Source organism: Capra hircus, chromosome 19 (genome assembly GCF_001704415.2).
Source record: "Capra hircus breed San Clemente chromosome 19, ASM170441v1, whole genome shotgun sequence".
In the NCBI taxonomy this organism is placed as follows: domain Eukaryota; kingdom Metazoa; phylum Chordata; class Mammalia; order Artiodactyla; family Bovidae; genus Capra; species Capra hircus.
Window position 1 is genome coordinate 41644468 of NC_030826.1, and position 101666 is coordinate 41746133.

The window sequence follows — 101666 nt, forward strand, 5'->3', positions numbered from 1 at the left end:
GGAGAAACCAGGTCACAACAGGCACAAACCCATATCGGCTCCCTTCCTGGCCAAGGGGCTCTCCCATCCCATCTCAGTCCCAAACCCCCCCTTCCCAGCCTCACTCAAGATCTCACACAGGAATGACTTGAGGGTTTCTCCCAAAGTCCTGATCCCAAGCTGCCCCCTCCCTGAACTGATGCATGGGCTCCACCAGCAGAGCTTCAGGGTTGGTGGAAGCATCTCCCTCTCCACAGCCCCCCTTTTACTGTCTGCTTAGGCTGTTTTGCAGCCAGGAATGCCTTTACTCCCCTGTGCTCTTGTTTATCCCTCCAACACCAGGCATCAGCGCCAGGATGTGGCCCTTGATGCTGATGCTAGGTCAGGAGTGCCCCGAGCATCCAGGGCCCCAGGCTGACCTCTCTCATTGCACTACACTGCCTGTGAGCTGCTTAGGTGAGGGGCTGTGCCTTTCAGCTCCAGTCACAAAGTCTGGCAAACAGCAGACAATAAATAACAGTAATCAAAATAGCTACCACCCCCTGAGGATCTACCATGTGCCAGCTGTACACCAAGTGCTTTACATCCTGTATCTCATTTAATTCTCACCATAGCAGTGTGAGATGGGCATTATTCTCCCCATTCAGTGGATGAAGAAATGGAAGTTTGAGGGTTACTTAAGCCTGGCCTGGAGGCTGCCCAGCTGGGATGTGGTGGAGCCAAGTCTGGGGAGCACCAAAGCCTGGGGACTCACAGTGCAGACCCAGCCCCCTGTTTGATGAGGGGTGGGGGGCATGGGTACGTGAACAGTGGAGAGGATAGATGAATAAGTACTGGGCAGCAATGCCTCAGAATTCAGACTCTCAAACCCTCATTTAGAATCAACATGATAACACACTGGGGGTATTTCCTTCCTGGTGCACTGTGTTCATTCATTTATTCAGCAGTTCATTCAGATTCAGTTTCTGAGAGCCAGCCGTGTGCCAGGTGCTGTGGGAGGACTGGGAATAAGCTAGTCAAAGCTATGGTTTTTCCACTGGTCATGTATGGACGTGAGAGTTGGACTATAAGGAAAGCTGAGTGCAGAAGAATTGATGATTTTGAACTGTGGTGTTGGAGAAGACTCTTGAGAGTCCCTTGTACTGCAAGGAGATCCAACTAGTCCATGCTAAAGGAAATCAGTCCTGGGTGTTCATTGGAAGGACTGATGTTGAAGCTGAAACTCCAATATTTTGGCCACCTGATGTGAAGAGCTGACTCATTTGAAAAGACCCTGATGTTGGGAAAGATTGAAAGCAAGAGGAGAAGGGGATGACAGAGGATGAGATGGTTAGATGGCATCACTGACTCAATGGACATAGTTTGGGTACACTCTGGGAGTTGGTGATGGACAGGGAGGCCTGGCGTGCTGTGGTTCATGGGATCACAGAGTCAGACACAACTGAGCGACTGAACTGAACTGAACTGAACTGTCCTGGAGCACAGTTCTCTAGGAGACTGGCTGGAGAAAGGGGCGGAGTGAGACGGATGAGGGCTGCAAATAACTCTGGTCCAGGGAGGCATGGTGGGTCATAATGAGCACGGCAAACCCAGAAGACAGAGCCAGGACATGTAGCGAGGGCTTCCTGGAGGAGGCACCACCAGACCTGGGTCCAGGAGAAGCGAGATTCAGACGTGTAAAGAAGTGGGGCATGGGAACCCAGAGCAGGGAGGGGAGGGCAGGTGCAAGCAAGGCACAGGTAAAATGCCCCTGCCTCACAACAGCTCTGACACAGCGGCTCACCAGGCCTGTAGGGCAAAGGCCCCCTTACCTCATCATCTGACTGCAGGTACATGTGTGCGAAGTCTAGCAGCTCTCGAAGCTCAGCTGTCTGGTTGTGGTAGAGTCTGGCCTCCTGGGAGGAGGGAAGAAAAACAGGTGAGCCAGGCCTCCTGCTGCCAGATAGTGGAGGAGCCAGAGCTCCTAGACTCTGAGTCCTCTGGTCCTTTTCCAGCTCCAGGAGCAGGAAATGGGTGTCAGTTTACATGCTGATCAAAAAACTGCAGTTGCTTGATGCTGGGTTAAGAAGGATGCTGAGGGCTCAGTGAGAAAGAGCGCCTCAATTGATTAGCAATGTCTGCCACTGACAAGGAAACCGAGAGGTTTTTTCGCCAGTCGTGCCCAGACTCCCAAGGGGTTTCATCAGGTGGTTCAGGTTAGGAGGTCCCTGGGGAAGAAGGGTAAAGGCAAGCAGTGAGGGTGGGAGGGTGGGTAGGAAACAGGCAGGGACACACAGATACTTTTAACCTCCCACATCCCAGGTGCTGTGCTGAAGAGGTAGGCTGGACCACCCCCATTTTGCAGGTGAGGCAACCGATTCAGAAAAGGTTGGTAATGGGGGACTTCCTTGGTGGTCCAGTAGCTAAGACTCCATGCTTCCCATACAGGGGGCCCGGGGTTTGATCCCTGGTCAGGGAACTAGATCCCACATGCCACAACTAAGAGTTCATATGCCACAACTAAAGAGCCCACATTCCACAACCAAGACTTGGTACAGCCAAATAAATAGGTAAATAAATTTAAAAAAAAGATCAGTAGTGTTCTCAGGACCACACAGTTGGTGGGTCTGAATCTAAGACTCCAACCATAACCCAAATTCTTTCTTTTTATTTCTCATCCTGCCATTGGACAAAGCCAGGAATTTTTAAAAATCAAATCACAGGTTCTGAGAACGTCTTGGCGATGCCCACCTCCCGGGGCTGGAAGTCCTCCTCCTCCAGGCCCCAGCGGGCCCTGTGGAAGCGGTAATACACCAGGTTCTGCTGCATGACATTGTCTTCCGGGTCGAAGAGCATGTAGCTGGCGGCGCTGCGGGCGGCCTGGCGCACGTCGTTCACTGCAGGCAGAACAAGAGTGAGGAGTGGCCCCTGGCACGTCCCCCTTCTTCAGAGATAACCCTCACCTAACCCATCCCCAGCTCCCAATTTAGTCCAGTGCCCCTGGATCCCCAGCTGCCTCCCAGAATACCCTACTCAATAACAACACAAACTAGAGTGGATTGAGCAATTACCCGTTGCCCTGTGTAACTCACTTAAGCCTCACTGTTATTGTCATCCTCATATTATAGACAACAAATCCAAGGCACAGAGAAGTTAGGTAAACTGGTCAAGTTCACACAGTTGGAGAATGAAGGCACTGGGGAATCAGAGGCTGCTGTCCCAGCCTTCAGTCTCTTTGCCAACTGGACCCCAAAGGGTCTCCTGGCCCCTTGTTCTTCAGCTCTTCCTCTCCAACTCCAGCCTGTCTGAATTTTGGCATCTCTGAGTTGCAGACACCCTGGAGACTGACCTTTTTAGCCCCAGCTAAAATCTCCCTCAAGTGAGGAGAGCCTTAAGGCCTGGTGCTACTTTTTATGAGCCAGGTGACTGACTCATGGCCCCCTGCCCTCTGTGAGCCTTGGCTTCCTCATCTGAAAAATGGGTCCAGTAACATCAGCTACTGGTGGTTTGTGAGAGGATCCAGTGAGATAAACAGATGTGGCAGGGCTCTGTAAACTGTCAAGTACTGTGGAGTTGTCGACTATCTCGTCCTTCACCTAAGAGGCCCTCGAATTCTCCCCAGAGGCTGCTCTCAGCTTCTCACCTGCCCCCACCACCCTCCCATCACCAGAGATCCTCAGTTCTGACTTGGTTTCGCCCCTAGTGCAGTGCTCCCCCTCGCCCCAAGCCCACCGGGAGGCTCACACTTGTAGTAGGCAAACTGCAGGTAGTGATACATGGTGGCCACGAACTTCTCCACGAAGTAGCCGCCCACATTGGGGGTCAAGTTGGCTTCACAGTCCACCTTACACTGCAGGGATTCTGCAAAGAGATCTTGCGGGGGAGGGGGAAGGCAGCAGTGAGGAGTTGGTGTGCAGAACAGATCCAGCCTGCAGACAGGGATGACAGAGATGACCTCCAACCCCAGATCTGTCTGCTGATGTCACAAGACAGTAAAGTGACAAGATATGCTGGGGAAGACTACTGTGGACTGGACTGACTTACCACCCCCACAGCTGACCTGCCACCCTAAAGCCACAAGAAGCCAGGGCTCTCTGGAAGAATGGCAGGTGAGGTGTGGAGGTGGACTAAAGCCCAAACATAGACGCTCAGGACAGTCCTTTCTGCCCCTGATGATGGACTCCGCCTTTAGCCATCCCCAGACCAGCTGTGTTTCTGGCCCCAAACTGCTTTCTGCACACACCTGCTGGGCTGATTCCCACCTCAGCACCTTTGCACCTACATCACCCTCTGAAGGTCCATGGACCCAGCCTCTCCTGATCCTTTTGGGAAGTCACTCCTCGCTACACCCATGCCTGGCACCTTGGACACTCTCCGCTGTGTCTCCTTCACCCAGGGTGGCAGGTGATCTGTTAGCCTCTGTCAGCCAACTGAAGGCTCTGAGGTCCGGATAACAACTTATGCCTGTCTGCCTCCCAAGCACTTAAGAAAGTGTTAGTCACTCAGTTGTGTCTGACTTTTTGTAACCCCATGGACTGAAACTCTCCAGGCTCCTCTGTCCATGGAATTCTCCTGGCAATACTGAGGTGGGTTGCCAGTTTCTCCTCCAGGAGATCTTCCCAACCCAGGGATCGAACCTAGGTCTCCTACTTTGCAGGCAGATTCCTTACCGTCTGAGTCACTAGGGAAGAAGCCCAAAGCACTTAGGAGGCCTCTAGAAATGCGTGTGGAATGAATATTTGTGTCAAGGGGCCTTAGCAGTTCTGGGCCCTGTGGGTGTGAGGGATGCCCACTGGGGTCTGGGTGGAATGTACCTGCTATGGCTGGGTAGAAGTCCTTGAAATCCACCTGCTCGTGGGCCCCCTCGCAGCCAGCCAGACACCGGGCAAAGACAGCCAGGTACTCAGCCAGGGCCCGCTCCATGTCCTCGGTGCTCCCGCGGAAATCTCCACTGTTGTAGAGCTTCACAGCCCGGAGGAACACCGCCTGGAGGGAGGGGACACGCAGGAGGGTCAAGGGGATTAGAACACCTCCCCCTTCTCCACAGGCGCTATACCGGGACGCAACTCGGGACTTATGGAGTTACGTCGGGGCGGGTCCTACGCCCGACATCCCACCTCGTACGGCTGGGCCTCCAAGTCTGTGAGAGGCTCGTCGGCGGCGTCCAGTAGTCCGCGATAGTAGCTGAGATACTTGGCGGTGAGCTCATGCTTCGGGTTCCTCTGGAGGAAGGTGTAGGCCGCGGCCACCGCCTTCTCCAGCCGGTTAGCCTGCAGGGTGGGGACGGAGCGGGTCAGCAGAGCCGGAGTCCGCCACCCGGAGCGCGCGCGAGGGATCGGCGGTCGGGCTGCTGAGTAGACAGCCGCGCTCTTCGCGACCCGACCGGGCAGCCGGCGCGCACCTTGAACTGAGCATAGTGCAGGTACTGGTAGGGCAGGCGGCTCTGAAAGTCGCGCAGCAGCTGGCGCGGCGGGTAGGGCACCTGGAAGGCGGGCAGGGAACGCTTGCAGCGCCGTAGGCAGGCGGCGCGCTCCAGGACGTGGCCGAAGAGCCGCAGCTCGCGGGCCCACTCGTCGCCGCCGTCGGGCCAGAGGGGCGCGGGGCCCGGGGGTGCGGCGGCGGGCGGCGCGGGGCCGCTGCAGTTGGCGTGGCAGAAGGCCTCGCTGTCCCGCAGCAGCCGGTGCAGCCGCAGCGCCGCCTCGAGGTAGCGCGCGCTCTCGCGCCAGCTCTCGCCCTCGTACTGCTCCAGCGCGTGCCCGTAGGCCGCGGCCAGGGGCATCAGGTCCTCCGGCGGGAAGCCCCGAAAGCTGTACTTCTCGTACTGCGCCCCGGCGCTGCCCAGCAGCAGCCACAGCAGCCCCCACGCCGCCCGAGCCATGCCCGCTCCGCGCCGGCCGGCTCTCCGCGCCGCGAGCAGGCGTCCGGGTCCCGCTGGCTGGCAGGGCGGGCGGGCTCAGGGGCCGGGGCTTGGCCGGCGCGCCCGCTGGGTCTTAGCGCCGGCACTGGGGGCGGGGAGGGGTGGGGGCGGCTGCGAGGCGGGTGTGGCTTCAGTCAGATCCCCCAAGGGGCCGAGGGACCTCCGCTCTTTTCAGAGAGCCGACACTATCCAGAATCCCTGACCTCCTGCCCTTGGGGGTCCTCCCCTCGGCAGATGGTGTGAGTGTGGGGAACGTTTCCGGCCAGGATGGGGAGCCCAGAAAGCCCCTTCCACGCAAAGGCGGTCCCCCCCGCCCCCGCCTTAAGATAGAGAAATTGAGGAAAGTGTCACCTCCCTCTAGTTTGCCCAAGCCCTGAAACCTGCTCTTCCATCCATCACCGCGGTCCTTCTGCTCACTCCCCACCCCCAGCCCCCAAGAGGTGACCCCAAGGGTACCCTCCAGCCCGCGACAGGGAAGCACATCCCTGGTTTTACCCTGCACACCCTCCACTCTCACCACCTCCTATTCGATCCCCATCCCCACGTCAGAAAGTCCTCTCTGGCAGTCCAGCTTTTGCAGGACAAAGCAGCTCGTTCCGGGAGCGGCTGTCCCCGGGACAGAGAGGTGGGAGGGAGCACTGAGATCGCCTCCCCGCCCCCGATTCTGGAGCCTCACCAGTCACCTGGAGAGGCCTAAATTGGGGGTTGCCTCCCAAACAAGTAAGGAATGCCTCAGCCCGACTTTAGGACCCGGGGGGCTCCAGAAAAAAAAAGACTAGGAACTTTTCTATTTTTTTCTGTCGGCTCCGCTGTCTCAACTTTCCCGAACTTCCCTACCCCTCCAGGCCCCACGTCTCTGGGCCCCCAGGGTGGGGGTGGGCGCAAATCTGGAGGGCTTAGCGGTGCTTTCCTCCGACTCCAGCAGCCTGGCCCTCCTCCTGTTCCACCCGTCTTGCCCCCGCCCCGCCAGCTCAACCTCCCCAGCCCCCATTCCACGTGGACCAGCCAGGGCGGGGGTGGGGATGCGGCACAGGAAGAGGGGGAGCCAGCCCTGGGAGAAGAGGGGAAGGAGTCTGGCGGCCGCCGCGGTCTCTCTCGCCCTCACTGCCGGCCGTCCCAGCTCCAGGCACCATGCTCCGCGCGGGCCCCCCCAGCCACACCCTCCTCCGGCTCCCCCTGCTGCAGTTGCTGTTGCTGCTGCTGCTGCAGGCCGTGGGGAGGGGGCTGGGCCGCGCCAGCCCGGCCGGGGGCCCCCTGGAAGATGTGGTCATCGAGAGGTACCACATCCCCAGGGCCTGTCCCCGGGAAGTGCAGATGGGGGATTTTGTGCGCTACCATTACAACGGTACTTTCGAGGACGGCAAGAAATTTGACTCGAGGTAATGGCTTGGGTGCCCCCAGACTCACCATTTCTCTTCCCCGAGCTTGGGGCCAGGCTCCCTCAGTCTTAGGGTTCCCTTGTGGCCGCCTTTAAGCTGTGTCTGCATGCGCCTTCTCACACCGCGATCCCCTAGCCCCAAACAGCACCCTGAGTAGGAGAACTCCTAGACGTCCCTCTCCCCGGACATCTCTGCCTTCAGTTTCAAACTTTCGCCTCTCAAAAGACCTCATTTGCTTTCACACAAGCCTCCTCCGTCCCGCAAAGTGCTTGAGAATTGAGAGGAACTCAGCGTTTTATTTAAAGCCAAGGAGGGGATGTTCGTGTTCATAGAGGTGGGGGAAGGGCCTGGTCCCTGCTGCATGCGAACCATCCAGGGATCTCAGCACAGGACCCTCTGCCTTTCCATCCACGTTCACTCCCTTTGTGGTTCCAGCCCCAGGTTTCAGTGCCTTTGTGTTTAGAGAAGGAGTAAGCAGAGGTTTTTTTGGGAAAGGGGTGGCGGTGTTCAGCGGCCAGTGGGATAAAGCAGGTGGGCCTTCTAAGACAGCAGGATGGATCAGGGAGTGCAGGGCACAGATTGGTGTAGGGACCTGTCTGTCTATGTGTCACACAGACACACATGCCACCCTGGGCTCCTCTGAGGGTTTTCATGCCTCCCTCTCCATCTTGGCTCCACCAGGTCAGTGCTGCTGCCCATCTTTGGGGTTTGAGAGACTGGCTTCTGGTCTGGTCCAAGCCTCCGGTCTGCTCTAGCAAGTTCATTTTTCTTCGTGGGGGCAGGGCTATACGCCAGGTCAGCTTCAGTTAAAATTAGGGTCCTGGTGGTCACACACACAAGCCCCCACACCACACCCCAAGAAGTCAGTCCCTCTTAGAGATGTCACCAAAACACACACTTCAGCCTGCAGAAATTATTGGCCATGCGAACTTCCCTCGTGGTCCAGTGGCTAAGACTCCATGCTCCCAATGCTGGGGGCACAGGTTCTATCCCTGGCCAGGGAATTAGATCCCACCCACTGCAACTGAGTGTTTACATGCCACAGCCTGAATGCTGCACCTAAGACCCAGTGTAGCCAAATTATAATTAATCAGTTAATTTTTTTAAAAAGGGCCATGGCTTTGGAGCCAGGCAGAACACAAACTCCTGAGACCAAGACTTTGGGTTAAACCCAGACTGCAATCACGGACAAAGAGTTTTACCTCTTTAAACTTTACTTCCCTCATCTGAAAAAATGGAGATCAAAAAGCATTCTGAAAAAATGAGTCCCTACTTCCTAAGGCTGCTGTTAGGACTCAAGATGATAAATGAAAGTGAACTTCACACAGGACCTGATGGTCTGCAAGCAGCTTCAGCACACCTTAGCCTTGACTCTGGGGAGAACTCTGGTTTAACTGGTAGACTTATTGCCATGCTCGAGCTCTCACAAGGGCTCTGTGAAGTGAGCAGGCCAGACATGCAACCATCTCAGTGGGCAAAATGCGGCCTGGGGAGTAGCCAGGAGTACAGTTCTGAGCCCGTGGCCACAGAGTGGAAGAGGGGTTGGGAGTTGGGGACTGACCTCCCTGCTGGGGACTCTGCTGAGCCCAGTTCACAAAGTGCTGAGTTTGGAAGGCTTTCACCACTCATAACCCCTTCCATCAGGATGCCAATCTCTCATCCTTCCTTAATTTTGGAAAACTTGTAAGTTAAAACTGTAACCAAAAACAAAAGCTGTGGCAATTTTAGAGTAGGCCTTTTCAAAATTGAAAACCAATTCCTATCCCTGGCCAGCTCTGCTTCCCCTGACTTTCCTCCGTGAATTGATGGTTTGGTGGCCCACATGTGGGCTGTGGAGTTCAACAGACCACACATTATCTGTGTGACCTTGGGCAAGGCACTTGGTCTCTCAAGTCTCAATTTTTCTCCTAAGAAAGATGAAATCAATAAAGCCCATTTTGGAAATTCCCCACTGCCACGGCCAGGGTTCAGTCCCTTGTTGGGGAACTAAGAACCCACAAAGCATGTGGTGCTGCCAAAAATAATAATAATGCCCACTTCTTAGGGGATAGGATTAAAAAACAGAATGAATGCAGAATGCCAAGCATTTTGAGACTTTCCTGGCTGTCCTGTGGTTAAGACTGCAAGCTCCCAATGCAGGGGGCAAGGGTTTGATCCCTGGTCTGGGAACTAGGATCCCCTCCATGTCCCCATGCCCCATGGTGCCACCACCACCACCACCACCAACAACAAAAGCCAAGCTTTAGCATTTCTTCTTGCTGGATAACTGGTCTCCCCAACCCCAATCCCCTGCTCCGCCGCCCCCTGACCCCTGTGTCTGTACTTCCCACTCTGGCCTCCTCGGGGACCTCTGGACCTCCTTTTGTCACAGACCACCCTGTTGAGGTAGGAGTCACGGCCCACCTGGGGGGAGGCTTGAAGAGGAGACAAGGAGCCTGTGGATTGACACATGTGTGTAGGGAGGGGGACTGTGTGTGTGTGTGTCTCCCGGGCATGTATGTGATCATGAGCAGAGGTCACTGTATCACATCTGTCCCCTCCCTCCCCAGCTATGACCGCCGCACCTTGGCGGCCATCGTGGTGGGCGTGGGGCGCCTCATCACTGGCATGGACCGAGGCCTCATGGGCATGTGTGTCAATGAACGACGCCGCCTCATTGTGCCTCCGCACCTGGGCTATGGCAGCATCGGCGTGGGTGAGGAGGGCTGGGGCCCGGGCCTGGGGATGGAGGAGATCAGGAGGCAGAAGCAGGGACCCCAGGGCCAGAAAACGGAAGCTCAGAGAGGGAGAGTGACCTTCCAAGGTCACATTGCATGCACAGACCAAATAGCAACAAGCCTGGGACTCAGGTTTGGGTCTCCTGCCCCTGGGGTGGGAGGGAGGACAGCAACAGGCCCAAGTAGGATCCTCGATTGACTCAGAAGGGGACCTGCGGGTGGGGGAGGGCAAGGCCAGGCTGGATGCTGAGACCTCCATTCCACCCCCTACTCCGGGGGCTGCTTCGCCCTCACAGCGGGGCTCATCCCCCCCGATGCCACCCTCTACTTTGATGTGGTCCTGCTGGATGTATGGAACAAGGAGGACACCGTTCAAGTTAGCACCTTGCTGCGCCCACCCCACTGCCCCCGGATGGTCCAGGACAGTGACTTTGTGCGCTACCACTACAACGGCACGCTGCTGGATGGCACTGCCTTCGACACCAGGTGAGGGCTGGAAGAAGCCCTGGGATCCAGGGGACTGTGGTATGCAGTGGGGAGTGGGGGGCCATCCTGCCTCTAGAACCAATAGCAGCCTCGCCTCTACCTCCTCTGCAGCTACAGTAAGGGTGGGACTTATGACACCTACGTGGGCTCTGGCTGGCTGATCAAGGGCATGGACCTGGGGCTGCTGGGCATGTGTCCTGGAGAGAGAAGGAAGATCATCATCCCTCCATTCCTGGCCTATGGCGAGAAAGGCTATGGTGAGGACAGGCAGGGACTCGGATTCTCTATAAGCGGGCTGCCATGTACAGTTGTCCAGGTTGAATACTGCACAAGGACACCCAGCCAAAGAGGCAAATTGGGATGAAATCTAGCCCTTGGTGATCATCGCCTCATTAAGAAGGGGTGCATCAGGATTCCCTGGTGGTCCAGTGGCTCTCTCACTACTGGGATCCGAGTTCAACCCCTGATGGAGGAACTAAGATCTTGCAAGCCATGGAGCATAACCCCCCCCCCCAAAAAAAAGAGAAGTACTTTATTCTTTTAAAAATTTATTTATTTATTTATGGCTGTGCTGGGCCTTTCTTGCTGTTCACAGTCTCTGTCTAGTTGCCTCAGGTGGGCTCAGTAGTTGTGGAGCATGGACTTAGTTGCCTCACAGCACATGCAATCTTCCGGGACCAAGGATCACACCTATGTCACCTGCATTGGTGGCCGGATTCTTAACCACTGGACCACCAGGGAAATCCCCATATTCTGCTTTATTCTGCTTTACACAAAGGCTCATATGGGCTGGTGGTAGCCTTGGGGAAAACGCAGCTCCGGCCTCACAGGGGGAAGAAGCAGGGCTCCGGCATCACAAGGGAAGAAGCATAGGAGGCAGCAGAAAGGGCTCTGGAAAGCAGGGTTGGCACCTTTTTGGGTGGTGCTCACATAGGCCTTCCTGAGTCAAGAAGCCCCGTTCTGTTCTCCACTTGTATGGTTCAAGCCTATCCCTTCCCCAGGGACTGTGATCCCCTCGCAGGCCTCGCTGGTCTTCCACGTCCTACTGATTGATGTCCACAACCCAAAGGACACTGTCCAGCTGGAGACACTTGAGCTGCCGCCTGGCTGCGTCCGGAGAGCCGTGGCTGGGGACTTCATGCGTTACCACTACAACGGGTCCCTAATGGATGGCACTCTCTTTGATTCCAGGTCCGGGGAGGGCAGGGGGTCCTGAGGAGGATGGTGGGGGCTGAGGCAGCTCGGAGCTGCCTGGCAGGGCAGGGCCCCTGTGACCCCCTTGCTGGCCCCCCACCCCGCCTTGCATTGCAGCTACTCCCAAAACCACACCTACAATACCTATGTGGGGCAGGGCTACATCATCCCTGGGATGGACCAAGGTCTTCAAGGCTCATGCATAGGGGAGCGCCGGAGGATCACCATCCCCCCCCACCTTGCCTACGGGGAGAACGGGACTGGTAGGCTTGCTCCCAGTTCCCCAAGCCAACACCTCAGCTCCTCCTGACCTACCCCTAATAGGGGTGGGGGGATTCCAGCCACTGCTCTGCCCCTCTCGTCACAAAAACTGGTTCCTCACCCAACTGTTGCCGCAAGGACTTTATCCTTTCCTCCAGGGGCAGTCCCCTGCTTCTGCCCTTCCACACTGGAAAAGGGAAGCACACTTCTGAGCTTGGGGAGGGAGGGTGGTACAGCCCTAGGAAGCAAACAGACCTGGATCTGAGTCCCAGCTTTGCTGGATACCTTAGTGTGCTCACCTGTAAAATGGAAATAATCACACTGATCAGCAAAGTCAGTCACTGGGAGGTTGCAAGATATACCTATAAAGGGCTTTCTAATTGGCGTGCCCCTCCCCTCTCCTGCCCTGTGTCCTCAACCGTACAGTGTATATGATGAGAGTTGACCATGTGGGCAAACATCCCACCCCATCCTTGCTTAGAATCCCAGGACGGGGAAGTCTAGGGGCCTCCGTGGAAACCTGGAGCGGCCCCCCGTGACCCCAGCTGATCCACGTCTCCATTCTGGCCCCAGGAGACAAGATCCCTGGCTCTGCTGTGCTGATCTTTGACGTCCACGTGATTGACTTCCACAATCCTGCGGATCCAGTGGAAATCAAGACGCTGTCTCGGCCCCTGGAGACCTGCAACGAGACGGCCAAGCTCGGGGACTTTGTTCGCTACCACTACAACTGCTCTCTGCTGGATGGCACCAGGCTCTTCTCCTCGTGGGTCCAGGGCAGGGCCAGGGCTGGGCAGGTGGGTGGGCATGGGGCAGGCATGGGGGGGATCCTCCTAGGAGCACCCCTAAGTTCCCACTGAAGCTGAAATTCTTACCTCCAGAGGCAAAGGGAGGGTGAAGTAGGTAGTAGGGGGAGCGGCTGGTCCCGCTTTGTGGAGGGCAGCCGGAGCAGGGGCCACGCTGCAGGACAGGGCCCAGCCGAGAAGGGGACTGCTCCTACCTCTGCTCACTGGGCCCTGGCACCCTGTCCTGTGGGGTGGCTCCAGGGATGACTCAGGAGCCGGGCCTGCCGGGGACCAGGGCGAGTGCTGACCTGGGAATCTGCTCTCCCCACTAGCCACGACTACGGGGCCCCTCAGGAGGCAACTCTGGGGGCCCACAAAGTGATCGAAGGCCTGGACACGGGCCTGCAGGGCATGTGCGTGGGAGAGCGGCGGCAGGTCGTGGTCCCCCCGCACCTGGCACACGGAGAGAGCGGAGGTGAGGGGTCGAGACTGGCCTGAACTCTCCTCCCCTCTGCCCCTGCCCGCCTGGGGCCTTGCTGGCTGGTGGGAGGGGTGAGGGGAGCCTTCTGGGTGGTTCTGTCGGGTGGTTCTGTAAACGTGCCCTGCCCCACTCTCCAGCAACCCCAGCCGGCAGCTGAGGCCTGTGGGCGGGGTGTGCGCTGGGCAGGCTGTGAAGCGGGGCCTAGACCCTCCTCTTCTCTGCTCCCCATTCCTGCAGCCCGGGGGGTCCCTGGCAGTGCTGTGCTGCTGTTTGAGGTGGAGCTGGTGTCCCGGGAGGATGGGCTGCCCACGGGCTACCTGTTTGTGTGGCACGAAGACCCTCCTGCCAACCTGTTTGAACACATGGACCTTAACAAGGATGGCGAGGTCCCCGCGGAGGAGGTGGGTGGCGAGTTCTCGCCTTCTCATAACTGCACACTGTCACCCAGCAGGAGCCCCCAGGACACTGGTGTCTAACAAGAACACATCATGTGCCCACTGCATCCCTGGCCCTCTACAGCTCACTGTGCCTTAAGCCCCTTGTCCCCGCCTTTCCCTCTGGCTGCCTGACCCTGAGCACGCCCTCTGCCCCCAGCCACCACCCATGCCTTCCCCCCAGGACGCAGCACCAGCTTCTCTCACTCCTCCTGGGAGCGCATCCCAAGGCCAGCCCAGCTGCTCAGGCAAGACGCTCTCTCCCCCTCCCCTCGGCTCTCCCCTCTCTGCAGTTTTCCACCTTCATCAAGGCTCAAGTCAGTGAGGGCAAAGGCCGCCTCTTGCCTGGCCAGGATCCTGAGAAAACCATACGAGACATGTTCCAGAATCAGGATCGCAACCAAGATGGCAAGATCACCGCCGATGAGCTCAAGCTGAAATCGGACGAAGACCAGGAGCGGGTCCATGAGGAACTCTGAAGAGCAGAGGCTTGGGCCTGGATGCAAAGGCTCACATTGAAGGGGACAGTGGGCAGTGGGGCTGGCTTCCCAACAGCCACCCTCCCCTCTGCCGGGATGAGGTCTGGAAGCATCTAGAGTGGTCGGAGGGGACAACTCTGGTCTTCCCACTGCCTGAGAGTAAAATCCACAGCACAGACCTCTATTCGGTTTTTCTCTCCCAACCCCAATCCCTTTCCTTAAAAGTTTTGGAATTACAAAGCCACCTGGGGGGATGGTACACTGTGGGGGTTGGCTGCCCTTCACTCAGACCTCCCCTCCATGTCACCACTGAGCAAGACCAAACTCATTCATTTCCCCCAACTTCCCCTTTACCTGTATTTACCCTCGCTATCTTCAACCCCGCCTGCAGCCTGCATCCTCTGTCCTGGCATCTCCCCAAGAACATGAACCCGCAGCTTTCCTCCCTCAGCTCTGGCTGGTTCCTAGGGAAAAGGGGCAGTTCCAGGGGGGCAACCCTACCTCACCTTCACCTGTCCCATCCCCCTTCACCATGTGGTGGTGCCTGAAGTGCTCCCAGGGTGCTATACATCAGAGCTGGGCTTTGTGTCACCTTTCATCCCTAAAGGTTGCCTTCTCCAGGGACCAAGGGTCAAGAAAAAAATGAAGGGTGAGGATGAGGAAAGCTACTTGGATGGATCTGAGAGCTACAGAACCCTTGGTTTAGGGCTGAAAGTTGGAAGAGGGACTCACTGGGGACTGAGGGGTGACGGGGGGTGGGCAAAGCTCTGCATACTCCAAAGACTAAACTGGTTTCAGACCCCCCTTCTCCTTTGTGCCAAATAAAACACTAAACCAGAGGTCTTGGCATGTGCTCTTTCTGGGGGAGGGGCCCTTCGACCCATGCGTCCAGAGGAAGGGGAGCTGAGCAGGCCCTTCAGTTCCAGATGCCGTCCCCAGGTCTGTGCTTCCTGCCTCTCTCAGGCTCAGCTGGGGCCCTCACCATGAGGGGTAAGTGTCCACAGAGGAGAGGAGCCTGTGGGCCAGCATCCTGGTCTCACTGCCCAGCTCAATGAAAAACAGGGTCCCTGAAGTCAAACATGCCGTACAAAGCTCAGCGACTGAATTAAACCAGTTTGGATTCTCCTTTCACATAGATCAGTGCTCATACAATATTCCCACCTCTCCCTCCTCCTGGCTGCCAGCTGTTCCCACCTACCTGATGCCTCTTCCTCTAGTCAGAATGGTAAATGAGTTCAAACCTCATGGTTTTTTTTTTTTTTTTTTGGCTGCTGTGGGTCTTAACTGTGGCATGTGAGCTCTTAGTTGCAGCATGTGGTGGGACCTAGTTCCCTGACCAGGGATTAATCCCTGCACTGGGGATGCAGGGTCTTAGCCACTGGGCAAAACCTCTCACGTTGAGGAAGGAGTTACGTCAGCCATCAGTCAGGCCATCTGTCCTCATCTGCTGGGCTGGACTCTGGCCAGTAAGAGAGATGACCCTAGCCATCTAAGGACAGGGTGAGGTGCATGGGAGAGAACATCACCAGCCTGGACTCACACCCTGAACTGCCCCCACAAAAACCACAAGCACTGAGTTCTCACCCAAGACCCTCCGAGAGAGAGAAGCTGCCCCCCACGGCTGCCATGACTGACACTCCCTGGTCCCAGAGCATCCAGATAGCACTTGAGGGTTGACAGACCCAGCCTTAGGGTAACCACCCCCCCCCCCCCCGCAAGCCTGACAGGACAGGCTGACTAAGCCGGCACGGAGGGAGCGTGATGCACAAGCAAAGGCAGGCTCTGTCAGAAACGCTGCAAGCCTGCTCGAGCTCCCAGCTCTAGCCTTTGGGCAAAGGACTGGTCCTTCCTCAGTGGACCTGCACTCCTGCAGGGTCACCATGAGGATGAAACAGCACCTGTGGCTTCTGGGAGCATGAAGCCAGCTCTCAGTCAACACTCCCATTCCTTTAAGAGCAGCAGATAAACACGACTTTCCAGCAGCTGGGCAGGGGGGTGAGGGAATGAAGTTGACTCTGCCCAGAGCATCAGGTCTCCAGACTCAACTCCCTGGAAGTCATGTTTCAGTGGCCCCGGAGGAGGAGGGACAGGAGCCAGGGGAACCAGGGAAAACCCACACTCACATGGATCACTTTAGGAAATCCATAAAGATGGGGCTCTGCAGTGCTGGCCAGATGCAGCTGACCCCACAGAATCTCAAGTTTAACTGCTGCATGAGAATCAAGTCAAACCATTTTAGGTCAGAAACATACCCTCCCAACCCTGCCTGCGCCCCTCCCCCGGCCCTCACAGACACACCTGGCTGTACTAGCTGTGCTCAGAGGGTCTCCTGGGCGAATTCAGTGGTTTTCAAACTGGTTTCCATGGTCTTGGAGATTCCAGCATCTTGGAGCCAAGAGGTACAGGCTCTGCTCCGTCCGGACCCCCAAATCAGATCAGCTGTTTTTTCTTTTCTTTTTTTTTATTTTTGATCTGTTTGACATATTAGACTTTGACCTGTTTGAAGAATAGCTTCCCATGTTAAAAAATTCTGGAAGAAAAGATTCCCTGGACCAGCTGATTCCTAAAGTGCTAACACTGCGTAGGTCCGCAGTTCGCCTGGAATAGCTTTTGCTGTCCTCCCTTCTGGCAGGGCTCCCTCGAGCCACTGGAGAACACGAAACCAAGGAGCCAAGGGAGAGGAGGAGGGAGGGGTGTGAGCCAGCAGCTCCCGGCCACTGGCAGCCCGGAATGTTCTCTGGAGGACTCTGCACGCACAGGAGGAGCAGAGCTCAGAGCAGAGCGGCCTTCCGGGAAGGCCCCTCCTCATCGCAGCCGGCAGGCCCCGCCTGCGCTCAGGAGCCCTGCATCTCTGTCCAGTCACCCTGCTGCAGGATGTGCTGCAGCAGCCCATTGACCACGTCCAGCGTCTCGTCCCTCTCCAGCACGATGTCATATGAGTCCATGTAGCGCTCCCGCCGCTCCTCCACCTGCCCGGGGAGCAGAGAGCAAGAGTCCCCCAGTGCCCTGCCCTCTGCCCAAACCGCTGTTGCGCAGCAGGGGTAGGGGAGGAGGGCCTTCAAGCCGTGACTCCCCAAAAGGAGTTCAGGATTACCAGGCCCTGTCCTTTGGAGACACACATGGCCGTGGGTGCAGGCTGTCACAGTTAACCCCTGGGTCAGTGTCAAAAGGAAGGTCACAAGGATTAAGAGACAAAAAACCAGATGTTACCTCTAACCTATGAGAACTGAATTTTCAAAAGCCTTCCGTACCTGCTGGCCGAGTCTGCTGCCATACTATGCCCCTCTACAACCCTGGTTTCATCCATTAACCTCTTGTCTGTTTCTACGTTTTCCTTCTCTAAATTATAAACCCATATCTTGAATACCAACATTCCCCACCTCAATCATGCCCTTTTAGGTAAGATTTAGGAGGACTGGTGATCAGCCCAACCACTTTCTAAACTATGTCACCTTGGGCAAGTTGCTTAATCCCCCTGCCTCAGTTTCCACCCTTGTAAAAAGGTAAAACAGTCACTACACCTCAAAGTTTGACTACACAGATTAGCTGGTCTTATGTTCCTGGCACAAAGCGAGCACTCAGTAAGCGTGAGCTCTGATGATGTGCTCTGACCTCCAGATCATGCCCTGTGCTGTGCACACAGCTCTGACCACTGGGTACCTCTTGTTTCCTAGGAGACTATAGCTTGTGTCGGACCTCTGTGCCTCTAATACTTCACACAGAGTGTATCCCATAACAGGAATGAAGGAGCCAGCCATGAAGACCAAGGTCCCATACCTACCTTGTCATTTAGGAAGCCAATCTTGAGAATGTTCTCCACGCCAGGAACCCCATCAGCCATAGTGAGGTCCCCCATGGAGTCTCCCAGCAGGAGGATGTTGGTTTTGCCCTGAAGCTGCTGGAAGTAATCAGAGTTCTCGCACACAGAGCTGTTCTTGTTGTAGGTGTGGATGAGCTGACCCTTGAATCCCTTTAGGAAGCCCTAAGAAGTCAAGACGAGAGACAGAAGGGCTACAGGGACCCATCGAGGGCCAGTTTTCCAGTCTGCCACGGAAGAAGCCGAATCCTGAAAGCCACAGATAATGCCAACACTTCACTGCAGTCCAAACTAGGGGTCAGCAAGCTAGGGCTCGTGGGCCAGATTTGGACTATTTTTGTAAATTAAGTTCTGTGTGTGTTAGTCGTTCAGTCGCATCGGATTCTGTATGACCCCATGGACTATAGCCCGCCAGGCTCCTCTGTCCATGAATTCTCTAGGCAAGACTGCTGGAGTAGGTTGCCATTTCCTTCTCCAAGTTCTATGGAACTTAATTTATAGGCCCATTTGTTTACGTCTTCTCAATGGCTGCTGTTTTATGTGATAGAATAGTTGCAAATGATCCTAGTAAAAAATTTACGATCTGTTCTTTTATAGGAAAAGGTTTTTTTGTTTGGTTGGGTTCTTTTTGGCCATGCCACATAGCTTAGGAGATCTTAGTTCCCCAACTGGTGACTGAATCCAGGCCTTAGAAGTGGAAGCGCTGGGTCTTAACCACAGGACAACTAGGGAATTCCAAAAAAACATTTCCAGCCCCTGGTTTAAACAGAGACCATCAAATATTGTAGATCACCTGCTCTGGGGGAAGCAAGAGGCTGGGATACAAGCATTACCCGGGCTACATGAGTGTTAACTTCAGCTGTGGGCAACACCCTAACCACAAGTCAAAGGGACAAACATTCCAGCCTTGGTCTTAAGGGGAAGAAGTCAGAACATGGGTGAGTCAGTGTAGCCCACCTCTGGCTCAAGCAAAACAAGTCCAAGTCCAAGGCCCTGAGTACCTAGGTTGGCACATGACCCATGACAGTGACACAAGGACCTGGCTGAGCCCTAAACTAGGTCCTCCGCAGAGAGACCACTGTCAGCCAGACACCCAAGAATGGGTCTTTCAAAAGCAACTGTCTCTAGCTGCGTGAATAAATAAATAGCTGCCAAGGGCAACGAAGCCAGCATGCCTTCCCCTCCCTCCTGCTGCCCCCCATCCCAGTTAACATTCGGGGTGAAGCACACTGGCCGGCAGTCCCCATCCTTCTTCCAGCCCCAGCCCTAATGAGATGCAGCTCACATCTTCATCAAACTCCATGTAGTTAGACACGATGTGGATGTTGGGGTGGAACACTTTCCTCTGCCGGATCATCTCTTCCAGGACATCTCCAATGCCCGCAGAAAAGATGAAAAGGGGAATGTTGTTCTGCGAGAGGGTGTTGAAGAATGTCTTGTATCCATCCCTGAAACCAGATGAATGGCTCTGAAAGTGCACTGCCTCTGCCACTGCCCTTTCTTTTCTATTTGGGTTACATCTTTAACATTTTTCTTTAAACTTTTTTTTTCCCCTTGGGCTGCACTGCTCTGTATGCGAGATGTTAGTTCCCTGACCAGGGACTGAACCTGTGCTCCTGCATGGAGAGCTTGGAGTCTTATCCATTGGACTACCAGTTAAGTCCCTCTAAAACATTTTAAATTGAGGTATAAAATACATAGAATAAATCATTAAAGTGCACTAATCGTTAAGTGTTCAGCTCAATTAATATTTACAACATGTGTACATGCGTGTGATACCTACCCAGTTGATGTCACTGCCCCCATTTTGACTTCACATCACCATTGATTTGCTTTTTGTGTCCCTGAACTTCACATAAATCATATAAATACATTTGTTTGTTTGTTTGTTCCTAGATGATTTTGCCTGAGCAAAATACAACCAGGTGGCTCTCCTAGGGTGGCTTCAGTGGAGAGCACCCCCAACCTACCCGTGCACAATCCTTGAGGGAAGGCACCCGTGCTGACTCTTTCCTATATGTGCCCCCATCCCTCCTCTGGTAAAGAACGCTCCAGTAGAGAGCTGAGCTCTGAAGGCCACCGATAATCAAGGGTCCCAGGCCGGCCAACTCCCATGTCTGGATAAAGAACACCAGTTACCATGGGGATCCCATAAGTCTTTTTAACCACTGGGAAAAATTACCAAGACACTGTTTTTTCTAGAAGATGGAGCATCTTCACCACATCCATTACCAGCAGTGTGTCCTTGGACATACCCAAGGATAGAAAATTCTCTGGCTGAGTCCACAGAGAAAAAGCAAGACCTTCTCCTCATGCAGCTACTCATCGTGCTAGGTCCCCTCTGACTCTTAGAGCAACTAACTCCTCTTCAACTCCCTTCCAGCCTCTCTTTGTGAGCAAACCCATTCCAGTCTGGCAGAAGCATTTTCCGGAGCAGGCAGCTCACCTGAGCATTGCGTTGGACTCTCTTACCACCTGGGCTATCTGAAACTTCTGAATCTTCTGTTGACACAGGAGGTCATGTGCTTTGGTCCACCTGGAAAGAGACACCTCACAAAACCCTAAACTCAAACCACTAAGTAAAATACCCTTTCCCATCGCAGGCATGAATCCCCTTTGGAAGTACTGGCAGTGGAGGTCTCATCGTTTTCCTCGGAGCCACTTCCTGCAGGACCCCGGTTGTCCCTAAAGGAGCGGGGTGAGACAGCAACTCACCCAGCTGTGGTCTGTGGGTTAAAAAGACTTATGGGATCCCCATGGTAACTGGTGTTCTTTATCCAGACATGGGAGTTGGCCGGCCTGGGACCCTTGACCATCCGCAGACCACAGCTGGGTGAGTTGCTGCTGATGCCAAAGTTCTTCTGAACCCTTTCTTTGGGGCTCCATCCAGTGATACTGGTTTTTCTGAGGCAGGTTATTGCCCCAAAGCACTGATTCCCCCAATCTAAGGGGCTTCTAGTTTACTCCAAGGACTCTCAGTGAGCCCCCTACTTCATCCAGCAGCAGCCATGAGTGACCTGTCTGTGTCTGGACAATCTGTTCTAATAGCTGGGAGTGTAGCATTCAGCTGAGCATTCAATAAAGTAAGGGAGCCTGCATCTGATTTCAAAGCCAGACCAGGCCATCATTCACCACTACTGGCGCTTACCATTCTACCATGTGGGGTAACTTCTCTTTGATGGTCCGGTGTGGGTCAATCTCAATTGGGTAATAATGGTGAAGAAGCGCTTTGAGCTGCGACATCCAAAATGAAGAGAAAGGTCATCAGTCTACATCAAGTGTTCCCCAGCAGGGTCCTATAGTCCCACATGAGAAAAAAAGTCACCAGTCACCTAGAAGATGCGATTCCTGTAAGGGAGTCACAGGAGCTTCACAGCTGGCCATCCTTCTGCATTCCAGCCCCCCAACCCCCTGCCCCAAAGAGTGAGGTCTAGGCATCAACAACACAAAGGAGTGTTGTAACGAGGTAGCATCTAGAATTTTGTTGCCCTTGTTGTCGCTATAAATTAGCTCAGGCATCAGCACTTAATCAGTGAGAGCTGAGTTAATGCTGTATTTCCTAAAACATGATATGCTTTCTCAGGTAGGAGGCAAGATAACTTAGGGGCAGGGAAGCACACGGATAAAAACACATTTCATTTTAGTGGTTTGGGCCTCATTTTAATGCTATGTCAGAAAAAGAAAGAAAACAAACACATCAACCTACTGCTTTCACAAAGATTCTTTTGCAAGTTTAGTAGTAGTCATAGTGTTAGTTGCTCAGTTGTGTCCAACTATTGGTAACTCCACAGACTATAGCCTGCCAGGCTCCCCTGTTCACGGAATTCTCCAGGCAAGAATGCTGGAGTGGGTAGCCATTCCCTTCTCCAGGGTCATCTTCCTGACCCAGGGATCAAACTTGGGTCTCCTGCATTGCAGGCAGATTCTTAACTGTCTGAGCGACTAGGGAAGCCCAACTGCCCTGCTTTTAAAGATTTAAGTGCTACGAGTTGCACTTAAATCTTAAAAGCAGGGCAATTTAGATAGATCTGGTAAAAAACATACCAGACTAGAACAGAATACTGTAGTATGTTCAGGGATAACCACTGCACTGCCAACGTCAGGCGGACAACCTCACCGGGAGCATCTCCATGGGCCTCCTGTGGCTAAGGTCCCCTTCCACGTGCCTGGACCCCTCCAGACTCCAGGAAGGCTGCTTCAGGGATCATGTGTCACATGGTTCAGTCAGCAACAGTGCCCAATAAAAATGGGAATGGCAAAGAATTATAATTTTAATATGTGCGTGATCTCAGAATATTATGAAATCAAATGGAGTCCCTGACCATCAGCCTAAAAGAGGGTTAAATTCAAAGACAGGAAGCCCCTAAAATGTATTAAAGATTCTTAATTATTTGAATGTGAGAACATTCTTCTGAAAGTAAAACAGAACAACAGAATATAAATTTTTAAAAATAAAAAATATTTCTTTACAGAAATTTTGCTTTATGAATTTCTTTACGCTTTACATAAATTTTGCTTTATGATGTTTTTTATGAAAAACATCAACACCAGAAATCCTAGTTTTCTCTAGCTTCTTTATCCTAGAGAGGGCACCCAAACCTTTTGTTTTATTTGTGAATGAAGCTCTCTGGAAGTTGCTATGATCGGGGATGTGAGGGACCAAAAAGAGTGACTTCCCAAAGGTGGATCAGTGGTAGAGCCAGACTCTACCTTAAGCTACAAATGCCATCTCCAGAGACACAGGTGTAGAAATAGAAAGGCTATCTATAATTCACTGCCCATCCTAATAATCAGTAATCATGCAGAGTACTGGAAGAGCTGACCAACCATGGCCGGCAAACAAACTGCTTTGTACACAATTGGGTGAACTTCATAATCAAGTGGAACTAAATGATACAGTTACTCAGAAGAAAGAGCTCAGCAGAGAAATGAGCAGTTAGCACAGCTCTGCTCCGGCAAAGAGGACACTGATGGGAAGAATGTGGAACAAAGTAAAATGAACTCCAAGGCTACAGGGATCACCTTATTCTTTCTTGGTAACTGCTAACGCACCAAGAAAATTTATACTATCAAGGAAACAGCATAATACAGTTAAGAAGAGTTTGGGAACAGAATCAGATCTATGGGAAAACCAAGCTCTGCATCTTGCTATGTGACCTTGGGTTAAGTTGTTCAAACCTCTCCAAGTCTCTGTTTCCCCATCTGTTAAATGGAGGCAATAAAACATCTCCTGTAAGTTCTGTAGCTAGCAGTAAGCGTATTCCAACCATCCATTATCACATGTCTTGGCCAATAAGGAAAAGCTGTCTTAGTGTATAAGACTAAGTCCAGCTGGGAATTCCCTGGTGGCCCAGTGGTTAGGACTCCTCCCTTTCATTGCCAAGGGCCCTGTTCAATCCCTGGTCAGGGACCCTTATGATTCCACAAGCCACACACACACACACACACACACACACACACAAAGACTAGGTCCACCTGAGTATAGCAACAATTTTTTAAAAAAATTAACCTTCTACGGTTTCAAGCCTGGAATCTTTGGTCCTAACCAAGAACCACTGCCAGCTGTTTCTGAGCAAAGAAGGGAGTAACCCACCTCTTTCCGGCACTCCTCACTGATGATCTTGCTGTTATCCAGAATGTCTGCAAAAACACAGAACTCCTTTTACTTGTCCCTTAGAAGCCATCATCCTGTCAAGTCCAATAAAGCAAGCTTTTGTGTGACTTACTGTAAGAAGAAGGGCATCGCTTTCCATTATATGCAAACCTGCTCAAGGTCATGTCAAAATCAGAAATGACCTGAAATGCAAAAGAGAGATGATCCCTAGACAGGCACCTTCCAGTGTAGCCCTGCATCAATATGAAAAGGAAAAGCCAACCAGCTCTATGCCCAGCCTGTAGGCACAGCGGGCAGAGCCCTGGGGGAGTTAGAAAGGACTGGAGAGGAAGAACTAATTCTAGTTAGTACCTGTGCCAACCCTGAGAAGACCCAGTTTCATGGAGGGTGGGGATGGGGACTGCAGAATCAAGACCTCTTCTACCCTTTCAATAGCACCCATCTCAATGCTCTGGCTTCTCTTAAGATGCCTCCTCCTTCTGGCTCATCTCCACATCTGCACCTTCTTGGGGAGCCCATCAACCTCAGCTAGTGAGGACAACAAGACCCGGAGGCCCGCTGTGGGGTGCTTTCTGTCTAAAGAAATTTGAGAATATTGAAATCTAGGTTTTCGGGCAGGTGGGCTCTCCTTCAAGGCGAAACAGGCTTGCCCTCAAGTCCTTGGCTATTTCTAAAGGCTGAAAGCTTGCCTGCACGTGTCTGCAGCAACGTGTTAAGGCGCCCAGGGCAGGCCACCTCACCAGCTACCCGCATCCCACCCAGCCGACCGACCTTGTCCCCCCGTGATACCTGTAAGCGGTCTCCCCCGCCCTTGCGGAGGGCGCCCACGATCTCCTGCACCCGTCCAGGCTGCCGCATCAGGACCGTGGCCTTCATCAGGGTGCTCACCTGTCCCGAGACCCGAGAGAACCGCTGATTCCAGCACCGCGCAGACCCCAAGGGGAGCCCCGCGAAGCCGGGCCGGGGGCGCAGGGGGCGAGTAGGGGCTCTGGCAAGGCCTGGGCGTCTACGGACCGCACTGGCGCGGCGGGGCCCAGACGGCTTTCTGGGGGTCTCGGAGCGCCCGGGGGTTCGGGGCCAGCCCCACGCCGGTCTCCTTCTCCCACCTCACCTCCTCCGCCATTGCGCTCGCGGGCCGGTCGGCGGCGTGGACACAACGACCGCCCCGCGGCTTCACTGCGCAGGCGCCGCTTCCAACAGGGGCGGATCCGGGGGCGGAGGGCGGATCCGGGGGCGGAGGGCGGATCCGGGGGCGGAGGGCGGATCCGGGGGCGGAGGGCGGATCCGGGGGCGGGGTGGGTTTGGGGTGCAGGCTGCGAGCCCGGGGTTGGAGGGCTCAGTGCAGGGTTGGGAGAGGCAGGCGGCCTCTGGAGGGCCGCGCGGCGCTGTGCGTGCAGACCCTGCTTGAGAGCCCCGTGTTGAGGACGGGGAGGGTCCCAAGAAGTGGAGGGTACGTGGGTGCCATTCCTTGTAGAGCAAAACCCCTGACCAGAGTGGTCATTTTCAGGCTTACAGTTTGCATGATCAAAAGGCCGCAGGAAGGGAAGGGATGTGAAGGAGACATAAGTGAGTTCTGTTGAACAGCCAGAAGGTGCTTCCTTCTCTGGACTCGCTCCTCATCACAGAAGATGGGTGACTCATGTCCAGAGGGTAGGAAAGCCCTGGACAGGTGGACCAGAATGAAAGCTCATCAGCTTTACTTCTTCCTTCTGCCTTCTCTGACTTAGCTTCCCAGAACTCTGTCTGGGAGTCAAGTGCCGGGCCGTAGAAGAAGGTAGATGGATGCTACAGAGATGCCCAGCTGAGTACTTGAAGTAGGCCATGGGAGTTAGAGTGAAACAGAACTCTGATATGGTGGTGGTGGTGGTCACGGGGCCCTGTTCTTCTGGTTGCGGAAGGTGTGGGGTGGTCTTCAACCTGAGTGGTGCCTTGGGGGAGGGGAGAAGGAAGAAGGACAAGGACAGGAGAGAGTTCCAGAACCTGAGAACACAATCCTGAGAGTGACCTCACTGCGGCCCCAGGATTCTGGAACTTGGGCTGCCTGATGGGCCCTATATGAAAGATGTAGTAGGGAAAAGGAGCGACAGCTGGCTAAAGGGGCCCCCCCACAATCCTCCCCGACACCCTAGGAGAGCAGCCTCTCTCCGCTGATCCCAGGGTGCCATGGAGATGGAGAGCGCGGCGGCCTCCACACGGTTCCACCAGCCTCACATGGAGAGGAAGATGAGTGCGATGACCTGTGAGATCTTCAACGAGCTTAGGCTAGAGGGCAAGCTCTGCGACGTGGTCATCAAGGTCAATGGCTTTGAGTTCAATGCCCACAAGAACATCCTCTGTAGCTGCAGTTCCTACTTTAGGTATAACAGGGTTGCTAAACTAAGCCAAAGGGGGAACTGGGCTCATTCTGAGACGTTTTGGTTCATTTCATGTTTCCCACCCCACGATCTTAAGTTTAGGGACCCTGTCAAAGCCCTGGGCTTCTGTAGACTGGCTTGTTTTCTGAAGAGGCCCAACCAGGGCCAGAGCCTCTCTGGTTTTCAACTGAATTTCAACCAGCTGTTGGTGGGTCAGGTGCTTTTTTTCTTTGATTTGCACCCACACCAACCTTTGGGACAGTTGGACCCCTGTACTGGATTTCCTACTTAAACCTAGGTGACAGTGCCACCTCAGCTACCCCTTAAGCCCCTGAGACTGTTTCAGGCACGGTGATAAATTAACAAGGATAGAGAAGGGTGTGAAGGGAAAGAACCCAGGAAATATTTATCAGAAGAAAAAGGAAGTTTGAGCCAAAAGTATTGTAATCAGGAAGGTAAAGAGCTATCTTGCTTATGAGCTGAAAATATTTGAGTGCTCAGTTCCAATGAAGATATGGTAAGTGTGTCCCACCTAAACATTCTCATTTGTGTAAACCCAGAGCAAGGTATACAAAAAGGTCGAAGAGCGCATATTTTAAGTGGACTTTTGCAGGCCACACAGTCTTTGTCACAACTATTCCACTCTGCTTTCAGTGCGATAGCACCCATGTTTTGATGTTGTTCAGTCGCCCAGTTGTGTCTGACTCTTCATGACCCCATGGACTGCAGCATGCCAGGCCTCCCTGTCCCTCACCATCTCCCAGAGTATGCCCAAGTTCATGTGCGTAGTATCAGTGACGTCATACAGCCATCTCATCCTCTGATGCCCTCTTCTCCTTCTGCCCCCAATCTTTCCCAGCATCAGGGTCTTTTCCAATGAGTCAGCTGTTTGCATCAGGTGACCAACATAGTAGAGCTTCAGCTTCAGCATCAGTCCTTCCAATGAATATTCAGGGTTGATTTCCTTTAAGATTGACTTGCTGTCCAGGGGGCTCTCAAGAGTCTTCTCCAGAACCACAGTTCGAAGACAACAATTCTTCGGTGCTCTGCCTTCTTTATGGTCCCGCTCTCACAACCATACATGATTACTGGAAAGACCATAGCCGTGACTATACAGACCTTCGTTGGCAAAGCAATGTCTTTGATTTTCAACACACTGTCTAAGTTTGTCACAGCTTTCCTGCCAAGAAGCAATTGTCTTCTAATTTCATGGCTGCAGTCACCGTCCACAGTGATTTTAGAGCCCAAGAAGAGGCAATCTGTCACTGCTTCCACCGTTTCCCCTTCTGTTTGCCATGAAGTGATGGGGCAGGATGCCATAATCTTAGTTTTTTTTTAATATTTAGTTTTAAGCCGGCTTTTTTTTACTCTCCTCCTTTACCCTCATCAAGAGGTTCTTTAGTTCCTCTTCACTTTCTGCCATTAGAGTGTTATCATCCACATATCTGAGGTTGTTGATGTTTCTCCTGCCAATCTTGATTCCAGCTTGTAACTCATCCAGCCTGACATTTCTCAAAAAAGTGCTCAGCATGTAAGTTAAATTAACAGGGTGACAGCAAACAGCTTTATCATATTCCTTGCTCAATCCTGAACCAGTCAGTTGTTCCACACAGGGTTCTAACTGTTGCTTCTTGACCCACATACAGGTTTCTCAGGGGACAGGTAAGATGGTCTGGTATCCCCATCTCTTTGAGAGTTTTCCACAGTTTGTTATGATCCACACAGTCAAAGGCTTTAGTGTGGTCGATGAAACAGAGGTAGATGTTTTCCTGGAATTCCCTTGCTTTCTCTGTGATCCAATGAATGTTGGCAATTTGATTTCTGGTTCCTCTGCTTTTCCTAAACCCAACTTGAGCATCTGAAAGTTCTCGGTTCACGTAATGCTGAAGTCTAGCATGCAGGATTTTGAGCATAACCTTACTAGCACGAGAGATGAGTGCAATTGTCCGGTGGTTTGAAAATTCTTTAGTACTGCCCTTCTTGGGAATTCGGATGAGGATTGACCTTTTCCAGTGCTGTGGCCATTAGTGGGTTTTCCAGATTTGCTGACGTATTGAGTGCAGCACTTTGATAGCATCATCTTTTAGGATTTTTAAATAGCTCTACTGGAATTCCATCACATTGACTAGCTTTATTTACTTATTTATTTTTAATAATTTATATTTTTATTTTTGACTACTTTGCTGGGTTTTCATTGCTGCGCGTGGGCTTTCTCTAGTTGTGGAGAGTGGGGGCTACTCTCTAGTTGCAGTTCACAAGCTTCTCATTGCAAAGCTCAGGCTCCGTAGCTATGGCACACAGGCTTAATTACTCTGCGATATGTGGAATCTTCCCGGACCAGTGATTGAACCTGTGTCTCCTACACTGGTAAACAGGTTCTTAACCTCTGGACCACCAGGGAAGTCCCACTAGCTTTACTGACAGCAGTGCTTTCTAAGGCCCACTTGACTTCACACTCCAGAAGGTCTGACTCTGGATACCTTTCTGTGGTAAAGGGCCTAGCATAACTCAATGCAGCTATGAGCCATGCCGTGTAGGGCCACCCGAGACAGACGGATCACAGTGGAGAGTTCTGACTGAACAAGGGAATGGCAAACCACCCCAGTATACTTGCCATGAGAACCCCATGAAATGTATAAAAAGACAGAAAGATTTGATACTGAAAGATGAGTCCCCAGGTCGGAAGGTGTCCAGTATGCGACTGGGAAGAGTGAAGGACAACTGCTAATAGCCCCAGAAAGAATGACGCAGCTGCGCTAAAGCGGAAATGATGCTCAGTTATGGATGTGTTTGGTGATGAAAGTAAAATCCAGTGCTGCAAAGAACAGTATTGCATAGGAACCTGGAATGTTAGGTCCGTAAATCAAGGTAAATTGGACATGGTCAAGCAGGAGATGGTAAGAATAAACATCGATATTGTAGGAATCAGTGGACTAAAATATACAGAAATGGGCGAATTTAATTTCAGTTCAGTTCAGTCGCTCAGTCGTGTCCAACTCTTTGTGACCCCACGGACTTTAGCATGCCAGGTTTCCCTGTCTATCACCAACTCCCAGAGCTTGCTCAAACTCATTGTCCATCAAGTTGGTGATGCCATCCAACCACCTCATCCTCTGTTGCCCCCTTCTCCTCCTGCTTTCAGTCTTTCCCAGTATCAGGGTCTTTTCCAATAAATCAGTTCTTTGCATCAGGTGGCCAAAGTATTGGAGTTTCAGCTTCAGCATCAGTCCTTCCAGTGAATATTCAGGACTTCCTTTAGGACTGACTGGTTTGATTTCCTTGCTGACCAAGGCACTCTCAAGAGTCTTCTCAAACATCACAGTTCAAAAGCATCAATTCTTTGGAGCTCAGCTTTCTTTATAGTCCAACTCTCACATCCATACATGACTACTGGAAAAACCATAGCTTTGAATAGATGGACCATTGTCGGCAAAGTAATGTGTCTGCTTTTTAATATGCTTTCAGAATCACACAAGTGAAGCAACTTAGCAGCAGCAGCAGTTAGGTGGTCATAGCTTTTCTTCCAAGGAGCAAACATCTTTTAATTTCATGGCTGCAGTCATCATTTACAGTGATTTTGGAGCCAAGAAAATAAAGTCTGTCACTGTTTCCACTGTTTCCCCATCTATTTGTCATGAAGTGATGGGACCAGATGCCATGATCTTAGTTTTTTGAATGTTGAGTTTTAAGCCAGGTTTTTCACTCTCCTCTTTCACCTTCATCAAGAGGCTCTTTAGTTCTTCTTTGCTTTCTGCTATAAGGGTGGTGTCATCTACATATCTGTCAGTCTACGTTATTGATATTTCTCCTGGCAATCTTGATTCCAGCCCGGCATTTCATATAATGTACTCTGCATATAAGTTAAATAAGCAGGGTATTCTTAACATACTCCTTTCCCAATATGGAACCAGTCCATTGTTCCATGTCCAGTTCTAACTGTTGCTTTTTGACCTGCATACAGATTTCTCAGGAGGCAGGTAAGGTGGTCTGGTATTCCCAACTCTTGAAGAATTTTCCACAGTTTGTTGTGATCCATGCAGTCAAAGGCTTTGGCATAGTCAATAAAGCAGAAATAAATGCTTTTCTGGAACTCTCTTGCTTTTTCAATGATCCAATATATTGGCAATTTGATCTCTGGTTCTTTTGCCTTTTCTAAATACAGCTTGAACATCTGGAAGTTCTCAGTTCACATACTGTTGAAGCCTGGCTTGGAGAATTTTGAGCATTACTTTTTTTTTTTTTAATTTACGGCTGCGCTGGGTCTTTGTTGCTTTGTGAGGGCTTTCTCTAGCTGCAGCGAGAGGGGATGGGTGGTGGACAGGCTTCAGCAGTTGCAGCATGCAGGCTCAGTTGTTGTGGCAAAGGGGCTTACCTGCTCCGTGGCACGTGGGATCTTCCCAGACTAGGGGATTGAACCCATGTCTCCTGCACTGGCAGGTGGATTCTTAACCACTGTGCCACCAGGGAAGTCCCTGAGCATTCCTTTACTAGCGTGTGAGATGGGTGCAATTGTGTGGTAGTTTGAACATTCTTTGGCATTGCCTTTCTTGGGGATTGGAATGAAAATTGACCTTTTCCAGTCCTGTGGCCACTGCTGAGTTTTCCAAATTTGCTGGCATATTGAGTGCAGCACTTTCACAGCATCATCTTTTAGGATTTGAAATAGCTCAACTGGAATTCCATCATCTCCACTAGCTTTGTTCATAGTGATGCTTCCTAAGGCCGACTTGACTTCACATTCCAGGATGTCTGGCTCTAGGTGAGTGATCACACCATCGTGGTTATCTGGGTCATTAAGATCTTTTTTGTATAGTTCTTCTGTGTATACTTGCCACCTTTTCTTAATAACTTCTGCTATTAGGTCCATACCATTTCTGTCCTTTATTGTGCCCACCTTTGCCTGAAATGTTCCCTTGGTGTCTCTAATTTTCTTGAAGAGATCTCTAGTCTTTCTCATTCTATTGTTTTCCTCTATTTCTTCGCATTGATCACTGAGGAAGGTTTTCTTATCTCTCCTTGTTATTCTTTGGAACTCTGCATTCAAATGGGTATATATTTCCTTTTCTCCTTTGCCTTTCACTTCCCTTCTTGTTTAATCTATTTGTAAGGTCTCCTCAGGCAACCATTTTGCATTTTTGCGTTTCTTTTTCTTGGAGATGGTCTTGATCACTGTCTCCTGTACAATGTCACCAACCTCCGTCCATAGTTCTTCAGGTACTCTATAAGATCTAATCCCTTGAATCTACTTGTCACTTCCACTGTATAATCATAAGGGATTTGATTTAGGTCACACCTGAATGGCTTAGTGGTTTTCCTTACTTTCTTCAATTTAAGTCTGAATTTTGCAATAAGGTGTTCATGATCTGAGCCACAGTCAGCTCCCAGTCTTGTTTTTGCTGATTGTATAGAGCTTCTCCATCTTTGGCTGCAAAGAATATAATCAATTCTGATTTCGGTATTGACCAACTAGTGATGTTCATGTGCAGAGCCTTCTCTTGTATTGTTGGATGAGGGCGTTTGCTATGACCAGTGCATTCTCTTGCCAAAACTCTGTTAGCCTTTGCCCTGCTTCATTCTGTTCTCCAAGGCCAAATTTTCCTGTTACTCCAGGTATCTCTTTACTTGCTACTTTTGCATTCCAGTCCCGTATGATGAAAAGGACATCTTTTTTTGGCATTTGTTCTAGAAGGTCTTTTAGGTATTCATAGAACCATTCAACTTCACCTTCTTCAGCATTAGTCGTTGGGGCATAGACTTGGATTTCTCTGATAATGAATGGTTTGCCTTGAAAATGAACAGAGATCATTCTGTAATTTTTGAGACTGCACCCAAGTACTGCATTTCAGACTCTTGTTGACTATAAGGGCTACTCTATTTCTCCTAAGGGATTCTTGCCCACAATAGTAGATACAATGGTCATCTAAATTAAATTCGCCCATTCCAGTCCATTTTAGTTTACCGATTCCTAAAATGTCAATGTTCACTCTTGCCATCTCCTGTTTGACCACTTCTAATTTATCTTGATTCATGGACCTAACATTCTAGGTTCCTATGCAATATTGTTCTTTACAGCATCAGACTTTACTTCCATCAGTAGTCATTTAATTTAGTTGGACCATTATATCTAGTACTGCAGGCAAAAATCCAATAGAATAAATGCAGTAGCCCTCATAGTCAACAAAAGAGTGTGAAATGCAGTACTTGGATGTTACATCAAAAATGACAGAATGATCTCGGTTCATTTCCAAGGCAAACCATTTCAACATCACAGTAATTCAAGTCTATGCCCCAATCACCGATGCCAAAGAAGCTAAAGTTGATCACTTCTGTGAAGACGTAGAAGACCTCCTAGAACTAACACCAAAAAAAGATGTTCTATTCATCACTGGGGATTGGAATGCAAAAGTAGGAATTCAAGAAAACCTAACAGGCAAGTAACAGGCAAGTTTGACCTTGGAATACAAACTGAAGCAGGGCAAAGGCTAACAGAATTCTGCCAAGAGAATGCACTGGTCATAGCAAACACCCTTTTTCAACAACACAAGAGACGACTTTACACATGGACATCACCAAATGGTCAATACCGAAATCAAATTGATTACACTCTTTGTAGTCAAAGACAGAGAAGCTGTATACAGTCAGCAAAAACAAGACTTGGAACTGACTGTCACTCAGACTATCAGCTTCTCATAACAAAATTCAGGCTTAAACTAAAGAAAGGGGGGAAAACCACTAGGCCAGCCAGGTACGACTTGAATCAAATCCCCTATGAATATGCATTGGAGGTGATGAGTAGATTCAAGGGATTAGATCTAGTAAACAGTGTGCCTGAAGAAGTATGGACACAGGTATGTAATATCGTACAGGAGGCAGCAAACAGAACCATCCCAAAGAAAAGCAAGAAGGCAAAGTGGTTACCTGAGGAGGCTTCACAAATAGCTGCAGAAAGAAGAGAAGTGAAAAAGCAAGAGAGGAAGGGAAAGGTACGCCCAACTAAACGCAGAGTTTCAGAATAGCAAGGACAGACAAGAAGGCCTTCTTCAATGAACGATGCAGAGATATAGAGGAAAACAACAGAAGGGGAAAGACTAGAGATCTCTTTAGGAAAATTGGAAATACCAAGGGAACATTTCCCCCAAAGATGGGCACAATAAAGGATAGAGACAGTAGAGACCTCGTAGGAGAAGAGATCACGAGAAAATGGAAAATAGCCATGGACAATTCTAACTGAAAGGACATGGCTGTGTTCCAAAAAATTATTTTATTATCAAAATTTGAATTTATTATAATTTCCGGGTGTCACAATATTTTTCCCAATTTAAAAATGTAAAAAAATTCTTAACTCTTGGGCAGGACAAAAAGAGAGGAGTTGGGTTGAATTTGGCCCAGAGGCTATAGGTTTGCAGACTTCTTTGATAGAGAATTTGATCTCTGAGCCCATATTTCCTTAAACTTCCTAGAAAAAGGATGCAAAAATATATTAGGGCAGGGACTTCTGCAACACCTAGAAAAGTACCTAGCTATTTAGAAAGGACCCAATAAATAATTGTGGAATAGTGGTCATTTATTCATTCAATAATTTCTTATTGAGTGCCTATTTTGTGACAGGTACTGGAAAAAAAAACATAAATATTCCTGTTCTCATTAAGTTTACCTTCAAATAGGGGGAATAGGCATTTAATAAAATATATACCTGATCATAATTGCTAGGGAAAAAGAAGATGGGCATGGTTATTTTAAATACGATTACCATTTTGCTGACAAAGTGACATTTGAGGAAAGACTTCCATGGGGTGAGGTCTTGGAAAATATGGAAATCTGGGGCCAGGGGGTGGCGGGGAGGCTTCCAGCCCGAGTAGAAAAGTGCAAAGGACCCAAGATGGAAGCATCTCTGGCGTATTCAAGGAAAACAAGGCCAGCAGGGCTGGAATAAGGTGAGAAGGAAGGTGAGAAGAAATATGATTAGAGAGGTATTCATGGTCCAGATCTCAGGCGTCTTTTGTAGTCCCTGGTAAGGATTTCATATTTTACTCTGTAAATAACAAGGGAAGCCAGTGGAAGTTTCTGAGTGGAAGAGGAGCATAAACTCATAAGGATCACTTTGGGGGTTGGGATAAGACTGTAAACTCCAGAGATGTCAAGGGCAGAAGCAGAGAGCTCAGTTAGGGCAGGCGTCCCCAACCTCCAGGTCACGGACTGATACCGGCCTATTAGGAACCAGGCTGCACAGCAGGTGAGAGGTGGGCAGCTTCACCTGTGTTTACAGCCAATCCCTATCACTCTCAGGACTGCCTGAGCTCCACCTCCTGTGAGGTACCTGGGGGGCATCAGATTCTCACAGGAGCGTGAACCCTGCTGTGAACTGTGCATGCGAGGGATTTAGGTTGCAGGCTCCTTATGAGAATCATTCTGAAACCATCGCTACCTCTCAGTCCGTGGAAAAACCGTTTTCCACAAAACTGGTGCATGGTGCCAAAACGGCTGAGGACTGACGAGTTACGGGGTTTATTCGCAATAATCGAGGAAAGAGATGGCGGTGGCTCAGACTAAGAAGGCAGCAACAGGAGCAGTACAAAGTGATCAGATTCTGGATATGAATAATACTTGTCTTAAAAGTGTATTTGCTCAAGTTTAACTTCTTTAATTGGTTTGATAGACAATGGGCTGAGACAGAAAAGACCTGGGTCATACTACCAGCTGTAGATCTCAATTTCTCCATCCCTAAAATGGGGAAAAGGGCTACTGATCATGAAAATAGGAATAAAAGTGACCAAAGACCTTGGAAAGGTTCTTTTGCCCACTGTATAAAGCCTACTCTCCTCCTGCTCACCTCACACCAATGTATTTCCAGTATACTAACTGTGTGCTATTTGGAAAATGTCCGAACGCTCCACAAGAAAAGGTGGGGGCGGGGGGGCGGGGGAAACATGGCAGACCGGAGAGAAATATTTCAGTGACTGCTAGTTTTTGTCTCTCTTCCAGAGCTTTGTTTACAAGTGGCTGGAACAACACTGAAAAGAAGGTATACAACATCCCTGGCATTTCCCCCGACATGATGAAGCTGATTATCGAATATGCATACACCCGGACGGTCCCCATCACACCGGATAACGTGGAGAAACTCTTGGCTGCTGCAGACCAATTTAACATCATGGGTATTGTCAGGGGTTGCTGTGAGTTCCTCAAGTCGGAGCTGTGTTTGGATAACTGTATCGGCATCTGCAAGTTCACAGACTACTACTACTGCCCTGAGCTGAGGCAGAAGGCCTACATGTTCATCCTGCACAACTTTGAGGAGATGGTGAAAGTCTCGGCAGAGTTTTTAGAGCTCTCAGTCACTGAACTTAAGGATATCATTGAGAAAGATGAGCTCAACGTCAAACAAGAAGACGCTGTATTTGAGGCCATTTTAAAATGGATTTCTCATGACCCCCCAAATAGGAAGCAGCATATTTCAGTTTTGCTTCCCAAGGTCATTTAGTTATTTTTTGTGAGATGCTTTGATTGTTCACTCTTTTTTTTCTGGCTGAGCCATGTGACTTGTGGGATCTTAGTTCCACGAAGTGAAGTGAAAGTCGCTCAGTTGTGTCTGACTCTTTGCGACCCCATGGACTCTACAGTTCATGGAATTCTCCAGGCCAGAATACTGGAGTGGGTAGCCATTCCCTTCTCCAGGGGATCTTCCCAACCCAGGGATCAAATCCAGGTCTCTCACATTGCAGGCAGATTCTTTACCAGCTGAGCCACAAGGGCAGCCCAAGAATACTGGAGTGGGTAGCCTGTCCCTTCTCCAGCAGATCTTCCCGACCCAGGAATCAAATGGGGGTCTCTTGCATTGCAGGTGGATTCTTTACCAACTGAGTCAGTTCCGTGCCCAGGGATCAAAGCCATGCCCCCAGCGTGGAGGTTCACTTGGAGTCCTAACCACTGGACCACCAGGGAATTCCCTTAATTGCTCACTTTTGATTCATTAATCCCAGAGGGATTGTCCCAAGGACTGCACTCAAAGACGTTTGACAGATGCCAGAGTTGTCGTTATATTTATATATATACTTATATATAATACATATATAAATATATACTTATATATGTGGACTTCTCAGGTGGCGATAGTGGTGAAGAACCTGACTGCCAATGCAGGAGATATAAAAGACTTGGGTTTGATCCCTGGGTTGGGAAGACCCCTTGGATGAGGGCATGGCAACCCACTCCAATATTCTTGCCTGGACAATCCCATGGACAGAGGAGCCTGGTGGGCTCCGGTCCATAGGGTCACAAAGAGTTGGACATAACTGAAATGATTTAGCATGCAGTCACTTATAGACGTACATATGTAGAAGGCATCCCCTGCCATTCTCTGAATTTTGAAGCTTTCTTCGCCCCTGGCATGGCTAGTTCCTTCTGCCCCAATTATTTTCTCTTTGACCAAAATTCTGATAGTGGGGGAAGGAGAAGGCAGGTCTTCAAAAGAATTCTCAAAGGTCTTCCTTTCGCCTCTTTCCTTCTGAGTTTCCCCAACCAGAACAGGAGTTGGACTAGAAACCAGGTCATGAGCATTGCACTCAATTGTAGCCATCTGGTGCTACTTCATGTTACTTTATATAGAGAGACATAGATATCCAATCACTGAACAAGGACCACAGCTTTTTCTAGTCTAAAAGTCCTGTCCAGGGGCCAAGGAATGGACTAGCTCTGTGACCACTTGAGGTGGCTTCTCTTTCACTCATTCTCAGCATCCAAATGTAAGTTACAAAAATAAAACATGACCCTAGTGCATTCAGTGGAGGCTGTGAAGTTGTGGGCTTAAGGACATGGGTTTTTCAGACACCTCACCTCATCTGAATGACTTTCTGTATTTCCTCCTTAGGTTCGCCTGGCCCTAATGCATGCTGAATATTTCATGAACAATGTTAAAATGAATGACTACGTCAAAGACAGTGAGGAATGCAAGCCAGTCATCATTAATGCCCTGAAGGCCATGTATGACCTAAATATGAATGGACCTTCTAATTCTGATTTCACCAACCCTCTCACCAGGCCCCGCCTGCCCTATGCCATCCTATTTGCAATTGGTGGCTGGAGTGGTGGGAGCCCCACCAATGCCATTGAGGCATATGATGCTCGGGCAGACAGATGGGTGAATGTCACTTGTGAGGAAGAGAGTCCTCGTGCCTACCATGGGGCAGCCTATTTGAAAGGCTATGTTTATATCATTGGGGGGTTCGATAGTGTGGACTATTTCAATAGTGTTAAGCGTTTTGACCCAGTCAAGAAAACCTGGCACCAGGTGGCCCCAATGCACTCCAGGCGTTGCTACGTCAGTGTGACAGTCCTCAGCAATTTTATCTATGCCATGGGAGGCTTTGATGGCTATGTGCGTCTCAACACTGCTGAACGTTATGAGCCAGAGACCAACCAGTGGACACTCATTGCCCCCATGCATGAGCAGAGGAGCGATGCGAGTGCTACAACGCTCTATGGAAAGGTGAGACCCCTGGGGAAGGCGGAAATAACACTTTGTTTTTTGAGGTGGATGGAAAACGGAAGTGGCGGTATTCACCTTGCAATACTAACCCCTTCATCCAACGAAAAGTGGCCCCTTGTAACTATCTTTTACTTATTAAAAAGCAGTGTGTGCACGTGTGGAAAAAACTCAGACTGCAGACTGGCATCTGAAGTGTCCTCGGCCCCCAGCCACCTTCATATACACCCTCTTTCTTTCTACTCCCCAGAAGTAACAATTTTACTCATCCCGGAACTCTCTTCACACAGGTCTACATATGTGGTGGGTTTAATGGGAACGAATGCCTGTTTACAGCAGAAGTGTACAACGCTGAGAGTAATCAGTGGACAGTCATAGCACCCATGAGAAGCAGGAGGAGTGGGATAGGTGTAATTGCTTATGGAGAACACGTATATGCGGTGAGTTTCTTTCATACAACAAATTGATAGCCTAGGTTTTCTACTAGCAAATAGGTTTATACTACCAGTGGGAAGTATTTGAAAGCTTCTTATCCATGGAAGATAGTGGAAAGAGGGAGGTATGAAATCACAGGTCCCCCGCAAGGAGGGGATCCTCAGTGAACAGAAGCGACGGTTAACAGCCAGGCTTGTTTCCTCTGCTGTCCACAGGTAGGCGGCTTTGACGGAGCTAATCGACTTAGGAGTGCAGAAGCCTACAGCCCAGTGGCTAACACTTGGCGCACGATCCCAACTATGTTTAACCCTCGTAGCAATTTTGGCATCGAGGTGGTAGACGACCTCTTGTTTGTGGTGGGTGGTTTTAACGGCTTTACCACCACCTTTAATGTCGAGTGCTACGACGAGAAGACTGACGAGTGGTACGACGCTCATGACATGAGCATATACCGCAGTGCTCTGAGCTGCTGTGTGGTGCCAGGGCTGGCCAACGTTGGGGAATACGCAGCTAGACGGGACAACTTCACAGGACTAGCACTGCGAGACGAAGTAAAGTACTCTGCCTCGACAAGCACCCTACCTGTATGAGCCTCTTCATATTAGCTAATAAAAAGTCTAAGCAATAAGAATTAATTCTTTTTTTAAATAAATGCAGTGTTTAAACTTGTAAGAGTAGTGGAAAATGTTCAACTTAAGGGAGCCAAGGGTTGGATGATGGAAGGGAGTACGAGGGGAAGAAGGAAGCAAATTATATTCAATGGTCCATAATTAAAGCCAGAAATCACAGTGCAAGTCAGCTCTAAAGAAATACATTTATTTAAAACTTACATCAAGACGATTAGTAGCTCTAACACAGAACAAGGTAGCTTTAGGAACATAAAACAAGCTATTTTACAAGGTTATGTCTCAGACTGTCCTAAATTCTACATCTCTGACTTAATTAAAGGGAGACAGTCAAGATTATACTTGCAGTAAGACAGGGGCTCAATACTGCTAGCCCAGAAAACTCACTGTATCAACTTGAACTAAGTATTTATTTTACATGTAACTCAATGAGCCCCTGCACGTAGACCATAAGAGCTTCAACCACATAGCAAGCACTACTTTTCAATGAGTGCAAGTGCATTTGGCTGAAGATTAAGTTAACAAGTGCTCTATTGTATGTGCTTCACCGTCAGACATTCGCAGGAATGGCCATACAGAGTAAGACAAAAGCCCAACAAAGGTAATCAACAAAGAGCAGTTATTTTGGCTATCTAATTAAATTCCTTGAAGCAAAATGACTACTATATTGTGTTACTGTATTACATCACTGGGCTATGAGCTGTTTTGTTTCCAATGACCAAAACATGTTATAATGTAAGCATTATAACAAAAACAAAAATGGACTATTCTCAAGAAATTAACAAGCTGGAGTGATAGACTGTGCCAAAATGTTTAACAATTTGAAAAAGGAGAGACTGAATAGTTTCTCCAAATAGTCTAAGGTTAAATGACAACCTATAAACACCCTATTTTTCTAGTGTTGGCAGAGGACTTGCATCACAACTCTACGTATTTGGAAAAGACATGAAATGTGGCTGATACACCCTTTTTAAGCTTAGTTTGAGGCAAATACAAAAAACATCCCTTTGGTTATGCTTGATTAGGCCAAGTAACTAAAACACACAATTTAGCTTACCTGTCTACCTATAGTATAGTGTTCATATTAGAATTATGAAGCAGAGAATGAAGTATTTAAACAAACCACATGCTACACTAGTCAAGAAACATAAAAGAGGAAAAAAGTGTGCTCTAGAAACTGCCTTACCGGCAGCTTGAAGAGTTTAATATACAAAAGCACACAAATCTGCCATAAACATTATCTTTCCAGCTTCAAACCTCTGTTCTACATAAAAAAAGATTTCAATTTATTTTTTGGTCCCAGAAATACTATACAAAACTCAATAATCAAGACAAAACTGATGTCCATAAAATTTTAGGTTTTTTTTTAAGCAAAATAGTTTTGAATTGGCACAGCAAAAGCAAAGTTGTATATCAAGATACACAAGACTAATCATGCAAATCAGACTCATAACTGCAAGTGAGAGGTATTACTTAAACACTAAGCTCATGACTGACATTCTCAATATGTACACTGGGCTTTTTTTTTTTTTTTAAACCGTGGTGGGGTAGCTATACTCAAAGGATATCCATTTCAAGATCTAAGCAGCCTCACTTAAAGTTATATACAGTTCTTACTTTTTGATATAGTCAATTCCCCTCTTTTCCTTCTACAAAACAAAAGCAACAACAACAAAAAAGGTTTACTTAAATACATGTTAAGCTGCCTTTTTAAAGCTGTATTTTTAACTGCTTAAATTGTCAAATGTAATCTTCAGTTTTCATTAAAAAGGAAATTTCTTTCCTAAAGAGCCATTTCAGGCTGGTCATCATAATCAGAACCTTTCCAAATGCTGAGGGATGTTATTTCTAGTTTAAAATTTCAGAATGTCAGCCTTGAACAGATTTAAGCAAATCTGGTTTCTTTCCTTATTAACAAGTTAGTTAGGATATTTTAGAAACACAAGTTATCGATGTGAAATCACACATGTGAATTCAAATATGAAAATTAGGAATTCAGTGGTCAGGAACCCTGCACACATGATCATGCAAGGAAGGACTTACCCTCTCTTTCCAGCCATGGCCTAGGCTGCCTGCTGAGTTAAAAAACAACAGTTTCAATCATGTTTTCAAAACCAGATTATACCTAAATCTTATGAGTTATGGCTTCTGCTACATCATGTGAAAAAAAGACAACCTTACAAGTAACTTGGTAATGGCTATCTCAGAAGACATCTCTGATACAAAAAAAAAAAAGGGCAGTTAAAAAAAACTGACATCACACCCTCCTGGAAAGAAACTGGTACCTTACTGAGCTACTAAATTATTTCAACACCATCAAGAAAAGGAAGTTTGCTAGTACAGTCTATCAGAGAGAAATGAGAACACCATTCAATGAGCTTTTGTCTTGCATAGACCTCTCACAACTAATCAGCAATTCTCAGAATCTAATAACTTTTACTAAAATAGCCCCAAATGAATCGAAATTGAGGAAATGGTAGAGATGGGGTAGGATAATATATCCTCATATAGAAATAGACTTGCAGTTTCCCACCCCTACCCTGGACTAAATTAAATGCATTTAAAGTAGATTTCCAACACATTTTCAAAAAATGTTCTTAGGCAAGGATACCAATTTAGAAATTTCAGGTAATTTCTTAGAATTGAGTCCAAGGGTAAGCATTAATAGTCCTGCAGCACACTGCAAGCCAAAATTCCTGGTTGTGCTTTTTCTTCTGATGTTTGATCCAACTGCTAAGAACTATAATGAACTAACTGGGGGAAAAAAAAATTACTGCACTTGGAATTTACCTTCTAGAATAGTATTCCAGAATGTCCAAGAAGGTAGAAACATTCTGAAAGAAACAAGAAAAGTATACTGGACCCCACACTTCAAACCACTACAGCAGGAGTTTCTTACATTAACTGAACGCCAAAGGTCAACCTATGTGATAATTTGCATACTGCCTGGGCACAGGTGAGAAGATCACAAGAATGTATTAGAATAAATAAAAGATAACCACAGTGATCAATTTTTAAGAGCCGTAATTATGTGCCCAAATGTTGTAGTCTCGGCTCAGGCAAAGTTTCAATGAAGGTCTAGGGCAAACGGATAAAATATTATAATAATCCAGGTTGAGAAATAATAAGGCTTCTCTTTAGCAACATTTCCCTAAACTGTTAGTTCCTTCCTTCCTATTTTGAAAAGTTTCTTTTAGAAAGGAATGATGAGGATTCCATATAATATGCATTAGAGCAAAATTTAAAACTAAAGGCATTGAGTGTCGATTGTCATAGGCATTATTTATACTCAGTAACTTATCTTCAAATAACTCCTGAAAAAAGCATTTTAAAATTTTTCAATGCCTTTGATTTCTTACTCTAGACTAGTAATATTTTTCTGCTTAGAGAAACAAATTTCAAAGATATAACTTCCTCTGTAATCAATTCATCAGCTAAAGATCAGTACTCTTGCTAACCACCATTATCTCAGAGTGATAGCCTGAAGTTTACAACAGAGATGCTAAAGAAATGAAAAATATTCCACAAATGCCAATCACAAATTTCTCATCAGTCCTGTCTTCTAGAAATAAACAAGATAGTATTGCAAGATAAACAAAGACAACAAAATAGCAATGCAAACATTGTGAAATCATCTTGCTGAAACATTGTGCTTTTTCCTTCAGACTTCAACCTCACTATTGCACATTCCTCCTATAGATGAGGGCTCAATGCATGTATTCTGATCTTGTCAAAACCAACCATTCAGGAAAAAAAATGAAAAAGATTATCAAAATAAACGTGCAAATAAAATCGGTGCTTAAAGCATGTTCAAAACATAAGCCCCTAAAACAAAGAAGTTATAAACTGTTGGCAGAAAAACAACCAAGTAACTACACCTGGTTTTTCCATTTATCTTTAATAAGATCTTATTTTGCCAACATACACACAAACCAACAACAGATCAAGACGGCAAACTGACAAAAATTACCACGTACTGAATTGATTTTCCCATTCTTCAGTTTTTAACTGTATTTCATTTATATGGGGTGATAATCCATTCATGTAGAAAATAAGTTATTGACCTACATTTTCAAGTAACAGTCTGGGTATCTTCAGCCTCATGAAAAGGTCTGTGTTAAGCATGCATCAAAGAACCTAGCATTCTATCTGAGAGCTTGGCACTCGCCGCATGTTTAGGGCATGTCGATGTATTTCTTGCATCTGTCTGATCCTGTCCTTCTGCCACATTAAGTTTTGAGGCATAGGATATCTCTGAGTGCCATGCAAGTACCGGTATGGGATTCTCACGTGGCAGGCAGTGGCTCGACAACGGGGTTGTGGCATGGGAGGAAGAAGCATCCACCGCTTTCTCTCAGCACAGTATCGGTAGGCTTCTTTCCTATACTGTTTGTCTATATCATCACTGTTTTTCCAGCCTCCAATAATGAAAACGTCATCTCTGTAATAGCAGATGGCCGCTCCTTCAATGCTTAGGACTTCCGGGGGTAAACTTTCAAGGATCTCATCAGAAACCTGGTTGGCGATTTTTCGTATCGCCTCTTCGTTTTCTAAAGAATAACTCTTGGGGCAGCATGAGGCTGTTTGATAAAAGTTTGAGTTGACCACAGACATTTGGAAAAAGCAGTAATTGTCAATAAGCGGCAAAGATTCCACATCTTGCCACTGTCGAGTCTCCGTGTCATAGCAAGTAATGACAGCCTTTAATCCATCTTCAGTGTCCCGGTCCACAGGAGTGCGGGCAGCAATGTACACAAACCGGTCTTCAATGGCGAGCGCTTTCACATCCCGAAGAATCTTTGGTGCCGATTCCAAGTTGTGCCATTTATCTAGCTCGGGATTATAAACAGTCACATCTTTAAAACCGGGACTGAAGTTGCCATGTCCGCCAATGCTGTAGAGCTTCCCCTTGACTTCTGTTAGCCCAAAAGAATGCTTCCTTGTCATCAGACTACAAACGTGTTCCCAGGTATTCAAATTTGGATTATACCTTTCCACAGTTTTAGCGAACCCTGGTTCCATTGACCCAGCAACATACACGTAGGATTCTGTTACTGCAACAGCATGTCCATCAAGGTGATTATGGATATGCGGTAGGTTTACCCATCTGTCCTCATCGACAAAATATCCTACACATTCACTTAAATAGTCCCCTCCTTCTGACACGCCTCCAATAACCATGATCACGTCCATGTTTTGCCCATAGCGAGGTAATAATGAGACATGAGAAGCAGGATGCTGGAATGTGCCAGACTGTATGTTCTCAGCTCTCAGAGCGTGCCTCTCCACTGCATCGGCCACCAACTTGACGCAAACTTCATTATTGGCCACCAGCCTCTCTGGTTTGACATGACGAGTAAGGTAAGTAGGTTTCATCTGGGACAATCTGAGCAATTTAAAAAGTTCTTCAAAGTATCTCTCTCTCTCTTCAGCATTTCTCTGAACCCACTTCAAAACTGTTTCAAATAGAACCTCTTCAGAATCAACTGTGATCTCCAAGTCTGACAGCCAGTCTCGGATGAGGTGGAAAGGTAAAGTATAAAATTCCTCATCCTGAATTACTTTGTGGAAGTTTCTCCGTATCATATCCGCCGCTTTCAGAGCAAGCTGGCTTAGGGTATACATGTGAGCTAAGCTATGAATGGCCACACAATTAGAGAGATGAAGCTTTTTCTTGAGAAATTCTCCACAAAACTCTTTTAAACGAATTAATAGGAACCTAAAACCAAGAAAAAGAGGAAGGATTAATTTTCAAATGTGCATACTTTGAAAATGCTCTCTGAGAACATCTAAATTATACAAACTGAAATATAAGTTTCCTCTCACTTCATTCACAACACTTGAAAAAAAAAAAAGCAAATCCTCCCAAATTAAACAGGATTGTGTGGGAAAGTATGTTTAAAAGTATATATAAAAATCATATTTATATATTTTATTCACATTAGTTTACATGTAATTATATTATACAGAATTTTGTGATACACACACAAAATGGAGTTTTGGATTATGTAAGGTATTTCAGAACATATCCTTTAATAAAAAACAACAGTCCTACACTCTGTTTCCACTGTAATTTACCCTTGGCAAAGGCAAACCTCAATCCAAATTTGTCTGTGCCCTCCTGCCCAAGTCCCTGGCTAGCAACCAGTCTCTTCTTAGATAAGGCTGGGTCTCAGTGAAGAGACTTCCTTAAACATCAACTACATGGTATAAAAACTGTGACTCCTGGGAGGCTGTGTGGTCGGATTTCAGAGGGAATGGCAGTGCAGGCTTTGTGTCAGAGGTTTTAATCTTCTCATCACCAGAGCTTTCTCCGAGTAACCCAGGGATGGAGGCAGGAGTGGTGCTCAGGGGTTTTGTCCTGAGGTGGGTTCTCATTAAAGCAGGAGTGGCAAGGCAAACTCAAAGATCTGAAGAAGCCAAGAAATAAAACAACAGAAAATGTGTAGGCCCGTCCACATTAAAAAGAAAAGCGGTTTGGCATGTAGCTGACTAGATGTTGTTGGCTCACATAAATTAATCTGGCAGAATTAAGCCCTAAGGGTGGCCAATGTGAGACTACTGCTAAGGAGTAAGGGCATGGCAACCCACTCCAGTATACCTGCCTGGAGAATCGCATGGACGGAGGAACCTAGAGGGCTGAGTCCACAGGGTTGCAGAGTTGGACACGACTGCAGCGATTTAGCACACACACTAAGGATTAAATCTCCAGAATGGAAAACATAACTTAAGAATGACTTCACCAGTTAGTCCAGGCCTCTCTCACTTCAGTAACTACTACTATGATTACTGTGCTTAGTAACTAACTGACTTGTGATATGAAGATGAATTTCAAGACAGGTTCCCTTTACCCTCTTTAGGGAGCACATGATCTCAGACATAAGACAAAGACAAGGCAGAGTGGTTAAGAGCTCTAGTGGCTCTCAAATATGCCTGGGTACCAGGATCACTCTTTCTTGGGCTTCCCCACCTTCTACTTGTGATTTTTGGCAGGTGCTCCAGGTAAGCCAACACATATTTCCTTGGACAGGTGTTTGGAAACACTGCTCTATGAAAACAATAGCTGCCTGTCAGATACTAGGCATGTGTCACATGACGGGGATCATGCTGGGCACTTCCTATTATAGCTTTACAGTGTAAGTGCCCTGCAAGGTAGGTATGATCAACAGACAGACTACATGGGGGAGGAGGGGTTGTAAAGGAATCCTGCCTCAAAGCTGATGGGTAAGACTGGTGGTGATGGTTGCAGGGCATAGTGTCAAATACAAAGTGGCTACTCAGCAACTGACATATGGAGAGAAGTTAAAGTTTTAAGTAAATTGTCTGGGGGTGTTCTCTCCTCTCCTCACCCAAGTCTCCAGTAAAGGAGGAGAGAACAGTAAACCTGAAAGAACACACGCTCACATGACAGAAGAAAACAGAGCTGGAGTGAGTGCAATGACCCTTCTCCATCCATGTGCATTCAACAAACCACCCCTTGCAGACACACACCTGCCACATTCCACCCCACCCTCAAACAGATGACCCAGTATCATGCTTTGAGAAAACAGAAGCAATCAGGCAAAAACCTCATTTTCCCATTATCCAATCCTTTTTATTTTTCCAGCCACATCGAGAGGCTTGGAGGATCTTAGTTCTTCAACCAGAGCTTCAATCTGGGTCCCAGCAGTGAAAGCCATGAGTCCTAATCCCTAGACCACCAGAGAATTCCCTCCCACTATTCAACCTGTCTGCCTACAGCTGTACCCTATACTCTGCCTTCCCAGTCCCACTTCTCCACTTCTAATATGGATTCTATACCCTTCTTGGTTTCAAAGACTCTGGCCTTTATAACATCAATTCTCCTCTTCCACAGATTCATTTTCATCAGCACACAAACACACTCCAGGATCTCTCAGGTTGTGTGCGTGCGTGCTTAGTCACTCAGTCGAGTCCCCAACTCTTTCGCGACCCCATGGACTGTAGCCTGCCAGGCTACAGGTAATTTTCCAGACAAGAATACTGGAGTGGGTTGCCATTTCCTCCTCCAGAGATCTTCCCGACCCAGGGATCGAACCCAGGTCTCCTGCGCCTCCTGCATTGGCAGGCGGATTCTTTACCACTGAATCACCGGGGAAACCCATCTCCTAGCTTACAGAGGGAAAAAGACCTCCCTGGATGACTCCTCACACAGGCCCATGAGTATCATTTTTCTGATCCTCTTGACAGACTATTTCTTAAATACTATTTTTTAAAGATACTGTATTATTTGGCTGCTTGGGGTTATCTTTTAGTTGTGGCACATGGGATCTAGGTCCCAGACCAGGATAGAACCAGGGCCCCTTGCACTGGAAGTGCAGCATTTTAGCCACTGGACCACCAGACAAGTCCCAATGGTCAGACGTAAATGGCTCCTGTCAGTGCCATCAATGACCTCTATTATCACCAAATCCAATGATCACTTACAAGTGACAGCGTTGCCATGATTGGCTGCTCCCTCCTTGATACACTCTAGCCTTCCATGGGATCAGGTGCTCTGCTGGTGTCTCTTTAACATTCTGGAGAACCCCAGGGCTCAGTCCTTCGAGTTCTCTTTTCTAGCTACACTCTCTTCCTAAGCAGTTTTATCCAGTCCCAAAGCTTTAATTACCATCTACATGCTAATTTCCTCCCAATCTCTAGCTCCCAATGCTCTTCCATCCAATGTCCTATTAGACATCCAGTAGAAGACGTTTCCTGGACCAAAAACCAAACACTTCCTCCCAAACACTTTCCTGCACTTTTCCACATCTTAATCAATAATAACTCCATCTTTCCAATGGGTCAAAAACCCAGCAGTCTTTACCCTCATCCCTCACATCAAATCCACTGGCAAATTTCTCTCCTCTGCTTTCAAAATACATCTAGAATCAAAGCATTTCTCATCACTTTTACTTCTCCCTCCTCAGACCAAGCCTCTACCACCTCTGTAACAACCTCCTAGTCTCTCTGCTTATGTCCTTGCAGCCCCTTCCCCGCCACCTCATACTTTTTCTCAACACAGAAGAATTCTCCAAATCAGAATGCATCATTACTCTACCCTAAACCTTCCCATGTTACTCAGAGTAGGAGCCCAAGTCCTTCCACAGGCTGACACAGCCCTGTGGGATCTGGATCCATCCCCATTACAACCCTCAGGCCTCTCCTACTTCTCTTCTCTTGCCCGGCATCCCTCTGATCCAGCCACACTGGCCTTTTGCTATTCTCACAACTGAAGAGACTTACCAGCAGCAACCTCCAGAGAAGCTCCATCTCAGGGTCTTTGCACCTGAGACGTCCCCTACCTGAAACACTCTTAACCACACCTCTTTCAATTCTTTGCAAATGTCTTTTTCTTCAGGAGGATTTCTCTATCCATTCAATTTAAAAAACAGCTTCTTTACATCAACGTTTCCTGTATGACCCACCATCCTTTATTTTTCAAAATAGCTAGAGCAATCATCCAACAGGCTGTTTTATTTGCCATCCATCTACTTATGTAAGTGCAATGCGGAAAGGGACTCTTGTCTATTTTGTTCACTGCTAAATCCCCAGATGCTCAGAACCCAGTGGCTGACTCAGGAGGCAGTTGTTCAAATAACAAATATGCACATAGGATACTGCCCCAAAAGGCTCCTCCCCATCTCCAAACTGCATTCACCTGCTTCCTAAATAGTTTCTGGAATATCCATCTGGGCCCTCTAAAACCCATTTTCCACAGTAGCAGAATCATCTTAAAAATATTTCAGTCAAATCATTTCTTTAGCCAGCTTCACATCACCTTGTAAAATCCAAACTCCTTTATCCAACGCATTTCACACACCCTTCTCTCTTTCACCCCCTAGATCACTGAATTTTCCTTTTTTACTTCTCTAAGCCAAACGAGATGCGGGGCCTTTGCACTATCTGCCAGGAATGGTCATTCCCCATCTTTGCATGGCCAGGATTCCCTTGCCATTTAAAGGTCGGTTTAAATGTCACCTCCTGAGAAAGGTCTTTATGCAATGACTATCCTTTTAAAATGTCAACACTGTACTCATTAAAGGCGGACTTTTTCATTGTCTTTGTCTCTTCACCTGGAGACACGACCCCTCGCCTGACTGGCCGGCTGCACCCTGTGTGCCCAGCGCAGTGGCAGCCCCACAACACGCAGCAGGCGCTCAATAAGTATCAAACGAATCCACTTCGTTAGGGCTCACTCGAGCCTACCCAGGGCACTGCCCTCCCCGCCTTTTCCCGCGCCCTCCCTGGATGCGGCCCGCGGTCCGCGAGCATCTCCACCCCCGCCCTCCGCATCCCGCCTGCGTCCCCTACCTGTCGGCCAACTCCAGCACCTCGTGCACGCTGCCCGTGCTGACGCGGATGCGCCCCGTGTACATGTATTCGATAACGGCTTCCACCGTGTCGGGTTCGGGCCCGGGCTCGGAACTCCACTTGCGCATCTCCACCCGACCCGAGCGGGACTCGGAGAACTGACCCGACAGCAGGGGCGTGAAGTACTCCGTGGCGGCGGCCAGCACCGAGCGGTGGGCCCGGAACTCTCGGCCCCCCGCACCGCCGAAGCACAAGGTGATGTCGCAGAAGAGGCCCTGGCGCCGCTGTTCGTTCTGCCTCCACGACAGCTCCGAGCAGTGAGAGCTGCACTCGAAATCCTCGGCCTCCGGGCCCGGGTCGCCCCCGCTCGCCTCCATTGCAGACAAACCAGGCCCAGGCCCGAAGTCCACCGTGCCGCTACCTCTGACTTCGGCGGCTAGCCCCGCGGAGCCGGCGGCGGCTGTCTCCATGCTCTCCATCTCCAGCACCTGCAGAGATGCTGCCGCCGCCGCCGCTGCCGCCGCCGCCACAGCCGCAGCCGCCATCTTGACGCCGCCGCGCCCGACTCCTCAGTCCCCGAACGATTCTGCCGTTCTGGTGCGACACAGAGGGATTCTGGGAATAAAGAGTGGGCGTGGGGCGGAGCCAGCCGCCGCTGGGTCTGCGCACGCGCCGCCGCGCCTGTCCTTAGGCGTCCGTCTCTGGTAAGGGGCGACTGTTGTGCTCCCGTTATGACTGTCTTCCCCGAAGGCCTCCCATCCACATCCCCATTTGGACGATGGCTCTTTCCTCCTCCTAGAGAGCAGCGTGTTCTTCGTGGTCGTTTTGTGCAACAAAAACCACCTTAGACCCTTACCCATTAGTGTCTTGGGTGGCACCGTTGGATTTTTATTTAAAGGTTTAGAATGGCCTTGGAGTAAAAATGGAAAAGAAAAAAGACTTGAGACTGAGCCCCAGTTAAGTGGATGAGGGTGAGCAAATAACTTACTGTCTTTGAACTAATTTTTCTTTTAAAAACGGAATACTAACTTGGCAGATCTCTGTGAAGGTTAAATGAGGTTTTTAACCTTCAGGTGTTTTTACAAAGTGCTTGGTCCACAATTACTGGTCCATACATACTTGTTTAAATGATGAATAAAAGCCACTTTGAGGCTTCAGGCAAGGGAATGGCTTAATCAGATGCACCTTTAAAAATACCTCTAGTGGGCTGCTTGGAGAGTGGGCTGTAAGGAGACAAAACTAGAACAAAGGGCACTAAGTTAGCAGACCCGATACGGACAGATCAGTTATTTAAAGGATAAATCTATAGGACTTGCCAACCAGAGAAGTAAAAGGATGCCTTCCAGGTGTTTGGCTTGAGTATCTAAGTAAACCTTTGGTTTCCATTCACTGAGAAATGGGAGGCACAATTTCACAGAAGATACTGGGGTTTATTTTGAAGATAGTATCCTTTTAAAATCTATTTATCTGTCTGCACCTGGTGGCGTGCTGGATCTTACTTCCCGGACCAGGGATGGAGCCCAGGGCTGCTGGCAGTGAGATTGGGCAGTCCCAAACACCGGACTGCCAGGGGAATTCCCTTGATTCTTCTTTAAGAGATGTATGAACTTTTTTTTTTTTAAGATCTTATTTATTTTTGATTGTGAGCTATCTTTGTTGCTGCACTTGGGCCTTCCCTGGTTGCAGCGTGGGCTTCTCACTGTAGTGGCTTCTTGGTGCGGAACACAGGCTCCAGGCACTCAGGCTCAGGCTCTAGAGCGTGGGTTCAGTAGCTGTAGGACATGGGCTTTAGTTGCTCCTCAGCATGTGGAATCTTCCCAGACCAGGGATTGAACCTGTGTCTCCTGCAGCACTGGCAGGGAGATACCCATCTACTGTACCATCAGCAAAGTCCGTGGATGAACACTTTAAAACTGCCATGTAGTAAAACTTAGTAAGTACACTTCAAAGGAATGCAGATGAAAATATATGGATGACATGAGATGGCAGTCAGTGTTACTATAGAGTTTATTTAAACCAAACTATGATAATACAGAGGAAAGACTGAGGTGGCAGCTGCCTGGAATCTTTGTGGATTACAGATGCAAACTGGCTGGAGAAGAGTCAATAACAGACAAAAGTCAGGTGCATAAATACAGAGAACATAAGACACAAGACATTTCACAGCTTTTTGCTTTGCGCTTCCATTTTAAACATATGTATGTTACAAGTTTACATTTTAAATGACCACTCCCCATACTCTGTAACAATGGCTAAGGACGCAGTGGCCCCATTCCCCCTGACACAAGCAGACACTGGTCTGCAACAGGGAGATACCAAACAAACTCCTAACACACAACATACAAAAAGATCTTAAAAAAAAAAAATCAGATTAATACAATGCTATTCAGGTTATATGAGGAAGAAAAGGGAAAAAATAAGATATTAGGGGTAGAGGTCCTTTAAATGGAAAGTATCTTGAGGTCTTAAAAGTATCATTCCCTTCCTTCAAGGGAAAACCTTTTTTTTTTTTTTTTTTTTTTAAGCTAATGGAAAAAGTAAAAGAAAGCAACATTGTAACACCCTCCAATGAGGAAGAACACTATCCTGACAGTGCTTAGATGCTTCCATATAATAAATATAGCAGGTAGCAGAGCAAATGTCACAAGTATTGGCTGGGTTCTTATTTCTATGCTTATAAAAAAAAATATTAAGCTTCTTTGTGTAGACTGAACAGTGTTAGCCTGTGGATGTTGGTCTTCAATGTCTGTACACTGGGGGCTGTTTATACTCCAGGCCCATCCTTTAAGCAAGCTCCAGTGCCAGATGTCTGTGGCTATTTCCCAAGGTTAAGAGTTCTCATCCTCACTTTATTGTAATAGGGTTCCTGGCTCTGTTACATGCTCATGTGTTCCGGAAGAACATATGAAATATCATCCCATGGGTGACGGTAGAGCCCCTGCTTCAGCCTCTTCTGATCAAGATAGTGTCCTAAAACAGAGCAAACGCATCTTTTAAGAACTGGTGAGTGTTGAATTTTGGTGAGGGAGAGAAGACAAGGAAGGGAAATCTTACTAATACACACAAAAATGGGGAAGTACATCTAGATCCATACCACAGGTAGATGTTTGCATTGGTAAAAGGAACTGTTGGATTTCATTCTGTTTTCCTAGGCTAGCAATCAAACTCATTTCCAAGAAAAAAAGGAACAAAGATAAAGCGGAAGTTAAACAAAGGAAGAATTAGCAAAATGATCAAAACAATGTGACATCTCTCTGATAGAAACTGGCCTGGGGAATTCCCTGGTGGTCCAGTGGTTAGGACCGAGATTTGACCCAGCTTGAGGAACTAAGATCTTGCAAACTGTGCAGGACAGCCTAAGAAAGAAAGAAGCTAGCCACGTAAGTAAGTGGTATACCTGAACCACGGAGTAAAACAAACAAACAAAAAACCGAAACCAAACAGACTCTTACTACTAACTTACCAATGAAGCCCATACTCCTTCCCAGCACAAAGATGCCGTTGAGGGCTCCAATGTCAATATATTCATCAGCTTCCTCCCTGTAACACACAATCCACTTGTAGTTTTCAGATGGCTCACATGACTGCCCTCCTCCCCACAGACACTATAATTTCTGCCCAGGAATGAGAAGCTAGCTGTCTTTGGACTCTAATTAGTAAAGGGAGGGTGTTCTGGGTGGTAGGCGTAGAGGCAGTTCTTAATGCTCTCTCATGAACGTGCATTGCTCTTGGAGTTGGGAGGAATCACCCAGAAAAATCAATAAACGTTAGGAGGAAGAAAATAGCTGCAAGCTCACCGAGTGAAGGACCCGCAGTGTCTAAGCATGTCTACAAATGCGACTCCAATTAAACCGTCTACATTCAGGATAAGGTTTGGTTTCTGGGAAGGCAAAAAAAAAAAAAACGCATTTGTCATTATTACTCATTTTTGTTCTGCATGATGTTCCACTATTACTACTAAAACTACTACTGTGAATTCCTGACTGCTATTTTAAAACCTCCCACCAACACATCCCAGTTTATAGGAGAGACTGTCTTGATTTCTAAGGTCTAGCAGAGGACTCTCGTTGACACTGAGTATGTGTCAACTTAGTTAAGCAACAGAAACAAAAATCTTTCAGAAAACCGGGTGCGATTTTAGCGCACAATCAAACTGTGACTTGGCAGTCATTTTCTCCAAGAAATTCACGCAAAACCCTGATTTGGGAATTAGGAACATTTTCTTTTACCTTGGAGGTGGTAATCTTCTCTACTTCCAGCGCATAGTCGAGCAGGGGGGTGGCAGGGAAGTGCTGTCTGACATAATCTTTGAGAATCTGCACGCGCATGTCTGGATTGTTGATCTAGGAAGTGATCCAAAGTTAGAGGAACCACTCTGACACGGCTGTTAAAAGACATGTTCCTGGGACTCCCCTGGTTGTCCAGTGGTTAAGACACCGCACTTCCACTGCAAGGGGCCTGGGTTTGATCCCTGGTGGAGAAACTAAGACCTCGCATGACACAGGCCAAAAAAAGGGGCGTGTGCTTGCTTGTGTCACAGGTAGACACAGCTGTACGTGTCATATCCACTGCTGTGAGGTTTAAGGTTTCTGATGTCCTCTCCTATTTGAGCCTCAAAACCACCTGAGATGTGGAGATACTGGATAAATTAGCCATGGATCCTACAGGGTCAAGCAGCAGGGCGCAGGACTTCCCTGGCAGTCCAGTGGCTAGAACTCTGCGCTTTCACTGCCGGGAGCCCAGGTTCAATCCTCAGTTGAGGAACTAAAATCTCAGGCCGAGCAGCACGGCCAAAAACCAAACCAAACAACAAACAAAAAAAAAACCCCAAAGCAGTATGCACCTTCCAGCGGGAAGTCTGAGGTTCTAGCCACTAGCCACACTGCTCATCAGCAACCTAGTCAAGATGTAACCAAGTTCTACAAAGTTCTTAGTTTTTAACTAAGTAAGCACATGTTGGCAGTGGGGCAGCAAAGCACCCCTGAAATTCCAAGAAACCCTCTGGACCTGCAATGAGTGTAGATGAACTCTCGGTTCAGAGACCCATACTAGGCGGTCCCATCAGCAGGGGCGTGAGACGGACTGGGTGCCAAGTCCCAATACCACAGTGACCTCCTCCCTTGGCCAAGACACACAGGCCAGAATGGACTCCAGCAAGGAACGCACCCAAAGACGGCATGGCAGCACAGGCGCGACGCTGGCTAGGCAAGGTGCCCCATGCTGTGCGTGGGCCGTCTGCCTGGGAGCTGGGGGTGGTGGCCCAAGTTCTGCGAGGCCCAGATGGGATGTCCCTCAGCAGAAACCACTGTCTCCGGCCCAGTCTTTGCCATCCAGCCACCTCTGGACTTACTCTGCACTGGCCCAGCGTGGGGATGCCGGGATGAATGCAGGATCCTCTTGTATTAATCCGAGTCATACACTCCACTTAGGCCAGCAGAGTGACTAACTCGCTGAGGTTCCTGGAGCGGTGGAGCCATGGACCCTGAACTGTCCCTGTGGGGGCCCAAGCAGCTGCCACTTCTTCTTCTCTCATTCTCTTTGATTTCTAAACATAACTTGGCCCCAGGAGCCACTGAGATTTTTGGAGTTGTTACCCCAATCTGCAGCATTATCTAGTGACTGATATGTCTGTCCCCTTAACCCTGACCTTAGTCCTTTCTCCTGTAAGAGTCACCTGGGAAGCTAAAGTTACCAAGGTCCTAGTTCATCACATTTTCACACCACAACTGAACATGACAGACACTGTTTTGGGGCAGTCTGTTTTATAATGGGAAAAAGAGCTGGCTCAGTGTCGGCATCTGTCAGCAAAGCTTTTGCCTGCTGGGAGCCAAGAGCCCGGCTGTGCTCCACACCCCGCTGACCCAGGGCCTGAAGGAGAAAGACAACTCACCGACTTCACTCGGTGACCAATGCCCATGATAAGCTTTCCTTCCTTCTTCATCTTGTTCACGAACTCCATGGGGATGATGCCGCTGTCAAAGGCCTTGCTGAACATCTTGGCTGCTGCATCCAGGGCACCCCCAAACCGGTCGCCCTGTGGGAGGAGCCAGCCCATGTCACTCCAAGCTGTCAGTCTCCTTCGGCTTCTCGGGATGATCCAGAGTTCCCCCAACAGCCCCCGGCATGGGGTCTCACACGCCATGGCTCCCTCTAGGACTGCAATGCAGCCAAGTGGCATGATGCCAACCAAAGTCCCCACTGTTCACCTCCTAGGATGACAATACTCACGATGGTGAGCAGTCCCGAGGTAAGGCTGGAGACCAGGTCCTTGCCGGCCCGAGCACAGATGATGGTGTTATGAGCCCCAGAGACGGCAGGCCCGTGATCAGCTGTCACCATCAGGCACATCTCTATGAACTGGCAAGAGTATTTGGGCAACCTGGAGGAGGGCGAGGACAGGGGAGGGGACATGAGAACTGGAACAAAGGTGAGGGGCTGAACAGGAGATACACTGATGAGGCCACAGTCCTCCTGTTTCCCATCTCCTTGAACAAGTCACTCAAACTCTAGAAGGGCAACAAACCCCCAATCCAGGTCTAACACTGTCTTACAACTCCAAGGCAGAACTCTTTGATCCCTGAGTGGCTCTGAATGTTGCTGATATCAAATACTGCTTTTAAAATTGAGCTTAGCAAGCAGGGCTTGAAACCTCTTTGGGCAGTTTTCTTCAGCTGAGCTGCTGCGACAGGATGGGACCTGTGTTGGCAGTTACTACTCTCCACGTGCCAGGCAGGGGAGGTGAGGGCCCTGGTCCCTTTCACAGTGCACAGCGATCAACCTCCCACTGATGATTAAGAACAAAGTCTGGGGAGTTCCCTGGTGGTCTAGTGGTTAGGACTCCACACTTTCACTGCTTGGGCAGGTTCCATCCCAGATTGGGAAATTAAGATACCACAAAGTGTGTAGCACAATTTAAAAAAAACAAAAAAAAAAAACGAAAACCCACAAAACAAAATACCCACAAGTCTGGAGCTGTGGGGACGCAAGAGCACATACAGTGAGACCTGTCAGGTATTACAAGCCTTGAACTTTTCCCAGGAAGGGCTCAAGGCAGGACCAAGACCCATCTTCTCGGAGGTGAGACCAGGACACACACCAAGATTTCCACCTGGCTTTCTGCCCAGGACCACTCCAAGGCAGGGCTCTGTGACTACCTATTCATCAGCCTCCTTGCCCAGCTGTCAGTCCCAGGGGAGGGCTGAGCTTGGGAGTTGCAGAGAAAACCGATTTTTCCCCCCATGCAAGCTGATAAGACACAGATTCAGAGGACACACTATAAGGTACTTTCTGCCTGTTGAGCAACTCCACCAGGCCTGCACTCTTTAAGCCACTAGGTGCATCCAGACCTTCTGTGCTAACCCTGACCTTTCTCTCAACAGGCCTGCATTCAACTCTGGCCCATTTCCTTAAAAGTTCCCAAGGGAAAGATCCTTGATCCAAGATCCTTGATGAGGTCACTGCTTTCTACTTCTGTTGGTTCAGGCTGGCCTTTCCATCCTTGGAAGACTTAGGAACCTGTATCTCTTTCCTCTGACCTTTCCACTGATCTGTGGCCAGAAAGTTTGGCCCTGGACATGTTCCCCAAAGCTGCCCACTCCCACTCCCTTGGCAGGGGAGGAAAATGAACGCTGAATCACAAGGCCCTACCCTCTTCTGCCCTCCATGCCTCACCTTTTCTGGAACCAGAGGAGGCCGAGGACCCCGCCAATGCCCATCTCCTCCTTGAAGACCTCGGTGATGGGCATGCCCGCGTAGATAAGCTCCTGTCCTCGCTCGTCACAGATGCTGGTCATGAACGAGGCAGGTTTGCGGATCAAGCCCAACTCCTGAGCAGAGATGGGGGCAGAGACAAGCAGGGCTGTGGTGACCAGAGGTTCTCCCAGAACGTCCTCACTATCTGTGCCCAGAACCAGTGTCCCAGGTCTTAAATACTGGTGGCCAAGCAACAACTCTCAAAGTCCTCCCGAGAAGGAATCACAAAGCCCTTTGATTAGATCACTTGGGGCAAGAAAATAGGAGCAATCACTCCACGGCACCTGCTCAGCCTGGCCTGTTTCTTGTCTTTACTGAATGTGTGTGGACTCAGGCAGGGCACTTAGCTGTTGGCATCCAGGAGTTCCTTTTAACTTCACAACAGAGTAACCAGCCCCAGGTCACCTGGCTAAGAAATGGAAGAATGACTCCAAAGGGACAATTTTTAAATACTTCACACATAGCTGCTAGTCCCCCAGCAAAATGTAATGAGGCACGTGGCTGGGGAGGTGGAGAATCCCCTCAACATGCCCTTTTCCACCGGGAGAGCAATGAGGTCCTGAATCTTCCATTTTCAGAGTCGGGGTACAAGGCAGGCAGTGCCAGCTAATTGTCCAAGCCCATTTCTTTAGTTATCCCTTCTGAACTTAAGATATGCCTCTAATTATATCTTAATTATAGAAGCAACAGGAATACACTCTCCTTTCAAGAAATCGACACTAGAACAAACGAAGTCATGTTGCCTTTGCCCTCCACCCCACCCACCCTGGTTTTCTGATTTCATGTCTGTTAGTTTGGTGAACATTTTTCTGGACCTTTCTTTCTCTGATTTTAGGTACACACATGGACACATGGAGAACAGACATCATTTTGCATGCCTACATTTTTCATACTCATAATAGAAACACTGTTCTACAATGCACTATTTATTCAATGAATCTGAGTGCTACACATGTTAGCATATACCTAGATCAAGTTCATTCCGTTTAACTGCTGTCGAGTATCCCCTCATGACAACCCCACATGTCGGCCATTCCTCCACCAATGACCATCAGCTCAAAAAATATTCTTGAACATATGTGTACATGCAAGCATTTCCTTCAGGGAGCTTTCCAGACAGGGAATTGCTGGGTCATACGGTATGAGCGCTGTTATACTGAATTGATGTTATCCACGTGCCTTTCAGAGAGGTCACGCCAACGCTACTCCCACAACCAACGAATCAACATACCAGCCTCATCGTGTGTGCCAAGTCGCTTCAGTCATGCCCAACTCTTTGCAACCCTATGGACGGTAGCCCACCAGGCTCCTCTGTCTATGGGACTCTCCAGGCAAAGAATACTGGAGTGGGTTGCCATGCCCTCCTCCAGGGGATCTTCCTGACTCAAAGCTTGAACCCACATCGCCTGTGGCTCCTGCATTGTTGGCAGATTCTTTAGCGCTGAACCACCAGGGAAGCCCCTCCACCCTCTTCACACCCATACAAACAATATATCAGAGAATTTTTTTTTTGGTCTTTTTTGGTCCTACAGGCTGACCTGTAGGAGATAACTGGTATCGCAGTTTCTACTTTGGTTTCTTTTATAAGGAGTGAAGCTGAGCAACTCTTCATGTTGAAAGAACAGCTCCTACCCATTGTTCTAATGGGTTATTGGTCTTTTAAAAATGGATTTCTAAGAGATCTTGTAGATAAGAGAATTTGCTCTATATCTATGTCCCTGCCTTAGACAAGTAGCCTGAAATCTCTTAGCAGGTGCAGATAGCTCTAGAGGACATTGTCTGTCCCCAGCCCCTGTTTCCAGGTTAGGCCACACCACTGTGGGAGGTACACGCTGCCCTTGCCCCCTCCTGGGCCCTGCATCTGTTTCTCTGGCTGGTCAGAAGGGGCCACCTCACAAGCTCCAGCATACCTCAGCCACACACATGGTTAGGGACAACGCGGGGCACCTACCCGGGCCCAAGAGTAGTCCATGGGTACCGTGGGGGGCGGAACCTCCTGGGCAGGTACAATGACTCCTCTGGCCACGAGATCCTCGTACACGGACCTGGGAGGCAGGAAAACGGAGAAGAGACATCCACATGGATTTCATTCTTCTGGGCTCTTCTAGGGCATCTCTCGAATGCTCTTCCATCTAACCCCAGAGATTCCCAGCCCTGTATCCCCCCTTGTCAGCAGCTTACCCTTACCAGGTGGATTCCCAAAAACTAAATGAAAACAGGTTCTAGCCAAGACCGGCCCCACTACCTCTGAACGGGACCTTAGAGAAGGCTGAGTCTGGAGGCCAAGGAAGGCCAGAGGGGAGGAACAGGAAGAGACAACAGCTCATGTTTGGATGAATGTTCCTACACTTGTCTCTCATTCATGGCCCACCAAGTAGGTAGGCTCAGCAACTGAATGTTTTAAGCCCAGTCTGAACAGCCTGAAACTGCTGCTTTTAGAAATAAGTTAGAAAAAAAGAAAGCCAAAAAGGAAAGATTCTGGACCATCTGAAGAGCTGCCTTAGACGCCTGAGAGAGACCAGCCATACTGGACACCTGTATTTAGGCAAGGCTGCTGCCCTGGCGAGGGACTGGGAAAGGGGCAGGGAGGTGCCACCCTCCCCAGGTTCACTTACTGGATGATTTCTCCAAGCTCATCGAAGCTCCGGGGCACAAACACTCCGGCCTCCTTCAAGGCCTGGTTCTTGGCAACTGCAGTTTCGGAAGCCTGATTGGCACAAGCTCCAGCATGGCCGAACTGGACCTGGAATGCAAAGAAGAACGGCTTTAGCAGGCCAGTCAATCCCTAAGAGAGAGAAGGCCCCTGAGGATGTTGGCACTGATTACAGGCCAGACCCCATTCAATGCTCTATGTCAGCGGTCCCCCACTTTTCTGGCACCAGGGGCCAGTTTTGTGGAAGACAATTTTCCCACAGACCAGGGGGTGTCGGGGCGGGGGTGGTGGTGGTGATAGTCTCGGGATGACCCAAGTGCATTACATTCACTGTGCATTTTATTTCTATTATTATTACATCAGTTCCACCTCAGCTCATCCGGCATCAGATCCTGGAGACTGGGGACCCTTGCTCTACGTGAATCACTTCAGGCCCCCAGAAGCCTCACTGAATAGGTGCGCTGGCTGACTCTCAGGCACAGATGAGACTCTGAGGCACCAAGAAGTTCAAGAGCTTACTCAAGGTCACACAGCTGGGGCACTGGAGCCAGGATACGAGACCAACTCCACAAACACCTTCCTCTGGCTTCCCATGGGGCACTTACTGGGTAGGGGTGGAGATAAGGGGACACAGGGTAGCAGTCAGTTTGGGGCAACTGTGAGAAGTTACACCCTGCCAAGCTGCGGAGCTCGTAAGTGTGACCTCACTGTCCTGCACGTACTTTGGATGAAGTATGTACCCTTACTAAACAAAACAGAACCCCAGAAGATTTCCTGTAAAAATCCAAATTTCCACTCTTTTTTAAAAAGAAAAGCCACATTTTGCACCATTTGGCCTATATTCCCACACAGCAACAATCAAAGGGAGCTAATTAGCTATTGCCCCCTTCCACCTGAGCATGAACTAAGATTAAACTATAAACCCAATGGAATATGGGGTAGGGAGCTGGTTATGGGGAGAGAAGGAAGAAAAAAACCAATCAAAAGAGCTATGTGGTAACTGTATCAAAGAGATTAACTTAATGAAATATGGTGCAAAACTCTTATCAGGGCAGGTGTGATAATCATATCTTCCCTGTTTAAATAACACTTCATATGTGCGCTCATGCTTAGTCACTCAGTCGTGTCTCACTTGGACTCTTGCGACCCCATAGACTGTAGCCTGCCAGGCTCCTCTGTCCATGGGATTCTCCAGGAAGGAATACCAGCATGGGTTGCCATTTCCTTCTCCAGGGGATCTTCCCAACCCAGGGATTGAACCCAAGGCTCTTGCATTGCAGTCGGACTCTTTAAACACTGAGCTACAAGGGAAGCCCAAAAGAACACTGCCTCCAGGCACTTTTCTAAAAGCTTCACAAATGTCATCATTTAGTACCTACAACTGTTTCCTCTCAACAAGGAAGTGGAAGCACAGAGCAATAGAGTAACTTGCCAAGGTCACACAGGCGGTATGTGGCAGCATTTAAACCAGACAATGAATGTGGCCTAAGTTGTTTTCTTCTTTTAATTTTATCATTATTTTTTTTTGGCTGTGCTGCACAGCACGTGGGTCTTAGTTCCCTGGCCAGGGATCAAACCCACAGCCCCTGCATTGGAAGTGCAAAGTCTTAACCACTGGGACTACCAGGGAAGTCCCAGAGCTGAAGTGTTAAAAAGGTAAGCCAGAACTGCTCTTTGGTTAGCAAGGCTTGAAGACACATGCTTCGAAGCAAGGTCCCAGGGCCTTCTGTACAGAACTTAACCTGCGTGGGTAGCTGGGTGTGAAGAAGAGACTGTGCGTTCACATAAACTCAACGAACACCAGACTTAAAGAAGTTAAGCAAGTTTAACTCAGATTTCTCAGAGCTAAAGCTTTTAAAAGGGAGATAATGAAATCTGAGTATGTTCAGAATTTATAGAAGCTTCCTTTTCATTGGTTTTTGTTTTGTTTTGAGGACCATCGCTACAGGACTCTGATGGCTCAGCAGTTAAGAATCCACCTGCAGTGCAGGAGACCCGGGTTCAATCCTTGGATCAGGAAGATCCCCTGGAGGAGGGCATGGCAACCCACTCTGGTATTCCTGCCTGGAGAATCCCACGGACAGAGGAGCCTGGCAGGCTACAGTCCATGGGGTCACATAGAGTTGGACATGACTAAGCGAATCAGCAGCGGCAGCTATGGGACCAGCGTTTTGGGACACCGCCATCCTACCACTGTCCTCTTATCTCTACTCCCAATTCTTCTTCTTCTTTTTTTAATATACCTGCTATGTTTTAATTTATTCTTGGCTGCCCTGGGTCTTGTGTTGCTTTGTGCGGGCTTTCTCTAGCTGTGACAAGTGGGGGCTACTCTCTAGTTGAGATGTGCGGGCTTCTCATTGCCATGGCTTCTGTTTTGAGGAGCACAGGCTCAGCAGCTGTAGCTTAGTTGCTCTGCAACATGAGGAATCTGTCCTGATTATGGATCAAACTCGTGTCCGCTGCACTGGCAGGCGGATTCCTATCCCCTGTACCACCAGGGAAGTCCCATCTCCCGGTTCTCAGTTCCATTTCCCCAAGGCACTGAACTGAGGATGTTGTGTGGTGTACCTATCTCACCTCCTCTATGGGGCAGAGAGCTCTGCAAGGTCATGAGACCTGTTCAAGGAATCAAAAAACACTTAGCAGCTGGACCATCACGGTACCACTCTATGTTCGTGTATTCTTAAAACTACATAAAGAAAGTTTTTTTTTTTAATGAATAAAAAGCAAAAATAAAACACCTTGAGGGCTTCCCAGGCGGCTCAGGGGTAAAGAATCCACCTGTCATTGCAGGAAACACGGGTTCCATCCCTGATCCGAGAAGATTCCCACATGCCTTGGAGCAACTAAGCCACAACTACTGAGCCCACGCGCTGCAGCTGCTGAAGTCCTCGCAACCTAGCGCCTGCGCTTCTCAACAAGAGGAGCCCCCGCAGTGAGAAGCCCGCACACCGCCACTAGAGGAAAAGCCCTTCAGTACTAAAGACCCAGGACAGCCAAAAGTAATCATTTTTAACCCCCTCCCCCCCCAAAAAGCAAAATACTTCAAGGACCTGCCCTACCCCGAGGGTGATGATGAGCACCTGCCCAGAAACAAATGAGCAGGGTCCTCACCTTCTTGGAGGGGTCCTCAGCATGCTGGGGGCTGCCGTAAAGCAGAGCTGGTTAAGAGAAAGCCTGCAGGGGTGGGAGGAACTATTTTCAGATGTTGTAGTGGAACGGACTTCCCTGGTGGCTCAGACGGTAAAGCGTCTGTCTACAATGTGGGAGACCCGGGTTCGATCCCTGGGTCGGGAAGATCCCCTGGGGAAGGAAATGGCAATCCACTCCAGTACTATTGCCTGGAAAATCCCATGGCCAGAGGAGCCTGGTGGGCTGCAGTCCATGGGGTCACAGAGAGTTGGACACGACGGAGCGATGCTGGGAAGTAGCATTGTGTGAGTTCTAGAACTAGTTCTAGTGGAACGGAGAGCAGCCACGAAGAAACAGACTAAGGAACGGCTTCATGGAACAGGCGTGTTGAAGCCTGGAAACCAGTATTTGCTAAGACCTGTATGTGCCACACCTTTACAATTAATTACCTTCTTAACTTAGCCACACAGCAACCCCGAATCATCCCCCCAACGCCTCTTTTTCATGGCCACATCAGTTTACAATTACCTTCTTAATTTAGCCACACAGCAATCCCGAATCATCCCCCCAACGCCTCTTTTTCATGGCCGCATCAGGCAGCATGTGGGATCTTAGTTCCCTGAACAGGTATCGAACCTATTGCCCCCTTGCAGTGTGGAGTCTTAGCCACTGGGCCGGCAGGGAAGTCCTTCAGAATCATCTCCTTTCTACAGCTCAGGAAAATGAGGTACAGAGAGGCGAAACGACTCGCCCCAGTCATACAGATCCACCAGGAGCTAACTCTCAGGCCTGTGGAAGTGGAGCTCAGCCCTGGAGGATGGGCAAGATACATGACCCGCTCCCTTCCCTTTCATCTATTCAGAAAAAAGATACACACACGCCCAGTTCACAGTTACACAAAGTGGATCCTAAGGTAAGCATCTGCCACAACCTGCCCCTTCTTGGATCCCACATGAACCCTTTCTACATCGACATCTCAAGATCCACCTTGTTCTTCTACTCAGTGTTCTATTACATGGTCATGCCATGAGGACACAACACAGTCCCCTCCCATCCAGTGTTGGGTGTTTCCATGTCTTGCCATCACCACATGGCAGCAAATATCCTCCAAGTACACATACTTCTCAACAGTTCTGCACGCACATCCACCAAGTAAATTAGCAGAAACTGAGCTGCTAGTTCACAGGAGAGGTACATTTTACACCCGGACAAACAGTTCTATTTGGAGGTGACAGGAATCTGAAGGAGAAAGGCAATCAACCTAAGGGGAAAGGGTAGTGTGACAGGCTTACTGGAAGGAAGAACCGAGGGTGGCCGTACCTCGCAGCGTGTGGGATCTTAGTTTCCCATCAGGATGGAAGCTGTGTCTCCTGCAGTGGTAGCATAGATTCTGAACCACAGGGAAGTCCAAGGACTGAGGGTTTAAGTGTAGGAATTACCGCTGCTGCAGGAAGCCTTAATGACCAAATTTTACTTTATATACACACAGCAGAGGTCAAGGTCTGACACTCAGCTGCTGACGAACTGATGGGTGACAAGCGGTTGTTTCCTTGGTTTCATCATTAGTGGGTGGGCCGCCTTTAAGACAGAGGATTCTCTAAGCTGGACTCCAGGGCCTGAGGTCTGGCCAGTCCCACCCAGCAGGAGTGGGAGAGCTCAGAGGGCTTCTAACATGCACCACAGGCTGGACTTCTGCTCCCAGGCACTTTCATATATATCAGGTCATATTAACATATCCAGAGGCTTTCCTCTACAATCCCTGTCCACACAGGACTTCTCACCAGCTCCTCGCCAGCTCTGAGCCTAGGTTATGTCCTCTCCCTCCCCGCCCCCCCATTTCGCTCAGTGAAACTCCTTTTCATCCCTTAAGGAGCAGTTCATCTTCTCTAGACGCCATCTCAACTAATCCAGGCAGTACTCGTACTCTGAAGAGGGACACAAAGCCTTGCTCTGGCCTCAATCTGGGGATGAATTTGTCTCTTGCAACTGGACTTGAGCTTCTAGAGAGGAGGGGCCCACCTGGCCCTTGCGGTAACCAAGCAGGTAACCAAGCAGGTAACGCATGCTTATTGACGAAACCAGCCACTTGCCAAGAGGCCCACGTGGTTTCCCAGAGATGCCCTCCCTGGGACCCCAGCCCAGCAGGGGCCAGTCCCGGGCCTACCTCGGAGGAGAACATGGCCGCACAGGTCCCGATGCACCAGCAGACCACGGGCTTGGTGATGCGGCCCTCCGTGACGCCCCGGCAGATCTTATACTCCTCCGTGCCCCCTATCTGCCAGGCGACAAGAAAAAGCCCCTGAGCCAGTGGAATCCATGCTGAGCTGCTCCCAGAGCAGCAGGAAAATCTGTCCTGAGTCAGGCAGGAGCCCAGAGTTCCAACTTGAAGAGGAGGGAACAGGGGCTTTGGTCAAATAACAGCGTGAAAGATGGAGACAAGAGATGCCACAAAGTATTCTCAAATGATGATGGGTATCCTCGGAGAGTTCCTAGAACTCCCCCTTCCTGATCTAAGGGTATGAGATAATTTAGGGCCAGATCTGATCAGGGGCACACATCAGAGAGGTTCTCTGACTCCAGCTATCCACTCCACCCACCAGGGACAGACTGGGGCCAGCCAGGGACCGTCACTTTCAGTTATACATAAACAAAATGCATAAGTTTCTTAAAAACCAAAATCCCATGACTTTTATAAAAAGAAAAAAAATCAAAAACAAAACCAAACAAACTTACCTCTCCGAGAACCACAATCATTTTGACTCCTGGAGTGTCCTGATAACGTAACACGTGATCCATAAACGTTGAACCGGGGTACCTGGTGAGAGCAGGTGCAGTGAGGTGAGGTGTGAGTACAGGTGTGGGAAACACACGTGTACTAAGAACACGGTGGAGGTTTTTGTGGGTGTGGATGCTCAGTGAGGGTCTGGACATGCCTCAGGAGTAATGGGGAGGGGGGAGGGAGTAAATGGAACACAAGGGAAGGGGAAGAAGACGAATGAATAAGCGCAGAGACGTTCCCACGGCAGTGAGAGACACCTGGAGGGTGCACATGGCAGGTAATTTTAAAATATGTCCACGCGGACTTCCCTGGCGGTCTAGTGGTTAAGACTCTGTGCTTCCACTTCAGGGAACACAGATTTGATCCCTGGTTGAGGAACTAAGATTCCACATGCTGTTCAGCATGACCAAAATAAATAAATAAATACAATATGTCCATACGTTCCTTTAAAAAGGTGGAAATTCATGCCTCTCTTCCTGCATTTGGGTCGTTCAACACTCTCCCCTGACTAACTCATTTTGGGGGAAGGCAGCCAAGAGTAGTGGCTGGGGGAAGGATTCTCAGCCATCAGGGCAGAAGCCCATCTGCCGGGCACCTGCAGCCTGCCCATATCTGACCACCTCCACAGAGACCTCCCCTGCACTTGCCAGAACCTCCCAACCAAGCCCTGGCTCCTGAAGCACAGGAACCATGAGGATACACGTTTATCACTGCAGTCACTTTGTTTTGGGGTAGTGATTTTTAAGAAACACAGCAATAGATAATGAATACTGTATGCTGAGCTGCATCCCAGGCTATGGCTAGAAGGTCTATGTACAGGCCAAAATATTTTAATTTTCTACTGTCACATGAGTTTGCAGAAGGACTTAAGGCCAAGTAGGCTTCAGATCTCCAAGGTCCTTTTGATATACTCAGGAGTATTAAATCCCAAGAGGACAATATAACTGGTAGCACCGCCCAGACCTGTCTGACTTGGAGCCTTCTGTCAGGGAGCACCAAGGGACTAGGGGTCCTAAGACCACCTCCCCAGAGACCTCAGCGGAAGTCCCTTCTCACTCAGATGTTCCATTCGGAATGATCTGGGAGGCTCCGGAGGGTTGACAAGGTGACTCAGTCTTAACAGCTTTTGGTTTCTAGGCCAAACAATAGCTGCAGTAATAACAGTAAACAGTAATAGCAAACATTTATCATGGTAACAAGTACCAGGCATTGCTCTAAGACATTACTCAATTGATGACCTACTGATTATTGTTCCTACTAACAGAAAATAATAAGAACACAATTTGAGACATAGTAAGAAAAAAAAAAAAAAATATATATATATATATATATATATATGTCTCTGCTTCCAGTCCCTGGCACAGAGCTCTGAGAACCCTCACTATCTGAGTGACAAGGGTACTGAGAGCATCTTTTGTTTTGCTATTTGGTCTTTGGCACTGGTTCCTGACCCAGCACGCATAAAACCTTTGTCATTTTCTGAGTCACGGGGGTGGATAGCAGTGTGTTTTGTCTTCATGAGGCAACTCTTGGCAGGCTGGTACAATGTGCTCAACGGAGAAGGCACAGACGCTCCGTGCACTCTCCATGCCATGACCCATCACCCTCTTCCACCTCGTTCCATACTTCTGTAATAACCCAGGAAGCCTGTGAGTAAATTTTTCCTGAGTTCTGCAAGCCTTTCTAGCAAATTATTAAACCTGAGGAGGGAGTCATAGGACCACGCTTCCCATCCCCCACTGATTTATAGCCAGTGTTCAGAAGTACCAGAGGCTGGGTTTTGCAGAGTCCTAGGGGACCAAGCCCCAAACCTATGGGATCCAATGCTATGATGCTATTTCCAGATAGACAATGTCCAGAATTTAATTGAACTGTAGGACCCTGAGTGGGGGTATCTGCACAGAATCAGAAAACTGCTCAGCGCTAGAAAATTACCCTCATATTTGTTAATGAATAAAAGAACAGTTTTCTCTTTCCCTCTTTTTTTAATTTGGCTGCCCTGCATAGCTTGTGGGATTTTAGTTCCAGGGATCGAACTGAGCCCTTGGCAGTAAGAGCTTAGAATCCTAACCACTGGACCACCAGGGAAGTTCCCTCCGTTTCACGCTTATTAACTGCAATTAACACCAAGTATTTACTAAGCATCAAGCCCTGTATTAGTCTCATTTAATCCTCTAAACCCTGGAGAAGGAAATGGCAACCCACTTCAGTATTCTTGCCTGGAGAATCCCCATGGACAGAGGAGCCTGGCAGGCTACAGTCCCTGGGGTCACAAGACTTGGACATGACTTAGAGACTAAACCACCGCCACCACCAATACTCCAAAAAGCCCCAGTGGGGAATATTACTCTACTCATTTGCTCTAAAAGGTTGATAGAGGTCTAGGGAGGGCTGGTAACCTCCCCAGGATTGCAGCAGCCACCCCATCCCCGAACCCTGCTACCCCAAACACAGAAACTAGGATTTGAACCCCTTGGGCCCGATTTCGGAATAGGCCCTGCTAAGCACTGCCCTCTGCTGTCTTCCTCTGGCTACAAATCAGACAACAGAATTACACCCGAAGCCCAAAACCCTTTTGAAACATCTTTTTAGGGAAATTGGGATGGTCATGTACACACATCTATGTCTAAAATGGATAACCAACAAGTACCTACTGTATAGCACATGAACTCTGCTCAATGCTATAGGCAGCCTAGATGGGAGAGGAGTCTAGGGGAGAATGGATACATGAATATGTATGGCTGAGTTCCTTTGATGTTCACCTGAAACTATTACAACATTGCTAACTGGATGTGAAAGTGGAAGTGTTACTTGCTTAGTCATGTCCAACTCTTTGTCACCCCATGGCCTGTAGCCTGCCAGGTTCTTCTGTCTGTTCTCCAGGTGAGAATACTGGAGTGGATATCCATTCTCTTTTCCAGGTGAGCTTCCCAAATCAGAGATAGAACCTGGGTCTCTGGCACTGCAGGCAGATTCTTTACCATTTGAGCCACCATTGGCTATATCCCAATACAAAATACAAAGTTAAAAAAGGTCACCTGTCCCCACCAATGGCCACGCCCTCGTAGACGCCATCCGTGGTTCGAGAGATGATATTGTTAAGCTCGTTGGACATGCCTCCCGAACGCGAGACGTAGGCCACACTGCCCGGGCGGTACAGCTTAGAGGCCAGGATGTTGTCCAGCATCCCGCCAGTGTTCCCGATCTTAAAGCACCCGGGCTTGATGCCACCAACCTGCCGGGGTAGAAACTTCGGTCAGGGAGGAGGGCAGGCTGAGTGACCACAGAGCTCTGCTGAGTCAGAGCCCAGGATCGCCCGCCTAGCCCACCCTGGCCAGCACCTGCACCTGTGGTTTCCTGCTGAGGAAGATTCTTCTCCCCCTCAAGAGACATTGCACAGAAAAAAGGAGCCATGAGGTGGCTTATAATTGCAGATACAGATGTGCACACTCAGGGTTAAATAACCTCTTTTGCTCCAAAAGGACAATGTCATCCAGTAAAGGTGTCTAATGCAAGCGAGTACTCTGCTCAAGAGCACCCTCCACCCCAAGAAGAAAGGTCCCTGGCTTAGCTCAAAAATCTTAGCTTCAACCAAATTTTTAGTATAACAATTAAGTAAAAACAAACAACAACAAAAAACATTCACAGGGCCATTTTTTGTTATACCAGGAAGCTTTGTGTCAAGAATAAGGCCCCTAGGTAGATTTCTCTTTGGTTCACAGTTGCAGGAATGAATAATCAAAGACCATGCTGTGGTTGTATGAGGATGGACAAACACTTAAAAAAAGCTTGTTAGTCCCTTGAAACTATAAAGGGGATATGGTCTGGGGCGACAGCCCTTTAAAAAATTAACTGGAAATGGACAGGGAATTCGCTGGTGGTCCAGTGGTTAGAACACAGCGCTTCCACTGCTGGGGCCTGGGTATAATCGCTTATTGGGAAAGTAGGCTTTTGCAGGTTGCAGGAGCCGTCAGAACAAGCAAGCAAAAACTGGCAATGGACAGACTGACTTTCAGCAGGTACTCTCAATCTTTTCAAGCCAGATGGGAGACAGAAGAGGCAACGATGAGCTTTCTGAGAGCCCGGAAGCAGAAGGGACACTCACGGTGGCAGGTCCAATGATGGTCACTCCCTTCTGCTCCGCCTTCTTGATCAGCTTCCTCGTGAGGGCCTCAGGGATGCCTTCGGCTATGATGGCGATGGTCCGGATCTAGAGCACGAGGGACAGTCATTGTTTCACCACGTGAGACGACGAGGCGGCAACCTTTCCTGAACCCACCTCCCAGACCTCTCCCAGGAGTAAACATGACAATATACACCTCCTTCTTCCCACCAGCCTCTGGTCGTCCAACCTTCCCCCAAAAGAGAAGCACCTGAAACTGCTCTCCAGTGGTTACCACCACAGTGAGTCCGTAACCAAGCGGAAGCAAAGGTTCCAGAAAACTTGCTGTAGTCAAAGCTGTTATATTCTCGCCCATCCAAAAACTGACATGACTCAGCCCCATCTGTCCAGGTGCCTGATTATAAACCAGCTATAGGAATAAGCCGCATGATAGAAACAAGCTGTTTCCACACTTGGACCAGAGAGTAGGCTAAGGGAAAAGCCAGAGCAGGTGGGATGAGAAAGATCCCACACAAACCTTTTCTATAAAGTGTAAGACAGTGTTTGAGGGTTTGTTAGTCATATGGTCTCTGGGGGTAACTAGTACATTTTGCCTTCGAAGCATAAAAGCTGCCATGGACAATGTGTAAATGAATGAGCTTGTCTGTATTTCAATAAAACTTTGTTTACAACAACAGGCAGGGGGCTGGGTTTGGCCCTTGGGCTGTAGTTCACCAATCTGTACTCCAGACTAGAAAAGCTGCTCATTTTTAACAGATATGTTTTGTGGTTTTTTTTTCGCTTCACCTAGATATCAAAACAAGTTTATGTTTTCTAGTCATAAACTGAAACAAGTCAGTTCTGTATCAGACAATAATTTTAAACAGAAAAATGACTATCTTAATCTGTAAGAGCTCTTACAAATCAATAACAAAAAAGATAAACACCTCAATAGAAGAAGAAGGGAGGCCACATCATAGAATGCAAATGGCCAACACATATTTTCAAAAGCTCATTTTAGTTAATAATAATCAAAGCTATGCAAATTAAATAGCATGCCTATCATTCTATCACGTATATATGTTCTTTAAATCCAAGCATTCAGTGTTGGCCAGGAAGGCCTGGCATGCTGTGACCCCCATGGGGTCACAAAGAGTCGGACACGACTTAGCAACTGAACAACATCAACAGTGTTGGCAAGCAGGGTGGATCAAAGGCTTTCAAAGCTGCACATTCTGGTGCAGCAGTGTGACTTCTAGACATTTACGTGTCTGGAAGCAATGAAAGATATATGCTCATCCCGAGACTTAAAAAAGCAAAAATGGTAAATACTGACGTGGAAAGCATCACTGACAGAGATGGATTATAAAACAGTTATGTTATTCCATTTGTTCAAATCCAGAAAAAGGTTTGGATAAGGATGTACACAGAGTCAGCAACCGTGTTTCTGGGAAATTAATCTTGAGATATTTATCCTCTTCTTACTTATCAGCATTTTTTTCAACAACAAATGTGTAACAATCTTACAATAAAAATAATGCTTTTGATCCTGTTTTCAAAACCAGTCTCAGCACAGAGAGTACCTGGTGGGTACGGATGATCCTGCGCTCTGGCAGCCCAGGTGAGCAGCCCGCCTACCCTCAGAGACCCCATCACCTCCTGAAGATCAAGTCTCCCACCACTTTCATCCAAATCACTGGCCAGTCCCAAGACCCAAGGCCTTTGTCCCCGGTGGACACCATTCAGGACTCGCCTGGCCTCCCACCCCCAGGGCGCAGAGCTACCTGAGTGTAATTCATGGTCTCCATGGTGCTGTCGTAGGCTGAGCGCAGGGAGGCGAAGTTGATTAGCACGTCTACCTCCGGGTGCTTCTTCATGGCATCAGCCATGTTCTTGAAGACGGGGATCAGGATCTCCTTGTGACCCCAGTAAAACTTCTGTTTGTGGTCCCCACTGTGAGAAAGGCAGAGGAGGGCTAAGGACACGGTCAACCTGCCCGGGCTCAGGAGGAGCTTCACCCAGAGGGTAAAAAGGCAGGGTCGCCGTCTTCAAAGAGTTTAGTTTATGGGAAAGAGATCCCCCAGAAACATCAACCGCCCCCATCTGAGATGGGCAGACGCCTCCCCAGCAAGGGGGGATAAGCCAAGGCCCCCCAGCTGTGTTGCTGTCAGAGGAGATGCGATGAGGACCTCCCACTCGGTGGTTGCATCCAGTCTCCCTGCCCTGAGTGACTCACGTGAACGGGTAGACCATGGCAGCCACCGAGGGCTCGTCACGGGAGCAGACGTAGTCGAAGTCCAGCATGCCCTGCACAGCCCGGGTCTGCATGCCCCACACAATGGCCTTGGTGTGGCGGCTGAAGAGGGTGGCGCTCTTTCCTGGTGGGCAGAGACACAGCGAGTGCACCCAGTACACACACCCCTAGGGGCTCCCTGCCAGACCCCTCCTCGCCCCAGGTCCTGGGAGAGTGAGTCATCAAAACTGCAAAGGAAGGCAAGAGGACGGAACTCGGACAACCTGGGGGACAATGCGCCTGGATTTGTTCTGCAAAGAGGTAGCAGAGAGTGAGAAAAGAGCGGAGAAGTCTTGCCTGGCTGGCAAAGAGCTCAACAGTGAATAGACGGCAGAATTCCTACAGGAAAGGTGTATATATGCAAATGAGGGCTTGATCAGTATTTTTTTTGGCTGTGCTAGGTCTTCATTGCTGAGTGCTGGCTTTCTCTAGTTGCAGGAGCTACTCTCGGTTGTGGTGCATGGGCTTCTCATTGTGATGGTTTCCCTTATTGTGGCGCACAGGCTCTAGGGCACAGGCTCAGCAGTTGCCATGCATGGGCTGAGCTGCCTCATGGCATGTAGAATCTTAGTTCTTGGCCCAGGGATCCCCTGCACTGGCAGGCAGATTCTTAACCACTGGACCATCAGGGAAGTCCTGATCAATTATTTTTAAAGTCATCTGAAAAAAAAAAGTTAAGTTCTCCCAATCAGAGTGACTGAAAGATATGTTTTTTCCTAACTTTGGTGTGGGGGCAGGGGAGGTGGGGGTGGCAGGAGGCTCGGCCATGCTGCTCAGCATGAAGGATCTTAGTTCCTTGTCCAAGTATTAAATCTGTGCTCCCTGCAGTGGAAGCATGGAGTCTTAACCACAGAACCACCAGAGAAGTCCTGCGGACTTTTTATTTTTCAATTGAAGCACAGCTGATTTACAATGATGCTGTGTTAATTTCTGCTGTATAGCAAAGTGACACAAATACACACACACACACACACACAAGTACATATATATCTCACAGGACACTGAATATAGTTCCCTGTGCTATACAGTAGAACTTTGTTGTTCACTATAAGACTTCAAACAGATGCCCAACAATCCTTACCACCTGTGAACTTGGACATAAGCCAGCTCATGTCAGGATTTAAACCTCTTGATTCTAGGTCAGTGCAGGTGCAAGAAAGAGGTTTGTTGTAGGCTTATCTCATCGACCTTCCACCCGACCTTCTCCCCACAGCCTCCTCCCAGCTGGCTCTTTCCTGCCCCTAGACGGGTCACCAGAGGCCAGGAAAGGGCAGAGGGGATTGGGAGCTGGCAGTCACCTAGAGCTGACCCTCCTGCTCTCAGCTGGAGGAAAGTAGCCCTCAGGGGAGGTCCTCAGCTCTCCCTCAAGAAACATAATGCAGAAAGCTCAGGGGGCATTTAGTATTAATTAACCTGCTGTACTATCACTGGCTTGGCTAACCAAGTTCAAGGTCTGATTAAATTAAGAGGGAGCTTCCCTAGTGGTTCAGTGGTTAAGAATCTGCCTTGCAATGCAGGGGACACAGGTTCGATCCCTGGTCAGGGAACTAAGATCCCACATGCAGAGGAGCAATAAGCCCAAACGCCACACCAGGGCCCGTGCGCCACAAGATACCGCCTGTCACAAGGAAGACCCCAGGTGCCACGACTGGGACCTGATGCAGCCAAATAATTTTTTTTTTAATGAAATTTAGAGATCACTTTCCCCAGGCATGGAGGATTCACATCCCCATGCAGGCTCGCCTCTTCCATCACAGCCATAAGCTTCTCATGACAGAAGGCTCCTGATGGTGCCAACACCCAGGATTTACTGTGCCCTGGATCCATCCGGGTTCAGTGAGACATGAGAGATCACAGAACAACCGAGGCCACCTCGTCCAGTTCCCTCACTTTCCAATTCCTGCAAACTGAAGCCCAGAGATGCCAAATGATGGAAGCTGTAGGTCATCTAGCATCAAAGTCAGGATTACACAAATACTACCTTGAGATGCAGCTCAACTGTGCAAGGGAGGAGGGACATAAGCTAGCACTGCCCCACCCAGCTCCCCATTCCCGGGGATCCCAGGACAAGGTCTGGAATCTGTACCAACCCACGTGCACTCCTAGCTTGAAAAGGGCAGAACTGGAGCACTCAGCACACAGAGAAGACAAGCTGAAGGTGGCGATCCCCAGCCTGCTGGAAGCACAGAGGCCCCAGAGAGAACCTGTGCTTTGGGGCTAAGCCCCCACGAGGCTCCTCCACTGGCTCCGCTGTCCTGGGCCAATCTGCCCCCACCTCCTGCCCTCCTTTCCCACATAGCTCAGGACTGATGATGAGATCAAACCCATTTCTCCCTCCACCCCCACCCCTGTCCTGGCCAAGAGCGCTCTCATTGAGTCTATTCAGGGCTCAGCCTCAGGTCTGGTTTTGTACGTAAACAACAAATGGTGCCAGAGGCTGGGAGGAAGGGCTACTTCACCTCTCCTAGTTACCCCTTTCCTCCTCTTAGCAAGGAGTCACAGGTCATCCTTAAGAGACTACCATTCCCTGGATTTTTCACAGCTGTGAATATATCAAAAAGTTAAATGGAAGACCTGACACTTTGAACTGATGCATCTATCCACCTCAGTGAACCTAGTCACATCTGCAAGGGAGCATGAGCACACACAGATCATATCCCTGCTAAACAGTGACCTTACACAGACACAAAGCCCAGTCCAGATTGACTGTGCACCCTTCCGGGTCTCTCTCTCCTTCTCCATCCTGTCTTCCTCCCAAACCCCAGAGAAATCTGCTCTGGGATGCAGTCGGCAGTGGTGAGACTGAGGTGGGAAAAGAAAATGAAGCCGTCATGGGATGCAGAGAATCGGGTGGTCAGTGGCTCCCCTCCTGGCCCGCTGGCTCCGCCAAGCCCTCTTCAGTTTCCACGGCCTCCTCCTGGGCTCCACTCCCCTCTCTGAGGCCGTGGGCCTGGCTCCTGCCCCTCCTGCACTGTCCACTCCTTCCCATGTATGAGCTGGTGACAACCCCCATGGCAAGGAAAGCAGGGGGGTGAAATAAAGCAGGGGTGGGAAGGGATGGGGCGAAGACCAGGACTTGGGGCAGGCTACACCGAGGCAGGGACAGAAAAGATACCAGACAACACCGCAACCCACCAGGGACAGGGAGACAGAAGCACAGAGTAAAGACTGTAACCCACTAGAAAGCCACACGCGGAGCTGGGGGCATCCTACCTTGCAGGGGTCTTGGACTTGGGACTGAATCTGTCAAAGAAAATGACCAAGGCGACTGAGTGACCCGTTGATGGCTGGAGGCTTTGGAGGGAGAGGGTAGGAACAGGAAGGGGTTGGTGGATGAGCCTCGCCCGGCTGCCACCCTCACCGTTTCTCAGCTGTTCATGACAGGGGCCCGGCCAACGGGAGAGCCCCGACCAGCAGAGTGGAGCCAAGAAGGGGCGGAGGGCCAGCGGGCGCAGGGAGAGGAGCGAAAGCACCGAGGCTCAGAGGGTGCACCCGACACCAAAGGCCGAGGGCCTCTGGATGGACAGCTGGCCGATGCCCGCCCTCCTAATCCTGTTTTGTCCCCGGGAAGCAGGGGACATCAATGAGATGATGAGGCTGAGAAGATGGACCTGACACTGTGCTGGAAACAAAGCAGCCGTTTTGAGGACTTCCAATTGGGAGCGCCTGGAGCCAGTGCCACTATTTCATAAAACGTCAAGCACACTCTGTCCATCCCAGGAGGAGACCCAGTGGTAACTGACATGGGCCACCTAGTTCTGATGGCAAGGGCTGGCTGGCAGGGATCAGGTCTCTGATGAATCAGAGGAGGGAGAGATGAGAGGGCAAACCAGACGGGAGGGCAGACGACGTGTGCCCTTGCGGTGCGCTCCCAGGAAGGTGAGACCCAGGATGGTGGAGGCGGGCACAAGAGTCTTCTGCCATCCTGGGCTTTGGGCTTTGGGCTCCTGCCATCCGCTCATGGGGAGGGCCTGCGGGACCTTCCCCTGACCTGGTACTCCTATAACTCCGTCTCCTCCGCAGCCCACCAGCCCAGATCACACACCCCGTGGGAGGGGGCAGAGAAGACAACTGAGGAGAGGAGTGACCCCGCTCGCAGAGCAGGCTCCGCCCACCACATCTTTGTGTCCCATTTCCATCCCACGTGCCACACCCACAGCGAAGCCCAAACTGCTTCCGTCCACCTCTGCTGGCCCAGCGGGGTCTCAGAAAGGAACAGAGGGTTCTAAAGCCGCGCTGGGAGTTACCTTGGGGCATGGCAGGCTTGGCCTTCTTGGCAGGGGCCACCTCATCAGTTCTGGACTCGGAAAAAGATGCTGTCCTGCTGGGGGCCGGAGTCTGGGGGGACAACAGGGAGACAGTAAGGGTCATAGAGAGTAGCTGGGAAAAAAGCCAATGGTCCTTGAGGCTCCAGAGAACTCAGGTAATAAGAACTACACACAGCTTTGTTCTCCACAAGATGCTTTCAAAAGTACTATGCTTAATTACCCTCTGAGATAGGAATCAGTAATGTCCCCAAGCTATAGACAAGCAAACTGAGGTTCTTGGTGATAACTGCTGAGGTCCCACCCTCCTCAGGATTTGAACTCGGGTCTGATTTTAAAATCCCCTATCTTTCCACACCACCACCTTGACTAGGGCAGGAAAAAACCCAGCAGATATACAGAAACTAACCACATACAGCCTTCTCTCTGTACCTCCCCAAAGTCCCCAAAAGCAAAAGGTGGGCACTGGGCCCCGGATGGGATGGGGTATGAGGGGCAACAAAGATGACTCTGCGGGCTTTGCAGCAGAGGAAGGCTGGCACCTACTGAAGTGCTCCCGCTGGCGTTGAGGAGGAAGTTGGCGGTGTGGGCTGCTGTGGGCGGCTGATTGGGGATGGGCCGATGGCCCAGGGCCATGCCCACGATGGCCGTCATGTGAGTCTCGGTGCCAAAGACGTGAATGGGGATCCCGGTGGTCTTCCCTGTGAGGAAGGAAAAGCACCCACCACTTGAGTCTCCTAAGAAGCGCCCGTGGCCGCAGGACTCTGCCAAGGACCCTTCTGAGCCCTGGCCGTGTCTGGCACTTTCTGTGCAAGCCCAATTATCCCAGGACAAGTTGGTGGTTATTTTCTCCACCACTAAACAAATCTCTGTAAAGATTACCTGCCAGCAACAGCATGAAGCAGCTTTATGGACACCCTCCACTGACCACAGTATCGTGAGAGCCTGCCCTCCCCCTTCTCCGCCTGTCACCTGTGCCCACCGCACCACAACCCCCCAGGCCTGGCCTCTGTTCCTGAACACCTGGGCTCCTCTCCTCTCCCCAGGGCTCTGCCCTGCTCCTTCCTCCACACGGAGCTGTCACCTGGCTGCCGCTCAGCTCAGCTCAAGTGTCACCTTCTGAGTAAGGCCCTCCCTGATCTGACAGCCGTGCCCCTCCACACCGCCCTGCCTGGAGATCCCCGGCAGACAGCATCTTGTTCCAGCCGCTGTTTACTTGTCTTAATGTCCCCAGAGTTTAAGGCCCCAGGAGTGACTGGGTGGCATTCACTAAGCTGTGAGCCCACAGCAGGTCTTCAGTTTTAGGTGAGAATTAGGACTTGATGCCACTCCAAGTGATCCAGGTGGCTGCAATATTTGCCGTGGATCCCAGATTGGGGAAAATGGGAAGGCGGAAAGGTCCAGTCTCTCAGTCAGAGGGCCTGCTCACTGAGCAGGAGCATCTCACATCACCTCCCCTCTGTCTTGTCACCTGCCCCCAACCCCCGCCCTATCCCCCTCCACCCCCACCCCCCCACCCCTCACAGAATTGCTCTTGGCACCAGGGCTGTGCTTCACTCAAGACCAAAGCCTGCTGGTTTGATCAGGTCAGTTCAGAGGGACCTAATCATAGTCCTCACTGATGAGACGTGGAACCCCAGTTCTTGAAAGCCCTGAGTCTGAGGTCTCTGGAGCCTGCAGGAGGCGCCCAAAATGGAGAAGGAAGAAAGGAAACCAAAATGGACCCACGCCCTCGCTTCCCTCAGCTCAGCGAGGGGGCAACTCCTTCCTGTTCTACCAACTATTGGACCCCTGCCTCCATCCAGGCCTGGACACTGACCCGTCTCCCTCCCCTCGCCCCTCAGTCTGGGCCCCCTGCTCTGTCCTGGAGCTGCCACAGCCTCCTGAGTGGTCTTGCTTCAAGCTGGCTGCCCTGGAGGCCCTGTCTCCACCTGGCAGCCTAAATAGCCCTCAACCCTAAGTCAAATGGTGTCGCACCTCTGCTCCAGTCTTCCAGCAGCTGCCAGGGTCACGGCCAAGCGCCCCCGGGACCTGTACTAGCCCTGCATAGCTTCTCCCTCAGCCTCTCTGCCTCCAACCTCTGCCCCAGGCCCCTCAGTTGGCCCCACCTCAGGGCCTCGGGACCCGCCCTTTCATGTGCAGACAGCCACCACCAACTGCTCCCTCTCCTCCTCAGATTTCTGCTCAAATGCCACCTTTTTGGCCAAATGCTCTCTGCCTGCCTCATTTAAAACAGCCCCGTCCCTTCCCACAGAGGCCACCCTTCCCCATCTGGCCCTGCCACGTGCCTGAGGCTGCAGCCACTCAGCCGTCGCGTGTGGCCGTGACCCCAGTGCTCAGCACAGCGCCGGGCGTGCAGCAGGCCTTCCACAGGCAATTGCTGAATGAACAGCTGAATAAACTGCTTTCCTGCCCACCCTGAATCTAGGTTTCGGTCAGGTGCCATGTGTCAGAGGGCAGAGAAACGCAGCGGAAGCCAGCTGTAGCTCCGGGGAGTGAGGCGGGTGGTGGGAGGAGCATGGAGACAATTAGAAGACTGACCTGCTCAGGAAATCCCGAGGAGGGACAGAAAACATCCCCTCATCTTACCGACTTCTCCCATGACCCGTAAGCCCTCCTGATAGTTGGGGCCACCTCTTCGGACAAAGATGGTGACCTCGTGCTCCTTCAGGGGACCCTGGTAATCTCGAATTGCTCTCACGATGCCCTAGAAGGACCAAGGAACAACACTCAAGTGCTTAGAAAGAAGGCAGCAAGAAAGCAAGCACTTACAACTATGGGAAACAAATGTCCCAGGGCTGCCGGGAGTTTCCTGGTGGTCCAATTGTTAGGACTCAGTGGTTTCACTGCCAGGGCCCCAGGTTCAGTCCCCGGTCAGGGAACTGAGACTCCATTAGCTGTGCTATGCAACCCTAAACAAAACAAAAAAAACCCAGGGCTGCTTCTCATGAATCACAGAAAGACCCCAGCAGTCAAGAATTCCACGAGTAAACTGGACTACCGCAAGCAACCCAAAGGCCCAGGACTGGTGACCACTGGTGATGGTGCTGAGGTGAGAACATTGGGCACCCGGGGTGACACCCCTCAGAGCATGGGGTATCGGGCCTCCAATGTTGCTGTTGTTCGGTCACTAAGTCGTGACCCCATGAGCTGCAGCACGCCAAGCTTCCCAGTCCTTCACTATCTCTGGGAATTTGCTCAAACTCATGTCCACTGAGTCAGTGATGCTATTACCATCTCATCCTCTACCGCCCCCTTCTCCTGCCCTCAATCTTTCCCAGCATCAGGGATGAGTCGGCTCTTTGCATCAGGTGACCAGAGTATTGCCAGTGTTGAGTACTGGTTCTCAGATGCCAGTGGGGCTTTGCTGATCTCTCACCCCATCTACAGCTGTTGTTTTCTTACTGTAATTTTGGGGGAAGCTCTACACCAAGATCCTATGCAAGAGCTGTTGGGGTTATCAGGGCAAAGTCTATTTCACTGGCAAAGTTCCACAAAAGCTTCTCCAAGTGACCCGGGAACAGCTGTTGCAACGGGCACCTGTGGGCACATACCCAGGTGTGGACCAGTTTTGTCTGGGCAGACGAAGGGAGAGTCTAAGTTCCATCATTCGTGGCATTTCATGGCGAAGCTCTACACACGGCGCCTGCTCCAGACATAATCGCCCTTATCACTGGCACTGCCTTTATGACAGGACTGCTTAGAAGCTAAAACAAAGCTGCCAAGATCCAGCTGTGTCAGATTTATTTGTTGAATCAGGTCCCATTAGGGACCTGTTTCAGGTAAGACTGACAAGGCCTTGTCTTCTACTCCTTGATAGCTCAGACTTCCAAGACTGACATTCATTTAGGCATTCTTTTTTTAAATAACACACACTTCTGATTTTTTTTTTTTTTTTTTTTGCTTTGCCAGGTCTTAGTTGAGGCACAAGGGATCTTTGATCTTCATTACTGCAGCATGGGGGATCTAGTTCCCCAACCAGGGATCGATCCCGGGCTCCTTGCATTGGGACGATGTAGTCGTAAGCCACTGGACTGCCAGGGAAGTTTCAATCTGCGTGTTATTCTCCAAGTTTATATGGAACTACCAGATGGCCGACGTTCTTTTGAACAGCTGCCCTGAACATCTGACAGTATGGGATAATAAGTGGCCTCCTGAGGCAACCACCTTGAAGGGGAGGAGTCTGGAGACATGTGAGCTCTCATTCTTCTCACTGGCAGTCACACTTTCTTTAAACTGGTGCCCACAGCCCTGACCTATGTACAGAGACCCAGGACGACTGGCCTCTGACTAGATAAGCAGAAGCCCTGCACCCCAGGGCGTCAAACACTTCATCATGCCAACCGTTTGGAGAAGGGGCAGATGACTGGGAGAAAAAACACCAGGAGGTGCAGAGAACCCAGTCTTACAACGGAATGTTGGAAATGGGGTCAATCAAGCCAGTTCTTTAAGAACTGAAACAGGAAAGGCAGAAATTCACCTTCACATTTGTAGATGGGAGAATCACGGCTCAGAGAGGGTCAGCTGCTTGTGCAGAGAGACACACAGCTTCAGAGAGATCCATCCCAGGGTCTTCTGCATCCCTAGGTCAAGACCGCCCCCACCCTGGCCTAGGTAACTCTTGGGGATCTTTTTCTGTCCCAACTCTTCCTACAGAAACTTCCCTTCCCTGCTTCCCCCCAACCCGCCACGTTCCCCTGCAGCTGGTTACCTTGAATGTGGCAGCCACGTTGGTGAAGTTTGCAATGCTGCCTCCGATGATGAGGATCTTGCCTGTATTTGGAGCAAGAGAGAAGTCAAAAAAGGGTTAGAAAGGTAGACCTGGGCATCGTATCAGAAATCCAAGTGAGAACCCCCAATTGTTAGGAGATACCAGTGCAGAGGTGAGGAGCAAGCTGGTCTCTCCTGACTTACTTTCATCAGCTCAACCCTCACCTACGCCACCGAGCAGGTGGTTAATCCAAACCCACAGAATCTCTGCATCGTTCCTACCTGGCATCAAGAAACCCAGCATGGTTTCTGGACACCCCTGGTGGGACTCTCTGTCTGGCTCATGGGAAGGGGAATCAGTATCTGTAGTCCCAAAACACAGCACAGGTGGTAAAGGGAAGTTGGGAACCACACAGCCTGAATAGTAAACGTGTAAGCAGGCCACAAAGAACTGAATTTATAGCAGTCAGCAAAAGCATGCCGCGGCCACTACCTCCGTTGCCGCCTCCCTTGCTCATAGGACTTCATGTATCCACCCCTTCCTCACCTGCTTGGAGCCCCCGGAATGACAGGTGCTGTCACTGCCTGCTGCAAAGTCAGGGCAACCTCGGTCCAGAAGTTAAACGGTGAGCCCCAGGTTGCAAAGGACTGGGACAACCTCGTGCCTCCCAGCCCAGCCAAAGCTCTTCCCACCCCAGGACACTGGGCCGGGCCAAGGACAAGCTCGTGTGTCTCACCATCTGGGTGCTTCTCGCGGGTCATAAGGGAGAGGATCGTCTTGGCGTAGTCATAGGTCTGTTGCTCGCTGGGGGCACCCGAGTACTCCCCGTAGTTCGCCAGCTCGTTGACACCCCCCAGGTCGCAGATGGTGTCACTGCCAGGGAGATAGGGAAGTCAGCGCTGGCAAAAGGCAGCAGCCTGGTGCCTGGGGTGCCACACAGAAACCCCTGAAGCCTTGAGACCAGGCCACCTCTGGAAGCGACCTCTCAGCCCTCAGACCCTCAAGCCCCTCACCAGTCATACTTGAAGGTTAACTGTGCTGCACCAGACCCTCCTAGGGGAGCACCCTGCCAGCCCTATGTGACATCTCTATGAAGTGTGAAACTCGACCTCATGGACTGTAGCCCTCCAGGCTCCTCTGCCCACAGGATTTTCCAGCCAAGAATACTGGAGTGGGTATCCATTCCGTGCTCCACGGGATGTTTCCTGACCCAGGGATCAAACCCGACTCTGGCACTGCAGGCAGATTCTTCACAGATGAGCCACCAGGGAAGCCTATGACTATTGATACAGGCGCTAAAACACCTGGAGGGACACACTGGTGACACCCCAGGCCGAGGCGTGGGGACACGACCTGGCTCATTTCCCTTATCTGCGGCACCTTTGTATGGAGCACATTATCACTAATGGTAAGAATTAAAACTAAAAATTTAACTTTGAAGCAAAGAAGACAGTTTTGGAGACATCATGGGTAGGCCTTTCTGGGATGCCCCGAGGGTTCCTGCTCTGTGCCGGAGAGGGGGGTCAAGCTCCATGGTGAGGGGCTTGATTCAGGCCACACGTGGGAAGCCTGTGGGGGACCCGACCGTCAGCCCCTCAGCAGCCCCTTCGGTCACCTGTACACGACAGAGGCACCCCCTCCGGCCACCATGGTCCAGATTCTCCCCTTGGGATTCAGCAAAGTCAGCTTCAAGCTTGCCCCGCTTTTGGCGTCCAGATCTGCGATGTAGGCTTCCTGGGGACCAGAGAGAAACAGGTGGGCTCTGGGGGCACCCCTTTCACCAGGCTGCAGACCCCAGGACCCCTCCCTTTCCCCTGGAGCAGTAGGAAAAGGGCCTCCGTTGTCCTCACAGGGTCCGGAAGAAGGGTTTGTGTGGGGCCTCATGGGCCTGGGACAAAATGGGATGCTGTCTGTAAGTACCAAAACCATCTACGGCCAGTCACTGCCTGGAAACAAACTTTCCAACTCCTTTCTCTCTGATTTTAAGTCCTGCTAAGTCACTTGCTTCTACCCTGGCCCCACCCCCAGCATCTCCTTGCCTAACTCATTACGTCCCACCCTCCCCCAGCTGGCCAGGCCCTATCCGTACCCCCAGCCCAGACTCTTCCCCTGGCCTAGGTTCTGTCATACACGCCTGATCCTGCTGTGAGGACCTCTCAGAGGATGGGGTGGGAAGCAGCAATTAAAATTCTCAGCAAGTGGCTAAGACAACTATCTTCCCGACAGGATCAGGGGGAGCCACTCGGAATTACTGTGAAACAACAAATCAAGTTATGAGCCCAGGGAGGTTGATTGAGAGAGGAGTCTAAAAGGATTTCTGGCCAGGATTCAGAGGTTTGGCTCTCTCCTACCCCCACCTCCTTTGGGGTTTTAAGAAAATTAAATGGCTCGACCTTCCTTTCCTGCCAAATATATAGCTCACAAAGGGGTGGGGAGAATGCTCATCTGAGATTAGTCACCCCGCCCGGGCCCCGCTCACTCTCAGTCTCCTCCCCACAGCAGCCTTACCTCTGGGTAAGCCTCCCGTCCGAAGGGGGGCGGGAACTCTATGTCACCCCACTTCACTTTGCAGATGTAGTCGGCAGTGGCATCCACCTTGGCGGCCAAGTCAAGGATGTAGACACCATCTTTGGTCACGACTTTAAGAAAAGAAGAGGCGATCGGACATGGGTCCCAGCAGAGGTGACCATCCACCTCCAACCCCCTCCAGGCTTTCCCACACCCACCCCCATGAGGCCCCCAGGCCTCATGACTCTCCAGCTCAACGAGAAACCAGATTGGTTCTTATGGAGACACAGCTTTTCCCTCATTCAAGGAAAAACAAATTCTACAAGACCATCCCCACTCCCTGATTTGTAGGTACTAGGGCAGAAACCTCTGTTTAGGTTGCCATGGCAATTTTAAAGCACTACCCATTCACCTATCCATAACTCTGCTACTTAAAAACATAAAAAGCGTTTCAAGCACAATGTCTAAGGCCCCTGAGTGGGTACCCCAGGGTCCCCTAGGGTCCAGAGAGAAGTGGGAAGAAGGGGAGCTGTGGGTGCACCGGGCCCACAACTAGCAGAATTCATTCACTGCTGCCTCGCTGGAGTCCACTTCCCTTTACCCAGGGCCACTGAGCTAATTTAGTTAGCACAGAGCCATCTGGTCCACAAGAGGGGCTACATCCCCCCGCTGGAATCTGAATCAGGAGTCTGACCTCAGAAGCTCTGGCCAGAGCCAGCCCACACCACCTGCCTCTTGCACAACCGGAGAGCCTTCGCCAAGGTGTTTCCAGCTGTGGGGGGTCAATGATTGACTAACTCCTGGAGTGGGTGGAGGGGAAGGGGGCCTCCGAGGCACCAAGAGGAAGGGAGGGTATGACTGGTCAGGCAGATGCAGGGGCAGCCCAGCTCCTGGGAAAACAGCCTAATCTACTGGCAGGAAGAGCCACTGAGCAGATAAACCAGAACCAGGACTTCCCCATCACAGAAGAAACTGGAGTTGGTGAAACAGAAGGATGATCATGGCCTCCTGAGAGCTCAGAAACAGGAGCCCGGGGAATCCCTCTGCCCCCACACACCTGTCTGCGCTGCCCTCTGCAAGCGGGGGTGTGGGCCCACCCCAGCAGAGATAGTTACCAAGGGGGTTGATCTCGAGGTAGGTGAAGTACAGGTCCTCATAGAAATTGAAGAGGCCGGAGATAAAGCTGGCCAGAATTCTAGAGGGGGAGGCAGAGAGGGACTGTCAGTCTACGAGGGAGCAGACTCAGCGGCATCTCTCACTGCTATTGACAACTCCACTCCCCAGCACCCACTCTGCTGACCCCTCCCTCTCCTCTCCAAACTCTGCTCCCCGGATGTCACTCTTCAGCCACTGAGGCGGAAAGAGGTTGTCAGGCATGGAGCAGGAGGGGGGCCCATGCCAGACAGACGGGGGCAAGGAGGTGAGGGATGCTGACGGACATTCCAGTCTGAGCCAGGCTCCCCACTGCCCCCGCATTCCTCCTGGGGACAGGGAGGGGCTGTGACTGCTGGCTGCTCCCCATCTTCCAGCCAAAGGCTGGAGCCGGGTAGCCGGTGCCCAGACAGGGAAGACCACTCCGCTCGTCCCCCTGTACCCAGAGCTGTCTGCCTGCCCCGTCCCTATACCGCCACCGCCCTGCCATCCCTCTCACTCAACTCTTTCTTGTCTTCGGGGGCGTGGACCAGCAGGTGTTTCTTGATGTCCTCGGGATTCAGCTTCTCATCCACGGCAACGAGCAGTTTCTGGGCTTTGGCATCCACGTCGCCCACGTCCACCCCACCCTCGTGGTGGAACAGGACATAGTCCCCTTCTCGGGCAGCATAGATGCAGACGTAGAACTCCTCCTCCTTACGAGGGAAGAGGGCACCATATGGGTGAGGGGCCCAGCCCCAGTTGTATCAATTCTAAAATCCCATAGACACCTCCTACCGGGTGAGACCTCAAGGACGAGAAGCCACTGCCTTGCTGGCTGACAGTCCAGCCTGGGCCAATGTGACCTGCTCTGGGGGAAAGGTCCTCCCTTCAAGTCCTGCTCACTCCAGCACTGGGAAGTCCCCTCTGTTGCCAGCACTGGCTCCTTTCTGCTGCAAATTAAGCCTTTCCCCTCATCTCTGAACTCCCTGCTCTGCACCACCATCAGACCCTAAAAGCGCAGCTTCAGAGACTTTGGTTGCTCTGACTTTTCTCCAGCGGCTTGATTTCTCCTTTCATCATTTTAAGATCAACAGGCACAATGCTCCTAAGAGGGCAAAGACCCAGCTGGGAGCCACCTCACACATACCTGAGTGTGTGGGACGAAGGGTTCGATCAGGAAGTTCTTGAGGAAGCCTGTGGCCTTGCCAACCTATGGAGATTGAAGGAGATACAGCTCAGGCGGATGGCACGCCTTGCTCGTGGGGAAAGAGGAGGGATGACCCTCTGCTCCTTCCACCTCACCCATCCATCAGAGGTGGGGCCCCAGCACTACTGCCACAACACCTGCCAGAAAGAGATCTTTCCAGAAACTAGGGCAATGGGGTCACAGACCCTTACACTAAAGAAGTCTGCATGAGACCCCCCTCTTCCACCCACTGCCCTTGTGCCAGCCACACTTTGACACTTCTAAAACATCTCACACCTTCTTTTCCACCTCCTCTGGAGGGTGACAAATGAGCTGTAATGTGGCCCCGCCCCCCAAAGCAGCGATCTGGAGCCTCTACCCCTCTGCTGTCCCACAGATCACGTGCTCGGACAAATCAAGGTTATCGATCCCAGAGCTCAGGCAGGGAGACCCAGGCTCAGGCGCAAGGCTGGGGAAGGGAGAGAGAAAGGAGCTTGACAGGGAAAACTTTTCCGCACAGACTTTCCCTGCTGACAACAACAGGCCTGCAGAGCTAATCAGTTTGAGTGGGTCCCTGGCGGCAGCCGAGGCGAGACAGTCCTCACCCTCCCTCCCCACGTGTCCCGAAGCCCCCGCCCGCCCATGCGTGCGTCATTGCTGAGTCAGGGACCAGACAGTGATCCATCAGAGGTAATGAGCCGCTCCTGCCCGGGCAGACACTGCTGCCAGCTCAGATGTCCCCAGCGTCTCCCCCCACCCCCTGACAAAAGCCAGCTAAGAAGGAAGCATAAGGACCTCCCTGGGGACACTGCTCAGCACCCCCAACCCTGCTGTCCTCTCCCCAAAGGCCTAGGGGCATGAAGGTCAAGATCCCTCCACCCCCAAGCCCGTGTATAACTTCAGGGATACCTCTTCATCCAGGAGAGCCAGAAATGGGAAATTAAACAAGAGCTGATTTAAGGAAGCCAGGGTAAAAAGGAAGATGGCTCCATCACCACCTTCATCCTACTCTGGGGAGACCAAGTTAGCAGCTCAACACTGATCCACAGTCACCCCAGATGGGACAAAGCCAGGTATGGACAGCAAATGCTCCCCGGCTTAAGCCGAGCCTTGGTCCACTCCCTCCCTTCAGTTCTCCAGCTCCCTTGGGGAGAAGAAAAAGAAATGCAATTTTATTTCTGGGCATTACTTAGCCTTCCTAAGCCATATTTCACTTCAACTCTCACCTACAGAGTTGAAATTAATCAACAAACTGGGAGAAAACAAGAACTGAATTGACTCTTCAGTATTAATTGTCTCTTCCTAGATTCTTGGCCCAAGATCGTTTCTGCCTAAATGATTCTGCATCTCCCTTCAAGTTCTTTTTTTTTCCTTTATTGTTCCTCTTAGGTATGCAGGTCATGGTGAGCTACCCTACCCTTTCTGGTAATTGAAAAGAAAGGAGTTCCCAGAGTAGGTCTCAGAGTCCCATCACCACGACTGTTGTTAAAGGAACAGACTATTTCGGCCTGGCTCGGGTTCCTCAGGCTCAGCTTCCCTGTAGCACGTGGGATCTTACTTCCCCGACCAGGGATAGAACCTTCATCCCCTGCATTGGAAGGCAGATTCTTAACCACTGGACCACCACAGAAGTGCCTGTAATACTTCTACTTGTACAGCACATCTCACCATTCCCTGTCAGGGGAGCTCGGAATGAGCATCCAACTGGCCCTACTACATAAGCCAGCTCTGCAGGACTCCTGCCCTCCCCAGGCTGCAATCGGACCAGTCGTGGGGGTGATCCATAGGGTTGCAGATCTGGAAGCAACCATGTTTGCTTCTGTTACCACAGCACATCCACCCCAACCCTACACCCAGACTCACTGTAGCCTCCTGTCCCAGGCGTGGCTTCAGCCAGGACTTGACTCCATCCAGAGTGAGGTTGACCCCAACTAGGCCCAGCTTTCCACGCCGTTTGATCAGCTGGTCTGGCTTGACCACCAAGCTCTGGAACAAGAGAGTTGGTTTGCTTGTTTTGTGTTTTGGCTGAGCCATGTGGCTTGTGGGATCTAGTTCTCCAACCAGGAACTGAACCCAGGCTCTAGGCATTGAGAGCCTGGAGTCCTAACCCCTGCAGTACCAGGGAATTTCCAAGAGGGGTTTGTATTTAGAGCAAAGAAGGAGAGGGAAGAGTTAAGAGGTAATAGTCCAGGGCCCCAAAGCACAGGATAGCCTGGGTGGCTTCCAATTCACCCCACCCTCAGGGTAAATTCCACCCATCTTCAAGGTCAGCTCCCAGAAGCTTTCTTCACCTATCCCAGCCAACACCTTTGACAACTGGGAATCTAGAGCTGTCCTGGCTCAGGATAGGGTCTGGCACAGAGTAGGCGCTCACTGAATACCTGCTGAATGAGTAAAGGATTCCCTACCCTCCCTATGTGATATCTTAGCTTCATTCAACACCTCAGAATATGGACCAGCACCCACATTCCAAAAAGAAAGAATAGAAAGACAGAGCCCTGGGGTGACAAAGCACCGCAGAAGACATCTGGTCAAGATATCCCTGTGTTTGAACCCCACCTACAAGATCTACAAGCAGCCCCTGGCCACTGCTCACACACCTCCAGTACCAGGAAGTTTACCAACTGCCTTTGTGGTTTGGGGTTTGGGCTGCCTCATAGCAGAAGGAAAATTGTATCCCTGAACACCCTCCCACTTGGCCCCTCACTGGTCCTAGTTCTCTGGGACCTGCCAGAGACGTCTAAATGGATCTACAGAGAGGATTCCCTGCTCCGGGTGGATTCCATCAGCCATTCTTCACAAAGTACAGCATCGCATTTCCTCATGGCCCTGACATATTCCTGATGGAGCAGGTGCTTTTTACTGAGCATTTACCAAATGCCAGGCAGCAGATCAAAGACTTTCCAGGCATTATTGCTAGTCCTTAAATTCACAGGGTGAGTGGTTTGCCCATATGACAGATGGGGAATCTAAAACTCAAGAGAGGTGAAATGGTTTACCCCAGGCCACATGGTTAATAACCAGAGAGCCGCCACCCGGACTCCAGCTGACCAGTTCCAGTCCAGGCGCAGCACCTCAGCGTGCGGCACACAGGGCTGAACACAAAACACGCTCAGCCCCCTGCACCCTGCCCACCCAGGCAGGCCATCTGCCATCACACGTTCTGAGGGGACATCTGGGCCTGGAGGAGGGGTCTGGTGGGGCGGAGGGCTCACCTGGCTGAGCAGCCATGGGTGGTCCTGCAACAGGCGGGCCCAGTCTGTGTCAGGGGTGACCCGGGCGTACTTGAAGCGGTTCTGGATGGCCGAGGTGGTGCAGATGTACTTGTAGAGGAGTTCTTTGCCTGTCTGCTCAGAAATCGCCTTGGCCGACATGGCTACAGAAGGCCCTGCGCTACCTGTTAGGGAGAGAAGGGCTGGTCAGAGGGGGCGGGGAGATGGAGGCGCTATCTTCTCCAGCAGGACAGACCCCCACCCAGCTGCCCCCAGACCATAAAACCTGATCTCAGCGCTTCTCCAGAGGGAGAAGAGGGCTGCCCCAGAAGGAAGGATGGAAGGGAGATCTCAAACAGCACTGACCAGAGAGAGCAGCTTCGAAAATGATGGGTGAGGACAGAGGGTGGAGAAAAACAAAGGTGGCATTTACGTCCCCGGGGACTCATGGCCTCTACTCTCCAGGCAAACTAGCTCACCCAAGAGCACATTCACAAGCATTCACCCTGGAACAAAGAAAGCTGGATGGGGAGACCGTGAATAGCAGGGATGTGACCCAAACCTGAGTGCCTGTCCCACCCGAGATGGGCACAAAGACCCTGAAATGCACCCTCTAGTTCTGTGACCTGCGGGGAACACAGTTAAATAGTGTAAGACTGGCCCTACCCCTCCTCCATGTCTGGTCTCCAACACACTCAGACTCACTCATTTTACACACTCACACACATCACCAGCCCAAAGGCTGGGTAAAGCAAGTCTATTTAGCCTCACACAGGACCAAGCCCCCCAGGAGTGAAGAGGAAGAGTTATGTCAAAGCCCATTTCTCCCAGGACACCAGACTCCCACCCAAGTTCAGAGCTGACACAGGGCGGGAAACTGTGACCTTCAGTGCATCCCACCCACCCCGCTGAGTCATCCAGCTACTCATTTAGAGCAAAACAGAGTCCTCTCTGGGAACCACCCATACCGGTCACTTCTAACCGACCCAGAACTGGGGGAAGAGAGGCAGAAGCCATCCTGGGTCACATGTAGGTGAGCCCTGGGAGGTGCATGGAGATTGAGAGTCCTATTTCTTATTTTTATTTTTGGCCACACCACGTGGCACACAAGACCTTAGTTCCCCAACCAGAGATCAAACCCATGCCCTCCGCAGTGGAAGCACAGATTCTCAACCACTGGACCGCCAGGGAAGTTCCCACAGCCCTATTTCTTAGATGAGGAATAAAAACTCAGAGGGGTTAAGGCAACTTGCCCAAGAAGCCTAATTAATATGCAGGGGTCCCGAGGCTTGAACTCAAACCCTCTCACTCCTGGTCCCCAGAAAATCCCACAGTCAGCCCAAGAGAAAAGACCACTTGTCCAGGCCCCAGGAGCCAGGCCATTTCCCCCGTTCACCTCATTCACCTCACAGAAGGGTCTGTGATGACAACTTCACCTTCCCTCCCTGTCACTTTGTCCTGACACACCCCTTCTCCCTTGGGGTAGTGCCTGGAGCAATTTGGGAAGATAAAGAGTGGGGAGACAGGAAGAGCAAGGAAACTAAGTCATTCATGCCAAGAGCTTGGCCAGATCAGGAAGTCACTCCTGTCTCTCCAACAAATATCCAGAATTGAGGTTGTTGAATTCACTGGGAGAGAAAAGCCAAGTGTAAATAAAGGAGGGTGGAGCTGAAGGGCTGGCTGCTTTACATATTCAGGAAGGTTGGTCTCTCCATTTCCAGCTCAGGGAAGGCCAGAGTTTCCGGGGCCACTCTGCACCTCCTTTCCAATTCGCCAGGCTGGGCTTCAGGTTCTAATCCTGGCTTGACTGGCTGGCTGGGCCTCCCAGCTATCCTCCAGCAAGGCACAAAGGGTGCGTTCAGTCTGGTGTCTGGCCCAAAGGCGGGTAGCTGGGAAGGGGCTCAAAGGAAACATTCCCGTTTCTCACCTTCCCCTGGGATGACTTCCGGCTCCTTCTCAATATGAGTTACCAAAGGAGACGCCTCAACGAGCCCCACTGCCCCATACCCCTCCATCCCCCACCCACTCCAGCTCCATTTCCCAACCTTCTTGACTCAGACCAGAAAAACTGGTCCTGAAATCAGATGGGTACATGCGCCCCTACCCTCTCCCAAACAGAGTACAACCCAGGGCAGATCAAGCAGATAAAGGAGAGAGGAGCCGCTGACCACCCTCAGTGGTTAGGACACATCAGTTCAGTTCAGTTCAGTTCAGTCGCTCACAAGCTAATCACAAATTCCAAGAGAAAGGAAGGCCCCCCCACCGCCCCCTCAACCCCGGCTAAGCCTCTCCAGCAGAGAGACACTCCCAGAACAACGACCGCCTCCCACCGGATACAAAGACCCAACTTTGGAAAGAACCTGGATGAGAAAAGGGACCTGCAACTGAAAAAAAAAGAAAAAAATCACAATTTCCATGAGCCTTGGTTCAGATCTCAAATTCAAGAACTCATCTCTGTCTGGTGCTCAGGAGAGGGATGGGAGAGCAGATAACAGGGGAACGGCACAGGATAGAAAAGCTTTGCCAGCTCACCAAAACACAGACTGGCCACCAGAGCACTTTGACATAGATGGGGCAGGCCCTCTCAAGGCCAAGACAGAGAATTTATAGGATAGAGTAAAAAGACAGGGAAAGAATCTGGCCTCTGCATATTTACCAAGACAGAGTAAGAAGGCTCACAAAGCCAGGGAGTGGACTGGGTGGCAATAAATCACAAGTTTAATCATTCGGGGGAGTCTCTTGAGGGTAGTGGATCTTAACTTATTTGAGGTCTCAGACTCTTTTGAGCACCAGAAGAAAAGCCCCGAAAAATGTACACATACCCAGTTTTGCTTATCCCTTCAAGATGGTGACCTGTGACCATGATCTGACAGCCCAGAGACCCACAGCTAAGAACAGTGGCTCAAGAGACAAAAGTACTTAAAGTAGAAACCTGTCTGGGCTGGGAACACAACACACACGCACACCCCACTGCGGAGTCTTGGGCTGCCTCCCCAGTAACTGAATAACAATGCGCTGTCAGACTGGTCAGAGATGGTTTCAGGGCAGAGCTAAGATCCTAGGGGTCCACTTTGGGGGTCCCAGGAACTGTTACCTAGGTAAATTTGGGGAAAATCACGACAGGGGACCTGAACACACGAACACACACACACACACACACACACACACATTCTCTCAATGGAAAGGAGGGCCCTTCTGAGCTGAATGGGGTCTTTTCTGCAGACAGGATAAGTGACCCAGAATTGAGTTCATCCACAGCAGCCATGGAGGGCAGAAGTAGCCCACAGGGAGGGATGAATGAAAGGAGTCTGTTCCCCAGGACTGTACCCCTGGGACACAGCCAGTAGAGAGGAACCACTGGGGATGCTATGTAGGGTCTCTGTGAGAAGGATAAAGAGCACTTATTTTAAGGTTAGTATCCACAGGAGTGGTTTTGTTTTTTTTTTTTTTTTGGAAAGGCCAGGCAATCCCTGGAGTAAAGAGAGGGACAAAATTCTGAGGGTCCTCTACTGCAGCAAATATAGTGGAGAATGGGGGTGAAGACACCTACCACCCAGCTGAGCTCAAGAGCTGTTCCCATTGTCATCTTCCAAGCTATTTAAGAAGCTCTTTAAATATTAAAAGAAAAAAAGCAGCAGCAGCAACAGCTCTTTAAAAAGTGAAAACACCCCTCTGAGCAGCTGGGTCTACCAGCTGTCCTTCACCCATCATTTCAGAATTTCAGAAATCCAATGATCTGAGCTGGCTGAAACAGTGCGAAGTTAAAGGGTGGAGAGGGGTGGGCTTGGTTGACCGAACAGTGCTATGCACTGCTTCCCCGCCACCCCCCACCCCCCGCAAAATCCTCTTTCCAGGCAGACTCCGGAGGACCACATAATGGTAGAACTCCTTTATCCGCCAAGGTTGGAGAGGGCAGCAGGCGCTGGGACTGGCCCTCTGCCAAGCCAGACAGGAGGGTGGCGGCAGCATCCTCCAGCCCCTGGAGGACCTTGTCTCGGCCAAGCTCGGCATCAACGCCAAGGGTGGGGAGAGAGACGGGCACCCCGACCATCTGTCGCTTAGCGGCTGGGCCTGACGGCACCCCCAGAGCGAGGAGGGTCCTCCCTGCGCCGTCCATCCAAGGATAGGTCCTCGTGGCGAGGCCTGGGGCGGCCCTGCCAATGTGATCCTCGGCGGCTGCGCGCCCTGCTCGCTCCTTCCACTTTGGCGCGGGGCTCAGTCGACTCTCCACAGAACTAAAAGGGAGGGCCTGAACCGACTGGTGAGGAGTAGGAGTGGGGAGACTAGCCACCGCTCTACCTCGTTTGACCGGCATCCGATGGCGGGGGTGGAGGGACCCAGATCGGGGCAAGAAGTAGCCACAGAAAGCCCGATGAGGCTCGGCGACTAGTCCCGGGGTGGGGATGAGGGGAGGCAGTTAGGGGCGATGTAATACGGCGGAGGGAAGGCAAGCAACAACGGCGGCCAGCCTTGTGCAAACTCCGGGAACTAGAATGTGGAGGAGTTGGGGCGGGGGAGGGGAGGGCGACACGAGGCCACCGGCCGGGATCCCAGCGAAGGCTAACCTAAAACTAAGACCCCCAAAACTCCAAGCAGGTGCAGGGAGCGCGCGTGAGCCCCAAGCCGGCTTCGAGGGAGGCGGTTCCGGGTTGGGGGAGGGAAGCAGGAAGCTCCTGGACCAGGTGGGGTCCATCTCGCGAAAACAGCCGTCCGCCACTCACCTCTCCGAGAAAGTCTGTGCGCGGCGTTCAGGCTACAGGCCCCAAGTCACCGCCCACTGCAAAGAGCGCTCCAGCCTCCCGCAGTCGCCGGGGACCTGGCTTTTGTCCGGGCGCTGGCGGGCTTCTCCCCGCCCCCATCGGCACACAGCGCGAGCCGCCGGGCTATTGGCCACACGCATTCCCTAGCCTGAGCCCCAGAGCTCCTCCCAATTCGCTGGCTGATATAGCCCCGCCCCCGAGGCCAGACCCCAGAGTTTGCTGGGACTTGTAGTCCCGCTGGTGCGTTTGTCCTGGACGGCTGGCGGGCACCGCCTCTCCGGAGCCTGCCGAGCCAGGGAGGGGTCGGGGGCGGGGCCTCTGGTGGGGAGATGGGCCGGGCTACGCTGGGAGGAGAACATACGAGGCTGGGGGCCATGGCCTGATCGCTTAGGAGGTGGGCCTAGAGCCGCTGCGATGGGGTGTTGGGGAGTGGGGGCTGGAGTGTTGACCGAATGGGCTGTATCGCAGCCTTGGGGACCCAGAGTCTCTTTCCCATCTCGCTTTGGGAGAAACTGACGTCCGTATCCTGGCAGCTTGAAATCGGCCACATCGAACCTATATGCTTAGACCTGCTTTTTGCAAGACTGCTTGCCCGTTTGCACGTGGACCCTCTTCCTGAAGCTGGTGGAGCGAAGCTGACAGCAGAGACTAATAGATGAGACCTCCCACTGTGAGTGGGATAGGGCGGAGGACCGCGTGAGCAGGCGGGGCTAGAAGGGGTCAGTCACCACCTTGCGTCAGTCACCACCACTCATCCACTCACCTGGGCGCACAGAGCAGAGAATTCAATGAGAGATTCTAGCGCAAGGCTGGGGCCATCTCTGCTGCTCGGGCTCCCCGCCCCGCCCCCACTATCTCACGCTTAGACAAGAGGAATGAATGAACTGCTGCCTTCCCCTTCTCCATTACCGGGGAAACAGTGCATTTTCCAAATCAAAATCTGGGACACCCGGTCTGACAGGTATTGGTGAACTTGTGGGACAGAATTTTTTAAATCAGACAGTCCTAGAAACCAAGACATAGATTTACTGCTGAGACATCCTGGAGCTTTCCTATGTCCATCCCAGTCCTCTAGGTCTCTGGAGCTGCTCCCTGACCCTAACAGCTGTCTAGCTCCAGGAAGGAGGATCATGCACTGAGCAGCTCAGGTGAAAGGGTCAGCGCAGTGTGCAAACAGACCACATGTCTGTGTTCCTGCCAGGCGCTGGGGTCACACTATAACAGTGTTACCACATTGCTGTACACAAAAACCTCGCCAAATCCCTCTCTCCCCAGTCCAGTCACAGCCAGGAACAGGGAAGCTACACTTGTTGGCCATGCCTGAACAAAGTGATCCCTGATGATGTCAGTTTCTGGTCCGATCCCTCACAGGCATCTTTTTGAAACAGCATTTCCTCAGCTCCTCTCTCCTGTTGGTCATGGAGAGCCTTCCACTCCTACATGGAATGAATTCCACCCCTACTCAGAATCTCCCCAAATAGCACCCATCTTGGAGAAGGATCACCTCTCCAGAGCTAAAGAAAACACCTCTTGTGAAGGTACTCCTTTTCTGGCCTTAGCGGACAGCAACTCAGGATCTTTGTGGGCTAATGGGAAGACTGAAGTCAGGGAGAATCCACTGTGTAGCAATTATCCCCCTGGTTAGAGAGATACAACCATCCAAACAACAAGGTCCTACTGTATATCACAGGGAACTATATTCAATATCCTGTGATAAGCCATAATGGAAAAGACTGTAAAAAAAAATAATACATATGTATAACAATCACTTTGTTGTAAGCAGAAATTAACACTTTGCAAATCAACCGTACTTCAATAAAATTTAAAAAAAAAATTACACATCCAGAAACAGGCATTCAGACTGTAATAAACTTTGTACATCGATTTGACAATACTGAGAAAATTTTTAAATGCACATGTCCACAGCCCCAGCAGTTCCATTTCTAACAATTTATCCTTCAATATATTGCAGATGTATTTTCTGGCCTCTCTCCAGCACTTTCAATAGAGCCTAGTATCTAGTCAATAGGCTTGCCAGGTGGTGTTAGTGGTAAAGAACCCTCTTGCCAAGGCAGGAGATGTAATAGATGCGAGTTCAGTCCCTGGGTCAGGAAGATCCCCTGGAGGAGGGCATGGCAACCCACTCCAGTATTCTTGCCTGCAAAATCCCAAGGACAGAGAAGCCTGGCAGGCTACAGTCCATAGTGTCGCAAAGACCCAGACATGACTGAAGCAACTTAGCATGCATGCACCTAGTCAATAAGTATTTGCTGAGTGATTAAGTTCCTCATCTTGATGTTGCTGGACCCAGGTTTTGACTAATCCTGGGCAGAACAACAAGAAAGTTACTATCCAAGGAGTGGGAGAGGAGAGGTGCTGACCAGGGGATCCGTGAGCCAATCATGGAGGTTTTTCAGTTCCCTCAGTGGGCTCATTGCAGACCCCCAACACTCCCCAGACTCCCTCATTACCCCACCATGCCACCACAGAGGCTCCTCTGCCTCAAATGAATCAATTTGGACCCCCTATTCTTACCTTTCTGTTCTCTGACTTAAAAGCTTTAAACTCTTCTGATTTTCCTATTTGAATCACCTCCCTCCTCAGCTTGGCAGAGGACAGGTCCCTGTCCCTGGGTACTGTTGATGGCCTCAGGCTGCAACAGCTTGGAGCAAGGCTTGGGTTCCCAAGCAGAGGTTGGGGTTGGGTCGCAGCAGTGAAAGAACCAGATCCTAGCCACTAGACCAGTGGTCAGTGACAAGGGCCCTGGCCCTTTGGATTTGCGAAAAGAATTTCCATGAAGACAGAAAGTAGTGAAGCAAGTAAGTATTTATTAGGAGGAAAAAGAGTATAGTACGTGTTGGTAGGCATACCAGCAGACTCAGTGGAAGAGTCCTTGTGTTGCACCATTATGGCAGTTTAAATCACTTAAATGGGGCAATTCTTCCAGTTTTCCCTTGGCCAATCATTTTTTTTTTTTTTTGGCCAATCATTTTTATTTACCTGGTTCACAGTCCGTATTTGATATATCTCAGTGTCCTTCCATGTGTGCACACATCTCTTAGCCAAGACGGATTCTACCACAAAGACTTATGGGTAGAGCATCCCTTGACATCACTCCTCCTTTGATTCCCAAGGATCCTTTCTGAGCACCTGTGGTCAGGGAGGTCTCCTGACTTCGGGAATGAGAAATACGTGGTCTGGGCAGGGCTCAGCCTCCTCCCTTAATTGTCCTGCTATTCTTGTATTAAAGTTTTGGTCCACAAGGAATGACTCTCCAATTGTTTTATGCTGGGGGCAGGGGGAGGAGGCATTTACCGCCTGCCTCACCATCTTTGTGCCTAGGCTTTGGGCATTCTCTCTCAGTTTCAGAAGCTTTAGTCTGGGGACTTCCTTGGTGGTTCAGTGGTTGAGAATCTGCCTTCCAATACAGGGGACTCGGTTTAGATCCTGGTAAACTAAAAATCCCACATGCCACAAGGCAGCTAAGCCTGAACTAGAGAGGCCCACACTTGGCAACTACTAAGCCTGCACTCTCTGGAACCCATAACAAGAGAAGCCCTGGCACCCCAACTAGAAAAGCCCCCATGCCACAGCAAAGATCCAGGACAGCCAAAAAAAACAAAAAGAGAGAAGATTTAGACTGCCTAATGACTCCTCCCTGGATTTTAATCCATTTTAACTAATATTTATTGAGCACCTACTATGGGAAACCCAGTTCCCTACCACCACTTCAGGTGAAGAGGAGGGAAAGATAATCCTATCCAGTGCATCTCCCCATTGGCTGATGTACCTCAAGACTCAGCTGTGTGCCTGTTCATTATGCCATCCCCTGTGCCTCACAGGGAGCTAGGCACATATTAGGCACTCACTGTATGCATGACCGAATATCAGCTGGATTGAATATGTGAATGAAGGAGAGGAATCGTAGGGGAACAGTAGGGGGAGGAAGGAGAAGATGCAGCCAGGAGGAGGGTCTATGAGAGCCTGGGGTTCTAAACCCACTTCTATCATGCGACAGCCATGGGTCTCTGACCACAGAGACCCGTCATTCTCCTCCCTCTGGAGAACCAGGCGGAGTTCTCACTCCTGCAACACTCATTTTTTTCCCCACAACATTTGGAACCAAGGGCGAATGTGCTCTGGGGAAGTGCCCCAGGGAGGGTCCACCAGAGCCAGCATCTGTGCTCAGGAAATATTTCCCAGCCAGACCAACTGATTCGTGGTTGGCCTCTTTCTAGTCATCCTCAAATTTACCACCCTCTATGTGCTTAGTCGCATCCTACTCTTTTTGACCCCATGGACTGTAGCCCGCCAGGCTCCTCTGTTCATGGGATTCTCCAGGCAAGAATACTGGAGTGGGTTGCCATGCCCTCCTCCAGGGGATCTTCCCAACCCAGGGATCAAACCCAGGTCTCCCACATTGCAGGCAGATTCTTTACAGTCTGAGCCACCAGGGAAGCCGTCACCCTGTCTAAAAAACTGCTGCCACTTCCTCCCTACCAAGTGTTTTTCTGTGACATTCCCTCTTCTTTCAGGAAACTTTCCCCTAAGAAGGCAGTTGACCACTTCCTTTTCCAAGACAGAACCTGTACAACTTCTCCCTAACAGATCACTCACCTTCAGCCTTTACTTGCCATGTTTTGCCTTATCTCTGAGCGGATTCATCATTTTTCCCTCTTGTCTCTCTTTGTCATGTTCTGTTTTGGGGATGTAAAGGGTAGGTAGAAGCAGAGGTCATGATGTACAGATAAGAGATGTCAAGTTCCATCAGGGCCACAGTCTCTACCCTGACACCAATCTTTTTTTTTTTTTTTTTAATTTGTTTATTTGGCTGTGCTGGGTCTTAGTTGTGGCACACTGGATCTTCGATCTTCATTGTGGCATTTGGGATCTAGTTCCCTGACCAGGGATTGAACCCAAGCTCCCTGCATGGGGAGTGCAGAGTCTTAGCCACTGGACTACCAGGGAAATCCCACCACCAATCTTAAGAGACATCCTGGGATGTTGGGAGACCTCATCTAAAGCATGGGTTGTGTTCACCACTTTCCCTCTCAACTTAGGTGTTGCCTCAAGGATGCACAGCCCCCAAGTGCTATGTATTCAAGGCTCCTTGATGACAGAACCAAAAGAGACCTCAGAAGAACCCTAGTCCAGTTCGCTAATGTTACAAAGGAAGTACAGGGAGAATTGAGGTCCAAAGAGGTGACCGTATTGCAGACAGGTGTCCTTATTGCAGATGGGAGGGCAGATTGATGCAACTAGTTTGGAAACCATTTAACATTATCTAATTAAGTTGAAGAGTCATATACACGAAGACCCTGCAGCTCCACTCCTGTGAATGTATCTCGTAAACATATGTGCCAGGACACATATACAATATTGTCCAAAAACGAGACAGAGCCCAGATGTCCTTCAACACCTGGCTGGCTGGACTGTAGTGTATTCATACTATAGGAAACTTGACAGCAGGCGGAATGAATGAACTGCAGCTACACAGAGCAACATGAATGAATCGATAACAGAATATTAAGCAAAAGAAAGTGGAACAAAAAAAAAAAAAACACAGTTATAGTAAGATTCAAATCACATGGAACCCTGGAGAAGGAAGTGGACTCCAGGGTTTTTGTCTGGGAAATCCCATGGCCAGAGGAGCCTGACGAGGTACATACAGTCCATGGAATGAGTTGGACACGACTGAGTGACTGAGCACACACATAGCACACAATATAAGGACCAGCTTTTGCCTTTAACCAGTTCTACCACTCCTTTGGAAAGTCATTTCTGACAATGTCTTTAAGTTTGAATTTATTGCTATGAGTTTTTACTAAAGGTCTCTTTTTTTGTTGCCTTTGCTAGAGACTTATTACTCTGGGTAGACATTTTGAATAATCACATATAGTTAAAATAAGAAAAACTAAATTGTATTATTTGGAAGGGATACATAGTTGGAAAAACTGCAAAAAAAAAAAAAAAGCATGGAAATGATTACTGCTTAAAAAAAAAAGAAGAAGAAGAAGGATAGTCCTTCTTTCATTCAGTGAGTACTTACTGAACTCCTGCAAAATGCCAGGTACTGTTCTGAGCACTGGAGCAACAGTGAATGAAACAAACAAAAATGCTCACCCTGTGGAGCTCACATTTTATCAGGGGAAGCAGCAATAAACTATCCATAAAATAAACAAAGAAGTTATAATAATATCTTGAAAAGTGGGGCTATGGGAAAAAGAAAACAAACAAAGAAAAAACAGAGGATAAAGAATTCCCAAATCAGGGAAGGATAAATTAGGAGACTGAGATTAACATATACACACTACTATATATAAAATAGATAACCAACAAGGACCTACTGTTTAGCACAGGGAACTCTACCCAGTATTTTGTAATAACCTATAAGGGAAGAGAATCTGAAGAAGAATGTGTGTGTGTGTGTGTGTGTGTGTGTGTGTGTGTGTAATGAAATTTCTTTGCTGTATTCCTGAAACCAACATGATGTTTTAAATCAACCATACTTCCATACAAATATTAATTAAAAAAATAAGTAAATGAATAAAGAACTTCCTCATCAGAGGTTGAGGGCAAGTAGGTTGCAGCATTAAATAGGGTGGTTAGGCTTTGCCTCATTGCAAAGGAGAGATTTGAACAAATACACAAAGGAGGGGAAAGAGTCAGTTAAGTAGTGGGGAGGAAGCCTTCCAGGCCAATCCCAGGCTGACTGGGGCTGAGAGAACAGGCAGCATGAAGGTCCTGAGGAAGGAGTCTAGCAGGGGTCTTCCTGTGCAAGGAACAGTGAGGAGGCCAGGTGGCTTGAGCTCAGGGCATGATGGGGAGAGTAGCTTTTACTCTGAATGAAATGGGGGACCACTGTAGGGTTTTACACAGAGTGACACGATCTGACATATTTTATAACTCTTGGGTTTTTGGGGGGTGCTGTGCTGAGTCTTCATTGGGGTGCACGGGCTTCTCTTGTGGTGCACAGGCTTAGTTGCTCCAAGGCATGTGGGATCTTAGTTTCCAGACCAAGGATCAAACCCGCATCCCCTGTATTGGTAGGTGGATTCTGAACCACTGGACCACCAAAGAAGTCTCATCTGAGCTATTTTAGAAGGAATATTCTGACACCAGCGTTGAGAAGAAAGAGGGCAAGGATAGAATGTGGAGACCTTGTTCGCAAGGATCTTGCATTAATCCAAGAAAGAGACCATGGGGCTCCAGCCACGGTAGTAACTGGAAAGATGGTGGTTACCTGTGCAGGGGGTGGCCGTGCAGGGGTGCGGCTTTGGTTGGGGAGGGGTCTCACAGGGAGCCCTTGGTTGACAATATGTTTTTCGACCTACCTGGGTGATGTTTATGTGGGTGTTCACTTTATAATTATTTATTAAATTGCACTTATGTGTTTTATTAATGTTTCTGGTGTTGCTATTGTTTGGTTGCTCAGTCGTGTCCGACTCTGTGACTCCACGGTATCTATATTCTAATTCATAATAAAATAAGAAATAAAGAAGTAACCTAAGGAGATCAGCTAGTAAATGGCTGGGACAGATTGGGATCCAATTCCAGTGACTTTTACTCTACCAATCCAATCCAAAGCATGGGGCCCAGCTCAACTTACCTATATTCTGGTGTTGTAGCTTAGGGCAAACCCTGTCACCTTTCCCAGGTCCTGTGTTTCATCTGGGAAACCAGGCAGATACTCTGCTTCCTCCCTTCTTCAGATGCTGTGAAGATCACAAAGCGTTTCGTAAGCTGCCAAAAAGCACACATTACTGTTATTATTTTATTGGATTTTTAAAAGCATCTATATTGATATAATTGAAGTATGATGAAATTTACACATTTAAGGTACACAGTTTGAAGAGTCTTAACACATGCATACACGATGAAAATGTTACCACAATTAAGATCATACACATAGGGAATTCCCTGGCCGTCCAATGGTTACAACTCTGCCCTCTCACTGCCAAGGGCCTGAGTTCAATCCCTGATCAAGGAACTAAGATCCCAAGAGCTAGGTGGCATAGCCAAAAAAAAAAAGATAATACACACATCCTACATCTCCCAAAGTTTCCTTCTACTCTTTTGTAATCAATCCCTCCCTGTCCTAACTCTGTGTTCCCAGGATACATCATTTTTCTTTTGGGCAATAAAGATTATGTTTGCATTTTCTAAAATTCTATATAAATGGAATCATATAGTCTTTTTTGTATGAACTGTTTTGTTCAGCATAGTTTCTTTGAGATTTATCCATATTATGCATGTATCAATATTTCTTTCCTTTTTACAGCTAAATAGTATTCCATCACGAAGATAAACTGATTTATCCATTCACCAGTTGATTGGAAATGTTTCAACTTTGGGGCTATAATAGATAAAACTACTATGGATGTTCTCATACAGCTTTGACTTCTCTTGGGTAAATTCCTAGGAGCAGACTGGCTGGGTCATATGGTAA

General features: G+C 49.8%; 6 protein-coding genes across 12 annotated transcripts in view; 2 read left to right on the forward strand and 4 right to left on the reverse strand.

Annotated features, from left to right (window-relative positions):
• P3H4 (prolyl 3-hydroxylase family member 4 (non-enzymatic)) overlaps positions 1-5982 on the reverse strand; it is a 6867-nt gene extending 885 nt beyond the window's left edge. Inside the window, exons 1-6 of the mRNA XM_018065098.1 lie at positions 5360-5982; positions 5076-5228; positions 4773-4944; positions 3703-3831; positions 2710-2855; positions 1791-1874 (exon numbers count right to left, since the gene is read on the reverse strand). Of these exons, the coding sequence (XP_017920587.1) occupies positions 1791-1874; positions 2710-2855; positions 3703-3831; positions 4773-4944; positions 5076-5228; positions 5360-5836 (1161 nt within the window). The 5' untranslated portion in view covers positions 5837-5982. The remainder of the gene's footprint in view (positions 1-1790; positions 1875-2709; positions 2856-3702; positions 3832-4772; positions 4945-5075; positions 5229-5359) is intronic.
• On the forward strand, positions 6909-14930 carry FKBP10 (FK506 binding protein 10). The gene is made up of 10 exons (XM_005694317.3): positions 6909-7254; positions 9804-9949; positions 10268-10457; positions 10569-10714; positions 11459-11648; positions 11769-11914; positions 12486-12678; positions 13030-13172; positions 13416-13579; positions 13906-14930. Exons 1-10 carry the CDS (start codon positions 7007-7009, stop codon positions 14089-14091), a joined length of 1752 nt encoding a protein of 583 aa, XP_005694374.3. The 5' UTR covers positions 6909-7006; the 3' UTR covers positions 14092-14930.
• On the reverse strand, positions 16546-24719 carry NT5C3B (5'-nucleotidase, cytosolic IIIB). 2 transcript variants are annotated; one of them, XM_018065099.1, is made up of 9 exons: positions 24634-24719; positions 24312-24410; positions 23635-23704; positions 23502-23548; positions 21057-21142; positions 20355-20444; positions 19194-19356; positions 17873-18073; positions 16546-17060 (listed from the first exon to the last, which is right to left on the reverse strand). In XM_018065099.1, exons 1-9 carry the CDS (start codon positions 24643-24645, stop codon positions 16926-16928), a joined length of 903 nt encoding a protein of 300 aa, XP_017920588.1. In that variant the 5' UTR covers positions 24646-24719; the 3' UTR covers positions 16546-16925. The 2 variants fall into 2 exon arrangements, with proteins under 2 accessions (XP_017920588.1, XP_017920589.1); XM_018065100.1 differs by lacking the exon at positions 20355-20444.
• KLHL10 (kelch like family member 10) lies at positions 25467-38441 on the forward strand. 2 transcript variants are annotated; one of them, XM_005693831.2, is made up of 5 exons: positions 25467-25817; positions 34859-35348; positions 36744-37361; positions 37649-37798; positions 38009-38441. In XM_005693831.2, the coding sequence occupies exons 2-5, from the start codon at positions 34929-34931 to the stop codon at positions 38381-38383; spliced, it is 1563 nt and encodes a 520-aa protein (XP_005693888.1). In that variant the 5' UTR covers positions 25467-25817; positions 34859-34928; the 3' UTR covers positions 38384-38441. The 2 variants fall into 2 exon arrangements, with proteins under 2 accessions (XP_005693888.1, XP_005693887.1); XM_005693830.2 differs by having other exon boundaries at positions 25467-25879; positions 38009-38421.
• Positions 42371-49342, reverse strand: KLHL11 (kelch like family member 11). Its single transcript, XM_005693832.3, has 2 exons — positions 48731-49342; positions 42371-44138 (listed from the first exon to the last, which is right to left on the reverse strand). Exons 1-2 carry the CDS (start codon positions 49273-49275, stop codon positions 42557-42559), a joined length of 2127 nt encoding a protein of 708 aa, XP_005693889.3. The 5' UTR covers positions 49276-49342; the 3' UTR covers positions 42371-42556.
• ACLY (ATP citrate lyase) lies at positions 50720-93348 on the reverse strand. Of its 5 annotated transcripts, XM_013972416.2 has the most exons (30): positions 93215-93346; positions 92627-92658; positions 88461-88647; positions 87109-87231; positions 85207-85269; positions 84582-84772; positions 84041-84120; positions 82926-83056; positions 82033-82151; positions 81154-81290; positions 80418-80479; positions 78296-78413; positions 76253-76407; positions 75689-75779; positions 74655-74684; positions 71385-71526; positions 70933-71101; positions 69152-69256; positions 68085-68281; positions 65001-65082; positions 64432-64542; positions 59098-59225; positions 58434-58527; positions 56402-56556; positions 54959-55109; positions 54621-54764; positions 52960-53073; positions 52528-52610; positions 52194-52270; positions 50720-51700 (listed from the first exon to the last, which is right to left on the reverse strand). In XM_013972416.2, the coding sequence occupies exons 1-30, from the start codon at positions 93314-93316 to the stop codon at positions 51606-51608; spliced, it is 3468 nt and encodes a 1155-aa protein (XP_013827870.1). In that variant the 5' UTR covers positions 93317-93346; the 3' UTR covers positions 50720-51605. The 5 variants fall into 5 exon arrangements, with proteins under 5 accessions (XP_013827870.1, XP_005693890.1, XP_013827871.1 ...); XM_005693833.3 differs by lacking the exon at positions 92627-92658 and having other exon boundaries at positions 74655-74735; positions 88461-88642; positions 93179-93348; XM_013972417.2 differs by lacking the exon at positions 74655-74684 and having other exon boundaries at positions 93215-93347.

Bases quoted from the DNA above. Each gene is read 5' to 3' on its own strand.
- NT5C3B (XM_018065099.1), bottom strand. The intron at 20,445-21,056 runs GTAAGCGCCAGT...GTCTCTTTCCAG, and splicing joins TTACCCCACATGGTAGAATG to GTGGACCAAAGCACATGACC. The intron at 17,061-17,872 runs GTAGGTATGGGA...CTCCCCGGGCAG, and splicing joins TTGGCTTCCTAAATGACAAG to GTGGAGGAGCGGCGGGAGCG.
- FKBP10 (XM_005694317.3), top strand. From the start codon at position 7,007: ATGCTCCGCGCGGGCCCCCCCAGCCACACCCTCCTCCGGCTCCCCCTG. The intron at 7,255-9,803 runs GTAATGGCTTGG...CTCCCTCCCCAG, and splicing joins GGCAAGAAATTTGACTCGAG to CTATGACCGCCGCACCTTGG. The intron at 11,649-11,768 runs GTCCGGGGAGGG...CTTGCATTGCAG, and splicing joins GGCACTCTCTTTGATTCCAG to CTACTCCCAAAACCACACCT.
- ACLY (XM_013972416.2), bottom strand. From the start codon at position 93,316: ATGGGGGCGGGGAGAAGCCCGCCAGCGCCCGGACAAAAGCCAGGTCCC. The intron at 85,270-87,108 runs GTGAGTCTGGGT...CAATCTCCATAG, and splicing joins GCCTGGGACAGGAGGCTACA to GTTGGCAAGGCCACAGGCTT. The intron at 64,543-65,000 runs GTAAGTTTGTTT...GTCGCCTGGCAG, and splicing joins TGATTGTGGTTCTCGGAGAG to ATAGGGGGCACGGAGGAGTA.
- KLHL11 (XM_005693832.3), bottom strand. From the start codon at position 49,275: ATGGCGGCTGCGGCTGTGGCGGCGGCGGCAGCGGCGGCGGCGGCAGCA. The intron at 44,139-48,730 runs GTAGGGGACGCA...TCTTGGTTTTAG, and splicing joins GTGCTGGAGTTGGCCGACAG to GTTCCTATTAATTCGTTTAA.
- KLHL10 (XM_005693830.2), top strand. From the start codon at position 25,686: ATGGAGATGGAGAGCGCGGCGGCCTCCACACGGTTCCACCAGCCTCAC. The intron at 35,349-36,743 runs GTCATTTAGTTA...TTTCCTCCTTAG, and splicing joins TTTCAGTTTTGCTTCCCAAG to GTTCGCCTGGCCCTAATGCA. The intron at 37,799-38,008 runs GTGAGTTTCTTT...TGCTGTCCACAG, and splicing joins ATGGAGAACACGTATATGCG to GTAGGCGGCTTTGACGGAGC.